We start from the raw sequence: 144179 nt of genomic DNA on the forward strand, positions 1-144179 counted from the left end.
TGTGGACAAATCCATCTGTCATGGAGTCAGATGTTCCAAAAGAGAAGGCAAATGCTCTTGGATATGGAAGTAGATGGGTGTGTAGACAGAAGTCCTGGGTTGTAGCATTCCCACCACCAGTGGGACCCCAGAGGCTGCCCTATCTGAAGATATTGACTTGATTCCAGGAACTGGGCCTGATCAGCAGCTTCAAACCCCAGATAGCAACAACTCAGACGAGGAAGGGGCCACCCAAAACTACCAAACGTGGTACTACCAAGAGAACTCTGCGTGGCAGGTTTAGGATACCCAAGGACCTTGTGGGGTCCAAGAGCTTAAATCCAGACAACATAGGTTCTCTCTTTAGATGTGAGATCATCTCTCCACTAGGAATGTGGATGCAGATGCTGCAGTCCAGCTCTGTGAATGTGTTGTCAGCAAGTTGGAAGGGAAAGTGATGGGGACATTCAGCGCCTTGACTTCCACAATCAGGCAAACATCACATAGGCATGCTCTGCAATAGCAAGGCTACACAGCATTGCCAGCATCCTTGTGTTGTCACCTTCTATGGCGGGGTTGAGAGAGTAAAGAGGTCTGCCAATCCTGACAAGATTTCCTGCTGGCCTTGGAGTTGTATCACTCTCATTGCTCCTGTGATTCACTTCATGCCAGGGTCATGGAGCAGCTCTATGCACACATGCCTAGTGTGTGACTTCCCTACACTGCCTTCCAAAACCATGGTGACCTCATCAGTGCAGTTATTTGAAAAGGGCCGTGGCAAGGAAGCCATTACCCTTGCATGTAACTCAGGCTCTTTTATATAACACTAAGGAACAAGACTAGCTACATACAAGGTAATGGCACTTAATGACTTCCCTGGACAAATTCATTACTGCTGATACACCTTCGGTGGTACTGTTTATGGAGATGGCTTTAGTGGGCAGTGAAGCCAAGGGCTATAGTCCAAGTTTAACACGGTCTTGGTTGACCATTCTTTGACTCAAACATTGGCACTGTCCTTAACAAATTTGACATAATTGGTGATTAAGTTGAAAGCCTCTTTTGCTATGACCTACATCACAGGCAAACCTGTCGTTCGTGGGCACTGTAAATCTACACAGTCTCAATAGTAAGGCCATAGTGGCCACCCTCATAAAAAAATGCCATACGGTTCATGCTTAATACCAAATTGCTCCCTCCCCCAACCCCCTTTTCATATGTCAAAAAATGTACTGGGAAGCACGTGAACAATTTGTCTTTCTACAGAGACATAGCTCTCTCTAGCCCCACTCCCTGTTCGGCCCATCTGTTACCTGCAAAGAGGAATGGATCATGAGACAGTCACCGCAGCTTCTTCCTGCCTACTCATTCAGTATCATAGCTCTGATCAATGGTTGAAAGATGACACCTAGAACTTCGCTAATTTGTGTGAAAACAGAGCCATCTGAACTAAGAAACAAATTGAAGCCCCAGGTCCATTAGGTTGAGTGATTTCCAGAGGCCCCTCCGCATCTTAACTGGCACCTCTAACTAGAATACACAGGTTCCAGGACCAGCTACCTCACTATGGCAGGATATGATGGGCTGTTATTAATAGCCGCGAATTCTAAATCAGATAATGACTACCACCCATTGTTGCCCAAAGCATCAGCTAGGCCTTGTCATGAATGGGTCAAAGGTGAGCTCCCGACTTGCCTCTGAAATTAATAATGCTGAGATGTACTGTTGTGTTGAGCTTCTCAATCCTTCAACTCTTCATTGCTCTCAGAATCCAGACACGGGCTTCATGTGTCCACCTTCCTGGGAGAAAGCCAGTCATCAGAAGAACTTCTTTCGCCACAACCCTTGACCTCCTGAACAGGTTCCAGTTTTTCCTCATCCCTCTCTCCTGTTGTTCCTATTGTTAGAACTTGTCTTGTAGTTTCATGTTACAGATGTGCTATTACTGCAATAAGGAGGGAGCTGGTGCCCAGAAAAATACGTAATGTATATAAGAAAATGAGTTTCATATCCTGCCTTTTAGGTTGTAGGAAGAAAAAACAAAGAATTAATCCAGCTTTCTCTTACTTCCAATGAGGGATATCAGGCTCTGTTTCCTTCTTTTAATTCCCTCCCAGGCAGCATCTCCAGGATTCTCCCACAGCCTCATCAAACCCTATCAAGCCATTCATTCAAAAGGAGTGAAACTTCCTTTTGATATTGGAGATTGCAAGGTTCCTGCAAGGTAAAGACTGCTGGAATTGGGGCCGGAGAGAGGCTCAGTGGTTAAGAGAACATGATGCTCTCCAGAGGACCTGGGTGTGGTTCCCAGCACCTACACCAGGAGACTCACAAACACCTGTAACTCCAGGTCTAGGGGATCTGGCATCCTCTTTTGACAGCAGAGCTGTCAGACAGCAGAAGTGCAGCTGATATTTTTATCTGATTCCTACCTCACGTCTTAGGAGATTCTGTACCCATGGGAAAAATGGAATTGACTATCCTGTCCAAGCCTCAAGAAAGAAAAAATATATTAAATGAATAATATAATACATTATTCAAATTAACTAGAAATTGGCATTATATCAGGGAATGTAACAGGAAATTGATTGTTCATCTGAGGGTGGATAGCTCTTAGCTACATCCAGACTTTGAGCTAAAAAGAAAGTGGGTTCTCTGCAGAAGAATATGACCATTCTTCACTTGGCCAAAATTCACATATTATTTTAGAAGTCGGGGCCTTGATGCAGATTTTGTATTTTTACCAGTGGTGGTGTTTCTACCTATGCATTTTGGCTACTGTCCTATGAATCTAAACCTGTGGTTTATTTAACTAATAATTCTTCGAATGGATGGACAAAGATGAATAAACACTCAATTCTGAGTCTATCCTTTGACCCATGTAACTCTGATTCTAAGTGAAGTGCTGTCCTGATTCAAACAAAAGAGGACTAATCCTAGACCCTAGAGGGTATACAGGACCCTGCAAATGTTACAAGTGGGATGTGGCCCTGTGTGACTTTCAACCTGAATGCTCTCCACAGCTAACACCACCTGAGTTTGAAAATGAGTCTGCCCATTTCTTCCCAAAGGCCTACAAACAGAAATCATCCATGCTCTGAGGTTCTGACAGGCTTTGGGCTTCCCTGACTTCAATATTAATAGACACAGATTCTATGACACAGCATTAATTGATTTGACTTTATCAGAGAACCAAAATGTCATAGATTCTCTCAAAATAAACGTATTTCTCAGTAGTGACAAGTTTTTTGAGTCACTTGAAACCCTGACCAACTCTGAAGAGTTTTTCAACTTTCATTACATTCACAGTAGTTGCTGAATGTCAAAGGGATGTTTTGCAACATTAAGCAACTCACATTACTTTGGAGGGGGAGATGAGGATGCTGGGGATGAGCCAACACCTTGTGAATGAGTTGACCATAGATATATACCACGGAACATATATTGCTCTTAAATTTTAGAAATCAGTCTCAAAAGAGCAAGTATTAAGCTTAAGTTTAACTACATCAACAGCTATAAGGATAATGTTTAAATTGAAAATTATCTTTACAATTATACTGAGTGTGACTCACCTAATTTTTTAAAAATATTAAATGTTTCCAATTCCCAGCCAAAGTAAAAACCACATCAAAAATTATTCAACAAGATCAAATGAACTTCATCACAGAAATACTGTAATGGCTCAAGATAGTAAATCAATAAACATAAGCCATCACATAAACAGACTCAAGGACAGAAACCATGTGATCATCTCAGTAGATGCAGAAAGGGCCTTTGACAAAAACCCTACATCTCTTCATGATAAAAGTCCAAGAATCTAGGGGTGCCAGGGAATGTATATCAACATAATAGAGGCAATACACAACACACAGCCAACATCATGTTGAACAGAGGAAAAATTCAAAGTATTTTCAATAAACTAGCAAGACAAGGATGTCCACTCTCATCATTCCAGTCCAATACAGTGCCTGAAGTTTTTGCTTGTGTAATATGACAGTGAATGAGAAAGGGGAATACACATAGAAAAAGAAGAATAAAAGTATCCTTATTTGCAGATAACAAAATTCTATACATAAAAACTCTAATGATTCCATGACAAACTCCCACAGGGTATAATTGTATTCAGCAGAAGTACCAGGTTACAAAATCAATAGCCTTTCTACATACAAATGACAAACAAAGCAAGAAAGAAATCAGAGGCACAATCCCAGTCAAAATAGCTTCAAAAAATTTTACAACAAATATCACTAAAGAAGTGAAGAAATATAAATAAAACTTACAATAAAGTATTAAGACATCAAAGAAGATAACAAAATATGGGGGCCCTGTGGCGTTTCCCCGCGCCATTGCAGACATGGCGGGGTCTCTCGGCGGTATGTTCTCCGGGCAGCCCCCTGGTCCCCCGCCTCCGCCGCCCGGGCTCCCGGGCCAGGCCTCGCTTCTGCAAGCAGCGCCGGGGGCTCCGAGGCCGTCTAACAGCACTTTGGTGGACGAGCTGGAGTCGTCTTTCGAGGCTTGCTTTGCCTCCCTTGTGAGTCAGGATTATGTCAATGGAACTGATCAGGAGGAAATTCGAACTGGTGTTGATCAGTGTATCCAGAAGTTTTTGGACATTGCAAGACAGACAGAATGTTTTTTCTTACAAAAAAGGTTGCAGTTGTCTGTCCAGAAACCAGATCAAGTTATCAAAGAGGACGTCTCAGAGCTAAGGAGCGAACTGCAGCGGAAAGACGCGCTGGTCCAGAAGCACAGCTGAAATCCCTCAGGGCTCCTTGGCCTATCTGGAGCAGGCATCTGCCAATATCCCTGCACCTCTAAGGCCGACCTAAGAGCACTCTGCCTGGGACGCAGCCTGTGGTCCTGCCGGACACGTTCCTTAAAGACGTGGCCTATGGAAGAACTCCATTGATAATGCCTCGGTGTTAGTTGTTTATAAGGTCGGAGTGAAATATGAAGCTCTGGCTGACCTTGAACTTGTGATTCCCCTGCCTCAGCCTCTTTTGTTCTCTAAATCCCTAGAGTACCTTATAACTTTATAAGATATCTGAAGCTTTGATAAACCAAAAAAAAAAAAAAAGAAGATAACAAAATATGGATAGACCTTCTATGCTTATGGATTGATAGGACTAATATTGTGAAAATGACCATTCTACTAGAAGCAAATTTACATACTCAATGTAATCACCACCAAAGTTGACAAAAACTAATCTTAAATGTTATTTGAAACACACACACACACACACACACACACACACAGAGAACAAAAACAATTCTGGATGATAAAGCAATGGCTGAAGATAGCATTGCTCTGGTTTAAAGTTACACCAGGCAGCTACAGTAATAAAAACTATATGGCACTGGCATAAAAACAGACACTTTGATAAATGAAATAGAACTGAGGACCCATGTGGTGATATATTGTTTATGATCTAATAAAGCTTGCATAGAGATCAAAATGCAAAGCTATCTACAACCATAGAGACCAGGCAGTGGTGGCATACACCTTTAGTCCCAGGACTCAGGATACAGAGGCAGATGGATCTCTGTGAGTTCAAGGCTACCCAGAGCTACATGAGAGTGAATCAATCTAAAAGAGAAACAGAGCTCATGCCTTTAATCCAGCACTAGAGAGGTATATAAGACAGGAGTAGGGTCTCAGAGATGGTATTCAGTCTTAGGCAATCAGTCTCCAGCCACGTTGAGAACAGGATCTCCCCAGCCTTAGTAGAGGTAAGACTTCTCTGGTGACTTGGCTGCTTTGCTTCTCAGATCTTCATCTTGAACCCCAATATCTGTCTCTGGGTTTATATTATTGGTGCTAGGGACCCATGTTCCTACAATCATCTCATTTGATTCCAAGAGGCCAACAATATACCTGGGAAAAGGACAGCATCTTCAACAATTGGTGCTGATCAAAATGGATAGCCAAATGAAAATAAGTCATTATCTCTCATCCTCACAAAACTCAACTCCAAATAGATCAAAGACCTTGACATAAGACCTGTTAACATCAATGTCATACAGTAGAAATATACATGAACTCATTGGCATAGTTAAAGATTTTCTAAACAAGACCCTGATAGCATGGGCATTAATACCAACAGCTGAAAAATAGGACTACATGAGGCTATAAAGCTTTCGTACAACAAAGGAAATCATCTTTCAAGTGAAAAAGCAGCCTAAATAATGGGAAAATATTTACCAGATATATATCTGACAGAGAGTTAGCATCTAAAATATACAAAGAACTCAAATATCTCAACATCAAGAAAATAAACAACTCAATTTAAAAATGGGACTTGGAACTAAACAAAGTTCTCAAAGACAAATATGAATGACTGAAAAACACTTTTTTAAATGTTCAACATCTTTAGCAATCAGGAAAATGCAAATCAAATCTTACTCCCAATCACAAGATATCCTGAACAAATTGGGAGCACAGGAGAGGGGGAAGGGGGAGGGTAGGGATGGAGGAGAAAGAGGAGGGGGGAGGAAAACATGAGGGATCAGGAAGATTGAGTTGGGGGAAGAATAAAGGAGAGCAAGAGCAAGAAAAGAGACACCATAATAGAGAGAGCCATTATAGGTTTAAAGAGAAATCTGGTACTAGGGAAATGTCCAGAGATTCACAAGGCTGGCCCCCATCTAATAATCTAAGCAATAGTGGAGAGGCTACCTTAAATGTCCTTCCCCTATGAGATTGATGACTACCTTATATGCCATCCTAGAACCTTCATTCAGTAACTGATGGAAGCAGAAGCAGTGATCCACAGCTAAGTACTGAGCCAAACTCCAGGAATCCAGTTGTAGAGAGGGAGGAGTGATGAACAAAGGGGTCAAGACCATGCTGGGTAAACCTACAGAAACAGCTGACCTGAGCAAGTGGGAGCTCATGGACCCCAGTCAGACAGCTGGGAAACCAGCATAGGGCCAAACTAGGCCCCCTGGATGTGGTGACAGTTAAAAGGCCTAGGCAGTCTATGCGGCCTCTGGTGGTGGAGCCAGAATTTATCCCTAGTGCACAAGTGAACTTTGGGAGCCCATTCCCCCATGGAGGGATACACTCTAAGCCTAGATACATGGGGGAATGTCTAGGCCCTGCCCCAAATGATGAGACAGATTTTGATGATCCCACATGGAAGGCCTCATTCTCCCTGGGGAGTGGATGGGGGGATGGGATGGGGGATCAATGGAGGGCATGAAAGGATGGGAGGGAGAGGAAACTGGGATTGATATATAAAGTAAGATTGTTTCTAATTTAAATTTAAAAATACAAAAAAAAACCACTTACCCCAATCAAAATGGCCAAGATTAAAAAAAATGGATGACAACAGATGCTGGTGAGGATGCAGGGAAAAAGGAAACACTTTGTTGTGGGAAGGAGTGCAAATTGGTACAACCACTATAGAAATACTGTAAAGATTCCTCAAAAAGCTAGAAATAGATCTACATCATGATCCAGCTATATCACCCTTGGGGCTATTACTAAAAGACTCTATATCCTACTGTGGAGACACTGCTCATCTATGTTCATTGCTGCTCTATTCACAGCAGGCAGGAAATGGAAACAGGCCAGATATCTACCAGCTGATAAATGGATAATAAAAATATAGACATTTACCAGGATATCATTCAGCTGTTGAGAAAAATGAAATATGCTGGAAACATAAACAGAGCCAGACTCTGTGATAGGATCCTGCCAGGTCCTTCGTGTTTGCTGGTTTGAATGAGAATGGGCTCCATTGGCTCACATATTTAAATGACTGGTCTTCAGTTGGTGGCACTTTTTGGAAAGGATTGGGAAGCATGTCATTCCCAAGTAGTTCTCCCCTCTCTATTCCCTCTCCCGCCTCCCACTCTTCCCTCTCACTCTCTCCCCATCCACCGTCTGCCCCCTCCTGCTCTCCCTCTCTCCTCTCTCCCTCTCCTTCTCTCTCCCTCTCTCTCCTCTCTCCTCCCTCCTCTCTCCCCTCTCTCTCCTCTGTCTTTTCTCTCTTCCTAACAGCTGCAGATCAGATGTGATCTCTCTGCTACTTCTCCAGCACCTTTCCTGCTGCCATTCTCCCCACCACGACAGTCAGGGACTCGCCCTCTGAAGCCATAAGAAAGTCTCCCATTCAATGCTTTGTTTTTTATAAGTTTCCTTGATCATGATGTCTCTTCACAGCAATAGAAAAGTTACTGGCACCCTATGCTATATGTCCTCTCACATTACAATAAATAATAAAGACGATTTGCTCAATTGCAGATATGGTCTTGGTGGTCTTTGGTGAAAGGGCATTGACGGTGAGTATTGTGGAAGTAAGAGGCGAGCTTAGACAGGAAGATAGGGCACCTGTCTCCTCTGCACCATTTAGGACATGTAACTACTAAAGTGTCTGTATTCTCTGATACAAGTAGCATGGTTGATAGTGAGTAGCCCCCTTTATATATCATATGGTCAATAATAAGCTTTTTATGTAATTCAGACAAGATGGGGACCTCCTATATCAAGGAGAAAAATCCTATTTTGCAGCCTAAAGGAAACCAGTTGAAAGCTGGAAGGTGAAATATAATATACATGAAGACAACATGGAAAAAACAGGAGAAATAATTGTCCCCTCAATGAGATACATATGTGCTCATATAATATGGAAGAACCCACTCTGCAGTTGTGTGCAGAGCCGGCCAACTCTGAGTTCCAGCTCAGAAAGCTTCTTCCTCCTCTTCCCATCTCCCTTCTCCTGGCCCCTACTAAAATCCTAAGTCTGCTGGCCCGTGAGTCCAAAGTACTCTCACTCACTCTTTCCAAAGCACCCCAACCTACACACAGACACACACACACACACACACACACACACACACACACACACACACACACAGAGGACAGCTGTGCACACACCTCTACTGCTAAGACTGTCTACTCGTTGACTTCCAACTCAAAACACATCCCTTTCCTTCTCACTCTTCTTTCCATTCCCTTGACCCAACATTCCTAGCTTGGCTACCCTGTTGTTTTCTCTCCCTAACTCCAATAAATCACCCTTGCATCCCCATATGCATTTACAGGTCATTGCCTCTACAAGCCCAAGAACCTGCAAAAATGGATGATGTTTATGACAGGGATGAAAGCAGGACGGACAGGAGAAAGGAAGGGAAGAAGGGAGGGAAGGAGGGAGGAAGGAAAGAAGGAATTTTCATATGAATATAATGTTCTAAATGCAAAATTCACTAAATGTATTATCATTTATTCTCTGGTTAATACGTTTCTGAATTTAATGGGGATTCCAGGTTTTCTGTCTCCTCATAATTTCACCAAATCCATTCTTACTTCAAGCTAGTTTTGACCAAGTCTTTGTCTCTGTCTCTGTCTCTGCCTCTCTCTGTCTCTCTGTCTCTCTGTCTCCCTGTCTCTGTTTCTTTGTCTCTCTGTCTCTCTCTGTCTCCCTGTCTCTGTCTCTCTGTCTCTGTCTCTGTCTCTGTCTCTCTCTCTCTCTTAGAACTAGAAGTCTAGGAGTTAACAAATCTCCACAAAGATTAAACCCAAAGATGCCTATCCAGTTATTCTGGATATAAAAGCATCCTGGCTTTTTCCTTTATCTGATAAGACTAATAATGCCCAGTCAGAAAACACCCCACAAAGTAAACATTACTTTGGGATGGAGCTTGGTACACAGCCTGAGGGCCCACCACCCTCTCACCTTCTGTCAGCTTCAAAGTTTGGAACTTGTAAAACTACACCTCCACAATCTATGATCTCCTCTTAGAACTTGATGTCCTTGAATTGTAATCACAGAATGTGACATGAACATCTGAAGTTTATTTATCTGGATTATTTATGACGAACCTTCCAGATGCTGTCCCAAAGTTATGAGGGATACAATGAGGTGAAAAGCCATTATGCGTTTTCATTATGAGCTCAGAATGTAAATGCAAAACCAGGGTATGTCCTTGTATCTGGCTACTAGTTAAAGGACTTATATTTTATTTATGCATGAAAAGCAAACACAAGAGAAATGACTTTAATTTGCCTCAACTACATCAAAGAAAGCACATTGTTTTCTAAGCTCTGAGAAAAGATCCTGTTTCTCTCTCCCTAATCCTTCCTTGGCAGACAACGCAATGCAAATGCTACCAACCTGTGCATATTACCAGCTCAAACCAATCCCTTAGCATAGGAGAGGCTATAACCCTCTAAGAGTTTATGACAGTCACCCCACTCTCAGGATAAATCTAGGAGTCCCCCACCATACTTAGGTGAAAAGGAAGCTGGGTTGATATACTGAAGTCCTTGGGGGGATATCCACATTTAAGCACCTCTTTCAGGCCCCATGCTGTATCGCAAAAAAGAGCAAACAGGTTTCCTGCAACTTGGCAATCTACGACAGAGACTTAGAAAGATAACAGGAGACAGACAGAATAGAGGCAGCTGAGTAAATACAGTGGACTCACAAATAATAGCGTCAATACCGTGTGCAAGCAGAGTAAGTAACCGGGGATGCTGGCAGGAGACCTGAAGGAGCATGTGCTCAGACTGGATAGGGCCCCTGAGAATTCACGGACCTTTCTCCCCAACTAAACATCATTCAAGGCAGCAAGCTGACCAAATAAATCTGATTTTCCCACAGTCCTGACCCTACTTTGAAAATGTCAAGTTTCCCCAGAAAGCCAAGGTCCTGTTAGTATTTTCAAAACAGGTCAGTTACTGATTGCTGGATAGTGGTAAAAGCTCTACCAACTAGACCTTTCCAAATCAAGGGACTAATACAGTTTCCCACCCCCTGCAAACAATTTATAAGAAAAAGTAACATTTGTTAAACATGACACAATATAGAAAGTGCTTTCTCCTTGAATTTGGGAACTGTACGCCAGACAAGAAAAGTACATCTATCGATCAGCAATACTTACCTAGCTAGCATTAGTTAATGCCGATACCCATACAAGGAATCATACAAATGATGTCTGAGCACAGCAAGTTTAAATTCATGTAAACAGCCAGACTGAAAACATGTGAGAGATATTTCGAGAAATAAAGGGTAATGAGGACAGGGCTAGTCGTAAAAGTCTCAGCCAAAAAGAAACGCAAGTCAAATCGAGAAGAATGCCAAGTTTGAGACAAAGGACAAGAAAAGGTCACTGGGAAGAAGATAAAGGGACCCAGAAAAACAGAATATTGTGTTAATGTAGAAACCTGCCAGGCAGATAAAAAGAAGTAGGACTCACAAATAATAGCGTTAATACCGTGTGCAAGCAGAGTAAATAACCGGGAATAGTGGCAGAAAACCCGAAGGAGCATGTGCTCAGACTGGATACGGCCCCTGAGAATTCACGGACCTTTCTCCCCAACGAACCATCACCTACGCAGCAGCTAAGCAGGGCTCTCATTGTGTGAGGACACTTGGTAAAAGCAGTAAGTGAGAAAAGAAAAGGTTGGACCTTCACTAAACAACGAGCCCTCCCCAGTCTTAGTCATCAGATAACCACTGTTTCCTGTGGGCAAGGCAGAAGTTTCTCCCCCAAAGGAGAACTTTGAACATGGATTCCTGTTTTATAAGAAAATCCTAAGTATTTTTGATTCTATTAAAATAGAGGCTGATTTCGAGCCATCACTGTATGTGTCGTAGGTTAGAGGGAAGGGAAGCTGGTACTAGTAAGCAGAGGTGCTAGGATTCGGGCTCATCTCCAGGGAAGAGAGCATGAGAGCCAATAAGGGAGCTTCTGAATGCCATACTGTAGCACAGTAACATAAAGTGATGTCGAGTATTAACATAATGCAATACAAAAACAATTAAATGCCATGAGGGGACCTGCTGCTTGACAAGTTAATTAAAAATAAAAGTAAAATTTAAAAACATAATTACATAGTTCAAAAGGGTAAGACTTGATAATAGGTAAGATAAAAGGTAGAAAAATAAACCATATTCTACTCTCTGGTTTCAAAATAGTGGATGTCTTAGTTAGGGATTATATTGCTGAAATGGAACACTGTGGCCAAAAAGAAAGTTGCAGAGGAAAGGATTTATCTGGCTTATCATTCCATGTTGACATTTACCAATGAAGGAGGTCAAGATAGGAACTGAAACAGGTCTGGAACCTGGAAGCAGGAGCTCTTATAGAGGGCATGGAAAGGTATAGCTTACTGGCTTGCTCAGCCTGCTTTCTCATAAAACCAGGACCACCAGTCCAGGGATGGCACCACCCACAATGGGTGGGGTCATCCCCCACCATTCACTAATTAGGAAAATGACTTACAGGTTTGCCTACTGCCCGGTCTTATGGAGGCACTTTCTTGAAGTTCCCTTCTCTTAAATGACTTTAGTTTGTGTCAGGTTGACATAAAGTTATCCCTCACAGTGGAAGTCTGAGGAAATATTCTTAATGACAGAAATGAAGATAAGAGCCTAGGAGGCAATAAAAATAAGAACTTGGAACCAAACATGGCAGCCAATACCTATAATCCCAGCATGGCAAGAGGACTGACATAAGTTCAAGGCCAGCCTAGGCTACATAGTGAATTCCAGGCTAGCCTAGGCTAGAGGAGGAAGCATAAATTGGAGAGATGACTCAGGCCGTGTCTTAGTTTGCTTTCTATTACTGTATTAAAAATCTGTAACCAAAAGTAATGTGGGAATTATGAGGGATGTCCTTCTGTATATATGTTTCTCTTATTGGTTGATGAATAAAACACTATTTGGCCAATAAAGGCAGGAAGATAGGCAGGACTAGGAGATGAGGAGAATTCTGGGAAAGGTAGACAGAGAGAGACTTTGAAGAGATGCTATGTAGAGACTGGGAGGATAGGACACACCAGGCATTCTCTGATAAGAAAAGGTCATGTAGAAATACATGGATTAGTAGTTATGGGCTAATAATTAAGACAGAGCTAGCCAATAAGAAGCCCTAAACACCAGCCAAGAATTTTATAATTAATATAGCATCTGTGTGTTCATTTGGGACAGAAGAGGTGGGACCAAGATGGAAGGAACTCCAGCAACATTGGAATGTCTGTTTGGCTTACTGGTCAGTCTACAAGAAGGAGGTCAAGGCAGGAACCCGGAGGCAGGAACTGAAGCCGAGACCATGGAGGATGCTGCTTACTGGCTTGCTCTCCACAGCTTGCTTTGCTTTTTTATACAAACCAGGACCACCTGCTGTACGCTTCAATGGACGCTGTAACGATACACAACACACAATTACGGAAAGTAAAGCTAAGTATTTAATGTAGAAATTACTCACAAGATACCAAACCCAGAGGAGCCAAGTAGTCTTCAGCTGCCAAATCGGAAGCCGAACTCCAGGAAAAGAGAGCGAGACTTCCTGTGTGCTGTCTTTTATGCCTTCCCCCCGTAACGCCCCCTAGCCATGCCCAAAGTGGGCATGGCTAGTGACGTAGTTCCACCTACGTATGTATACGTCTTTACGTCCAGCCATATACGTCTTTAGTCCTGCCTAAAGTGGGTGTGGTTAGCGTTGTGGTAAACCGCCCTTTTATTACCTCATCTGTATGCGCCTCTAATAAGTCACATGTTTAATGGCAGCATCAGACTTCCTCCTACAATTCCCCTTTTAGTCTAAAAAGGACAACTAACTTGTGTCCATGAACAAAATGTATCAAACATCTATTCTATCTACCTAAACTTATCTGAAAGAAACACCCAAATATGAACACCTCCTTCCAATCCCAACTCTAAAATAATTGAAAACTAACACTAACAGGTGTAAACTATCTTATAATATCAATAGTAGGGAGAGGGGGCGTGGAATTCTCAAAACTACTTCCTGCTGAGATGGGACGATGATAATCTCATGGGGACCTGTGAAAAGAAAATGTTAGTATAACAAAATCTCAGTAGATCAGACAGTCTCTGTATGGCAGGAGATGCTTGATTGAAGTTCCTGACTGGTTTTCTAGTGTTGATTGAAGCTCTCATCTGAAGCTCTGGCCAGATTGTAGAATCTGTGCTGTTTCAGTTTCTTGATCCGGAGTTGTGTAGAGTGATGTAGTTTCAAGCCAGTTTCAGGATAGTGCTTGTCAGGTGGAGTCAATGATGTGGGGCAGTTCAGATGCCTCCAGTCGAATCAGGTGAAGTCAAGGAAGTGGATCCTCATTCTCTTTCGGAAGCAGTTGAAGATTGCTGTCAGGCAATCCCTTGTTCTCTGGAAAAACTCAAACATTAATGTTAACAAAGAAATATTTTAACTTTCATATGTATGCATACAGAAGAGGTGACAATAGGGAAGATGGTAAACCAGAAGGAAATTAGACTTTACAGAAAAAGAAATCCACAGATAACAGTCCCTCATTTTATTTCTTCTGTCTTATATCAATGGCTCTTTTGATATAATACAGAAATTCTGAATCGTATTTAAATAATATGCTTGAGTTTAGAGTAGGAGAGCCAATCCAACTCCAAAGCCAGCTTCAGTTAAATGAATGGGAACTGAGGTATGTGAAGAAATAAAGATAAAAGGGTACTATGAAAACACAATATAGAGAGATTTAGACTTTGATACCACAGTGAGTTACTGTTTGTTTGATGGTCCTCAGGGTAGCTATTCATTCTTCTTCAGGAACCCATATGTCCAGTATTCTTTGCTGAGTTTACCTGTGAAGACAAAAAACAAAACACTTCTCTTTCCTTTTAGGAGGTCACTTTACCCATGTTGGACTATGAATTTGTAGATGGGCTGTTATCTTCCTCCTCCTGAGATGTTTTCTGTTCTGATCAAATTTTAATTAATTTTGATGGAACCCAAACCTTTTCTTCTCCTGTGGAAACAAAAGCATAACCCCTTCCCCAATGTAACACATATCCTGGTTTCCAGACTGAGGTCATAACATCCTTAAAATACACCGGTTGGTTCAGTTCAGAAGTCTTCTCTGTAGTTCAGTGTCTTTCTGCTGCAGTTTGTCCTTTTTCATCAGCATTAAGAAAATTCAACGTTAGTAAAGCATTGTGTAACCTGTGTTTAGGTGTCTTTGTTTTCCCTGGCTGTTTATGAAGCATCTCTTTTAAGGTTCGGTTAGATCTTTCAATTATTGCTTGTCCTGTGGGATTGTAAGGTATACCAGTTACATGTTTTATATTATAATCTTTGAAGAATTGTTCCAATTTACTGGAGACATATGCTGGACCATTGTCAGTTTTTATTGTTTTAGGTATACCCATAACAGCCATCACCTCTAAGAGGTGTGTAATAACAGAGTCAGCTTTTTCAGAGCTGAGGGCAGTAGCCCATTGGAAGCCTGAGAACGTGTCTATAGTATGGTGTATATATTTCAAACTGCCAAATTCTGGGGAGTGAAATACATCCATTTGCAATAGTTCATTTCTGTGAACACCTTTAGGATTACAACCTGCTGGTAATAGAGTTTGATTGTACAATGAGCAACTGGGACAATTTCTTACTATTTCTTTGGCTTGTTGCCAGGTGATAGAAAAATCCTTCTTTAAACCTTTGCTGTTAACATGGTGTTTCTTATGAAATTCTGAAGCTTCCAACACATTACCTACTAATAAATGATCAATTTCATCATTGCCTTGTGCCAGAGGACCTGGTAGACCTGTATGGGATCTGATGTGTGTTATATATATAGGATGAGTCCTGTTTCTGATGATTTCCTGCAATTGTAAAAACAATGAGGTTAATTCTGTATTATCAGGAACAAATTCTGCAGTCTCAATGTGCAAGACAACTCTTTCTGCATACTGAGAATCCGTGACTATATTGAGAGGCTCTGTAATAAAGCACTGTCTGGCCAATAGGGAATCTAGATAGGAGGGACTAGGAGTCCAGGAGGATTCTGGGAAGGAGAAACACAAGAGTTCGAGATGTAACGCCATTGGGGAGGAAGCCCAGAAACCTCTCCGGTAAGAGAAATACTTAGATTAACAATTATGGGGTAATTACTTAAGTCAGAGCTAGCCAGTAAGAGACAAGCAAGGCCAACAGCTTCATAATTAATATAGCCTCCTGTGTGTTTATTTCGGACTGATACGGCTCTAGAACCAGGCTGGCGGGAAAGCAGCTCTGGAACCAGGCTGGCGGAACGGCTCCTTCTCAAGGAAAAAGCTTCTCTTAACAACCTGCCAAGGGGCAGCACTGCTCACAGGAGCCTGGACCCTCTCACATCAGACATTAATCAAGAAAACGCCCCCGCAGATTCTTCTTTGGTTCAATCTAATAGGCATCTCAACTAATGGTCTCACTTCCCACATAATCCTTGCCTGTGTTGCATTGACAAACAAACAAACAAAAAAATCTAACCAGGACAGTTGGGAAAGTGCTTGCTGTACAAGCCTAGTAAAAACTGCTGGAGCTTCAGGTGAGATTGGGTCTCTGGCGGGGACCCCCCGCCCAACACCCATCCCCTTGATCTTCCGGGACCGCTCCTGGCATCCAGAAGACCTGCCCACACAGGAAAGACATCAGTCCCTCCAAGCCCCAAACCCAACCGAATCCAGCTTCAGAAAAGACATCAGCCCTTCCAGGCCCCAAACTCCAGCGAGCCCAGCTTCAGGAAAGACATCAGCCCTTCCAGGCCCCAAACTCTGTGTCAGCATCCCCAGCTTCAACTTCAGGAAGGAAGGAGACCAGTGGAAACGGAAAGACCCCACCAGCACCCACTGGAAGAAGAGATGGGAAGAAGACAGAATAAGAGTTCACTCAGCAATAGAAAGACCAACATGTCCCCACCAGAATCTAGGGATCCAACACCAGCAAGACCCGAAAAGCACTACATAGGTGAAGAAGAGACATACCTTAAAAATTATTTCATGAAGATGATGGAGACGCTCAAAGAAGAAACGAGGAAATCCCTTAAAGAAATAGAAGAAAAAACAAACAAAAAAATCCATGAAATGGGGGGGGGAAAATTCAAGAAATAAACAAATCTCTCAAAGAATCTAAAGAGCACCAAGAAAAAACAACCAAAAAAAAAATGAAGGAAACAACTCAAAAAGTTGAAGGATTGAAGGCTGAAATAGAAACGATAAAGAAAATACAGAATGAAGGGATGCTGGAAATAGAAAAGCTGGGTAAAAGATCAGGAACTACAGATGCAAGTATCACCAATAGAATACAAGAGATAGAAGAGAGAATCTCAGGTGTTGAAGACTCATTAGAGGATATAGAGTCGTCAACCAAAGAAAATCTCAAAACCAACAAATCCTTAACACAAAATATCCAGGAAATATGGCACACCGTGAAGAAGCCAAACCTGAGAATAATAGTATAGAAGAAGGTAAAGAAATTCAACTTAAAGGTACAGAAAACATATTCAACAAAATCATAGAAGAAAACTTCCCTAACCTAAAGAAAGATATGCCTATGAAAGTACAAGAATCTTACAGAACACCAAATAGGCTTGACCAGAAAAAGAAGGCACCTCGCCATATAATAATCAAAACATCAAACCTACAGAGTAAAGAGAAAATATTAAGAGCTAAAGAAAAAGGCCAAGTAACATACAATGGCAGACCTATCCGAATTACACCTGACTTCTCAATGGAAACGATGAAAGCGAGAAGATCCTGGTCAGATGTCCTACAAACCCTAAGGGAACAAGGATGCCAGCCCAGACTACTATATCCAGCAAAGCTCTCAATTACCATAGATGGAGAAAACAAAATATTCCATGACAAAGCCAGATTTAAACAATACGTATCCATGAATCCAGCTCTACAGAAAATGCTAGAAGGAAAACCTAGAGCCAAGGAAGATAACTACATTCACAAAGACACAGGCAATATATAATCATACTTTACAAAACACCAAAAGAAAAAGGGAGGAGAAACTACACAAAATAACTTCACTAACAATAAATCAAGCGCAAACAAGGATCACCAATCAATGGTCATTAATATCCCTCAATGCCAACGGCCTCAACTTGCCTATAAAAAGACGCAGACTAGCAGAATGGATACGAAGACAGAACCCTTCCTTCTGCTGCATACAAGAAACACATCTCAACATCAAAGACAGACGTTATCTCAGAGTAAAGGGTTGGGAAAAGGTCTTCCAATCAAACGGTCCCAAGAAACAAGCGGGCGTAGCAATCCTAATATCTAACAAATTAGACTTCAAATTAAAATCAATCAAAAGAGATGAAGAAGGGCACTTCATATTCATCAAAGGAAAAATACATCAAGACGAAGTCTCAATTTTAAACATCTACGCCCCAAATACAAAGGCACCTACATTCGTGAAAGAAACATTACTAAAGCTCAAAATGCACATAAAATCTCACACACTAATAGTAGGAGACTTCAACACTCCGCTCTCACCGCTAGACAGGACCTCCAGACAGAAACTTAACAAAGAAACAAAAGAATTAATAGAAGTTATGACCCAACTGGGTTTAACAGACATCTATAGAACATTCCACCCAAATACAAAGGGATATACCTTCTTCTCGGCACCACATGGAACCTTCTCTAAAATTGACCACGTAATAGGAAACATAGCAAATCTCCACAGATACAAAAAAATTGGAATAACCCCCTGTATCTTATCAGACCACCATGCATTAAAATTAGAATTCAACAATAACACAAATTGCAGAAACCCTACAAACTCATGGAGATTGAACAATGCACAATTGCACCACCCCTGGGTAAAGGAACAAATAAAAAAAGAAATTAAAGACTTCCTCGATTTCAATGAGAATGAAGACACAACATACACAAACTTATGGGACACTTTGAAAGCAGTGCTGAGAGGAAAGTTTATAGCACCAAGTGCCCACATGAAAAAACTGGAGAACAGTCATACTAGAGAATTAATAGCACAGCTGAATGTTCTAGAACAAAAAGAAGCAAACTCACCCAGGAGGAGCAGACACCAGGAAATAATCAAATTGAGGGCTGAAATCAATCAAGTAGAAACCAGGAAAACACTGAGAAGAACCAATGAAACAAAGAGTTGGTTCTTTGAGAAAATCAACAAAATAGACAAACCTCTGTCCAAACTGACCAAAAGACAGAGAGAGAGCATGCTAATTAACAAAATCAGGAATGAAAAAGGGGACATAACAACGGACTCTGAGGAAATCCAGAGAATCATCAGGGCATACTTTCAAAATCTGTACTCCACAAAATTTGAAAATTTAAAGGAAATGGACAATTTCCTGGATAGATATCACTTGCCAAAACAAAATCAAGAGCAGATAAACAATCTAAACAGACCTATAACTCCTAATGAAATAGAAGCAGTCATCAAAAGTCTCCCAAACAAAAAAAGCCCAGGCCCAGATGGCTTCAGGGCAGAATTCTACCAGAAATTCAAAGAAGAGCTAATTCCAATACTCCTCAAAGTATTCCACACAATAGAGGCAGGAGGCTCACTGCCACACTCTTTTTACGAGGCTACAATTACCTTGATACCCAAGCCACACAAAGACACAACTAAGAAAGAGAACTATAGACCAATTTCCCTCATGAACATCGATGCAAAAATACTCAATAAAATACTCGCAAACCGGATTCAAGAACACATCAGAAAAATCATCCACCATGATCAAGTAGGCTTCATCCCAGGAATGCAGGGATGGTTCAACATTAGAAAATCTATCAATGTAATCCACCATATTAACAAACTGCGAAAGAAAAACCACATGATCATCTCACTAGATGCTGAAAAAGCCTTTGACAAAATCCAGCACCCCTTCATGATAAAGGTCCTAGAGAGATCAGGGCTAACAGGAACGTACCTGAATATAATAAAAGCAATATATAGTAAACCAACAGCTAACATCAAACTAAATGGAGAGAAACTCAAAGCAATTCCTCTAAAATCAGGAACAAGACAAGGCGGTCCACTCTCTCCATATCTCTTCAATATTTTACTTGAAGTTCTAGCTACAGCAATAAGACAACAAAATGAGATAAAGGGGATATGAATAGGAAAAGAAGAATTCAAACTTTCACTATTTGCAGATGATATGATAGTTTACATAAGTGACGCAAAAAACTCCGCAAGGTTACTCCTAGAGCTGAAAAACACCTTCAGCAATGTGGCAGGATACAAGGTAAACTCAAAAAAATCAGTGGCCCTATTATATACAGATGATGAAGTGACTGAGAAAGAAATCAGAGAAACATCACCCTTTACAATAGCCAAAAACAGCATCAAATATCTAAGGATAATGTTAACCAAGGAAGTGAAAGACCTGTATATCAAGAACTTTGTGTCTTTAAAGAAAGAAATCAAAGAAGATACCAGAAAAATGGAAAGATCTCCCATGCTCTTGGATTGGTAGGATCAACATAATAAAACTGGCAATCTTGCCAAAAGCAGTCTACAGATTTAATGCAATCCCTATCAAAATTCCATCACAATTCTTCAAGGACCTGGAAAGAACATTAATCAACTTTTTATGGAAAAACAAAAGGCCTAGGATAGCCAAAACAACCCTATACAATAAAGGAACTTCAGGAGGCATCACCATACCTGACTTCAAGCTCTATTATAGAGCTATAGTCCTGAAAACAGCTTGGTATTAGCACAAAAATAGGCAGGTAGACCAATGGAACCGAATTGAAAACCCTAATTTTAACTCACACACCTATGAACACTTGATTTTTGACAAAGAAGCTAAAACTGTACAATGGAAAAAAGAAAGCATCTTCAACAAATGATGCTGGCATAACTGGGTACTGGTATGCAGAAGACTGCAGATAGATCCATGTTTATCGTCTTGTACAAAACTTAAGTCCAAATGGATCAAAGATCTCAACATAAATCCAGCCACACTGAAACTTTTAGAAGAGAAAGTGGGAGATACTCTTCAACGAGTTGGTACAGGAGACCACTTCCTAAACATAACACCAGTGGCACAGACACTGAGATCGACAATTAACAAATGGGACCTCCTGAAACTAAAAAGCTTCTGTAAGGCAAAGGACACAGTCAACAAGAAAAAAAGGCAGTCCACAAAATGGGAAAAGATATTCACTAACCCTACATCTGACAGAGGGCTAATCTCCAAAATTTACAAAGAACTCAAGAAACAAGTTTCCAAAACACCAAAGGATCCAATTAAAAGGTGGGGTACAGAACTAAATAGAAAATTCTCAATAGAGGAGGCTAAAATGGCCAAGAGACACTTAAGAAAGTGTTCAACATCCTTAGCCATCAGGGAAATGCAAATCAAAACAACTCTGAGATACCATCTTACTCCTGTCAGAATGGCTAAAATCAAAAACACCGAAGACAATTTATGCTGGAGAGGATGTGGAGAGAGGGGAACACTCCTCCACTGCGGGTGGGAGTGCCAACTCATATACCCTCTTTGGAAATCAGTATGGAGATTCCTCAGGAAAATGGGAATTAATCTACCACAAGACCCAGCAATTCCACTCTTAGGCATATATCCAAATGAGGCAAATTCATACAACAAGGGCATCTGCTCCACTATGTTCATAGCAGCATTATTTGTAATAGCCAGAACCTGGAAGCAACCTAGATGCCCCTCAACTGAAGAGTGGATAGAGAAAATGTGGTACATTTACACAATGGAGTATTACTCAGCAGAAAAAAACAATGGAATCTTGAAATTTGCAGGTAAATGGATAGCACTGGAAGAAACCATCCTGAGTGAGGTAACCCAGTCGCAAAAAGACAAACATGGTATGTACTCACTAATATATGGATTTTAGACATGGATCAGGATAGTGCCAGTCTGCACTTCCACTGATAGTCTGGGAAACAGGAAAGAAACTAAAAGATATGCATATATGCATAGTACCCAAGAGAAGAGGATTGAGACAAGATCCTCTGAATGGATGGGGAACACGGCGAGGGGTTGGGGGGGAGTGGGATCTGGGAAGAAGAGAGGGAGAGAAGAGGAAGAGAGAGTAGGTCATAGGGGAACAGGAAGTTGAGTGGGTGGGGGTAGAATAGGGGGAAGAGGGAATCATAGGTTAGAAGACAGATCAGGCACCAGAGTGACCTCTAGTCATCTAAAGGGATAACAACAATTGGCAAGCTAAGCAATAGTGGAGAGACCACCTCGAATGCCCATTCCTGATAATGAACTTGATGTCTATAACCATCCGGGAGCCTTCATCCTGTGACTGATGGAAGCAGAGGCAAACACACAATTAATCACTGAACTGAACCCAAGGAACCCAGTGACAGAGAGAGAGGAGTGATGAGCAAATTGGCAAAGAATGGGCTGGCAAAACCAGCAGAGACGGCTGATCTGAACAGGGGAGAGCTCTTGGATCCCAGACCGACAGTGGGGAGGCCAGAATGGGACTGATCTGGACCCGCCAAATGTGAGTCTCAGTGAGAAGGCCTGGGCAACCTATGGGGCCCTGAGCAGTGGATCATTGTCTATCCCTGGAATACAAACAGTCATCGTGTGCCCATAGCACAAAGAGGGATGCTCTCAGCCTGGACTCTTAGGGGAGTGCCTGGACCCTACCCAGAGTGAAATGACAGACTCTAGATATCCCCTATGTGGAAGGAATTGACAATAGGGTGGGAGGATGGGGGGGAAGGGGAGTGCGGGAGGAAGGGAGGGAGAGGGAACTGGGATTGACATGTAAAACAAGCCATTTAAAATTAAAATAAAAATGATAAAAGAAAAAAAACTGCTGACATGACCTCTCAATGATATCTTAAGGTTTTTACTGTATGGATGAGAGGGAAAACCACCGGAGACATCTGGAAGAATCCAGAGCAGGAAAAAAAGGAAAACTGGATGACATGGCCAGAACGAGGGACGTGAGAGTGGGGAGAGAACAGTGGAGATAGCAAGAGATAGCACCGTGAGAGAACAGTGAGAGAAGTGAGAGAGAGTATCTACCGGAATAGTAGAGGAAGGTGAGTAGATGCAGAGAGGGAAGGGCCAGGAGACTGGCACCAGGGCTTTGAAATGAGTGACAAGTACTTGTGAGCAGAAACTGAGGGGGCCCTGGAGGCTGGCATAGGCTTTGAGATGCAGCCACAGGTACATGTCCCTTCTGCCAGACTAAGTGGAAATGCCTCCTTTTTTGTGGCAGATGGAAACCATTTGCACAAGATCCTGAAGAATCCTGGCTTTTATCTGACCGCCAGAAGAGCTCCTTGCTGAACATATGGACGACTGAGATCTAATATTAAGGACCTTAGCTCCATCCTGCAGATCCCATGTTATTTTAAAAAGCAGGCATAGGACAGCAGCATGAACCTGTGAGCTCGTTGCTATGGAGGAGGAGACAGGAGGGTTCTTACGACTTCTACTCGAACCAGTCTAGCTGAATCTACAAGCTCCATATTGAGTGAGAGACCCTATCTCAAAAGCCAAAGTGGAGATCAACCAAGAAGATACCTGACATCAACCTCTGTCCTCTACACTTTGTGCGCACACACACATACACACACACACACACACACACAGAGAGAGAGAGAGAGAGAGAGAGAGAGAGAGAGAGAGAGAGAGACATACCTACCCAAATGAAGATGTACACACACGCATAGAGGAGAGTTTGTGATATTTCTTTTCCAAATCCCCTCTGAAGCAAATGAACAGCACCCAATTTTGAAACATCTTCCTAAAAATAAAAACTGTCAAGAAGATGGAAAAAGAACGGTTCAAAGGCAACCAGACACTAATACAGAGGACTTTCTCCAGACCCCAGATGAGTTCCTGGCCTGAGAACCAACTCTGTGCCAGTGCTGGGGAATAAATCTCAGTAGAACGAAACAGAAGATCGCAAAGCACCAAGATGCTGCCCTGCTGCTCCAACGGATCATGCCCTGCATCCGTACTTACTACATAACTATCTCCATGCCCGAAACGCCTTAAGCTCTCGCCTCTCTCTCCGCGCAGTCATGTAATCCCATGCCTGGTCAAGGAAGAAGAGAACGCTGCAGTATTTCCACAGAGAAGAATGAGGACCAGTGTGTAAAGAGGTTTTGGAGAGCTGTTGGTACATTGACCGGATGGCTAGTAGATCTGGAAGCAATAATGAACACAGGAGTTGAACCAGTCTTCACCAGGGGCAATTTCTTTCCCTTTATAATTCATTAGAGGAAAAATGAGCAGCATTTTCTTGTACTGCAGCCTCTGCACACTACAGGTATTGCTTTACCCAAGCTTTTGTTTTTAAAGACCTGTGTTTTTAAAGTAAATTCGAAAAATATTTAAAAAGTAGCTGTTGCATACTTCTCAGTGCTCATGTCAAGTCCAGTTCAAATTCTCAAGAAAATTACAAAGAAATCCTTAGCAACCTTTACAAGTTTTAACCATGTAATGTTTGCTCCTTGATATTTGTTCTGGTTCAAACGCAAAAGAGTGCCTTGAATCCACTCCTAGAGTTTGTAGAACAATTCTTAACTTTCTCAACCACCTGCTGTTTGTATGCCTGCGTTATTCTGGACTGCATCTCCCAAGAGCACCGGCAGAGAGAGACTCTAATGAAGTGCATTGTGGGACTTGTAGTCCTGAGAGAGGGTCTTTTTAATCCGAGCCCTTGCCTAACCCGCTGACTCAGGCACTACCAATTAGCTGGGGCCATGTCGGTGAGGCCGTGGCCCAACCGAGAGAGCGGGTGTGAGAATCGTGCACGGTGATTGGCTAAGGGATGACATAGGGGGCGTGCCCATAAGCGGGGCGGGGCGAGCACGGCCATTGGACCAGGAGGCCTGAGCGGCGGCTGACGATTGGCTGCGCGCTGGGCCAGGGCGGCCTGGGAAGGGGCGAAGAAGGAACCTGAGCAGGAAGAGCGGCTGCGAGGCGGCGGCGAGGCGGAGGTGAGGCGGCTGCGGCTGAGCTGGTCGCGGTAACCGCGGCGGCTCTCGACCTCGGAGAACAGGATGCAGGTCCACGTCGGGCTGACGTTGCTGCTCTGCGCGGTGCTCCTGAGCTCGGCGACCGCGTCCTCCGGTCAGTATCGGGCCTCGGGCAGCAGGCCCCGAGCCACCGCCCCCCGACCGCGGTGGAGACAGGGCCGGGGGGCTCCGCCGTCTCGGTTCACAGGTCCCCTGACTGTCACTCGCTCTAGCCTTGGTTATCCTGGGCCAAAGGGGGTGCTTAGGAAGCTGGACGTGAGGAAGGGCTGGTCTCCCTGCCCACACGTCTCCCACGCAGCAAACTTTAGGTGACTTCTGACGAATGAGGAATTAACTGGTGGGGAGGGACTCCCGACACCTGGCTGAGTAGACCCACCGGGATTCCGCAGCCTTCACCTAGGTGTTGTGTGCACAGACTCTGGGACACGCTGGGGTTTGCAGTTGACATACCTGGAGCTGTCACTTTCTGCAGAGCAGGGTTCATCAGGACTAGGATGTTGACAGTGGCTTGGTGGGATTGCTCAACACCTGGTCTGTTAGTCTGGCTTTTTAAAAGAAAAACCTCTGATAGGATTGTAGTGACTCACCACACACACACACACACACACACACACACACACACACACACACACACACACACACACAATAAACCTTCCTGGGAAAATTTGACCCCTGCCACGGTGTTTCTGAGTTTGTAGATGGTAATTTCATGATTTTTGAGAGAGACTTGGTTCTTTCAAAATGAATAGAAAAATAGTTTAGCCTTTTTTCTGTAGATGCAGAAATCTGTGTGATTAGTAATTGATTTTTCAACTGGCTGACTTACACTAACTTTCTTTTTTAATGTTTTGATTTGCCTGTATCAGAAAAGTTACTATCAGAAATGTTTATTTTTAAACACACTTAAAGACTGTTTTAACTGTTGATATACATTGTCTACAGAAAGACTTTGAGATTTGATCAGTTTCATTTAACAAGACAGCTATTGGGTGGCTTTACTTTTTTGTTTTGTTTTCCTGGAACACTGAAAATATAACTGTCAACTTTATTTTTTTAACAACCGAAATTTTCCCAGATGTTTACTTGAATCCCCAAATTCTCTGTCCTAGTTGTAAACGAAAGCCATAATGTCATCCTGCTGCTAAAATAAGAGAGTTACAACCGTTGTGTGTTTTAGATGCCACTTCAAAAGTGGCTAGCATATGGTAATCACTTGACTGCCAGCGTCATGCTCGAGGTCGATTCTGCTCCCCTTGAGGTGACAGTGTGTGCTGATTATCAACTCCTTAAAGACTATACAATACTAGACTCCTGCAGAAATTTTGGCAGTTACTGCTCGAAAGAAGTGGAGCTGGTGCATGTCATGGGTAAAGTGGACTGTGGACCTCCTGCAGCTGAATTCCCCTCGGGATTTTTGTTAATAATACAGTGTTAGGTCTAGAATACACCACGTACCTATATATGAACCAGCTCTGTGGTTTTTCACACTGAAGCTTAAAGAATCCAGTAACTAAACAACATAACATGTATCCCCCTGAAACTCAATTTGCAGAGTCTAAAGAGTTTACAGCCCTTAGATTTAACACTTGAATGCTAAATACTTTAGGATATCTCTCAACTGGTGATAGTCTCCAATGCCATGAGCTCAAAGTACACACAATACAGTCCACGGAAAATGTAGGAAAGTTCTCCGTGCCATGCTTTCAGTTACTTATTTACATAGAATGCTTACCTCAGTTTTGAAACTGAGATTTAAAGCTTTGCTCTTAATAAAAATCAGATTTTATGGTCGTTTTATATTTAATATTAATGTCATCCAGGGTAGGTTGAAGTTAGCAGCCCTACCACAAAGGAAATGATTAGCCAATAAAGCGGGCGCTCATTCCATCTGTGTTAGTAAACATATCTGCTATCTAAGCATGGTTTAGAGATATGGTTATCATACAGAAATTATTTCTTTTTAATAAATTAGGAAGGTTAAAAAGAAGAAGATATTTCTCCTTAATTTTCTCAAGATAACAGTGAAAGGGTGTTCCTCTTTCTCACTTAGAAAGGCAGGCTTTGTTGGAGCTGGGAGTGTACCTTATTGGTAGTGTCATTGGGTGGCCTATGTTCACTCCAAGCCAGGGTGAAGAGAGACTGAAAGAGATTAGGAGAGTGACTGTCACAGTGTTTACATTATCAACACTGCCAAGTATTTGAGGTAAGCTGTACTAATACAGAAGTCCAGAGGGCAGCTTCTAGATGGCTGAGGGTGTTTAACTCCTGTTTTACTTGTACCTCACAGCATCATTGTGAACCAACAGACACATGGTGGTATTCCCTTTTGGCAGACTAAGAAAACAGAGATTGAGCAAGCTTTTCATATTGAGCCATGTGTGTACAAATAAGTATTCAGGAAGCCTGGTCTCAGCTTTCCAACCCTCAGATATGGGGTGACTTAGGATCCAGAAGCATGTCAAGCAAAGCAGAAGCAGGACGGCTGTTCCCTTTTCACTAAACTCACTGCTCTTTATGTTTGGAGGATTATTCTGTTTAGTGTGCATGACACATAACAAGATGAATATGTAATGATAATCTTTCCTTATCAGAATATCCCTGGTCATGCCAGGCGTTGGTGACTCACGCCTTTAATCCAAGCATTCAGGAGGCAGAGGCAGGTGGATCTCTGTGAGTTCGAGGCCAGCCTGGTCTACAGAGCGAGTTCCAGGACAGCCTCCAAAACAACACAGAGAGAAACCCTGTCTAGAAAAACAAAAACAAATATATATATATGTGTGTGTGTGTGTGTGTGTGTGTGTACATATATATATACATATATATATATTTATATCCCTGGTCATATAAGCTGTTATAACAAGAAACGAAAAGGGTTCTTTTTTCAAGGGAAGGTGTACAGTTAGTTAAAATAGTTTGACACTTACATTTTAGATGTGACACTGATGAATGAGACATTTGGAACTCTTCATTGAATCCTTTTGCATTTTTTTCTCCTTGCTTTGTATCTGTAGCTGATAAAATGCAATATCCGATTCAAGCATTACTGTGCCTTCCTGTTTTTGCACAAGTCAGTATCTCTGATTTTACTTGAAAACTACATTCAGAATTATTTGGAGTCACTCGCCAGCAACCATTTCTAAAGTATTATGTGTAAATACCAGCTGGTAAAAGAAAATAGTTTTAGTTTATCATTAAAGCTACTGTTTGGAGTAGGTTTTCCTGTTTAGTGACTGAGAAAAAAATATTTTGTTGACCAAGTCATCTTAATATGTGCTCCTAGTTTGTGGAAGAAAGAATGATGCAATTCACCTGAAACCACCCTGATGTCACAGGTCCTTTCTGGTGGAGCGCAACAACACATCTTGCTCCTTCAGTGCCTCACTGTTTTCTGTGTTTCAGATGTGTATCATATATATTCACTTATCGGTATCTATATTATTTACTTATCAGCTGTCTCTGGCTGACTTAGTGATTTGCATTTGCAGCAAGTCCAAAGGCCCAGTGTATAGGGACATATCTTAGACAAGTTTGCACAGTTGGTGCCTACTCTTCTTGTACTAAATAGTTGGTATTTGAGATTAGCAAATTACATTTGTACATAAAACATTGATACATAATAGATATGGACTCCCTTCCCTTAGCAAGAGATTTACTGAGGATCGTATTTGAACCATGTAGATCTTCAAAAAGCTGGGAGGGAGGATGATTCTTAACTCGGCTCATGGACCACAGTGATGAGCACTGTAAGATTAAGACATGCCATACCCACAACCATTACTTCCAACCTGCAAAAATGAAACATTTTGAAGGTCCTCTTAAAGCAAGTGAATCTAAATAGTAGCTATACATTTTTTGTTTTAGATTGGAAACATATGTGGTAAAACTTCACTAAAAGACTTTTTCTCAGATATGCAAAACAAATGCTACGAAATAAGCTGTATAAAGTTCAAGCCCTTAAGGTAGAACCATCTGAAACAAAAATAATGCCACATTGTCCAGTAAAAACTGGTTTTATAGAATTTTACTGTGAATTTCTCATATAGCTTATACAAGGAGATATCAATGCCCATTCAGGGTAAAATCCGATCATTTTAAGAAAGAGAAGAAGGAAACAAGATCCTGTGGCTGTTTTTCTTTACATTGGCAATGACTAGGAAGGTCAAACACTCGCACCTGGCATTGAGTCATTACCGTTTCTATAGACAGCAGTATAAACAGCCACCAAGACTAGTGGAAACAGCCAAAAAACATGGAAAGGATAATCTTAAAAAACCTGTTTTTCTGAGAAAACGAAGCTACCTGTATGCATCCAGAACCAAGCTGTAAATAATGGCTAGAATCATTGATTTTTTTAAAACATTTATTGATTTCTTTTTCTCTAAGGTTTATTTTTATTATGTGTATGAGTGTTTTGCTTGCACGAATATCTGTGCAGCATGTGCATTCCTGGTGCCCATGAAGGCCAGAAAAGGATGTCACATTCACCAGGAACTGGAGTCACAGTCTGCTGAGAGCCACTCTGTGGTGTTGGAAACCAAGCCCGAGACCTTTACAAGAGCATCCAGTGCCCTTGTACTGAGCCATGTCTACACACATGCCCTCAAGCTCACACACACACATCTTTTAAGAAGCTGTTGATTTTGGCCGGGTGTTGGTGGTGCACGCCTTTAATCCAAGCACTCGGGAGGCAGAGGCAGGTGAATCTCTGTGAGTTCGAGGCCAGCCTGGTCTACATTGCTAGTTCCAGGACAGCCTCCAAAACACAGAGAAACCCTGTCTCAGATCCCCCCCAAAAAAGAAGCTGATTTCTTGGGCCTGAGGATATGGCTCAGCAGTTAACCATGTTTGCTTTCTTCCTGATGGCCTGTGTTTGGTACCTTTGTCAAACATCCCATAGCTATATCCATAAGCCCCAGCTCTCTTCTGGCCTCCATGGACACCCACATACACTTACCCAGACACATAGACATAAGGAAACCATTGATTTAATAAATACTCTCATACAAGCAACACACGATAGTTCACTGCTACACCTGGCCTGTATCTAGGTATCTCTTTAGCAAAGTAGGTCACAAATATTAAATGTATTTATCTAAATATGTTTTAACTCCGCTGAATAATAATGGCAATTATCATTTGTTCCCATCCTTGGTTGTGTTACTCAAACAACAAGATCCTGCTCAGAACTAAAATAACCTACAGTAACTCCAGATTCTCAGCAGAGAAACAAAATGGCTAAAAACCTGGAATTGGAGCTTCATTTTTATAAATTGTGATGCAATCTGAAGAAGAGGCTGGTTTGGGGGGAGTGAGAAGAAAGCCTTTTGGTTTCCCTATGTGGAAAATGAAGGGTCAATTTTTCCCTTAAACTTTTGTGAGATATTTGAATCTGATCAGTTTTTAAATAGGTTAGCCAAGCGATAGTGGCACAGATCTTTAATACCACCACTCAGGAAACAGGGGCAGGTGGATGTCTGTGGATTTGAAGCCAGCCTGCTCTACAGAGCTAGTTCCAGGACAGCCAGGGCTACACAGAGAAACCCTGTCTCAAAAAGCCTAAATAAATAAATAAATGATCCGGGTTCATTTATCCAGTGACTGGCTATTATCTGTTGTGTGTTGGTTCTTCCTCCAAGCCTCCACATACAACCCCCGAAACTCTTGGACTCTTGTTTAGGGACACGTGGTGTCTTTTGTGTGCTTTCTACCTTTTGTAGTTCCCAACAAAAGAGATAATTTGTCTTAAAATTTCTTTGCAGATGACGAAAGTAACCAGGACGAATCCATAGATTCCAAGGTAGGTACTAAGATTTGCACTGAACAAATTAAAGGCAGGAGTTACACACTGTAGAGAGGACATACTGATTCTGATGAACAAAATTCAAAGAAGATATCAGTATTAATTCTAACTCTTTTGGTTTAAAAAAAAATCACTAATCTATGAAAGAATAATAAGAATTTCCCTAAGGAGTGCTGGCTGTTAGAGTCACTTTCAGCTTCAATTTGAATATGCTGTGTGGATGGTAGATATTCACATAAAAGAGCTCTAAGACAGCAGTTCTAGTGCCCAGAGAGAGATTGATTTTATTCCCTTTCCCCCCCCCTAAAGTCTCATGTAGCTCAGTCAGGCCTCGAACTCACTATGTAGCCGAAGATGACCCTCAGTTTCTCTTCCTCCTGTCTTTGCCCTCCCAAGTGCTGGCATTTCATGTGTGCACCACCTTGCCCACTTTTGTGTGCATGTGTGTGTGAGATAAGGTCTTACGATACAGTCCCAGCTGGCCTGGAACTCACTATGTAGACCAGATTGGCTTTGAACTTACAGAGATCCTTGCCTCTGCCCCCCAAGTGCCGGGATTAAGAGTATGCACCGCTACATCACCATGCCATTTGTTTCCACCTAAGTAATTTTTAAAATCAAACCAGGAAATGCATGTCCTCATGGATTTGCATGGGTATAGCTTGTTCCTGACTTATCCAGGAGGTCTGCTAGTTACAAACCCTGATCTCTAGGCGGAATAGAGATAAAAACAGGCAGTCATAATACAGAGTTACCAAGGGCAGGTGTAAAGTATGAGGAGTGCATGTAAACAAGAACATAATCCAGACTTTGAGGATGAAAGAAGTCACGTCTGATTGAAATTCACAGTCATCAGGTGGTGCGGCCCCAACTCTGATGAGCACATCAGAGCATATCTATAGTCAGGTGTGAGCTTGGCACATCATGGAGCTGAAGGAGACACCTGTAGACACTTATCAAAGCGGTGGTCAGACTGGCTTGGAGAGAGTCTTAGTACAGATGATAACTAACAAATATATTTTATATTCTCAGAGTTCTTTGCCAGCCGATGAGTCGGTGAAGGACCACTCCACCACAGGCAGAGTGGTTGCTGGCCAGATATTTGTTGATTCTGAGGACCCAGAGGTGGAGTCCCCTCTTCAGGAAGAGGAAGAGAGCTCCAAGACTGAGGAGGAAGTCAGTGTCGGTGAAGAAATCAGCTTTGTAGAATCTCCAAGTCTAAGCAGCAAGAGCTATGAAGAAGCAAAGAGAGCCCGGAAACCAGGTAGCCTTGACACTTGCCTTGATTTCTCCTGATGTCGGAAAGAAACCATTGAAACTTTAAAACTAGGGAATTTAGACAAATGCTAACAAAAACTGATCTTACTGATTATTAACCACATAGAAAGTGCAGAATGTAGTTTACAGGACTCGTATATTCACTGTGCAGGTTTGATATTACATGACCTGAATTCATAGATAAAATTGCATGCATTTTCTATTACTGTCTTGGCATTTTTGTATACTAGCATGTAAATTCCTTTGAGAAAAAAAGTTAAAATACATGTCAAGGTAGGACAAAAAGAAAGAAACAGAATTTTCAGTGTCGTTGCAGAATTGTGTTGGGTTTTTACTGCCCTTTTCATCATCCCAGGTGACTTGATTTAGGTGTTGACCTTCTCTCATTGAAACTGAACCCTAATCTTCTAAGCTGCGCCTGCGTCACAGCTTGACATTGAAAGCTGATCTCAGAACAGTGTGTGTTAAAGTTTGGCCGCATCGCCACTCTGCCACAGCCTGCCATTTTGCCATTTACTTTATTACTTCACAGATAACCACAGCAGGCAGCACTTACTTCATTGCCAGCCACTGTCAGGAATCGATCCAACCGAAACTCTGTTGTACTCATTAATAGAAAAATCATTTGCTGCAACTTAAAAGTGCCTTAATTTTTCAACTAAAAATTACGGTTGACAATATCCTAGAATAATCTGACAAGCTCTTCACCAGATAGTTATAGATATAAATATATAGTTTAAAGTTCCTTGGTCTTGAGCATTGGTAAGAATACAGAGAAAAGAAACAAATGCAGGTAATTTTCTTATACTCACCAGTTGGTCAGTATTTCCCCACACAGCAAGCAAGCAATTCCGCAGTGGATGTTACATTTGATGTTGCCTGGTGTCCGCTTATTTACCACAGTTCCATCACTCTACCTGGAGATAGCATCAGATCCCACAGGATTGCCACCTGCCCCATGCACATGCCAGTTGCCTGTGCTGCTGACAGTCTGTGTAAGCCAGAGTTCCCATGGCATCCATCTTTAGGTCTAGTTAATTTGCCAGAGCAGCTCACAAAACTCAGGAATAGACTTGTGTTTGCCCATTTGTTAAGAAGTATATTCCAAAGTATGTTAAAGACAGCAGTGAACAACCAGACAGGAAATGTGTAGACTGAGTTGTGGAGAGGGGAAGCAGAGCTCCCATGCCCCTCTGGGTACATCACCCTCCAGGAGCCTCCATCCTCTCTGGTGCTGAGAACCTCCTGGAACTCAGTCCTCTGGGAGTTGTGTAGAAGCTTCATTACCCTCCACTCCTCTGATGATGCAGCGGTTGAGGCTTCAGGCCTCCGATTGCATAGTTAGTTCTCTAGTCTGGTAACTTAGGAGTCCTGGCTCCCACTCACATTGGCATATAGAAGGGAATTCTAAGGTTTTAGGAAGTCCATGTGCAGAAACTTGGAGGAAGAACAAATTGGCTTTTTAAAATACGCCCACCTCATCACAAACCCCTGATCTTTAGTTATTCCCAGCTCAGTCTCTACAGCCATTCTTGTTGCTCAGGGTATCTTACTCCTGTCCATTGGGCTACCTTTTGGATATGCCTTTGTCCTTTTGACTGGATGCTGGGGAATCTTTAATGACTTTTTTGTACGTCTCACATTCAGTGTATTTCCTAACCTAAAGGTTAACCTCAGCCATTTCTCCAGGAAACCTGGATTCGTTTCCATGAGTTATACCCTGCCTAGACACCAAGAATTCACGCTGTAGTTGAGACTTTTCATGGGCCTTTTCAATAGATAAGTGTAGGTAATTTAGTGTTTATGCTTGTACTTCCAGTACAAATTAAGTATTACAAGTGAGGTAATGAAAAGAGCTTGACAGATTGAACCTCAAGGAATGAGAGTTCTTACCCATTGCCAGACATGGTGCATGTTTTCGAAGAATCCACTGACTGCCACAAGACACAGGAAGAGAAGCCCATGGCCAGCAGGGCTCCTTGCAGCTCATTTTTTGCTTCCATCCAGAATGGACTCTAGCCAGGTCATACTGTCCAAAGCCTCCACGGGGCACTGTGGAGTGTCACTTCCACAAAAGACAGTCATGGTGATTAGATGTCTCCAGTTCATTCTCTGATAATTATAAAATTTGAGATATCCTCTAGGGTAGTAGTTCTCAACCTGTGGGTCACATCCCCTTGGGGGTGTGTCAAATGACCCTTTCACAGGGGTGACATGTCACATAACCAGCATGGCAGGTGTTTGAACTGTGATTCATAACAGTAGCAAAATTACAGTTATGAAGTAGCAATGAAAATAATTTTATGGTTGGGGGTCACCACAGCATGAGGAACTGCTTAGGAAGGTACCACTGCTCTAGAAAGTGGTGCCTACATATATCTGAGGCTTGTGTAAATACACAGTTTTGACAGACCAAGCCCATCCTGGTAAAATGTTCAAGAAGTAAGTACTTTTATATTTTTCTGCACCTCTAACATACTTGATGGCCGATCTTTCACTAGCATGTTTTTAAGCGATCTGATCACGCCTCTCTCTCTCTCAGGCCAGTGAAAAGACAACAGATAGGGGTTTCTGATTCTTTTTGTCTCCAGGGTATATTTACTAGGGATTTGAAATTGTGTTTTAACTATCTCTTATGTAATTTCTGTGGGTGGTTATACCAACAACTTTATAAACATTACACTCACCTGTTCAACTTGCTTTAGTTTTCAGTAATGATTTGTGTCGACTGTACTCACCTGTGTGTGCGTGGTTATATAACGTTTATTTTTAATTTATTCATGATCCACGAAATCTTATGCACTTAAGCATATTTAATATGTAATGTACATTGCATGAGTTTGCATGGCTTTGTGTGTTTCAGCTACATTAGCATTAGGTTTTGTGACGGTCCCTTTCAGATTGCTCCTTTGGGCCGATTCTGGGTCATGTGGCTGCTGTATTAATCTTCCTAAAATTCAGCTTTGACCCTGCTTCCTTTGTACAGCTACTGCCTCCCATCCATCTTCTGCAATGACGCGCACACTTCTTAGCACGATTTGCAGAATCTGAATGATGCACAGTACAGCAGCTCTTCTGTGCTCTCATCTGAAACCCCCCAGAACATCCTTTTGCAAAGTTCCCCACGCATGCAGTTACCCTCACAGCCTAAAATGCCCTCTCCATCTTGAACAAACCCAGCTACCAAATCTCTGCTCTCCTTCAACTAGTCTTATGCAGCAGTTTCTGCACCACCAAAGGACAAGCCTTCCTGCTCGGACTTCAGCTCTTTCCTTTAAAGTCAGTCCCTGATGGCAGCTGACTGGCAGACAGAGCCATCTTTCCACTCTCATAGGTTCCTGTCATCGTAGAATCCAAACTTCTCACCTTTACTGATAAGGCCTTGCCTCCCTGCAACTTCCTCTCCCTGTTCCCCTTCTCTCACATGACCCCGGCCACACTTGCCTTCATTCTCCTTGAATGTTTCCTGCTGTGTTAGCAAGACCACAGCCCTCAGGTTACTAATTCACTAGGAAGAATCTAAGGACTTAGCATGTAGTTGTATTCATAACTATACTCTAATAAACTGATTTTATACAACTGCACACACGCATGCACACGTCCAGCAAGGTAGCTCAGCAGGTGCAGGCACTTGCTGCCAAGCCTGACAACCTGAATTCAACCCACATGGTGGAAAGAGAAAAATTGACTGGTCTCTTAAACACGCTCTCTCTCTCTCTCTCTCTCTCTCTCTCTCTCTCTCTCTCTCTCTCTCTCTCTCTCTCTCTCTCTCTCTCTCTCTCACTGTGGCATGCATGTGCCTCTTCCCCTGATTAATTAATTTTAATTTTGAAATGCAAACAAAAATCAGTGAAAGAAGAAATGCATGAAGTCTGGGGGAGCTTCCGAGGGTCCTCTCCCAGGAATGTCACACCAGGTGCACTTAACTCTCCAGCAATGAGTTATAGTAACACATAACAAACATTAGAGTCCCAGTACCTTAGGCTGGGGCTGACAGAGCACCTGAAGTTCTTTTCTGGAAGCTGGCAATGTGGCAACTCTGTACCTAGCACATACCAAAATTTGGGGCAGGCGGGGAGAATGCAAGTGTTCAGTATGAGTCATGCTGTTTGTATAGTCTGAGTGGGCCACTCTGAGGCAGCTGGTAGGATCTCATCAGAAATCAATAATTCCACACATGCCAGCTAAGGGCAATCCCTGTCAGCAGACCTTTTCAAGGATAGAATTTAGACTGATACGTTAATTCTTCTCAGTTCAGTCTTTGCCTCTGTGGTCATTGGCCCAAAGCGTCTGTAGATGTGAGGTGTTATCAATAAGACCCGGGGATGGTGAGGCCACACTCCTGCCCTGTTCTGGGAGCCCTGTTCTGGTGAGTTACAGCAAATCCTACTACATGTAATAGACCTGTTAGAAAGGCAGGTAGCTTCCTCGGTGAGTTTCCATGTTAACATTTTTGCTTTTTAACCTGGCCCAACGCATCAATACTGACCCAGTTTTACTATGTCTGGTAGGTTGAAGTAGACCCAACAACCTTCCAGAGTTCAGGTAGTGTTATGATCCCATATAATACACATGAGAGCCATGGAGCCAAAGAGCTGACAGTGGACTGTTCTAGCATTAAGTGGTACACTGTGACCTTCTCTCATGGTGGCTTTTCACAGTCTTCCTACTCAGGAGTTCCAGTTTATTTTGCTGGGTTGTTAGAAAATCAGTGATTCCCTTCAGAAATCATAAGCGTACCTTTTTCCCCCAGCTATTCCCTAGTTTCATCTATAGCATTTGTTTAGAGGGATCATATGGAAGAGGCACAGAACAGGCCACAGAAAAACATTTTTGTGTGACTCCACAGGAGGACATAGTGTTCAGAAACTGAACACAGCAAAATCCTGAATTTCCAAACACTGAAAATAAATTCATGTGTTCTCTTGCTTTCATCTTGATCATTGGTCATGTGTCAGTCCATTCAGAGGCGAGCTGTGTGGAACAGGAAGGGGTCATCAGTCCATTGCTGCACACTGCAGCTGATGGGGAGAGAATCACAGAGTCAGCAGCAGTGAGGCTTGCTCTGCAGGAACTGGTTGGCCTGCCTGGCGTGAGCAGGTGATCATGGTCTCTGTAGTGTGCTGTCTCCAAACTTGTAGCTTTGAGTGATAATCGCAATCACAGTGCTGTCTGTATCAGAAGTGGCCAGCCAGTCAGCAACTGGATTTCAGGGGTCCCAGCACCCACTGAGCCTTCCCTGTGAGCATGTGAATGTTGCCATTCAGGCCAGCCAGCCCCCCAAAATGGGGCTTTTTCACAACTGCGGGGCCCCTACGCAGTGTCCTAAATGTGCGAGTCTGCAGGAGCCTCAATGCTCTTCATTGAGCTCATTCCTGCTGCAAAAGAGCACGGCTCCCACTGGGGCTGAAAGCCTGTCTGGGCAGTATTGACTTCTGGCTCAGAATCAAGTCCAGGCAATCAAGGCCTCTAAACTCAGGGCTCAAAAGAAACCAAGTGTTAGCAGCATCAGCAGCAAGGTGCTTCAAGGCCAGGGAATTGAATAAGCCAGGCTTTCCTGAGCCCTTTTTGTCTAGTCAATCTTTAGAATCTTAACTGAAGACTCACGATACATTCAAACTGGAAAAGCATCCGCCCTGTAAGAAATCAGACTTTGCCTCCCTGGTGACAGGGGCTTTTAATCCCAGCCCTCTGAAGGCAGAGGCAGGCCTGGTCTCTATAGTGAGCTCCAGGCCAACCCTGGCTATGAAGTGAGACCCTGTCACCAAGGAGGGAGGGAGGGAGAGAGGGATCAGACTTCAGCTTTCGCAAGCGTGAATTAGCAAACAAAACCTGACTTTTAAAGTCCTAAACAATATCTCCATCTGTAGACCACCTCTTTTCCTTCGTTTCCCCCTTACACATCTTCCATAACAAACAGTCAGCTACTGACACTTGTTACCAGTCTCGGGGTTTAAAGTTCAGCCCATGCTGCTGGGAAAAACCAAGGAAGTTGTGTCTCATAACATATTCTTTCTTCAGTTTCTCTTGACCACGGTGATACCTCTAGCATTTATAAAGTCATAAGTGAGAGGTCAAGAATGGAGGTATCCAAGACTATTTGGTGATGTCCTAGAAGGAATCAATGCTTAAGCAGCACTTATACAACAAAAGGAATCAAAGCAAAATCAGTGAAGGGAAAGGGTGCATGTAGCCAAGTAGAGGAAAGTAGACACCGCCTGAGGGCCTCTCCCAGGAGGGTTAGCATCACCAGAGCCCCAGCTTGTGCTGAGCTTGGCAGTTAGGAGCAGATTGTGCTCTCACAGACGGTCTGACCAGCATCTGTCAGGCAGCTCCCAGATGCTTGTAATTCCAGCTTCCTCCTGGTCTCCTTAGGCTCATGTGCAACACAAACACACACACACACACACACACACACACACACACACACACACACACACGCTCTCTCTAAAGGTGAACTGGAGAGACAGATGGACAGACATAAACATAAAATTTAATTTGTTTACAGTTTTGGCCAAAACTGGGAAGAGAGAAATTCTCAATCAGCCAGTACCTAAACGATGTTGCAAGTTACAGAAAAGGTGAAACAAAAGCCGGCCAGTGCGCACATGTAGATTAGCCAGTGCCCCACAGTTGTTTGAACCTGAAGCGAAGTCTTTTATCCTGGGCAGCTGGGCCAGGGTTTTGGAACCAGTCATTTATACTCTATATGATACTTGCTCTGGGGAGTTGGAACTGAAAAATTCTTCTTGCCTAAATCCCCAGGGCTCCATTTGCATATAGGATCCACTTGACACCTCTGGCTCCCTCCCATACACAGAGCACAGTGGGGTAGCACCTGAGGCACAGCCAGCAGGGAAGCTCATGAGAGACTAGTGTTTTGACTAGGAACTAGCCATTTATTCACCTTGCCCTAGCATGTGCCAAAACTATGGACTCCCAAGAGGAAAACAGGTGTTGAGCACAAACCACATTTATACAAACATGTGAGTCACATGGATGAGGGGAGCAGGGGAGCCGTTGTTTTTTCATGCTTGCAAATATAAAGGAAAAGGTCAAAATTTCTACAAAGCCTCATTAACTGAAGAAAAAGAATTAAGTGGTAGGCAAAGATAATTGGGTTTTTTCTTCACATTTGTATACTGTCCAGTTGTTTTGATTATGTCATATTAAAAAAACACATTTTCCTTATGGTAAAATAAAAAATAGAAAAATAATAATTTAGTGGAATAACCAGCATCTTGATCTATTCAGCAGGCACAAACAAGTTCAGAGAAAGCGAGTTGCTGGGTTACAAAGGTGTTTCTACTTTGTTGCTCTGGGGAAGACAGAGAAGAACCCTTCACCTAGTGGGGGACTAAAGACTCAGGCAGTGGCTTCCAGCACACCCCAGCTTTGATGGAAAGGATTATGTTGCTGTTGACCCACAGCATTACTCTCCCTCCAGAGGGAATGAGAACATTTACCCTGAGCCAGGGCCTGGAAGCATTGGTTGTTCCAATGTAGAAGCAACCACATAAAGTTTTACAGTCACAAAAGAAAACGACAAGTTATTGTAACCAAATGATGGTAAATATGGGGTGATATCAGGTTAGGAGAGTTAAAACAAAATGAGGAAAACTGTTACAGGTTCAGATGTTATCTGGTAACATTTGTAGCCTTTAAGTTGGTGGAAGGTAATGGTTTGCTAAGTTTATGTATGCCAAAGGTTTTATATAATAATCCAAAGGATATTATGTCAGACATGAGTGAATGATAAAGGACTCCATATAAGACTAAGGATAACCTTGATATTGAATCTGAAATATTCCAGCTTTCCATGACCATAGAACTCCTTTATTTTAGAGGCAAGTTATTGGCTTTTATTATTCTTATACTTGATAGAAAAAAGGATGTTAGAAGTGTGGTTCTCAACCTTCCTAATGCTGTGACCCTTTAGTACATTTCCTCATGTTGTGGTGACCGCAGCCATGAAATCAGTTTTGTTGCTACTTCATAACTAAGTTTTCTACTGTTTTGAATCATAATGTATCCTGCATATCTGATGTGCAGGATCTCTGATACACAACCACAGTGGGTCCAATGGACCCCTTCAGTGGGTTGTGACGCACAGGCTGAGAACCAGCGAGTTAGAGCCACGTGAACAATCTGGGCAGGTACATGCCCCTTTACATGCAAACATGCATGGTAGCAGTACTTGTTAGATTCCCCTTTTGTCGCACAGCCCTGGGCACACTTGGAGCTGCTGACTGACCAGCAAGAACAGCAGCTCTTGCAGGAGGTAAACTTACATCACTTGCTGCTACAGGACGAGTGTCATCTACCTGATGCAACCATTTGAAACATTTGTTTCTCCCAGATTACTGCAAGTGTTTTTAAAATTCATATCTTAATGTGTCTTTTGTTTAAACTAAAAACAAAGGACAACCTAGCCTTTCAGAGGAAGGGTGTCAGCAGTAAATAGCAGCTCAGTTATTGAACTTATTATCTGACATGACAGGGGCCATATAAATAGTCTAGTAGGAGCTACAGTGTGGAAAAATAATAGTAATTAAACCCCCAGTACATATGATGAGTACTCTAATAAAATTCTGTACTCTAATATTCTAACAAAGTGCTTCACAGAGTAGTATATGAATGATTAATTTTGCCTGGGAAATTTTCCTAGTATAACTTTAGATAGTTGAAATTGCCGTATTCCATTCAGGAAAAAAAAAAAAAAGGAAAATGATCCTAGCAGTAGAGACAATTCCTTCATGTCTGCCTTGGTTTTTGTTCACTCCTTAGACAGGCGTTTGGGGAGTTCTCTGGTTGGGCTTTTTGTTTTACTTAGATTTGTTTTGCTTTGTTTTTTGAGACTCTGTAGCCTGGGCCAGTCTCAAACTTTAGGCAGTTTCCTAGTAGACTTTGAACACCCTGCTCTTTTATCTTGAGAACTCAAAGTCTAAGCTAGATGCATGTGAGTAGTCAGCCAGGCTCACTAAGTAGACTTGACCTCAAGTCATCTCCGATCAAATCGGCTCTGACTCCCATTACAAATGCTGCAGCATGTCTATCTCTTTGCATTCAGATTTTGATAGCTGAAGTTTGACATTGTTGAATCCATCCACCTCCAAGGTGTTCATATTTAGACTTGTTTTTATGTTTCGTTTCATTTTTCCAGTTTTGACCGCCATTGAGGGTACGGCGCACGGAGAGCCCTGCCACTTCCCTTTCCTTTTCCTGGATAAGGAGTATGACGAGTGCACGTCAGACGGGAGGCAAGACGGCAGGCTGTGGTGTGCCACAACCTATGACTACAAGACAGATGAGAAGTGGGGCTTCTGCGAAAGTGCGTATTGCTCACCTTGGGGGCTCCGTGTCTAGGGCAGCGTTCAGGAGGCACTCTCTAGCTGTCCTTTTCCACATAGGGCAGTGTTGGTGACATGGTCACAGCCTTAAAGGACAGCTTAAGCGCTGTGAGCATGTAACATACTAATTTCAAGCTATCGCTCAGCCTTTCACACTTAAGTCTCCTTGATTCACAGGTGGTTCTATAAATCCTTGAGGCAAGCTATTGAACTAATTAATACAAAACAAAATAATTCGTTAATAATGGAAGCTGATTGTGACAGCAAATGTTAAAGGTGATTAGAAGAAAACCAAAAAAATACTGTCTTTCAAGGCTTTGAGTGAAATATGCACTTGTGTAGTATAGTTAACAACCCTGTGGGTAAACGCTGCCCTCTGCTGGAAAAACTGTGTTTTGGAGACAGCAGCCAGATACCATTTCTAATATCGTGGCTGTAGACTCCTGAGCATCCTTAAAAGACAGCATCAGATGTGGGCCACCTTCAGATGCAGGCCGGCTTGACTAGTTTAACATGTCAGCTCTTTCTTTATCACAAAAAGAATGCACTTCTTATTGTCTTAGAATGAGTTCTGTATTCTGTTTTAAATGTTGCATTAAAGTAGCAAAATAGTGTTTTTTTTTAAACCCACAACTATTCTATGATTTTGAGTATGAAAAAGTAATGAGCTGGACTGGAGATATAGCTTGATTGATAGAGTGCTTGCTTGTCATACCACCCTGGGATTGGTCCCCAGCACCACATACACTGGGTGTGGTGACACATGCCTTAATCCTAGCACTCTCAAGAGCAGGATCAAAAGTTCAAGAACATCCTTGGTGTCATAGAGAGACTAAAGGCAACCTGAGCTATAAAAAAAAAAAACCCTATTCAGAAAAAGAAGAAAGAAAAAGAAACTTGAACATTGCACACTAAATTAGATCTGTTTGATAAAAATCAAGTTTTAAGATTTTAGCTATATAATTAAATAATTTTGTAAATATACATGTGACTTTGAATGTTAGGGCAGTTTCTGCCTATTCTTCTCTGTTAGCTTTTTATTATTATTTTAGATGAACTTAACACTTAATGGGAAGTTTTAGTTTAATTGTATTTTTAAAAGTCATTATCGCCAACACAAAAATATGCTCAAAAGAAGCCTGGTCTTGCTGTCTCTAAAAGAGAGTGACTTTGTGTTTTGGAAAAGTCTTTGTTAGTACAGGGCACACTTCAGCTGTTTTTAGAGTCAAGTTTGGAAATAGTGAAAGATCCTTCTTTCTGTGTGTGTTCCTACCTGAAACAATGAGTGAGCTTGGTACCAGATAAATGAAATTCATTTAATGTGTGTGTTATTTTATTGTCAGCTGAAGAAGATGCTGCAAAAAGACGGCAGATGCAGGAAGCAGAAATGATTTACCAGGCTGGGATGAAGATACTGAATGGGAGCAACAGAAAGAGCCAAAAGAGAGAGTAGGTAGCACTGACTAGCCCGCTCGCCCCAGCACAGGCCCTCACTGGGTGCTTTCTCTTAAGATCCTGTGGCCAGAGGCACACACGACTTCTTAAGTACTGCTGCAGGAACCCTTAGTGTGTTTTGGGTAGACTTTTAACTTATTAGGATGAAAACATTGTACATATTGATCATAAAGCTGATTGATCAATGAGAAGAATGGCAATAGTAGATTAAAGTTGTAGTCAGTTCTAGGAATGAAGAATGAATACCCTATTCTGGATTCAAAAATGACATGAAACAAACAAAAGGAATTGTCACCAATTGTGTTGATGTTTTTTTCCGTTTTGTTTTGCTTTGAAAGTTTCACCTAGAACATAATACGCCAAAAGAATTCTAACATCTTATGTCTGTTTGATTCCTGCTAGTTTTGTTAGTCTATGCATAGAGTTAGAAAATTTTGAGTTCTTTGAATATTTATCTGACATCATTATAATTTTCCATTGCAAATCTTGTGAGCCTGATTGTTAGTGTAATTAGGTAATTTAGGTAATTTCAAGATAGTAGACATATGGAAAACTGGCCCCTTAGCTGAATCAAACTATCCAGGATGTTTTCTATGTTATATAAATAGCATTATATAGTAGGAGTAATGCATAGGAATTTTTTATTATAAAATAAGAAAATGTTGATACATTTTAGTAATGAAAAATCTTTCAATGACTTCTGAAAACACAGCTGACTTTCTGTCTAATTGCTTCTGTTTAAAGAGCATATCGGTATCTTCAAAAGGCAGCAGGCATGAATCACACCAAAGCCCTGGAGAGAGTATCCTACGCTCTCTTATTTGGTGATTACCTCACACAGAATATCCATGCGGCTAAAGAGATGTTTGAGAAACTGACCGAGGAAGGTTCTCCCAAAGGACAAACTGTAAGTGCAGCTTCTGGAGAACCTCTGCATGTAGCACTTTGTTTCTGTTGGGGGTCTGTTTGTTTGTCTGTGGGTGTTGTTATTTATGTGCCTGCACGTATGTCTGTGCACCACTTGTGTGCCTGGTGCTCACGGAGGTCAGAAGAGGATGTCCAGTCCCCTGAAAATAGAGCTACAGATGGTTATGAGCCACCATGTGCATTCGAGAATCAATCCCAGGTCTTCTGGAAGGGCAGCCAGTGCTCTTAAGCACTGAGCCATCTCTCCAGCCCGCACCTCTTTTGAATTTATTTTAACATTTTAATAAAATGTGAATGTGTGTGTATCTATGTGTATGAGTGCAGGAGCCAAGTGACATGAATGTTGAGAATTGAACTCAGGTCCTCTGAAAGAACAACACATGCTCTTAATTGCTAAGCCATCCTTCCTGTCTCTCTCTCCAATACTCAGCAGTTAATTCTGATAGCAATTTGTTCAACAACAGAAGACTGGGTGACAACATATATCTAAATACTAATTTTTTGACAGACCATTTTACTTATTTTCTTGGATACTTATTTTCCTTTATCTAAGAAATTTATTGTCATTGAAGGTAATTTTATAGCTCCGTCTTACCACAGTTTCTTTTGTCATTTTGCAGTATTAAATATAAAGTGAAATATAAAGAGCAATCCCATAGAGCAGCAATTCTGGTTTATCTGAAACTATTCCCCATAGTGTTTTCCTCCAACATTAACCTCGATCTTTTTTTTTAATGTTTTATCTATTTATTATGTATACTGTCTTCTGCCTACATGCCAGCAGAGGGCACCATATCTCATTCAAGGTGGTTGTGAGCCACCTTATGGTTATCGGAAATTGAACTCAGGACCTCTGGAAGAACAGTCAGTGCTTTTAACCACTGAGCCATCTCTCCAGCCCCAACCTCGATCTTTTTTAACCTGTGTGTGTGTGTGTGTTAGTTTACGAGCACATACGTGTGCGTGCGTGCGTGCGTGCGTGTGTGTTATGGCTTTTCTAGAAGGCCAGGAGATGGTATTGTCAGCCACCTCACATGGGTCTGAACTCTGGTCCCTGTGATAGAATATTAGGCATACCTAACAGCTAATCCATCCATCTCTCCCGCTCAATATTGATATCTTTTTTAAAAAGTCAAATAAAATGTTTTAGGACTAGGGATAGAGCCAAGAAAGCATTTGCCTAGCATGTACTAGGCCCTAGATCCAATCTGCTAGTATTACACCACACACAAGCACACACACTCTCTCTGTCCTTCCAGCTTATATTTACACATAATATATTGTTACAGCACTGAGCTCAAAAAATTTTATCCTTATTTTTGTCAAGACAAATGTCCATCACAGCATTACATTTTGGTTGTTATTTACAACATAGCCCTTTGATTGCTTGGTTGGGTGATTGGTTTGTTTCTGTATTAGAAGTAGATGCAGTTTGTCTATAGAATGCCCTGCCTACATTTGTCCTCATCACAGCATCTATTTGTTAATTTTTCTGTTAGCTATATTTCCTATGAGCCAAGTACCACAGCTAAAGGCTAATAAATGTAAGTGACTGCTTTCAGCTAGGCTACATTATAGGTGAATTTCAGTACCACATTGTACTATGTGCATTAATAACACATCTTGGTTACAGTATCAATTGATAATGTAAAGAATGCAAAGATTGGTGCCTCGGTTTAAGAGGCCATGTGATGGCATTGGGGAGATGGCTTAATTGTTAAGAGCACTACCTGCTTGTCCAGAGAACCAGGATTCAATTCCAAGCACACACCAGGTGGCTCACAACCGTAACTCCTGTTCTAGAAGAGCCAACAACCTCTCTTGGCCTGTAAGAGTATTGTACTCACATGATACATAGATATACATTCAGGCAAAGCACCCATACACATGCATGCATCATACATACATACATACATATTTAAGTTAGCCATCCTGTTTATTTAAACTGCACTTGGTAATTCAGGTTTAATCAAAATATGAGCTATGCTTAAAAATGCATTGTTGGAATATGTGCATATTTGTGAAATTAAAAGATAGATTTTCCTCTAGCTTATCATTTCTGCAACAATGCCTGTTTCCCCTAACCATAGTAGAATTATTACGTGAGAGACAGTCCTCTTGAGGCTTTATGATAAACAGGCTCATATCCATTATTTTCTATGAACATTTAATGACTCTGCTGCTCTTTCTTCATCTCATTTTAGTTAGAAACAGATGCTGTCCTATGTTTCTGAAGCTTTTTCCCCTCTTGATTACATCAGCATGTGTTACTGTATCTACACATACATTATCTTCAGATGGCTTTAAAGCAGCATTTCTATAGAGTCATCCACCTCTGCAGTGTCACTGCATTCATACCCCAGCAGGCACTCTCTCTGTGGTAATCAAGTTTAGGTGATACAGTGAGCAGAGCCCCCAGATGAGTACTCCTTGCCCTGCCAGATTAGATTGAGCCCTTCTTCCCGGATTGCCTTCTTGCAAACGGTGACTCCTGGGCATCAGTTGACATCCTCTGCAGCCATATCTAGGATCATTGTCTTACATGCCTGCGAGGGAGGCTGAAATGTGGACGAGCCTCCCAGACACTGCCACTCTGCCCTTCTCACTTGTGGGTCATCAGGACGATGCACAGAAGAGAAGGCAGAGCCCATCAGTGTGTCATTTGGTGGTGGCTTCTTTAGGAATTCATGTTTTGTGAAGTGACCATCTTCCTTGATCACTTGGTGTCTCTTCATTCCTAAGATTGCTTATCTTGGGCACTTTTGTCCTTTTTCAGTCCTCCTGCAGAGAAAGAAAGAGTTAATACCTTCTTAACTTTCCGCTAACCTTCTAACTAAACTTGATGACTTGCTTAAATAAAGTTGCACTTAGCTATGTGGTTTGTAGAAGGCTGTATGTATTGCTCTGACGCTTTAACTGAGCCATCATGCATAGCTGCACTCAGATCCTCGTATTTAAAGATTCTTGACTCTTTGTGTAAAACTGATGCATCCTCACCAAATAAAAATACTTGCTTTTCTTCATTTTACCTCAGGCTCTTGGCTTTCTCTACGCCTCTGGACTCGGTGTTAATTCAAGTCAGGCAAAGGTAACATTATTGAAATCTTACTGTGTATTCAATTTGGAATTGAATAAGCACTGGCCTGTGTTCATTTACGTATCTGCTTTTTCATAGGCTCTTGTATATTATACTTTTGGAGCCCTTGGAGGCAATCTGATAGCCCATATGGTTTTGGTAAGTGTGAACTTTAACCTAAGACAATTTACATCAAAAGGTAAAATCTGTGTGTGCAGTTGCCATACATTTCCCAATCTTTCTGACTGAGATTTGCTTCCAGTCAAATCCTCAGGTAAACATTCAACAGATTCTTGTTAATGACTATAACACATTGAACACATGGATAAAAGTTTATATAAATTGGAATTGTTTATCAGAATTATTTTTTGGGTTGGATTGTCAGAGATTTTGTGTTTAAATTGAAGGAAACTGTCCTTTAAAGGACACTTATAAGCATCTGTGTATAAGCTGATAACAATAATCCCGTACATCACTTAGTGATAAAGAATCTGTCCACCAGTTTTCTTTTTGGGCTAAGGGGCTAAAGTTTCTTATGTATTCAGTTTGAGATAGGCCTCATAACCTGTGGTTCGTGATAGATTCTGTGTCTTAAATGAGTGTAAGTGCCTTGTTGCCAGAATGTAAAGACTGAACTGAGTGGACGTGAAACTTAAAGCAGGAAACCAGTCTAGCACTGGGAAAGGCTCTCCAGGTCTGGTTACTGACAGGACAGACAAGGATAGTAGAGCTTTCCAGCCAGCTTGGTAAATCATAGATAATTACAAAACTAACTATTGAGCCATTGTTAAGATCAAATTAGATATGTAGGAGACAGAGAGCCTAAAGAGTAGCATGCTGGGAGTTGATAAGCAGGCCAGATAGGAATCCAGCAAAAATAGCTCAGTCGTGCCCAGGAGCTTGGACTCTGCCCTGTCCTGGCGCTCAGCTACCGAAGGAATTGAAGTAAGTGGAAATGGTCTTTCTAAGCATCTCTCTACTCTCTGATTTCAATGTTGTCTTTGTTTACTCTGTGGTAACGTATCTCAGAGAGTCACTGAAAACCACCTTTACACAGTTTTTTGGTGGTATTGCTGTAGTTTTGAGACAGAGGTCTCAGCATGTAGCCCTGTCTGGCCTGGAACTCTTTATAGACCAGGCTAGTTGTAAACTCACAGAGATCCTCCTGCCTTTGCTACCACACCTGGCTCAGATCAGTTTTTTAGAATGAGAGACAATTTTGTGTGGCAAACCTATATGAAATACTTTCAGTTGCCAGCTTTCTTAGGCAGTGGCTGTAGAATGAGACCATGGTGTGCATGTGACTGTGGAGTAGTACGCCGAGGACTGCCGAAGCTTAGGACGTTTGAGTCCGTGCAGGCCGATTCCAGGCAGCTCCTTCCTGCTTCGTGTTCCGCATAGCCCAGACCCCTCTCCCAGTGCTGTGTGTCATTTGTGAGACCACCTCATTCTTGTTAAGATTGTGCCTAAAATAAGGTTGATACTGGTTCTGAGTGGAAAACCAGTGAGCACTATGTCTAGGCTTCATTCGTAAAGTTCATGGCGCTCACGTGGTTGCTGTAGGAATATTCTTGTCTCATGCTTAGCTATGAACTGCTCTTTGGAGTGTGTGGATCCAAGGACCGCAGAATTATATCCCGAGTGTGGTTGGCTTTGTACGTCATAAGAAGAATACCGCAGAACCCTGTGGCGCTGTTGTCTTCTCACCTGAAGGTGTCTTACAGGGTTACCGGTACTGGGCTGGCATCGGAGTCCTCCAGAGTTGTGAGTCGGCACTGACCCATTATCGTCTTGTTGCCAACCATGGTACCTATTTTATTTTTCTCTTTCCCCCTCTAGAAAAAACATGCAATTAATTTTAAATACATATATTGGTTACAGTAGTTCAAATATTGCAAATGACTCTTCCAAGTGTGCTTAATCAAGAAAGCCATTCTTTTCACATTTTGTTCTTAAATGTTTTGAGTGGGAGTCTGATTTGTTAATGGATTATTATGTGGTCACCTGTAGACTACTACAGAAATAGTACCATTAGCTCCATGTCTGTCAACATCTGCTTCCTATAGCTAGGGACCCTCTCCTCTGACTTTACCTCACATTCCTATTCGTCATCCTCTGTTAGTTGCTAGCGATATCTCCCTGACCGGAGGCTCAGTAGTCCAGAGAATACGGCTGCCTGATGAAGTGGAAAACCCAGGGATGAACAGTGGGATGCTGGAAGAGGATTTGATTCAGTATTACCAGTTCCTGGCTGAGAAGGGTGACGTACAAGCACAGGTGTGTGTCAGCATCAGGGAACTTCTCACTGCGTTGTCTACTTAACAGGAGGGAGGGGTGAGCACCCACATCTGTAAGTAACATTGTCTCTGCTCTGAGTAACTATTAGCTTTGTTCTAGAATCCCCAGTGGATCCTTTAGAAAAGCAACATCCCACGCTCTCAACACCTTTTTTCCTACTAAAACAACAGCATTTTTGAGATATATGCAAAATAAGTAATGAGTACTAAGAATGGTTTTAAGGCTCACAGAAGGAAGTCTTAAGTTAAAACTGTTGTGAACAGTAGACCTGAATGTTACTCGTGGAAGTCAGACGCAACTGTCTTGTCCATTTCAAGTCTTCCTTTCGCTCTGGGGTGTATTGTTGGTTTGAATGTTCTCTCTACTCTTCCTTTACCTCGCTTTTCTACATTCCCTTTCCTCGGCTTTCCTGACCTTGTTATGGCGCTTGCTGCTGATGTCTCTCCTCCTCCATGATCAGAACAGTTGGGCCTTCTTTGTGTTACCTAGAGATGGCTACACAGCTCTGCCTCTGTAGTCCAGTGGATAAGCACATTACCATTCCCAGGACAACACGGAGACCTTAGAAAAATACTGAGCATGATTGAATTCCACATGGTTTTGTGAACCTCATGTTTTTCTTTTATACAGCACATACTAGTTTATATTTATTTAGATTGTCTTTTGTTTTTATTTCTTCATGCCTAAGCTTCTTCAAAGATTCTCATCGTTGGCTTAGAGCATCCTTTAGTATTTCCTTTGGAGCATGTTCACTGAGGTCACCATAATTCACCCAAAACCTTTGCAGAACCAGGGTGATGACTCGATAGATTAAGTACTTGCTGATCAAGTGTGAGGACCAGAGTTCATATGCCCAGAACCCCATAACTGCCAGGTGGGTGTGGTTCCTGCCTGCAGGTCTAACACTCAGAAGGCAGCAACAGGACCCCCAGAGCAAGCTGCCTGACTGGCATGATCTTGTTGATGATTTGTGGGTTCAGTTGAGAGAACCTGCCTCCATGAAGAAGATGGAGAGCAGTTGAGGAAGAATGCTGACATCAACCACAGGCCTCTACCTGCATACACATGCACACCTGCGCCCTTACATGCGTGTGAACACCCATCACTCTCAAACACTGCGTGTGTAGACATGCACACCTGCACCCTTACATGTGAACATCCGTCACTCACAAACACTGCGTGTGTAGACAAAAGAGTGCTGTTTATTTTGTTGATTTTAAAGCATGCCTTTTTAGCTCTTGGCAATTTTAGGATAATTAAAACAAAATAAATACTTAGGGTTAAAGACTAGGCTTCTCCTCTTTTGACTAATAAACAGAGCCTTTTCTCAGCCAACTGTTGGTCTGATTTTAATTGTATGCCAGATGCTCACTTCATGTTTACATCATTTTTGTTGCTTTTCAGGTTGGTCTGGGACAACTGCATCTGCATGGAGGGCGTGGAGTAGAACAGAATCACCAGGTAACCACCCTATTGCAGGACTTTGTTCATATTGTAGCCAAAAATGGTGCTGTGTGGATGTTTTTTCTGGTCGGGCTCATTTAAACATGTGTCACAAGTGAGTTCTCAAGACCTACCTGATGGCTGATAAACAGGTGAATAGACCTCAGAAGGGCCTTGCTTTTATCCTATGTGCATGTGCCTGTGCACGCATGTTTCTGTGTGCCATGTGTGTGCATGTGCCTGTGTACGCGTGTTTCTGTGTGTGTGCCCTGTGTGTGCATGTGCCTGAGCACACGTGTTTCTGTATGCCCTGTGTGTGCAGGTGCCTGTGCACACGTGTTTCTGTGTGCCCTATGTGTGCAGGTGCCTGTGCACATGTGTTTCTGTATGCCATGTGTGTGCAGGTGCCTGTACACACGTGTTTCTGTGTGTGTGCCCTGTGTGTGCAGTTGCCTGTGCACGCGTGTTTCTGTGTGCCCTGTGTGTGCAGGTGCCAGTGCAGATGCCTGCAAAGGAGTTGCAGGTGGAAGTATGGCCGCTGGACACTGTACTCGGGTCCTGTGGAAGAATGCAGCGTGTGCTCTCAACTGCTGAGCTGTCTGTCTAGCCCCAGATTTTATCACTCTTAAACTTAGCTCTTAGCACTACCCAAAACACACAGGATGTGTATACATCCTGATTTCTTTTTTCTTAAGGATATAATATAGTAAGTCTTAGACACCATTTGGATCTGGAGAGATGACCCAGCAGCTAAGAGTACCTGCTGCTCTTACAGATAACTTGAGTTCTGTTCCCAGCATCCATGTCCACAGTTTAGAGTTGCCTATAACTCCAATTCCAGGGCCCTGCAGGTACCCGTACTCAGGTACACATACCACTCTCAGACACACACACACACTCAAAATTAAAAAACAATTTTTATCAAAGAGCAAAAAGTAAACCATAAAAAGGATACATTTTAAAGAATATAGGGCAGAGGAAGGTGTTATATTTTAGAAATCAGAAGATTATAACTATTCCAGTCGGATCAATAGTTACCAAGTTTTACCTGCTTTCCGTCCTATGACTCATCTCTTTCCTCTCTCCATTATTGTACCTGTCACTCATATTTCTAGGTATCTGTCTTGTTTCTGTAACTCCAGCATCTGATCCTGTGGTACACCTAAAACTTCAGTGCTCTGTGGTAGCTGAAAAATTCTCCCTTTACCATGACCTCCAAGACTTCATTCCAGCCTCTGTACCCCTCCAGCCCTTGCTAAGTCACAGCACATAGAATTTTCTAAGGTCTTTGAACCTATCGAGAGCCTGTCTTTCTAATGACTTCAGTGACTATCACCCCAGCTACCTTGCTCATATAGTAATTCCTATCTGTCCTCCAGAACTCAATACTAATCTATAATGTCTCCCTTAAGCCTCATCCCCACTCCAGAGAAGGTCACATATGACAAAGGATGCCTGAAAAATATGTGATCTTTGTGGTCCTTGTCCGAAGCAAATTGCTTGATTTATAACTTTTTCCTCTGCTACATCCTAAGGACAAGAGAGCACAGTCATGTCTGCCTTGTCTACCACTTTATTCCAGCCCCCAGCAGAGCCTAGCACATAGTAAGTTCTCCACAAGTATTTGAAGAACCCATAAAACTATTATTTTGCTGTCATACCAGTTAACTACGTCAAGTAAAGTTATTTCAACTTTAAGAATTAAATTTTTGGAGTGGAGATATGGCTCGGAGGTTAAGATCCCTGGCTGCTCTTCCCAAGGTCCTGAGTTCAATTTCCAGCAACCACATGGTGACTCACAGCCATCCATAATGAGATCTGGTGCCCTCTTCTGGTGTGCAGACAGAATATTGAACTCATAATAAGTAAATCTTCAAAAAAAAAAAAAGAATTGTCACAAAAACACACTAACTATACCAAACGCCTGTGGGTTTTCTTTAATTGGGCAGCTTTTTGTAGCTGTCATTGTCTCATGGTCATAAAATGTATGCTATATGCTGCTTCTTAACAAAAATAATAAGAGCAGTTTGCCCCAGGGTTCTTGCATAGCAAGAGCTGGGGACGTGCTTGTACCGTGTGCTGCTTACCTGTAAAGCAGTTATACAACAGGAGGATGTTTCACCAGCTTCACAAAAGAAAAAAAAAAGGATTTTCCAGCACATGTTCGCATTCATTCAGCAAACATTTTAGTTCCTACAGTACTGGACAGTAAGCTTTGGTGACTGCCCTTATTGGAGTTTCAAGTCCAATGGAATATTAGTTACTTTTTAAATGACTACATCAACAAACAGCAAGCATTTAAAGGTGTAGTTGCTGTTTCGAAACAGAATCAAGGGCTATAATAAGTAAGGGAGGGGAGCAACCAGCTGTCAGGGAAGACTTCTTTAGGGAAGAGAAGATGGCATGTTGAAAGGTAGAGCCATTCCAGGGCAAAAAGGAACACTGTGTGCACAGGCCCTGGGACAGAAGGGAGCAGGGTTGGTATGCCCACGGTGCTGACATCATAGGACGTAATGTAATTCTGGGACAGATGGCGCCTGCTCATGTCAGCTTAACCTCTGCACTCAGGGGACTCTTAGAACCAGTACATGCAGATTTGAAAGCGTTGACTCTTGCTGCCATGTGCAGAATGAGTTAGTAAAATCCCAAAATACAGTCAGTCAGGGAAATCAAAGAGGACAGTATTCCAGAGCTTCATATGAAAGAACATATAATCTGTACTAGAACCATGGTACAGGCAGTGAGTGGATAGATTTAGCATACACTTTGTGAGTTCCACGATTGCATTATTTAGCTCTGTTAAATATAAATTTAGAAGTTGCCAGCATCTAGATGACATGTGAAGCCATGGAGGACATAAGGCTGCTTAAAGAACATACAAGAGAATGACCTTCTCAGTTGCACCTTGAAGAACTGTAAGGATAGAAGGCAGATGATAGAGTAAGAACTAGCTGTGAATGATGCAGGTACAGACAGGATACGGAAGTCAAGAAAGGGTGCATGTGAAGCCAAGCTACACATACAAGATGGACTCCATCATTGCCACAGAGAAGCAAGTGAGAGGAGAGACTTCTGCTTGCCATGAGGCTATTGGTAGCTTAAGAGCTTCCTCTGAAGTAGTTGATGGAAGCCGCTCAAGCGTGTAGAATGGAGTGGAGTCCTGTAGAGGATTCACTGAGGAAACTGCACCAGAATTAAGGAGCTAATGGGTGTCAGTCCCATTGAAGAGAAGCTGAAATTCTGAAGAAAAGATGCGTCTTGTATTTTTTGGTAGACTTTTTATACATTAGGAGAATGTACTTGAATGGAAAAAGATTAGAAAGGGAAGAGAGTAATAATCAGCAGGAGTGAAGAATAAAACCAGCGGTGTAAGAACCTCAACAAAAGTGGCTGTGGTAGCATTGAGTTGAGAGGAGTGATAATGAGTATCTTCCAGCACCAGTGGGTTTAGTTATCTGACTTCAAATACAGCCAAACCTTTTCTCTTGGTAACAAAAGGAAATTGTGTTCCAGAATAGTCCCCATGCCTCCTGAATGTCTCTTAGTTTTTTTTCCTTTCTGCCAGATACCAACAGTAGATAATGAAGCCTATCTGCCTAAAGCTTATTCACATTGCCTGTAATAAAGATGTCCTCTTACCTATGCGCTTTGGGAAACACAAGACATTTCTTTGTGGTCATAAAACTTCTAGATATATGCATGTCTGCTTGAAATCCTCATAGCTGGGTATTCTTGTTTTTAAGGCTACTTTAATATAACAAGATTTTTTTTCTCCTGATGTTCCTGAAATAAGTGTTTTGGTTAAAACAGATTCCGTTAAAAACTAATTATTTTTATAAATTCTTCTCTCACAGAGAGCATTTGACTACTTCAACTTAGCAGCAAATGCTGGCAATTCACATGCGATGGCCTTCCTGGGAAAGGTACTGTATAACCTGCAGTTATGTTATGTAACAGCAAAATAAAATTTCCAGTGTAAGTGAATCACGTCCTGTCTTAAGGTAATGCCGAGTGAAGCACAACTTAGAATCAGACAACTTAGACATTTGCTCCCAAGTGTATTCACTGTCCGAGCTCCTAACATTGTGTCAGTTATATGCAATGGTGAGGGCTGTGATGCTGTATTGTACACAGGGTTTTGCTAAAGCTCACTCTTGTCTGTTTCCTTTCATGCTTGAGTGAGAATCTTTTAGCATTTGCAGATCTTTATTGTCTTAAATATGACAGCTGTGAGATCACCCCTCAGTATAGTTTTTTGGAGCAATGAAGCATTTACATCTAAAAACTAGTGAATAGATCTGTGTCAGGGAGGAATTCCATTTTCATTGTTTTTTAAACATTAATACACTGTAAACTGACAGTTGTTCGTGTCTGACCAAATCCTAAGGTAAGGAAAGTTCAGGTGGATTCTAAGGATTTTACAGACAGGAAAATCTCACCGAGACTTACCACATGATCACAGCTAGCTAACTGGGAGCTAAAGCATTTCATGCAAGCCTTCCAGTGTTATACAGCATGATCTGTGTTGAGTTGGTGCTATGGCAGTGAGGATAGCAGCCTTCCAGCATCGTGACACAGGAATCTCTTTTCTTCATCTGTTTTTTTTTCTTCTTTCCTCTTTTTTCTTTTTTTCTCTTTTCCTTTTTTTTCTTCTTCATCTGTTTTTGTTAATAATGTAAAATCTTTTTGTTTGGTTGTTTGGTTTTTCAAGACAAGGTTTCTCAGTAGCTATGAAGCCAGTCCCAGAACTCACTTTGTAGACCAGACTGACCTTGAACTCACAAAGATCCTCCTGCCTTTGCCTCCCAAATGCTGGGATTAAAGGTGTGCACCACTACTGCTTGACAAGAATTTAAAATCTTTTTATTTCCAACGGTTTTACTTTTTCCTTAAATTACTAATTAATCCTAGATTTAAAAGCACCTTTAGTGTTGCTTCCTCAGTATAGTATATGAATGAGAAGCAGTGTTGACCATTTGTTTTTCTTTCTTTGAAAGCCTTACCTGATCCTGTAGTTCATTAGTGTTTATACCTTGTTAGATAACTTCTTAGTTACTTGGTTTTGTGTTTGTGCAGGTGTGCATGCACATGTGTGTGCCTGTATAGAGACCAGAAAATAGTCTTGGGCATCATACACCCTATTTTTGAGACAGGTCATTGACCTGTAATTTAACAAGTAGGCCAGATTAGCTGTCCATTGGTGCTGTGGGATCTGCCTGTCTCTGCCTCACAGGCACTGAGACTGCATGTGCATGATATCCTGCCCAGCTTCTTTGAACTTGGACTCTGGGGTTCTAACTTAAGTCTACATGCTTGTAGCAGGCATTTTACCAACTGAGCTACCTCTCCGGCCCGCCTCTTAGGTCAGATGCACCATTTACCCTGTTCTGGGGCAGCTTAGTGGATGAAAGGGGAAAGTAGACATTGTGACTCTCAACAGTCTGCTTGTACTGATGGGAGCAGTCATCTGGCCTCAACCAAATTTTTCACCACCTGGCTGTCCTGGCTTAAGGATGTCTTTTCCTGGCTGGTGAAATGGTTCATACAAGAAGCCAGTCCCCAGGACCCAGAGTGTGGATGGAGAAGAACAGGTTGTCCTCAGACCTCCAGACACGTACCCCATTACATGCATGCCACCTGCAAGCACACATACACAAGCAAATGTAATGTTTAAAAAAGTTTCAAGATTTCTTGAGGCAGTCATTAACCTGTTTTATTATTCAAATCTGTACCTAAATCATATATTTAATAGGATACCAAATACTTAAAAATTTGTATTTGCCAGTAGATGTTTGCCTTAAATTCTACACTTTCCTGTGGAGAATCTAAGCTTTGTGGGGTAATTCCATGAGAGCTAACTATCTGGAGAAAGGGTGAGAACTCCACCTGAAATTGGGGCCTGTTTTCCAGATGTATTCTGAAGGAAGCGACATCGTCCCTCAGAGTAATGAGACAGCACTTCACTACTTCAAGAAAGCCGCGGACATGGTGAGACTCCCGGCTTAGTGTATTGACCTGTGCGCTGTGTCACCAGTGGTTAATGAGTGGACTGTGTGGAGGGGTTAGTCAGGATTTATCAGAGCCAGCCCGTGCCCCCAGCTATTGGAAGTGCTTACATACACCTGATGAGTTAACCAGAAGAGCTATCCCAATAAAAGCAGTTTCTGCCTTAGGAACTAGGTGGGGGATGTTAACTCTGTTGAAATGTCTTTAAAGTGTTTTCTCGTCAGGAGACTACTGGTTTTTAGCAATGAAAACCCTACCTCAGTTGTACTGCAGTTTGAAAGCTTCCAAAATCTAGTTCTACTGATAACCAGAACACACAATTTAGGACTCTCTCTCTCTCTCTCTCTCTCTCTCTCTCTCTCTCTCTCTCACACACACACACACACACACACACACACACACACACACACACACACACACACACACACACACACACTCTTTGAGACAGAGGTTCTCTGTGCAGCTTTGGAGCCTGTTCTGAAACTAACTTTATGGACCAAGCTGCCCTCAAACTCACAGAGATCTGCCTGCCTCTGCTTCCTGGGTGCTGGGATTAAAGGCCAATTTAGACTTTCTTTGACCCGGAGAGGGGGGGGAAAACGGCATGTAGGATACTTAAGGCCCTGTATGCTTCCTGTGTGTTCACTGATCTCTTTCCAACTCTATATTACTGTGCATCATAGTGTCACTTGAGTATTTTCCTGAGGGATGCTATGACACGTTTTGTTGTTGTTTTTAAATGTCATCCATCCCTCCGAGTTGGGTGAATTCTAGAATTTTCTGTCTTGCATCTCAAAATACTGCTGTTTGCTCTGTGTCACTAAAAATCTTAAGTATCACTACCACCTGGTAGCATTGTTGCAGTTAATGCATGAGTGTTGACTCTGCTCCATAGTATTGTCCTTCCTTTTTTGTTAGGACAGGAAGTGACCAATGAATAAATACCCCAGATGTGACCTGCTTTTGATTTTGGTGAAATATGTTAGTCAAATTTGTGTCATAAATTCATGGTGATTATGATCATAAGTCAGGTCACAAGACTTGATCCTATCATCATTTAATGTTTTAATCTTTAAAAGCAAATTACTGATAGCCCTCTAGTGTCTAAAAGTCAAGCTGCGTTTACTCTAAATGGAAGGGAAAAGTTTGTTTTTAATTGGCAACTAATTGAAACATATTCTAATATGCTTCAGATTATTTCTCCTGAAATCATTTGTCCTCCCCCGGGTTGTTTGTAATGAGCTCTTATCACTGTTGTCTGATTTCTCTGGTTTACAGGGCAACCCCGTGGGACAGAGCGGGCTTGGAATGGCCTACCTCTATGGAAGAGGAGTTCAAGTTGTAAGTGTGTGCAGCATGCTGAGTTTAGGAAGCAGTCAGCCAGTGCGGGCGGGCAGGAGGTATAGCTCTCCATTCAGCCAGGCGGAGCCATCATCGCAACAAGCCCTTTCCTGGTGACTCCAGTTGACCTGTTCCCATGCCATGCCTCACACCTCATCTAACTGTCTTCTTAGGTTAGGCCAGCTCCATCTCTGGGACCATCTGAGGGGTAGAGTTGTCTCTCATTCTTCGTGTCTGCTTCCTACACTCGGCACTCTTCCCATCTCTCCAGGACTTTCTTCCTTGCCCGCCTCTTTACTCAGAGCTAAGAAGGCATTCACGTCTATTTAGAAGAGAGAGGTTTCCCTTCCGCCCTTTGCTTCTTCTAGCTTCCGCCTCTCTTCTCTCCAGTCCTTCGCTGAAAGCCAAGTGTCTCCAAAGAGTGAACCTTAGTAAGCCACTTTAGTTCTTAGTTGTCAGGTTTCTGGCTCATGTCCAGGCCACCAGTAACCTCCTAAATGTCAGTGTTGTGTCCACAAGCACTTGTTTGTCCTTGCCATTGTCTCATGGGAGATGCCCCGAATCATGATGTCATGCCATCCAACATACTTTTCTGTGTCTGAAACTAAGAGCTGGGTCTTAAAAACTTACCTATATTTATTCCCTAACAAAATTCAGATTAGTGTATTTTGATTTTTCCTATGGTTACACATGCTCTATGGGATCTAAGAACATAGCATCCTGTAATGTACACAGGAAGGGAACAAATAAGGAGAAAATAATATTCCTTATTTAATAATAGAAAAATTAAAGTTTGAAGGGATAAGGTGATTAATAAAAAGTTTTTCCTAATTCCTACTCTGGCATTCTGCTTGTGTTTGTGCTTTCTGAGAGCAAACATATAAGTTAGTTCACAAAACTCTCTCTTGCTTTTCTTTATGAGACCCTAACTCCGCTGTACCCTGGACCATTAATGGCTATGGGGGTTTTTTAATCATAAGATGGTCCTTTTAAAGTGGTCTTTTAAGAATATGTATACTTTGTTCTTACAGAGAATGACTGTCTGTACTCCCAAGTGTGTCAGTGTTTTGTGCTTTCTTACCATTTGACATCTTATTCTGCAGAATTATGACCTGGCACTCAAGTATTTCCAGAAAGCTGCTGAGCAAGGCTGGGTGGATGGGCAGCTGCAGCTTGGCTCTATGTACTACAGTAGGTATCATCATAGGGTTAATGATGGACATAGCAATCGAAACTGCTTTACCATTATGTGGCACTCGGATATAGAAATGGGAGACTCGATGCTGATGAGTTAATATTCTACCAGTTCAATTACCATGCATCTCATTTCTCACATTTTATATTAGTCTACATTACTATTAAATCTGCATTGGTGAGACTGACATATATTATTGGGTAAGAATAAGACGTTCACTAATTTTTTTTCCTCCTAGAGAAAGTTCTGTGGTGCATCACTAAAGCCTGTTTAAGACTCTGCTCACCTTGCGTTTGCTTTTGTTTCATTTGTCTTGCAGATGGCATTGGAGTCAAGAGAGATTATAAGCAGGCCTTGAAGTATTTTAATTTAGCTTCTCAAGGAGGCCATATCCTGGCTTTCTATAACCTGGCACAGATGCACGCCAGCGGCACAGGGGTGATGAGGTCCTGTCACACTGCGGTGGAGGTGAGGGCTTTTCTGCAGCCTGCGCTTCCCTTTCTGGTTCCCTTGACATGATTCCTTCCATGTGTCCCGACTCAGCCCACTCGCAGTGGTCTTCCAAGGGAGGACACTGGACATCTATGCATGCTCTCCTCCTTACTGTTGGTTCCTGTAATAAGCAGTGTCTGTGAGGCTGAGTGCAGACATCAGCAGTATCTGTATCTCCTCCGGAGTTTATGATACATAGTGTCAGACTAAAGAGTTCTTGAAGGAGGCGTGCAAAGGGCACAGCCCACATCTGCTAACTGGAGCTGCTTCTCTTTAGCTCTCGCTCCTGTCACTGGAGGGATATTGGTAAAAGCATAGCCTGGATTTGAAAATCAATCTTTGCTTCATTTAGTGTCCTCACTTATAAAGTGGGGATGTTAATTAGACTCACCTCAGGTAGAAGAATGTGCTACTAATACCTGTACTACACAGAAATCACTAAAATAGCCCAGCCACAGTAAATAATATGTAGGTTGCTATTAGTTGCTGTGTGTTTGCTTCTAAAGGGTGAGGAAAGCCAGCTGCCAGCAAGTCATGGAGCAAACTTAATCACCTACAGCCCCGAGGCGAAGGTTGTTTTCTAGCGTGCATGTCCTGTTTCTCTCGCACAGTTGTTTAAGAACGTGTGTGAGCGAGGCCGCTGGTCGGAGAGGCTCATGACTGCCTACAACAGCTATAAAGACGGGGACTACAATGCTGCAGTGGTCCAGTACCTCCTGCTGGCCGAACAGGGCTACGAAGTGGCACAGAGCAACGCAGCCTTCATCCTTGACCAGAGTAAGATCCACTTGCGCCCTGTTGCAGGCCTAACTGCATTCGGCGATAAGAGTTTCAAAGTGAAATAAATGCAAAACTGCCCTTTCCCCATCCAAATCTATACAGTGGTCTCAGTATCTGGCTGTGGCTGAATCCTGCTCCAGGAAGTAGTGTCACCCTGAATCAGTGATTCCTTTGAAGCCAGTATCTTCTTCTAATATTTATTTACTCTCCATACTAGCTTAATTTCATATGTGCTGTGCTCCGTGTAGTCACCCTAGATTACAAATGACGACACTTGACTTTTGTTTCGCGTCTTTCCTGTAGGAGAAGCAACCATTGTAGGTGAGAATGAGACTTACCCCAGAGCTTTGCTGCATTGGAACAGGGCCGCCTCTCAAGGTGAGTGGCTAATTGTCAGAGTGAGTCTTGCCCAGGATCCCTCACTCTGCTGATTTTTATCTCTCATGAACCCTCAGAGGTACCGTAGCTTATCTTGCTTGTGACCGGTCTTCATTCTTAGGTGAGTATTTGAATTGCCGGTGCTTGACTGGACATTCCCATCACCACTTGGTTTTCAGCTTCTGGCCAGCTGATTGTATAAATTGAGAACTAAAGAATGTACAATAGAAAACCAGCCGGAAACGGAAAAGAACTCTTATCCTTTCCCTTCTTTTTCTTTAACATATTTTCCTCAAGAATTCCTCTCCACATTAGGCCTCTCCTCCTCCTGTCCCACACAGTGCTCAAGCTGAACAGTCATTTTAGATTTAAATGACATGATAAATGGAGCATGTCATTTGAAGGGTGGCATTAGTGAGACAGAGAGTTACCACCCACCTGGCTGACTTCTCGGTGACTGTCACGTGCTTTCTGCAGAAGAAATAATGTCTACTATAAATGTTTACTGACTGTAGAACTTGGTTGAGGGATCCATTTAAAGTTTTTCCAGTACAAATGGAAATTCTGCTTTATATAAGCCTGTTTAAAAATGAGTTGTTTTAAGCACACTCTTTTGTTTTAGGTTATACCGTGGCTAGAATTAAACTTGGAGACTACCATTTCTATGGGTTTGGCACTGATGTGGATTACGAGACTGCTTTTATTCATTACCGATTGGCTTCGGAGCAACAACACAGTGCCCAAGCTATGTTTAACCTGGGCTACATGCATGAGAAGGGCCTAGGCATTAAACAGGTGAGTGTGGCGTCAAAGCTGACACTTGAGTAGCATTGCCAAGACAAGGGGAGATGCTTGCCCTGGAATTGTGTCAGACTTTGGGCCACAGATAAAAAGCGGGTTTCTAGTGTGTCCCTGCATCTCATGTCCAGCACACATGTGAGTGTGAGCACTGCTGCATTCTGGGTAGTACTGCCCTGTGGTAGCCTCTTGTTTCAGGAACTATATCCACCTTCTCAATCAATGCCATTGTTTCTGAATCATTCTAAAATGGCTTAAAAAAAATCTTTTCTACTGATGTCTTCACCTTCCTAATGAAGTCTGATTTCCTTTAGAATAGTCCTAAGTTTTTGCCTGTCTACCCCAAAAGAATTCCAAGAAAGCATTACTGCTAGTACACTTTGGGACAAACACTACAATAAAAGTTAGAGTATTCATGAAGGGAGCCTAGGTTCAGCTTTTGAGAGCAAGTGATCAGATAGAAAATTCACAATAACTCCTACATGGCATGACTTTATAAAGCATCCTCATCACCATTTCCACTTTTGTCCTGCTTTGTAAATGAAGGAAACATTTAAACTACTAAACAGTAACCAATGCAGCTGGCATGGTGGTACACACCTGTGATTCCAGCAAGGAGAGACAAGAGGATCGGGTCAAGGTCTTCCCCAAGTCCATACAAGACCCTGTCTCAAAACAGCAGCAACAGCAAAAGTCAGTCCAAAGTATGAAGGCTGATGATGACTAGAAATGTAATACAGGATGCAGTTTGATAGGGTTGAATTACCCTGTTAAGTCAGCCACAGCACCAAGTCTATGGTAGCACAGAAAGTTGGATCCAAGACCTTGAAAGATTCGGTTGTCAAAAAATGTTTAAATTATGTATTTTTTAATTGCATACTCTCCACACTCTTACTATTAATCGAAAGTGCTTTTCTTTTTAACAAATGACACATTTGAGGGCTGAGAATAAGGACTAGCTGAAAGTAACAGCTTCTACTTAAATCTGTGTGTGGAGGAGGAATTTCTGGTGCTCTTCCTTTCCCGTGTGTAATAGCATTCTGTCCTGTAAGGCTGGCATTCTTCTGAACTCCGTCATCCCTGTCCTGCCACCTGGGGCAGAATTGGTAATGACTGGGATCACCCTCTTCAGAAACACTGTGGCGAGACTCCCTGTGAGGGTTTGTGTCAGTCAGCACAAGAGCCTGCTCCTCAGGCAGGGTAGCAAGCTGCTGGCCAAATGATCTCTGAGGCTTTCCCAGACCAGACAGCAAACTAAGGAAGGAGTAGGTGTCAGGCTGGAGTCTTCCTTTGCAGAGACAGGTTATGTGTGCACAGGGTTGACTCCAGGCATTTCTGTCTCAGAAAACCACATAGTAGGAGTTGGGATCTCCCACATAGATTCCCATACTTCTCTAGGAAAGGACCAGTGTCTTGACGACCCTCCCCAGTGTGAGCAGACACAGGTCTGCCTACACTGACTAAAGTGTTAGCGAAAGGGTGGCTGGAAACAGAGGCTGTCCTTAGGAATCTCCAGGTCAGCAATACTATGTGTTTCGTGTGTGCCCGGATCCGGGGTATGGACACATAAAATCTGATGTTACAGTGGAGGAAATGAGTTGTTTCTTTCCAATTCCTAGTTTGAAATTTTCAAAATCATTTAATTAGGCAATTACAGAATTTTCACCCAGGTTAAACTTGGGGTTTTCCCTTAGGTAGTGGACATTTTAAGTGGGATCTTGAAAGGCAGGACAACTTTTCTGAAACTAAATCAATACCTTTTGTATATTTTGACAAGAATGAGTTTTACTTTATTTTCTGCACTGTAGGATATTCACCTTGCAAAACGCTTTTATGACATGGCAGCCGAGGCTAGCCCAGATGCACAAGTTCCTGTCTTCCTTGCACTCTGCAAATTGGGTGTCGTCTATTTCTTACAGTACATACGGGAAGCAAATGTAAGTGATGTGTGTCTCTTAATTTAAAAAATACAAATTATGTCACTTTTTAGGCCTAGAGATTAAAAGTTTGGGGACCTTCTTCCCAGGTAAAGTACAAATGAGTTCATCAAGCAGGGTGAATGGCAGAGTTTTTAAGTAACACTTCTCGGGTTCTTAGCATTAAAGCGCTTGTCATTGGTACAAATGTTTTCTTGTTCAGGGAAAGCTGAGACCTAACTCCCCACTTTGAAACAGTAATAAAAAGTTAAGTCAGGCGCATGCCTGGCTGAGACTCAAACCAATACTGTGAGAAGAGAAAGATGGAGGAGAAGTCTGAGAGCTGAGTCTCGGAACTGTGAGTTTTCCAACAGTGAAGCAGATGTTTGAAATGCCACAGAGCTTTTGTCTCTGAAAGAGCCTGAGTGCTTAAATGGGTGACAGAAGCTAACTAGGTGGTGGGTTACCTGTTCCCCTCAAAGCTACCAACTGTAGTAACAAGACATGTGTGTAATTGCCCTGGGTCTGCCATGTAGATTTTCTCCTGTACTCAGTTTGCCCCAGAAATGCTGTGGTGTTGAGAGCCCTGGTTAAGAGCCGTTTACCTTTAGTTGATTCCAGACTGAGAAAGGATGATACCTAACTCTTAAATGGGTCTGGGAGCAGATGGTGCTGCTCCATTAGACCTGCCCTGGGGGTCAGCTTCTCCCATGCATTGCAGATGCAGAAGTAAGTCATGCTGCTCCCACACTAACAGAGACCTCTCTCCCTTTACCACCTTAACCCACACCACCAAGGTCCTCCACACATGATTCCCAGAACCAGGACACCTTAGACCCTATCCATCTGGTTTCTAAAATATGTATACTGTCACTTGTTAGAGTTCCTTGGTAGCATGAGCCAGTGTGCTGTACTTTCTGTCACATACTCTAAGCAGCTGACAGTGAGGACTGGGCTTAGACTTGGGGACAGAGCAATTGCCTGGCTTATGTACAGCCAACATGAGACAGCTCTGACTCTCCCAGAGCAATCCCAGACCATTATCTCCCATGCTTTCCTTAAGTGATCCAGAGCCATCCCAGACCATAAGTGATCAAGTCTAGGATTTAGTACAGTGGCGTGCCACAGAGAGGATACTTTTGCTGAGTTTTTATACAGATCTACAAAGAAAACAGTAAGATTCTCCAACTGAAACAAAAAAAGAGCAAGGAATCCCAGCCTATAAAAAAAAAAAAATGCAAGAGTAGTAAGCATTGATGATAAGAAAGCCAGACTGGGTTAAAAAAAGGTTCAGAATCCCACAGGGAACACAATAGTTTCTTATAATTTTTTTTTCTAGAAAATTTGGTGCCTATACCTACAAAATGTATATTACAAGAGTTTTGGGGGCACAACTTTACAAAATCTCATAGACTAAGAATATAACTTGTAAGTTTAAATTTATGTGTGAAATAGTGAAACCTAGCCAAAGCTGGGCAGCAGTGGTGTACACCTTTAATTCCAGCACTCAGGAAGCAGTGGCAATTGGATCTCTGTGATTTTGAGGCTGGCCTGGTCTACAGAGTGAATTCCAAGACAACCAGAGGTACAACACAGAGAAACCCTGTCTCAAAAACAAACAACAACAACAAAAAAAACATAACCAAAAAGAGGCGTTTGTTCAGCCAATAGATGCCTGGCCCTGAAGTCTTCAGTTAGATGGGAGAAGCACAGCCAGCTGGCCTGCTGTCACTGTGGACAGGTTAGAGATACGCCAGTGTACAGGGTTTGTGGAGTTTCTTTTGTTACCTGGTGACCCTTTCCAATGTCTACTGTGAGAAGTAGCTGGGAATTGCCACATTAGATTCCTGGTGGCAAGAGTTGGGTTAGACATACAATGTTGCCAGCTGTTAGGACACAGCAGCTCAGCTCTGGAGACTTCAGCTGCAGAGTTTTAAACCCTTGTTAGAACCGGTGCATACAGTGGCCTGGAGCCCAGGCCTTCAGAACTGCTTGTCACATGACTGCTTTCAGAGTTCTGTGGCTGACGTTGAAGTGATAATGCTTTCTGTGTTGTTCTCATTCAGATCCGAGACATATTCACCCAACTGGATATGGACCAGCTTCTGGGACCCGAGTGGGACCTTTACCTCATGACCATCATCGCGCTCCTGTTGGGTACGGTCATAGCTTACAGACAGAGACAGCACCAGGATGTGCCGGTACCCAGGCCCCCAGGGCCACGGCCAGCTCCTCCCCAGCAGGAAGGACCACCAGAGCAGCAGCCACCACAGTAGCAGCCACACACCCGCCTGGGTCCGTGACCTCTAGGGAGCTGCTTGCTGAGAACACTTGCATTTGACACAGGGCTCTGGATGGTGGCCACCGCCCGGAAGAGGCTCGAGGAAGTGTGGGATCCCAGAAGCTGCTGAGAGCCTGCTGCCTTCCTTTTCAGGGACGAGTAGCTCTCACTGGAGCTACAGTGAATGTTTGCTTCAGTGCCATATGGGATGACAGCTCTCGGTGGCTTGCCTCTTTTTCCTTCTTTTTCTCTCTTTGTCCTGGAAACACACACAAGACTCTTGAGTCATGTCCTCTGTGCCCACCCGTCTTTCCTGAGACCCCTCTGTCATCCTTCAGTGTGCGTGTGTTCTTGCATCAGTGTCCTTTACGGTCCTGACAACCTGGGAGAACTCAGTTAGTTGCAAGTTTAACCATAAAAACATGCTTAAGTCTGAGACTAGAACTTGCCTTTAAGTTAAAAATAGAACAAGCCAAACAGGACGTCTTCAGGGTGTGTGGGAAATGCGGTAACTGGGAGAGTTTACCAGTCTACATGCAAGCACACATATTTGGCACTTTCTATATCAAAAGGGATTACTGAGCAGTTTGCTATACTGGCGACTGTGATGCTTCATAGCAGACTTCTCTTCCTCGAAAGACTGAAAGGCTTTGCTAAAGAATTCTTTGTGAACTTCACTTCTTGTAATGGAATAGAAGTAAAACTCAGTGAACTGACTCCTTGCACTCACATAGGAATTTGCTCCCAACTCCTCAGTGTGACTTGCTTGTTGGTTTGAGCATACAGAATAGTCTAGAAGCCAGAGGATGGACTGATGGAGAAATCAGAAAACAGCCTTAACCGACGTCAGGGGGACGGATGGCACGCACCCGCCCACAAGTTAATGCATTGCTTCCCAGGTTTCGTTTTACTTTTCATTTCCTACTGTACAGAGAGCAGAGAACCCTCTGAAAATCTTCAAATATGAAATACTGTTGTCAAGCTATGGCAGGCGGTGACTTTCTTTGTAATACTAAAACTCAGATCATTACGGATGGGTTAGAACCAACCCATGTCGAAAACCAAGGCGTGGGTGTACCATTTCTGTCTGTATGCTGTGGTAACTTTATTTGTGAGTTTTATGTGGCTGTAGAAAGTCAGCCGCTGGCTTGGCTGTCATATCACCCTCCTGTTGTAAACATTAGGAACTTAGGGCTGCTGTCACACTTGAGCATTGCCTGCTTAAACAGATGCAAAAACAACAAACCTTGAGAGTGTCACATAATCACCCATGTGAAAGAATTAAAGCCTAAGCTGAATTTGTGGTTTGTGTAATCATCCAGTGGCAGTGCCCAGCAGCCAGCACCCTGTGAGTGAACTGATACCAGCCTGTTCAGTCACCTGTGCTCTTTCCCTGTCTGCCGGGAAACTTGTTTTAAACTTGAGTTTATCACTTGTGTTTGTAATGCTTTGGGTTTGAATGTTGGGGTTATAATCGGATCTAGACTTAGTTCATCTATAATGAACATGAAGGTTTTAAGTGTGAAGGTGTATACTTTGTGTGTGCTTACAGTATTATGGGAAACCCAGTAAGCAAACTTTCCTCCCAGATATTTGCTTCCAAATTTGAAGAGGTGGCCACAAAGAGGCCATATACATAAAAGAGGGTCATTGAAAGGCAGCAAGTATTCCTCTCAAAAATGTGATGTTGCTTTGGGCAGCACCTGTAAATATAAAGGCTTATTCTGTGGCCTGCGCTTGTAAGTGGTCTGGTAAATCAGGGCCGGCACTGCTGCCTCTCCTCCTCACCCTGCCCCCATCCCAGCATAACCCAAGGTGGCGGCACTCACTCTTCATTTAGAAGGCACTGTTGAAGTCATTCAGAGGAACCGGATACAGTGGTGTACCAGCAGTCCCAGCTCCTTGTGGGGCTGAGGAAGGAAAAATCACTTTAGGCCAGGAGTTCAAGACCAGCCTAGGCAACAAAACAAGACCCAGTCTCTAAAAATTAACCAGTAGTTGGGAACTCTCTAAGGTGTTACGACTTCTGTGGTTTTCCTGTGCCACCCACCTAGTGTGTCCTTGGACAGACGCGTTTTGTGTCCATCTTTCCTCCCTTCCTAGAGTACCTAGAAAAAACACTTCCTAAACTAGAATGCACTACCTAAGGCTGGAGGGGACAGCGTGGTGGTGTTTTCAGGGAGCAGGCCTGCCCCTCGCTGTCTTTTCTTGTTAATCCTGCAGGCGTCCTTCCCTTGGCTCATTTGCCCCTTCTGCTTCCAGCTCGGTCGTTTGTGCCCAGAAATCTGGATAGCATGTTTAAGGTAATTTCAGTTCTTCTGGCTTCTTTCAAAGATGGTCTCAAAATGCTTTGCTCCTGGTCCCTTCCTGCTTATGGGACATGGTACCTAAGAAAATAGGAATTGGGTTTGGTGTTTCTCCTCAAAAATAATGCACAGTACTTACTAATGGCATCCATTTGAATAAAGTGGCAATAAAGCTAGTTAATGTCAGTGACATTAAGCCAACTCCAGGCTTCAGGAGTTTTAGCATCAGGATTTAGACTTACAGATAGAGCCTGGCTTCCTTGCTCCCTCTCTGTAGCCCATCCCTCCTGCTGCCTGTTGTCTGTCTTGTCCTCTGTTGGGCCCCTTTGGGTAGCTAGACATTTCAGAGTCTTGAGACCAGGAGTTTTACTTTGGCAGTGTTTTCCAAAGGTGACGGTTTTCTTTTTGAGTTTGAAGTTTTGGTTTCTGGTTTCTGGGTTTTCTTGGTTACTAGCCGAAAGCACAGAAAAAGGTAAATCAAAGGTATTTTCTTATCAAAAATTCATTAACACCTAAGCGAGACTAATGTAAAAATACAAGTCTTAAGTCTTGATATTCTTGAAGGTTTGTTATTCTTCTGAATGTAAGATTCATTTCTCACCATTTTACCGCTCACCTGTCTTGTCTCTACCATGGAGAAGCACTACAGACCTCCTTCGGGGATCTGGTAACGAGCCGATTGATGGCTGAGTATTCTACACATAGAATTTTGTTTTTGTTTGGCTGGTTGGTTGGTTTTTTCCCCCCTCCCTTCTCTGCTCCTCATGTTTGCTCCTTAGTGCTTGGAGCAGGCATGTGGGCCTCCAAATGCGGACCTCAGCTCTCCATGTGTGTGGCATTTGCACGGGTGTCTGCTGCCATCTTGGAAACCTTCCTTTCCAGGGGTTTGCACTAACACTTCACATGTACATTTCAGAACAAGATGCTTCTGGCGGCCCACTCCCCGCCAAGAAGAGCAAGCTCGTATTTACTCCAGGAACCACTGGTATTTGGCAGTGACTCTAAAGTATATTAGACAATATTATGGCCAGAGGTATACAAGAAATAGCCAGAACAAAAGAAAACTATTTTATGCAAAAAAATTTCGTCAGTTGCTCAAATATAAGAGAAGAATATTGCTGGATGCTGTAGTGTCTGGTTTTTAGATGGGTCGTGTTCTTTGAGAAGAAGCCAAGTGTCTCCACCCACTAGGGATTTGAAGAGAATTGGAAATAACCCTGTGTACCAGTGATCTGTGTCTTAAAGAGACTGTTTACACATTTAGAAAGCTGTGTGCGAAAGGAGGGTCCTTTGTTTATGTGCAGAGAGCCATTCAGATGTGCTGTCTTTACTATTTATTGATGAACAATCTGACACTATTTCTCTTTTATTTACAAAACAATGTTGACATTATCAAAGTGTGAGGGGAGTTCTTAAAGAACGTAAGCTGGCATTGTGAAGGAACACCATAGTAGACTTTTGTAAATTTATTTTGTATTTAATGGAATGCAATATAAAGGCTGGTGAAGTGTATTATAATTGTGTAAACAAACCCTGTTAATAGAGAGATGTACAGATTCGTTTTGTACTGTATCTTGAAACTTGTGAAATAAAGATCCCACCTCTGGTTATCTGTCTGTGGTAGTGTATCATGCCCAAAGGCCTTCCCATCCAGACTTCTGCTTTTAGCCCGGAAGAGTCAGCATTTTAGTGAACCTTCCTTGAAATTCAGAAACAACATTCTAGAATGCATTCATCCAGGGAATTTCGAATCTGTCTTTCATTTTTAACATCTGTCCATCAGATTCCCCTGAATTGAACATTGTGCTGGGGAGGACATGAATTTGTCAGGAAGTGATAACTATTTGTGGAATCTCTGGGTTCTGGCCTTATTCTGCCTGAAATGTTTACAGTAAGCAGGACTCAACTCTATCGAGACTGTAATATTATAACTTGCCAGTATATGTGCATGCTCATCCCGGGGTTTTAAGAGGGCCTGTAGAGACACAATTACAGCACAATAAAGCCCATTTAAAATAAGTTCTAAATAAAGGGAAATGGGAAAAAAGCATTAGCTGAGAGTAAGCTTTGTACACAACTCTAGCAAGGGGTTGGGGGGTGGCATTGTGAGGGGCTTACTGTTAGGAATACAGCTAGAGGTATTGAGAAGGGAAGGGCGTGGGGGGAGAGGGGAGAGAGAAGAAAGGGATGAGACAGGCAGAGATTGTCTACCTCCTCAGAGAGATGCTGAGAAGAGGGGAGGTGGGCGGAGTTTGCCTCTTTGCACCTTCCTGCAGACTATGTAGTGATGTAGCAGCCATAGGAGCCTGGGCTGACCACGGTACTGCCTGAGCGCATTCTGCCAGGTGACAGGCAGGGCAGCATAATGCCTGGATCCTAACACCAATAAAGTATGAGAGGCCCTGGGTTCCATCCTGAGGGTAAAAAGCAAGCAAACTGGAAGAGAGCTATAGGTTTGTCCCTCCACACCCTTGCAAGCAACTCAAAGATGATGAGAGCCAAATGGTCCAGCTCGATATCAGATCCTTGGACAAGAAGTCAGGATAGTACAGACTGCCACGAGTCGGATCTCAATTGTTACTCCAAGGAACACAGCCACCTGAGAGGGCCTTGGCTAAAGTAAAAGTGGACAGAGATGTGAGACATCTGCAGGTGCCATGCAGCTCAGCCTGGAATTAGGAGTGGTGGCTGTGGACCACTGAATGCACTTCCATCAGGGCATTACAGCAAAGCCCTCAGTCTTCATTGGCTATTACAGCTTTAACTCCTGGAGGATACCAACTTCCATGGAAGTTTGCTGATGCTTAAACTGTGGAGTTGAGAGCTTGCTCATCTGCATTTCCCAGACTCTTCTGCCATGGCCTTGACCACTGTACCCTTTTTCTTAGCATAAACTACGCATAAACTACGAACAATTTTAAAAAGTAGAAAACTATGACAAAATGCAGAAAGAAACTTTTGCTTTCTATTTTCCAGGCTTGTATATATTAAAAAGCAAAAACAAAAAAAAAAAAACCTTTAGAACCTGCTGGTTCAGGAGGGTGTGTTCCTCTACCACCTCTGCTACAACTTGGAAAGTAGGCAGATTGAACATGAGCAAAAGTGGGTCTTGAAAATTCTACCAAACTAATATTTTGTTCATGTTACATTTTGGACAAAACCACACACCTTTAATCCCAGTACTTGGGAAGCAGAGGCAGGCAGATCTCTGTGAGTTCTAGGCCAGTCTGGTTAGCAAATTCCAGGACAGTCAGGGCTGTTACACAGAGAGACCCTGTCTCCAAAATAAAGAGAGAGAGAAGGAAGGAAGGAAGGAAGGAAGGAAGGAAGGAAGGAAGGAAGGAAGGAAGGAAGGAAGGAAGGAAGGAAGGAAGGAAAGAGGGAAGGAAAGAGGGAAGGAAAAAAGGAGGAAGGAAGGAAAAGAGAAGACAGGAGGAAAAGGGGGAGGGTGAGGAGAGAGATAAGGGAAGAAAAAAGAAAAAGTAATAGAGAGACAGAGAGAAAGAGAGAAATTTAAAATAGCCTGGTGGTGATACCAACGTGTGTATTACGTTTTATCTTAAACAAAAAGATGAAGAAAATCATGCATCACTTTCTTACGTGAATTGAGGAGCATGTGGTCAGTCAGTTACCCTCCCTTTGAACACCCACGTTGCTCATGAAGTAGTCATCATGGCCCAGGCTCCTTTTGCCTTCTCTAGGCCTCCCAATAGAACCAGCCTCTCAGCAGTGAGAAGGATTTCTTCTACGTCTTAGAAGTACTGGGAGAGCCACGTAGCCCAAGGAAGGACTCTGAACTTAGAAAATGAAGATGTCACTGTTTTACATGATTTGAGATTTCCATGTGCATAGAAACCATTCTTGGAAGCAGACTTATTTTTGAGCTGTGCAAATGCAGCTGTGGGTTTCAGAATTTACCCATCTGGGTTTCCCCACTCTCCTCCCATGGCCTTGTGCATTCTATGCCTTTCCTAACAAAAGTGGATGTTAAGGACATGTTTGCACTGAACATTTTTGTTCAAAATGAAATGTGCCCAGGCTAATCCTGCCTCTTTGTATATACCCAAGCCATTGGGGGTGGGGGGAAGCAGAGGGAGCCTCTAGTCGGCTGTCCTTCATCTCTGAGAACAGTTGCTCTGGCAACCTGCACACATGCCATTTTCTCGCGCTTACTGTCTAAACAGTGGTGTTTGGTAACAACTTACACAATACATGCAAATTTGCTTCCTACAGAGGGTTGAAAATAGCACCACTATTTCCCTAGAACCCTGCCCTGACATGAACTGAAATAAGTCGAACCGTTCACAGCGCAGCTGGAAACAGCTGCCTCGGTTCATTCAAAGAGGCCCTCCCTTTATTTAGCTGGCATCTGTTTCATCCCTGAGACCTAACAGTAATGAAACCATTACAACAAGACTGACATTTTGTATACTTGATGTCACCAGATACAACACAGTTAAGTTATGGTCAAGACATGTATGCCTTAAAATACTGAGATAAAGGACATGTCAAAGGCCCCAGCATTACTTGCAGAAAAATGGTTGCCTCCCTCTAGCCTGGTAACTTTGTTTGCAGCCCCATATACTTCTCCCAACAGCCCTCTTGAAAGGGTTAATGCAAGAGATTAGGGATCAGCCTTCCTCATACCAAATGGCCCTCCAATGCAAAGACAGGAAAGGAGGAAGAGTTTGTGGGTGAGGGGCTAGAGGGTCTTGGGCAAGCCACTCCACATGGATCTCACAGGCATCGTGTGACTGATTGAATGGGGGGTTATGGGGAATGCTGTTGAGGTCCTACCCCGATGTGGAGATCTAAAATGCCAGAGGTGACATCATGGTGGAAATGACACACCATTGTCCTAAAACTATTAGCCCCAGTAACACACAAAGTTCCCCCTTACACTAAAGCGAGTCAATCTTAAGGTTTGCAAGCTTTCATTGTCTTCATGTAGCAGCCTTTATTGTGTTCAAGGCACTGGAATAGATTTGAAGTTAAGTGTGTATGAAAGGATACATTGAAAGCAGCCCTTGTCCTTTAAGAGACATCTTCACCATGGATCAAATATAAAGTAACAGTGCTTTGCCTGTGGTACTGAACTGAGTTGTAAAAACTCCATGATGTCAGTCCCGTCCCCAGTGTTCCCCTAACAGCTGAAGAAGCCAACGTACAAAAGTCTGAGCAACATGAGATTGTTCAGCTAGTGCTATTCATAGCATTCAAATGTAAACAAAAGACATTCCTGGCTCTGAAACCCACGTTCTTAAACTAGTGAGCTAGGCCACATGTAAGATCTATGATGGAGATATGGACAGTCCCGAGGGGCGAGAGTAATGACAAAAAGTGCAGCGTCCGTCCCCTTCTCTGTCAACCTGTTCATACTGCGGTGCTATTCTATTTTTAGCCTGTGCCACTGAAGTAGTTTTTACAGGTATGTGGTGTCACTCTGTGACTTAAGCAGGACAAACATCTGGAGCATATCAGGGTTGACCATCTCTGCTCCACCAAGTCTAGGGCTAGGTGAAATGGTTTAAATGGCTGAAGGATCCTTGTGACCAGGATCAAAATCCACTCCCCTTTGACTGACGGCTAGCTGGGACCAGAATAACCAAGGTGCCACCAACACTCGTGTGCTTGGCTCCTGGGCTAGCCTGACCAAAACATATGGGGACCGGGCAGCAGCTCTCTACATGGGGAGAAAGAACAGTCTCAAAGTAAACATGCCAGGGTCGGCAGCAGTCACATCCTTACACTTCATAAATTAGCACGGAAATAAGCAGCGTTTGGCTTCTAGATAACTTCTCTGCAAGTAACTTGTGCTCTTCAAGGTGGGACCGCAAAGGTAATGCCATGCATGGAACAGCAGCATCCTGAGGACCTCCTCAGCGGTGACCTTAAACAACCTCTCATACCCAAGCTGTTTCCCGGGTCACCTGCCCAGTCTGTCTATAGATTTTGGATCACTCCATCCATCCTGAACTATTAGTGGAAGCAATTGCGCGCGCGCACTCGGTGCCAGCCCTGGCTGCCTCTGTTCTGCTAGCTTCTCTTTTCCTCAGACTCCGTGGTACCTCTCTGCCCCTGGCCGGGTCATTCTCCTCCTCCAGTCTCTGTTCAGACTCTGCTGGGTCCACATGGGCCAGGCCCGTCTGTTATGCACCTGTGTGTGTTTCTTTGATAACTCTTCTTATCATCCATTACAGCATTTGCCTGTCTTGCCTTCCCAGCTTGTAAATCCCAAGGCAGGCCCCAGTCTGTCTTATTCACCAGCAGGAGTCCAGAGCTTGGCACGATGCCCACCATGCAAATTGATTCGTTTCATGTTTGAATTAGCAGATGGACTTTGCAGTAGAAAGCACACCCAAAAGGCCGGTCGACATCCTGAGTCTGCTCTCAGGAACCAGTAGGGGCGTGCCGATGGACTTTGAACACTGTGTGTGGTACCCAGTAGCTTATCTGATTGAGACTTCCCTGAGCTCTCTCGTTTCCCAAGGAAGATGGAGATAATCCCTTCTGGGATGCCAGCTAAGAAGAGGGACAAGTACACAGAGGATGAATCTGTCATCTCTGGCAATAGTGTGCGGGTGTCAACACGAATCACACACAGTTCCTTTTAGGCATGAGTGTGTACTGCTAACCATATCATCTTCACCCATTCACTGAGTGTTTACTGAATGCCTCCTGGGTGTCGGACATGTACCGGGTGCTGGGAATGTCACCGGGTCATGAAATCCACCCCTGGAGGAAACGGGATAAGCAAGTTAATACAAAAATAGCATAGTTTTCCATAGTGCTTAAGTACTGAGAAATAAAGTAAGGTGGTAATGTAGAGGCCGGTGGGGGAAGCCATGTAGCAAGGGTCAGGAACTCTCACACTGATGGTGCTGGGGCCAGGTGAAGGGAGCAAGGACAGCACAGGTGCCACTGGCTCTGGGGACGAGATGCAGGTGCTGGAGGTAGCTGTGGGGGAGGGGAGGCGCTGAGCCATGCCTGAGCAGCAGCTAGCATTTATGGTCCTGTTGTGTTTGTTTTGTTTCTATTGACTGATGCTAAAACTCTGGGGGGGGGGACTCAATGGATGTTGAGAAGACCAGAAGTCCCCAGTGACACCCACACAAAGCTCCCACTTCCGTTTCCTTCGCATTCCCGTTCTCGGTTTCCCACGTGCAGCAATGGCTCAGGAAGTCTCTGGGAAACTAGTGACCTGTAAGTCTGAAGTGAGTGACTGGCTTGGTGGCTTCTGCCAGCCACTTAAGGCAATGCTACCCGGGTGCCTGTTACATCCAAGCCTGTACCAGAAAGGAGGAGAAAGCCGACCTAGCCAGGGTTGGTGGGACTGCCCAGGGATGCTGCCTTGACACTGTCAGGTGTGTGCTGACTCACACAGGGCATGGGCCCATCCACACACATCCTTCTTCACTCAGCAAGGCTGCGTAACAGAAAGATGAAAACTTGCCAGGAATATAGGGGAGCCCTTTGTTTTCTCAAAAGTCTTATCAAGTAGGGAAAATACCATTAAGAATTAGGAAATTCCCAGTGTCTGCTGTGATCACTGGAAATGTCTAGTTTCTTTTTATGATTCTCTGGCTCAGAATTTGCACAGCCATCTTTATTCTGCCTGATCTGTTAATGTAGAAAGAATGGCAATGCAGAGAATTGAGTCCACAATACAGACAGACTCCTCTTGCCCTATCCAAAATTGCTTCTCTCTAAGCTAAACAGTAAGCTGTGCTGAGCTACCATGTACGTGCCTACCAGGGAAGTCTGACTTACACCCACTGCCACGTGCGCCTAAGGATAGCAATGACTACAGCCCAACACAAAAGTCATTTAAAACCCTGAGAGATTATATTTTGTTACTTGACTGTGCGATTCTCAAATGTGAACTTTGTAGATGATAACACCACATTACCATCTATGTCAAAAGATCGAATGTGCCGGTTCAGCGCCTAAGCTCTGGTGCATTCGTGTTGTCGAACACGTATTTCCCATTGTTTTAAATCTGGGCATATCAATTCCTCTCTAGATAAAGAAAACAAAGCCATTGGGCTATCTGGGCAGAAGAGTGGAACTACCCAGGGTGGGGATGGAGTCAGGGAGCATAGGTGAGAACAGCAGGGAAGGGAATGGATGAACAAAACATAATAACACGTGTATGTGAAAATATCGCAATGAAACATTACTTTGTAAACCGACGTACTCCTGAAAAACGTGGCTGTAATTTCAAAAATATCCCCCAGGGGGCGCCAAAGCGCCACATCTGAAAAAAAGTGGGGCTTCTTGTTTGGTTGGTTTTTGTTGTTTTAATTCATTTTCCATAATTTCATCAGGAGAGTTTTCTGAGAAAAGATGAAGTCTGGGGTCAAGCGCTACTCACGAGACTATAACTACAACTTCCAGAAGTTCCACCAGGGCCTCTACTTGGCGTCACCAGCACTGCCTCTTTGTTTGTATTGTCATGCTTCGGTCCTCCTTTGTTCTGTGGTAGAACAGCTGTCACCTGATGTCAATCCAAGGAGCCATCTGATCTACCCAATTCCTGGACGCAGTGCTGTAAGAAACGAAGACCACGGGGGCTTTTCGCCCTCTCCCCTGGGTCTCCACAAGAATGCCTTCCTTTGGCGTCTGCCAAGCTGTTCCACGATCGTTTGAAGGAGGGAGAGGGGAGAGTACCAAGCGTTTGGTATGGGAAAGGTGTCTCTGGTTGTAGATAGTCCAGAGAGGGGCCCAGGTGGAGGAGGAGCGTCTGCTAGAGAAGGTGACTCCGTTACCCCCACTGACACTCTCCACAGCGCCCTGGTTCTGTGATGTGAGGTTGACCACTCTCTGGAAACCCCCTTCTAAACAAGAAAGACCTTTAAAAAAAAGGAAATTGGTCAAGTGGTGGTGGCGCACACTTTTAATCCCAGCACTCAGGAGGCAGAGATAGGTGAATCTCTCAGTTCAAGGCCAGCCTGGTCTACAGAGTAAGTTCCAGGACAGGCTCCAAAGTTACACAGAGAAGCCCTGTCTTGAAAAACAAAAAGAAGAGGATGAAAGGGAGGAAGGGGAAGGAAGGGAGGAAGGGGAAGGAAGGGAGGAAGGAAGGGAGGAAGGAAGGAAGGAAGGAAGGAAGGAAGGAAGGAAGGAAGGAAGGAGGAAGGAAATAAGGAAACTGATCAGGGCTAGTCACAGTGCCGTGAATGGGCTAGTAAGAGAGTCATTCTGAAATGATATTCTTTAACTATGTCAAGCAATCAGGAGATCGGAGGGACTGGGGAGATTGCTCATTGTGTAAAGTGCTCACTACCCAAGCACAAAACCTGAGTTTCAAGCCTCGGAACTCATACAAAGTTCATGGTGGCCTAATGACAGATCTGTGAGGTAGAGGCAGGAGGAGCAATGGCTCACCAGATAATCTTGTAGAATCTGTGAACACTATGGGTTCAGTGAGAGACCCTCTTTCTGAAAGTAAGGCAGAGAGGAATAGAGGACCTATAGAGACCTATGGTTTCCACACTGCTTACACACCTGCACACACCATGCATACACATGTACACACGCACAATTAGATCACAATAAGGAACCTCATAGGAAGATTCTGGGAGTACCCCGGACTTCATTTCCTTAAAGTCAGCTAGCAGCCAGCCAGGACTTCCGGGGCAGACAGACCCCTTGGATGTAAAAAGAGAACACTTCCCTCCCCACTTCCCACAAACACACCTTCCAGGCCCATGCCGGACTTCTCCTGGGAAAAACTCTTGTTAATGTGGCTTCCCTCTGCCCCCGTTATAGTGACATGTCATGTTTTCTGTTTGTTTGTCTGTTTGTTTGGGCATCGTTGGAGATCAAACCTGGGGTCCTACATGTGTTGGGTGTACAGCCAAGCTCCAGAGTAGCCCTTGCCTGGCATTCTCCTGCCTCTGCTGACAGGAGTTCTCACCAGACCAACCCCCCTCCTGAGGAATGACATGAATTGAAACTGTCTGTCCTCTGGGAGGCAGCTGGCCCCGCTCCCGGAAGACTGGGCAAGGGCTGGCAAAGGCTTGGGAAGAAGAACGCAGGCTTGATGGACTGCTAAGGGAAGCAGCTGGGTGTGGTGAGGAAAGACATCTGTCTTTGTTTGGGGGCTCAAGGTTTCTCCAGGAGACACAGCCATGCATCACCTCCACATCTATCCAGTGGATACAATGCTCAGGATTCCCTAGCTCTCCTTAAAGCAGAACCTACTATAATTTTGTTATCTTGTTTTAAAAAATTCACATGGAGGGGTGAGGATGTGTGGGTGCTCACCCATGACTGGGGGTCGGAGGACAACTGCAGAAGTTGGTGCTTTTCTCCCCCCAAGGGAGGTTTCATATCACCAACCTTGGCAGCAGGTACCTGGAATAATTTTTTGGGGGGGATGGTATTTTGCCTAGATGCATGACTGTGTAGTGATATATTATTTATGATTTAATTGAAAGACCCCGGCCCAGCACCGGTGGCTGAGGCCTATGGAAAATTCCTTTCCCCCACAGCTCAGCCGAATAGTCATTTTTTTGATCAGAAGGAAGCTCAGCTCAAGGTCTTTACAGCTGCATAGTCACTACTATCTCTGTCCAGATAGGGGCCCAGGTGTCTATGGTCTGCACAGCCAGCCCAGAAAGATTGGGCAGGAACCTTTGTTCTTCAGATAGGGCCAAGGCCGAGAATTGGTTCTGAGAGAAACCTTAATTGCCTCTCTGTCCAGATGAGAGAAACCTTAATTGCCTCTCTGTCCAGATGAGAGAAACCTCGTTCTGAGCCCCCCGCCTCATTTAAATTACCCAATCAGGGTCCTGTAACTAGGCTTCTCGCTTCTGTACTGCGCTTTTTGCTATAAAAGAACCCCTGAGTCCCCAGCTCGGGGCTCTCAGTTCCCGAGACTGAGACGCCCCGGGTACCCGTGTATTATCAATAAAGCCTCTTGCTGTTTGCATCCAAGCTCGTGGCCTCGGTGTTCCTTGGGTTCGGGTCTCCCTCCCGTGAAAGTCCCCCGCCTGGGGTCTTTCATTTGGTGCATTGGCCGGGAATTGAGACCCTGCCCAGGGACCACCGACCCACTTCTGGGAGGTAAGAATTGTCCGGACTAAATTTCTGTTGTTTCTGTTGTCTGCTGTCTGTCTGTCTATGCCTGTTGTTTTATTGCGCCTGCGTCTGTAATATACAGCTGTATACATCTGTATCTGGTGGCACCGACCGCAGCTCTAGGACACGATCTGCCTCGTCTGTTTGGGGCCCCGTCTGTTTGGGGCAGGTGTCCATCTGCCCCGTCTGGAGTTCTTAGGAACTCGTCTGTTTGGGGCCCCGTCTGTTTGGGGCAGGTGTCCATCTGCCCCGTCTGGAGTTCTTAGGAACTCGTCTGTTTGGGGCCCCGTCTGTTTGGGGCAGGTGTCCATCTGCCCCGTCTGGAGTTCTTAGGAACTCGTCTGTTTGGGGCCCCGTCTGTTTGGGGCAGGTGTCCATCTGCCCCGTCTGGAGTTCTTAGGAACTCGTCTGTTTGGGGCCCCGTCTGTTTGGGGCAGGTGTCCATCTGCTCCGTCTGGAGTTCTTAGGAACTCGTCTGTTTGGGGCCCCGTCTGTTTGGGGCAGGTGTCCATCTGCCCCGTCTGGAGTTCTTAGGAACTCGTCTGTTTGGGGCCCCGTCTGTTTGGGGTAGGTGTCCATCTGCCCCGTCTGGAGTTCTTAGGAACTCGTCTGTTTGGGGCCCCGTCTGTTTGGGGCAGGTGTCCATCTGCCCCGTCTGGAGTTCTTAGGAACTCGTCTGTTTGGGGCCCCGTCTGTTTGGGGTAGGTGTCCATCTGCCCCGTCTGGAGTTCTTAGGAACTCGTCTGTTTGGGGCCCCGTCTGTTTGGGGCAGGTGTCCATCTGCCCCGTCTGGAGTTCTTAGGAACTCGTCTGTTTGGGGCCCCGTCTGTTTGGGGCAGGTGTCCATCTGCCCCGTCTGGAGTTCTTAGGAACTCGTCTGTTTGGGGCAGGTCTGTATCTGGAGCTGGAGTTCTTAGGGACTCGGTTGTTTGGGGTAGATGCCTAGGAATCTGCCCCGTCTGTTTGGGGAAGTCCCGCTGGCCGAGGGAGTTTCCATCCTGATAGGGGACAAGGACGGGAGCACAAGGCCCCCGTCCCCGATCTGAATTTGCTTTTGACTTTCGTCAAAGCCGCGCAGCGAAAATCTGTTTGTTTTTGTTTCTTATCTGTTCGTCCGTCTTAGTGTCGTTTGTCATCGCTCTCGAGAAAATGGGCCAGACAGTTACCACTCTGCTTAGCCTGACCCTTTCACATTGGCAACAGGTCCAGGAGTACGCTCACAACCGGTCTGTCTGATGTGCGCAAGAAGCAATGAATCACCTTTTGCTCTTCTGAATGGCCAACTTTTGATGTTGGCTGGCCACGAGATGGCACCTTTAACCCTCAAATTATTTTCCAGGTGAAAGAGAAAGTCATGGATCCTGGACCCCAGGGCCACCCGGACCAAGTACCCTATATAGTTACCTGGGAAGTGCCGGTCTATGACCCTCCCTCCCCCTCCTCTTCCCTAACCCCCGCCGCCGCCGCTGCGGCACCGCTCGGGCTGCGGCCCATTTCCGGTTCGCGTTCAGCGTCCCGGCCGCTGCGCGAAGGGCGCCCTGAATGTGACGGCGCGACCGACCGGCGACAATGCGAGGGGAGCTGTGTCTGCCTCCCTGCGGCCCGCGATGGACCGGGTCAGAGAGCGGCCGCCACGCCCCTCGGCCCCGCTCCCCGGCAGACGCTCCGGCCCTTTCGGGCGGCGCCGTAGCCTCAGCCCGCTCCGGATTAAACCGTCCTGCCTCCGGACGGGCCATGATGGCCAGTTGCAGTACTGGCCGTTCTCTGCCTCAGATCTTTATAACTGGAAAAATAATAACCCCTCCTTTTCAGCAGACCCCGTGAGACTGACTGATCTATTAGAATCGGTTCTCACTGCCCAACAGCTTTTTGCAAGTCCTCCTAACTTCGGAGGAGAGACAGCGGGTCCTTGAAGCCCGGAAAATTTGTTCCTGGGGCAAATGGACAACCTACGCAGCTTCCAAATGAAATTGATGCTGCCCAGACTGGGACTTCACCACTGAGGCAGGTAGGACCCATCTAATGTCTTTAATGCCAGTTGCTTGTAGCGAGTCTCCGAAAGACGGATAAGCAATCTATAAATTTGGCCCAGGTAAGACAGATAGTTCAGAAGGCAGAGGAATCGCCAGCCGCATTTTTTGAAAGACTTAAGGAAGCTTACAGAATGTATAACCCATATGACAGGGGTATACACTACCAGATGTATTGAGGGAGACAGAACGTATTTTTTAATAAAAGAGAAGCTCAGAGAGAGAGAGAAAAGAGGTAAACAGAATGTCAGAGACAGGAAATGAGAGAGACAGGATAGAGAGGGACGAGAAGCGTAATAGAGAGATGACTAAACTATTGGCCACAGTAGTTGCAGAGCAGAGACAGGATAGGCAGAGAGAGGGACAAAGAGGGCCTCGCCTGGAAAGGAACCAGTGTGCATACTGCAAGGAAAGAGGACACTGGGCAAGAGAATGTCCCAAGAAACAAAGAAGGACATTCCAAAGGCCCAAACCCCGCTCTCAGACCTCCGACCTGCTGAGCCTCGAAGATTAGGGAGGTCAGGGCCAGGAGCCCCCCTGAGCCCCGGATAACCATACCAGTAGGGGGGCGCCCGGTCACCTTCCTGGTAGACACGGGGGCTCCACACTCTGTTCTAAATCGGTCACCCGGCCCCCTGAGCCGACGAACTGCCTGGGTACAAGGAGCTACCGGTGGGAAGCAATATCGATGGACCACGGACCGCCAGCTCCACCTAGCGACCGGTAAGGTGATGCACTCCTTTTTACATGTTCCTGACTGCCCATACCCCCTCCTGGGTCGAGACCTCCTAACGAAGTTAAAGGCTCAAGCACATTTCGAGAAAGCCAACATAAGAGTCACGGGGCCAGAAGGGGCCCCACTCACGGTACTGACTATAGCCTTAGAAGAGGAATATAGAATACATGAGCCCAAGGATGACTCTTTTAAGGTCGAGGACCGCTGGTTGACTGACTTTCCCCAGTCCTGGGCAGAGACTGGAGGAATGGGACTAGCCCTCCAGCAGGCTCCCATCATAGTCCATTTAAAGGCATCTGCTCTCCCGGCCTCAATTAAACAATATCCCATGTCCCGGGAGGCCCGCGATGGAATCAAACCTCACATTAAGAGGCTACTGGAGCAGGGCATTCTAACCCCCTGCCGGTCCCCCTGGAACACTCCCTTGTTGCCAGTCAAGAAGCCCGGAACCAATGACTATAGGCCGGTCCAGGACCTCCGGGAAGTCAATAAGCTGGTTGAGGACATACACCCCACGGTCCCCAATCCCTATAACCTCCTGAGTGGACTGCCACCTGACTATATTTGGTACTCAGTCCTGGATTTAAAGGATGCCTTCTTCTGCCTGCGGTTACACAAAGACAGTCAGCCACTGTTTGCCTTTGAATGGCAGGATGCAGACCTGGGAATCATGGGACAACTTTGACTGAGGGGAGAGCCAGGAGAAAGCCTTCATGGACATCAAGAAGGCTCTGCTCAGCTCCCCAGCTCTGGGGTTACCTGATCTGACTGAACCCTTTGACAAATTGACGTTGGGGCAGCCTTTGACTATCTATGCTCAGGCAGCCACCAGGCCGCTGGCTCACCAATGCCAGGATGACCCATTACCAGACTCTGTTGCTGGACAAGGACCGAATTCACTCCGGGGCTCCGGTGACCCTAGACCCCGCCTCGCTACTCCCCCTCCCGGGGAAGCAGAGACTCATGACTGCTTACAGATCCTGGCTGAGGTCCATGGGACGAGAGCTGACCTCACGGATCAACCCCTTCCCAACCCTGACCTTGTCTGGTTCACGGACGGAAGCAGCTTTGTACATCAAGGGGAGCGGAAAGCCGGTGCTGCAGTGACAACTGAGTCAGAAACAATTTGGGCTGAGGCCCTGCCGCCAGGAACATCGGCTCAACGAGCAGAACTGATTGCCTTGACACAGGCCCTGAGACTGGCAGAAGGTAAGAAACTCACTGTCTACACAGACAGCCGCTATGCTTTTGCCACCGCTCACATCCATGGTGAAATTTATAGGCGAAGGGGGCTATTGACCTCAGAGGGCAGAGACATTAAAACAAAAAGGAAATCCTGGCCCTCTTAGAGGCTCTGCACCTCCCAACCGCCCTCAGTATCATACATTGCCCAGGGCATCAGAAAGGCGACAGCCCCGTTGCCCGGGGAAACCGGAGGGCCGACCTGGCCGCCCGGGAGGCTGCCTTGACCTTGGAAAGCAACAGTCACCTCCTCCAGGCGGCTGTAGTCCCTGCAACTAATGAGGCTTCCGAGAAGACCTCCCCGTCATGGGACTATGAAATAAAAGACATCAAAGCCATGAAAAGACTGGGGGCGACCCGAGTACATGATGGTCTCTGGACCTATCAAGGAAAGACTGTCCTTCCCCGCCTAATGACTAGATATCTGGTTAACAGCCTACACAAACTCACTCATTTGAGCTCCAGGAAAATGAGAGAACTATTAGCCCGGGAAGAAAATACTCGCTACCTGTTGGGAATAGAAGAAATAATAAAACAAGTGACTGAGCAATGTGACGCCTGCGCCCACGTCAATATGACCAGGCTAAAGCTACCCAAGGGGACCCGAGCTCGGGGGCACTGGCCTGGGGTGCACTGGGAAATAGATTTCACAGATCTCCTGGTTTTTGTTAACACCTTCTCGGGATGGACTGAAGCCTACCCCACCAAGCACGAGACAACAAAGGTGGTCACCAAGAAACTTCTTGAAGAAATCTTCCCCCGTTACGGAATGCCACAGGTATTGGGGACAGACAACGGGCCTGCCTTTGTTTCTCAGGTAAGTCAGTCTGTGGCCACCTTGTCGGGGATTAATTGGAGATTACATTGTGCTTAATAACCCCAAAGCTCAGGACAGGTAGAACAAATAAATAGAACCATTAAGGAGACTATAACTAAATTATCGCTGGCAGCTGGCACTAAAGACTGGGTCCTCTTGCTCCCCTTGCTCCTCTATTGTGCCCGGAATACACCGGGCCCCCATGGCCTCACCCCTTTTGAAATTCTGTATGGAACCACCGTTCCCTTTGTTCAGTTCTTTGACCAAGATATTTCTGACTATGCCAATTCCTCCTCTCTTCAAGCTCACCTGCAGGCACTCCAGCTGGTTCAGCAGGAAGTCTGGAAGCCTCTGGCCCAAGCCTACCGAGACCAGAGGAAACACCCTATCGTCCCTCACTCCTACAACGTGGGAGACAGCGTTTGGGTCCGGCGCCACCAGGCTAAGAACCTTGAACCCCGCTGGAAGGGACCATACACAGTCCTGTTGACCACCCCTACTGCTCTCAAGGTGGACGGGATTGCTGCTTGGATACACGCCTCGCATGTAAAAGCTGCCTTCCCTGGGGATCCGGACTCAGGATGGAAAGCTCAACGCACTCAAAATCCTTTAAAAATAAAACTTACCCGCTCCCCTCCCTCCTGCTAATAGCCCTCCTCATAAAATCAGACACTGGTGTGGCCTCCAGTCCCCATACCGTTTATAAATTAACCTGGGAGGTTCTCTCCCAGATGGGGGAGGTCATTTATGCTGTCACGGAACCACATGCACTTGGGACATGGTGGCCTACTCTACGGCCTGAATTTTGTGATTTAGTAGCAGGGTTGAACACTTGGGACATTCCCCATTGCCACCCAAAGGCATGCATCAGTGGTTCCCACCTTTACAGACGTCGACGTACATTCATATTCGTGGACCCCAGAGAAACCACCCCCGGGTGTGTTAGTCGCAGAGCCAGAGAGCAGCTAAATTCACTGGACTTCTATGTCTGCCCCCGAGATGGACGTACCTGGCAACAGGCCCGGAAATGTGGGGGATATAATTCCTTTTTCTGTGCAGCTTGGGGGTGCGAGACTACAGGGGACGCATATTGGAGGCCATCCTCATCCTGGGATAAAATACAAGTACGCAGAGGCTGGGACAAAGGACAATCTGGAATGATAGGTATGCCCCTTGCCATTTCTTTCACTGCACAGGGAAAGCAAGCCCCGGACTGGCAGACTGGGTATACCTGGGGTTTGCGTTGGTATCTACACGGACCAGACAGGGGAGTAATCTTTACAATCAGATGCAAGGTGGCTCCCGTCAATCCACAGGCCATAGGCCCTAACCAGGTCCTTACTGATCAAAAGCAGCCTAGCTTACTCATGCCCAAGGCTGATACCAGGCCTCTGAACCTGCCTAAAACCACAGCCGCTCCTGCGCCTACAGAAAGCACTCCCAAACCCCCCTCCTCGGGCCCCCCCCTTGAAGGCACGGGAGATAGAATATTAGCCCTAATCAAAGGGACATATGCCACTCTGAATTTAACTCGCCCAGATAAGACTAAGGAATGCTGGCTTTGTCTGACTCCGCAACCTCCCTATTATGAAGGCTTAGCGGTTATGGGCGAATATACAAATCAGGCCACAGCCGAGGCTCTTTGTGGGACAGCTACGCAACATAAATTGACCATCTCAGAAGTATCTGGAAAGGGGCTATATATAGGTAAAGTCCCCGCTACGCATCAAGGACTATGCAATGCCACTGAGCCTTTGCTCCAAAGTAGCCGCTACTTGATAGCCCCCAATGGGACATATTGGGCATGCAACACTGGATTAACCCCTTGTGTCTCCACCACGGTACTTAATACCACCATTGACTATTGTGTTCTGATCGAATTATGGCCTAAGGTAATTTACCACCCCTCTGATTATGACTGACCTGATAAGAACTGGCCGCAGTAAGAGGTAACCTATCTCCATCACCACTGCCATCCTACTAGGAGGACTAACCATGGGAGGCATAGCAGCAGGAATAGGAACCGGTACTGCCGCACTGCAGGAAACTAAACAGTTCCAACTCCTACAACAAGTAATGCGTGCAGATATTCGGTCTTTAGAGGAGTCTGTCGCTGCCCTGGAGAAGTCTCTGTCCTCCCTGGCAGAAGTAGCCCTCCAAAACAGAAGGGGACTAGACCTCTTATTTTTACAGCAAGGGGGAATTTGTGCGGCCCTTAAAGAAGAATGCTGCTTTTACGCAGACCATACCGGAGTGGTAAGAGATAACCTGGCTAAAATAAAAGAAAGACGCCAAAAGTACCACCAATTAATTGAGTCCCAACAGGGATGGTTTCAGAATTGGTATAACAGGTCCCCTTGGTATTCGACTCTCATATCCACTATTATGGGACCCCTGATCATTATATTTCTGATTCTGATGATTGGGCCATGCATCTTAAACAGATTGATCCAGTTCATAAAGGAAAGGTTATCAATTGTACAATCACTGGTTCTGACTCAACAATACCAGCAGCTAAAGCAAAGGGATTTCGAGATGGCAGAAACCTCTGAATGAAAGATTTCATTCAGTTACAAGAGCAATGGGGGAATGAAAGACCCCGGCCCAGCACCGGTGGCTGAGGCCTATGGAAAATTCCTTTCCCCCACAGCTCAGCCGAATAGTCATTTTTTTGATCAGAAGGAAGCTCAGCTCAAGGTCTTTACAGCTGCATAGTCACTACTATCTCTGTCCAGATAGGGGCCCAGGTGTCTATGGTCTGCACAGCCAGCCCAGAAAGATTGGGCAGGAACCTTTGTTCTTCAGATAGGGCCAAGGCCGAGAATTGGTTCTGAGAGAAACCTTAATTGCCTCTCTGTCCAGATGAGAGAAACCTTAATTGCCTCTCTGTCCAGATGAGAGAAACCTCGTTCTGAGCCCCCCGCCTCATTTAAATTACCCAATCAGGGTCCTGTAACTAGGCTTCTCGCTTCTGTACTGCGCTTTTTGCTATAAAAGAACCCCTGAGTCCCCAGCTCGGGGCTCTCAGTTCCCGAGACTGAGACGCCCCGGGTACCCGTGTATTATCAATAAAGCCTCTTGCTGTTTGCATCCAAGCTCGTGGCCTCGGTGTTCCTTGGGTTCGGGTCTCCCTCCCGTGAAAGTCCCCCGCCTGGGGTCTTTCATAATAAAGCTTGCCTGAGGATTCAGAAAGCAAAGTCACCCGACCCTGAGACTAATGAGAGTCTCATGCTCTACTGACTGAGCTAGCTGAAAACTTCCATCCATAGAAGCTTCTGTTAACAGGTCTGTGCACAATTTGCATGACTGACACCCTCAGAGGCCAGAAGGAGGCATCAGGGCCACCAAAACTGGAATTAGAGACAATTGTGAGACACCATGTGGGTGCTGAGACTAGAACCTGGTTCCTTTGGAGGAGCAGCCAGTGAGTGCTCTTAGCCACTGACCTATCTTACCAGTTCTACCTACAATAATTTTTTTTGTTTCTTTTAAAAGATTTATTTATTCAGCTGAGCTGTGGTGGTTCATGCCCTTAATCCCAGCACTAGGGAAGCAGAGACAGGCGGATCTCTGTGAGTTTCCAGACCATCCTGGTCTATCAAAGCTAGTTCCAGGACAGCCTCCAGAGTCACAGAGAAACGCTGCCTCAACCCACCCCCTAAAAAATGATTTATTTATTTATCAAGTATACAGTGTTCTGTCTGCATGTATGCCTGCAGGGTGAAGAGGACACCACATTTTGCTGCGCCCGCTACGCAACCTGTATCCGAGAATGTGCGGAGGGTGTCGGGATTGATGACACAGAGACCAGTTGGCGGTGCAAAGAAAACTTTAAACAGGCCCCCAAGAAGGCTCAAGAAAACTTTCCAAGAAAGGCTTCCCTCAAGAAAAGCTTCTGCTTCCTTTCTTACCCCTGGCTGGTTATATGCCCTAACACCAGAGGCAGCGGTGGAGGAGCAGGAAGAGGCGGTTAGTCTTTGGAAAAGGTCAAGGTCAGGGCATTCCCATAGGTGAGCCCTTATCAGGAACTTACTGCTCCGGATTGGAAAAGGTCAGGGTCAGGGCGTTTCCCGTATTGTTTTTAGTAAACATGTTTTTAGTAAACATTGTCTTATAGCTACCTGCTTCCAGGCTGATGGGGAAGTGGGCCTCTGGCCAAGGTCTGTTGTTCCCACAAAATCTCATTACAGATGGTTGTGAGCCACCATGTGGTTACTAGGAGTTGAACTCAGGTCCTCTAAAAGAGCAGTCAGTGCTCTTAACCTCTGAGCTATCTCTCCAGCCTCAGCCCCCTACACACAATAATTTTTAAGGGACATGTCTTCATCATTCAGCACACTTTCATTTCTCTCGAATGCTACTGAATGCAGGTCTAGAGAGAGTGGTTATTCGACACCATCATTGATGCTGCCTGAGTCCACGAATCACTGATGAGGAAGGCCTACACTGTTGTGGAATGGCATCATTGGTGAGGACTTTTAAAAGTTGGGAAGCTGAGAAAGGAAAACTAATAATGATGATGGTGGAGACACTTCTGAGTGAGTTAAGAAACAAGCATGGCTATCCTTGGAGATATGTGGAGAGACACTCACTCCACGACCTGCTTCACATATGTATGGCCCAGGCTGAGCGCAGCCTTCACAGTCCCAGGCTTCTGGGAAGGTGGCCCTCCCTGGCATGGATGGACAGCAACCTCAAGACTTGAAAATTCCTGGAAGATCTCCAGTGGTCACACCAGTGTCTCTTTGTCACCAGCCTCCCAGATTTGCTCCCATACCCATGCGAACACTTCTGTGTGCTGTGTCACCTGGATCAGAGTCTACAGTCCTCTACCACTTTTGATGTTGAAGACTGGGCTAAGGAAATAGTTCCCACTTCTTTGCTGATTTTTTGGGGGGAGGGTGGGGGTGTCAAGACAGGGTTTCTCTGTGTTACAGCTCTGACTGTCCTGGAACTCACTTTGTAGACCAGGTTGGCCTCAAATTCACAGCGCTGGGATTAAAGGCATACACCACCACTGCCTGGCCCATTTCTTCAAGATTAGTAGAATCTGAGGAAACATTTTTGATGTTTCCCCAGATTATCTTCCCTGTAATTTTTTTAAAGGTCTATTCATTTTATCTTGTGTGTGAGAGAGAGAACTGGTATGTACCTCATCTGTGCCTGGTGCCCTTGGAGGCAGAAGAGGGTGTCAGATCCCTGGAAGCTGTAGTTACAGGCAGTTGTCAGCAGCCATGGGGGTTCAGGGAACCCCCTGTAAGAACGTCAAATGATCCTAACCATCTCTTGGGACCCCACCCCTCGAAGTTTTAACGGCACAGATATACCGCATATCTGTTTTTTACGGTGTACATATCTGTACATTATATCAAATGGGAAGATGATTTCTTCTCCCTTATGTCTATTTTTACCTGTTTTTCCAATATGGCCCTGTCTTAGGTTTTCTGATTGCTGTGATTTTTTTTAAAAAGTGACCAAGAACAAGTTGGGAAGGAAAGGGTTCAGTTTACAGTTCCAGATCATAGTCCACCCTCCGAGGACAGCAGGGCGGGAACCTGGAGGCAAGGACAAAACAGAAGCCATGGAAGAATGCTTAGTGTTTGCCCAGCCTGCTTTCTTGTACCATCCAGGACCGCCAGCCAGAGGTGGCTCCACCCACCGTGAGCGGGACCCTCCCACATCCGCCAAGAGAATGCTCTCCAGACTAGCCTGCAAGACAATCCCGCGGAGGGGTTCTCAATTGTAATTCCTCCTTCCCACAGGGCCCTCGCTTGTGTAGAGTTGATATTAAAGCTGGCCCGTGCAGGCCCCTGTTGTGTCAGGTGGCAGAATGTTTCAGAACTACTTGTAATAGCACAATAGCACAAGAAATAAATGCCCACCAAAAGAACTGGGGACTTAGGAGCTACTTCATTCAAGCAATCAGGTATTATAAGATCACAGAAAAGAGTTCAGCTTCTCCTGGGGCAGTGGCCCTAATGCTGAGACCCTTTAATACAGCTCCTCGTGCTGTGGTGACCACCCCCAACCATAAAATTATTTTCATTTCTACTTCACACCTGTAACTTTGATAGTTATGCATTGTAATATAAATATCTGTGTTTTCTGATGGTCTTAGGCAACTCCTGTGACAGGGTTGTTTTACACCAGAGGGTCGCAACCCACAGGTTGAGAACCGCTGTCCTGTGTGGGGCATGTAAAATGACAAGAGGGCATGGCTGTATGTGTTTTTGCAAATGCCTGGGTTATGATAGAAAATATGCACTTGGAGCACATGGAACAGGGAAGGTAAACTTGGTACTGTGCACAGGTCCTTGGGATTGTGTTAAAAGTTAAAACTCTGGATATAAAGTCAATAATGATGCTTCGTGTGTGTGTGTGTGTGTGTGTGTGTGTGTGTGTGTGTGTGTGTGTGTGTGTGTGGTGTGTTTGTGCAGATGCTTGTGGAGGCCAGAAGATGACATCAGATCCCCTGGAGCTGGAGTTACAGGCAGTTGTGATCCATCCAATGAAGGTACCGGGAACCAAACCGTGGTCCTATGCAAAAGCAGCAAGTGCTCTTAACTGCTGAGCTGTCTCCTTCCCCAAAGTTCCACTATAATCTTATGGAGTCACCACCATCCACAGCACCTTCTGTTGACTGAGACTTCAAGTATCGCATGACTGTAGCTGTGAGTTGGACTTGGGAGCACATAGTATGTAAGTCAATGTAATACACCCCCTTTAGAGAAGGAGTCGTTGTAAGCCAATGTAATACACCCCCTTTAGAAAAGGAGTCGTTGCAGACTTAGCGCTTAGAATTCCCCCCATTCCTCTGAGGCTTACGAAAATGTATCTCCACACAAAAAACTGAATTAAGTGAAATGCAAGCATTTATATCCCTTCTGGATATAATGAAAACACAATTCACCATTAGTGTGGGGACCAAGCAAGGATCAGAATTACACAGAGACACTGAGTAAGCCAGTGGTGCCACTGACCTAGCTAGCTGACTCCATGAGCAAGATGATGGTCAGGGAGCAGTACTTCACTGCCATTTAGAATCAGATTCTAGAACCACCCATTTACCAGAGGAGAGCAGGACACCTGATTGACAGTGACAGTCAAACATTCTGGGTTGGGGTATGAAAACAGAATTTCTAGCTACAGGACCCAGAAACAGAAAGGAGTCTTGGGCAGACAACACTCACAGATTTTTACAAATCCAGAATGTCTTTGCTTTGCATTAGATGGGGGTTCTGTATAGAAACAGAGCCAACGCCGTGAATGTGTATTACAAAGGGAATGTATTACAAAGGGAATGTATTAGATTGATTTGCATGCTGTGTGCTGGGTGGTCCAACAGTGGTTCTCTGCATGCTGGAGGGGCCGAGAACTGGGGAGCCGCTCAGCCCATGAGTTGGACACCTCAGCAGGTCCAGTCTAGTGCAAAAGGAGAGCCCCTGGTCCTTCATTTCCTGTTGGAAGGCAGAAGAGGCTGGATAGTGATGTCACTGGAGGGTGGCATCAATGCCAGCAAAAGGACAATGCCAGCATACACACAAGCAAAGCAAAGGCAATAGCTTTCTTCAGATCTCCTTATAGCCAGTCCACACTGATTCCCACTGAGAGTTCTTCCTCCCTACCTCTAAGAAGTAGTCTTATAAACCTGCCCAGAAGTGTGACTCTTTGTGGCTTTTAGATCCAATTGAATTTACAACCAAGACTATCACATAAAATTCCCTAGAGAATTTTATTCAATGAATGCATAACCCTAACCCTAACCCTAGCCCTAACCCTAACCCTAACCCTAACCATAACCCTAGCCCTAACCCTAGTAACCTAAACCTAGTAAGAATCTGCAAGACCTGAGGCTTAATTTAGGGACGGGGGTGGGGGGTGGGGGGGTGAGGGGTGTTGAGTCTTTCTCTTAAGGACCTGACAATAAAGACGAAACTTGAGGCACTAACATACCCACCTGTAAGCACAGACACCAACTAACTTGGCAGCAGCCAAGTACACTGGAACACACTGGTTAGAAACACATGGTACATCACCAAACCAACTTGTAACAGTAATCTCACCAAGACTGTACAGACCATGTACGATGGAGGTTCTATTTTAGTGAGTCACACTACCAGTGAGGGGATACTTTTGTAATTTCAAGGACCTTCCTAGATAGTTATCGTATTTTTATATATTCTAATAGTCATGACAGTCTAGGGCCTAGAGTCTAGGCAAATCCACAAATCCATTTGCCAGCCGTTCGCAATAACACTGACTTACACTAGGAGGCGACAGTGCACATGTTTTTAGCCAAAAGTCTAACTCCACTAGAGTATTTTTAAATATATATATATTTATGTTATATATATTCAGGAATGCTTCGCAGCTTGAGCTTGGAGGTTAGAGGATAATTTGTAGAAGTCAGTCCTCACTTCCTTCATGTAGGACCAGAGGATTTGAACTCATATCATCAGACTGGATGGCAAGTACCTCCCTACCTGCTAAGTGGATTTACCAGCTCTGATAATTGAATTAACTGGATGCCAACTCTCTTCACATGAGATGAACGAACCTTTGCATAACCACATTGGAGCTGTCAGCCGACTCAAAAGAAAAGCAAGATTCCAGTTTTGTTTCTTAGCTGAGGCATGGGGCAATTATGGACATCACATTGCTGTAACAGACACATAACTAGCTCATTCCGTGGCTTCTAAGCAACTTCAGCTTTCCTGAGCTGTTGCCCATAAACTCTATCCAGAACTCTCGTTCCTGTCGCTGCTCAGCCAGCCTCCCAGTCCCCACAGTACCGAGCTCTGTTGGCACGAAATGGAGAATCCTGGGCTGTGGGACGAAGGGTGGGAACTCGTGGCTGGTGATGGGTTTGCAATGAATATTAAGAGCTTGCTCATTTGGTGACCAACGAGTGGATGATAGAAGTCCCGAAACAGCTTGCTCCTTGTAAACATCTCTCACATGCAATGAACGGCGGGGCTGAGGATGTCTTGGCCACTCGCTGGTCTGAAGGGAGGATGCGCTAAGTGCGAAATCCACACCCGTTCTCAAAGACGGAACTTGAAGAAACAGATGTAGAATATGGTTTGAGTACATCCCGGCTGCTGAAATAACGGACCTCAAGCCTGGGAGCTGGTCAATAATACAAATTTGTTTCTCACACACGGTTTTGGAGACGAGGAAGTTCATCACTGAGGGTGGCCCCGGCAGAATTTGGGTCCAGTAAGCATTAATCCTGTTCTCAGGCATTGGCCCCACCCCCCACCCCACCCCAGACCTCCTAATACCAACCACCGCTATGTTGATGATGAGGTGTGATGACTGATCTCAATTGTCAACTTGACTGGACCAGAAATCAACTAAAACTCAACACACGACTGTAGGGATTTCCTTGATCAGTCCATTTGAAAGGGGAAGACCCACGCTCAATGTGGGCGGCCCCTTCTCACCGCAGCCCGGATAAACAGCCGTGGAAGAAGGAAGTGTTTGCTTTTTGCCTGCATGCCATCATTCTTACTGGCTAGCAAGTTCTTCCTAACTGTGGCTGCTGCGGTCCTTTGCTGATCATTGGACTTTTCTGGGCTTCAACATAGACTGAAGCCCAGCAGCTCTCCGAGAGTCCCGGGTCCTCAGTGCCAGACTGGGACAGCTCAGCCTCATGGACCGAACAACTACCAGATTCTCATCGTCTCCAGTGTGAGACAGCTGTTGGTGTATTACCCGGACCACATGATGTGAGCCAAACACATTCACTTTTAACGTACATATTCCGTCTATTGGGTCTTTTCCTTTAGGGAACCCTACTGGATCAGATTTCATTATAGGAATGGGGGGATGTATAAATATTAATATCCAGTAAAAATTGTATTAGTTTGTATTTGAATATATGCTGAGATGTTTTATGTAAAATTGAATAAATATGAGATTAAGTAAATATAGTAAGATGGATGTGGCTCCTGAAAATTTCAAATGATTTATGTGACTCACGTTATATTTCTAATAGATGAACTAGTCTTGACTATACAATTCATAAGTGTTTATCCTGGGGCTTGGCGTATAGCACAATCATACAGCATGGGGAAGCATGGGCAGGCTCTGGGTTCATGACCACCACAGAAAAAAGGTCTGGTGACCCTGTGAGGTCCCATGATGCAAGAAGTGTTTTAGAGTGGAAAACCAGTTCCATAAGGTTTATATCCAGCAGCTCCACTCAGAGAGGCTTGACCTACAGAAACACCTGTGTATGGGCTCCTATGTGATGGGTATGCACTTTCAGCACAAGAAAAAATTGTTAGGACAGCCTGGATGTCCAATAACCTAGTACAAGTTGATAGTGGTGAATGGTGGTATAAAGGGAGCATATTCAAAACCCTGACTCCACATCCAACACTGGGAAGAGGCTGGGGGGGGGTGGGGAAGTACATCCATATATGGAGTGTATGCAACCATTGTGAAGACAACGAATATTAAGAATCACTGGAGGCTGGGCGGTGGTGGCGCACGCCTTTAATCCCAGCACTCGGGAGGCAGAGGCAGGTGGATCTCTATGAGTTCGAGACCAAGTCTGGTCTACCAAGCGAGTTCCAGGACAGGCTCCAAAGCTACAGAGAAACCCTGTCTCAAAAAACAAAAAACAAACAAACAAAAAAAGACTCACTGGAGATACTTAGAAAGAGAATCTAAAGGAAAGACTCCTCCATGAGAAATTCTTGTTCAGCCGGTCTGAGTGGAGACCTGTCAACCTCTGTATTTTAAATACTTCCCCCCAGGAGGTTCTGCTTTCCAAACAAGCTTGAAAGATGCTAAAATAGTTAACTGTCTGTAACTACATGAGAAAGATGCCCAAGTCAGCAAGACAGCACTCGGAATAACAAATCAGGCAACACAGGCACCGCTGTTTGTAGCACAGTTTGTAACCCTGCAAATGCAGAGGGAAGGATGGAACCACACTCATTCACAGAGAAGAACCTGAGCCCAGATGGTCCTGGTGGTTGCATCTGGGAAGGGGAGGAAGAAATGGACTCTGCATTTTTATTTGTGTACTTCAGTCTTTGTTTATACACTGGAGGAAGAGGAGGAGCTTCTTGAGGTTTCAGGTCCCCAAGTCTATGGAGAGGATGAGCACAGGACAAAGTGTCACTCAGGACCACAGCTATGCAGACCAGGGACAAGCCTCTCACTGAGGACTCAGGTGGAGCTGTGCTCCTTCTGAGGGTCCCAGCCAAGCTCGGCCTCGCCCTGCAGCTAGCAGTCCTCCTGCTGCTCCTTGGTGCTTAGCAGGGAGAGCCCAGACTTGAGAAGAGGGCTTTCCAGATCAACTTGGCCCACGACAGAGGCCGAGTGATGAGGTCATCCAGCACAGCTGCGAACTATTTCAAGGAAACAGGTGGTGGCTACAGCCTCTTCCAGGATTGGGATTTTGCTGGGAAAGAGGCCTCCTTCAAGGGCATCCTCCCTGAGAGGCCAGTCACAAGAAGCCTGGGCTGAGGGAGCCCGAGGTCACAGGGTGTCCTCAGAAGCCTGCAGATGTTTTGTCCCTTCCACAACCAAACTCTCAGGCTATTTGGTCCTTCACCAGAACAGTCTTGAAACTGTTCTGTGGGAGCTGCACCCTCATTCTCTCTAAAGAGGACCAGTGGAGCCACGCACAGTCTGAAAACTCTCAGGTCATGTTAGTGTGCAGCCAAGGTTGACACCTCCAGGCTAACTTTTGCAACTGAAGTCCCTGGACAAGTCACATCCCTTGGAGGCTTGCTGGAAATGCAGAACTTGTGGCTCTATACCCACACACACTAGATATTCAGAATACACATCCCCAGCAAGAGTCTCAGGAGGGTCTGGTGATCTTTAGGTTGTAGAAGCTTGGCTTTTGCGGGCACTTGGCTTTTGCTGAACACAGATTCTGGGGGACCACAGAAGGGTTCAAGGCAGGTAAACACTGGCCTTCCCTGAGGTGCTTTTGCCTTGTGGATGCAATAAAGTTAGCACAGTTTTCCTCTTGTACGGGTTGGGATGGTCTGGGTTGGTGGTGCCTGCAGGATATTTAGTGCATAGTAGATCTGGGCCCCCACTTTGTCAAGATGGTTACTGTTTATAATCCTGGAACACAGCTTGATTAGTTGGCCTGCCTGTGTGAGCATGTTCTGGCTGGGTTTCTTGTCCAAGTCAGTCCCTATTCTGTCAACATCAAATGTCATTTCTCGCTGCCACTCAGAACTGGGGATCAGAAAGTTCAAAGCACTGTCAGCACTCTCTCTGGTTCCAGGTTTGATTTTTCTGTTGAAATTGTGTGATTGCTCCATCTTTAAGAAAAGAGAGGAAAAAAAAACAGACAATAAAAGGGTGTAGGTTCCGGTAATTGCTGTGGAAGCTGCAAGTGTAAGGTGGTTCTCTGCCAGCTGGAGAGATGAAGGGTTTGGACTTGGGGTTTGCCAAATCCTTGCCTCCCAGGCTTCCAGTGGCAGTTCAGTTCTGGATGGAGACTTGGTGGAGCCGTGTGGGCACAGCCCAGCAATGACTTGGGGACTGACTCACTGATAATGGTGAGTAGCAGAGGACAGTAAGCAATGCTATTCCTTTAATGACAGTGAAGCTTCCAACAAAGAGACTACAAAAAAAAAAGTCAGCAAGCCAGGCAGTGGTGGCGCATGCCTTTAAACCCAGCACTCAGCAGAGGCAGCTAGATCTTTGTAAGTTTGAGGACAGTCCGGTCTACAGAGAGAGACCCTGTCTCAAAAAACAAAAACCAAAGACCAAAACAACCTCCCCTCCAAAAATAACCCAAATAAATAAACAAATAAAAGCCTTCGTTACTTATTTAGCAAGCAATTAAGCATTTTCTAAGTGCCAAGCATGTGTACAACTGTCCCATTTAATCATAAAAATCACTCGATATTAACACACTTATTTTTGGGTGATAAACAGGCTTAAAGATGTCTGGCCCTTGGTATAAACAGCTGTGGAGTCACAGAACAGGGATTCACACAGAAGTGGTCCAGGGTCCAACATCTACTCCAGGTTATCGTATTATGTGACCTCTCTCCATCTCAGGTCCTGGCATTGGCTCCTGGAACTCTTTCTAGTTAAAGGTCGGCTTATTTGTTCTTCCTTTGTTCTTTCCCCACTGGTGATGAAGGAGACACCATTTCTCCAATTTAGTCTGCCAATCCTTCCTTCTAAGATGGAGAACATGAGTCCAGTAAGGAAGGGCTCCAGTTTTGTATTTTTAAACCATGGGGGTTTTAAAAATCATCTCCCTGACTCTCTTTTACTTAAGGAAACATTTATCGGAGACGTCAGGAAATGCACGGGAGAACAAGGAGAGATGGTTGTTGTTTTCGGGGATGGGATTATGAGGAAATGAATCCCAGGTGCTGAGGGAGAAGAAAAATACTTCATATTTTTATGGATCGAAAAACGAGGAACTTCAGGCCATGGCAGCAGTACAAGCAAGGCTCTTCTTAAGGAGATATTGATTTATTATTTTCTTTTGCAGTGCTGGAGATTAAACCCAGAGCCTAAGCAAATGCTCAACCACCAAGCCACACTGGGAGTCTGCTCTGTTCTTTTTGTTTGTTTATGATCACTAATCAGCAGCTTTCTTAAAATAAAAGCCATATGAGATTTTTAAAGAACAAATTTGATTTTCTCATTAATCATTTTTTTTATTTCTTTTCACCAAATGGGCTGGAACTCAGGGTTCCACATACACTCAGGCAAGCATTCTATTGCTGACCTGTATCTCTCAAACTTGGTTGTGAGCTGTAAATAATCTAACGTAACAATATCCATGGCATTTAATAACTCCTATCACTACACACCAGGCACCACCCTCAACACTTGATGTTTGTTAACTGGATGCTATTTGTGTACCTTTTTGCCTGGATCTAAGTGACAACGAGTCATTCTTTCTTTCCATAGCACCTAGAGATGTTCGCATACAAAATACACAAGGACTTTGTAAATAGTTATGCAACAAATTAATCTTGCCTTGCTATAGAATAAAACTTAGAAAATAATTTCTTGCTATCCTATTGATTTCAGAATCAACGAAAGTATGATTAGAGATCTATTGAAGGAATTAAGAATGTTGAAAGGCGGGCCGGGACTACAAAGCGAGTTCCAGGAAAGCCTCCAAAACGGAAAAAAAAAAAAAAAGAATGTTGAAAGGCCTGAGGTGGAGGAAAAGTGATCTAAAAGATTCTTCAGGACAATGAGATGTCTCAGTGTATAAAGACACTTGACCTCAAACCAGACAGCTTGAATTCTATCTCTAGAAACCAAGTGGCAGAATGAGAGAACCAGTTTCTGAAAATTACTCTCTGACCACCACAACTACGTGCTATAGCAGTGCCCCTTCCGCCCCGGCTAAAATAAATATAAGGCTACAAATTGTAAGATTCTCCAACATTAGCATCTTGGTAGCAAAATTCTCCACTTGGAAAAGCAGTGAATGGGGGGCACTGGAGGGAAAGGTCATGTCCTTCAGAGGGATTTCTTTAATCTTCCCTTCTTAACTTTCAAGACCAGTCTTTTCAAAGACTGTGTATGTACCCTAGGAGATCAGGGGGGCGGGTGACAGATGCCCCTAGAGCTAGGTTGTGGGCAGTTGTGAGCTACCTGGTCATGGATGCTGGTCATGAAACACAAGTCCCCTTAGAACAGTACCCTCCTTAACTACCAAGTCACCTCTCCAGCCTAAGCCGTTACTCTCTCCTATGTTAGTATATTCCGTAAGCTGACGCATCCATAAATACTTGTGAATGGAAGCACTTTGCATAAAGACACAGCTAACGCCTGTTGGGCTGGTGTTCGTGAAGACCCTGCAAAGTGAGAAAGGAACAGTGAAATACTACTGAAGGGTTTCTAGTGGGTACAGGCTTGAGCCAGGCTATGGGCGTAGACACAGACTCCCACTACCTTAAGCGTTAAGATGTTTGAATGCAGTTTTTTTTTTTTTTTGACAGTCTCACTATGTTGCTCTGACTGACCTGGAACTCACTGTGTATTCCAGGCTGGCCTGAAACTCACAGAGATTCACCTGCCTCTGCTTCCCTAGAGCTGGGATTAAAGGGGTGCACCACCACACATGGTTCTAATTCTTTAAAACAGCTCAGGTTACACTGCTACATTGGTAGTCATTAGCAACATATAGGTATTCAGTACAACTTAAAACTCAGAATCTAAAGTCACAACCATACATCAAGTCTAATAGCACATGTCTAATGACTACTTTAATGGATATCTCAAATTAAAAAAAACTTTTATCAGGCTGTGGTGGCGTGTGTCTGTACAGTCGCAACACTTGGGAGGTGGAAACAGGAGGATCAGGACTTCAAGGCCATCCTTGTCACACAGTCATTTCAAGGTCAACCTAAGCTATGTGATAGTCTATCTCAAAATAACATACACAAAGAAAAGGATGAAAAAACAATATTTGCATTCTCATGGGCCATTCTATTAGACGACACAGATCTAAGAGGTAAATTGTCTCTCTGGGCTGATGAGGTGTGAACTTGAGACCTAAATGAGTTATATTTCATTGGCCTACCAATGTCCTTCCATGTAGAGAAATATACTTTTAGGTCTTTCATTTTTTTAAATTTTAGTTTTATTACAACACATTCCATTACATGCCCATACTAAGCAACTGGAGTGCATACTGAGCATATAAATATTAAAATTAGCAAAAATATGTTAAAGATTTTTGCCAAAAATATTAGAATTACAGGAAAACACTAATAGGAAGTAGTCCAAAAGTTAATTTTGCTACAAATAACAGGATTAGGAATGATTTTATACTTCTCAACACTCACAATTGGTGAAAGGGTTAAATGATATTGAGAACATTGAGTCATTCACTTGTTATCTACATGAAAAGGCAATTGACTGCCCAGGATTTAATGAGTATTTTCCTCAGAGCATTTTCTGCACTCTCAGAAGGGATGACGTATAATAATAGTAGATTGTTCTCACAAGTCAGCAGACATTGATTCTCCACTTACAGGGTGTTTTTACCCCAAAGGAGACCTGGCCACCATTGAGCAATTACTCCTCATTTCCCCACTGGTCAGCTCTCTGCAATATCTCTACAGGCTTGCCTATTGTAGATATTGTATAGAAATAGAATTATACATTATGTGGCCTTTGGCTTATGACTTCTTTCATCTAGCATAACATTTGTAGCTGAATAATACTCCATTGTAACACTGGACTTTTGCTATGTTCTTTATAAACAATTGATGAGCATCTTGGCTTTGTACTTTTCAGCTACAATCGATAATACTATGAATATTCTTGAACAATTTTGTTTTTGTTTTTTGAGACAGGGTTTCTCTGTGTAGCTTTGGAGCCTGTCCTAGAACTCACCCTGTAGACCAGGCTGACCTCAAACTCACAGAGATCTGCCTAGCTCTGTCTCCCAAGTGCTGGGATTAAACGGCATGTGCCACCACCACCCTGCTCTTGAACAATTTTATTTATTTATTTATTTTCCAAGACATGGTTTTTCTGTGTAACAGGCTGTCCTGGAACTCACTCTGTAGATCAGGCTGGCACTGAACTCACAGAGAGTCTGCCTCTGCCTCCCAGTGTGCTGGGATTAAAGGCATGTACCACCACCACCCCACTCTTGAACAAATTTTTATGCAGACCTTTAAAATTTCACTTTTCTTTTAAAATATTTTTTGAGACAGGGTCCAAATGTAGCTCTGACTGGCCTGGAACTTTCTATGCAGGCTGGCCTCAAACTCAGAGGTCCAACTGCCTGTCTCCAAAATGGTGGGTTTCAACAGTGTTCACCACCACGCCCTGCCAGTCTTCTTGATTACATAAGTGGAATTACTAGGTTGTGTTGCAAATTTACGCCTAATTTCTTGAGAAACTACCATACTGTCTTGTAAATCAGCTATTTAATCTCACTTCACCTTGTGTACACAAAACAAGGCTATCGTTTTTCTCTTAACAGCGTCCAACATACAGAAACTACTCCTTTACAGTTGGATTGAATGGCTGCTAACTTTAAGTCAGCATCCACTCATTCAGGAACTGGAGGATACCCTGTTGAAATTTAAGATAGGGATGCGGTTAGCACTTCATTAACCTGTTGGAAACTTCAGTCTCATTCCTGTTTACAGATAGCAAGCTAGGCAGCGGGGCTATGTGGGGGCAGCAACGCAATACAGTTGAAGAAGATTGTGAAGAATGGATAGAGCACTGTTTCTGTGTGCTTGAGAGCCCTGGTGAAGGCCTCACACTAGAGGGAACATTTTAATTCAGCCTTAAGGGCTAAGTGCCAGCCAGGAGAGAAGAAATGCCAGAGCTCAGTCAGGCATTTTTTCCTAGATGAGACAGGGTATAGAACTATGTATGAGTGGCCTCGCCCACAAGACAACTAGACTTCATGGTCTTCATTCTTTCCCTTGTCATTTGCGGGCTGAGGTTAACTCACAACAGCCAGAAGTGAGCAGTTTGACATAGCATCTTGGGTCAGCCTCCAACTCTGGCAGAAACAAGTGTTTCTCCTTTGAAGTGAGCGTGTGAGCAATTTAAATGGGACTTCTGCCTTGGCAAAAGCCACGGCCATGAAAAGTGAACAGCCAGTAGTCACAAGTTGTGCCCCTGAGTATCTGAGGTTTGAAGAGGGCCGCACCTGAATGCACTTTCTTCACCTAACCTCTATCCTGTTTTACTCCATTTCCCAACCAAAGGAGGTTCGACCCACATCGGTTCTGCATTTCCAATATAAAGGGATCCATTAATATAAGCGACAGAAGATGGAGGTAATTCTCTCTTGGGGAGATAGATGCAGTCACTGTTTAGCGTAGGTCCAGCTAGATCCAAACTGGTATATTTTAAGCACTTTTCTACCAGCCACACTTCTTAAGGGTTCTGTGAGCCTAAAGGCACAGAAGGAGAGAAATGCTTGGAGAAAACTGGTCGCATATGGTGTGTTGTTTACTTGTTCATTAATATAAACGACAGAAAATGGAGTTGATTTTATCCATTGCCTATCTGGGTGGCAGAACAGACATAAGAGTGACATGTGGATTTACGCCGCCTGTTTTTAGAAAGCTCCAGAACAGGTAGGAGGGAACGTCGAGAGGGTTAAAGAACTACAAGGGAAGAGATGCATGATGGGAGCAGTTATGATCCCTCTTCTTCCCACAGGAATTAGGCCCTGCTGCTGCCTTTCAGATGAAATTCTGGCATCTTCAGAACGCATGTGTTCTAACCCTGAGGCCCATGCACATATAGATGTCTTTATGGCAGACTCTTCCTGAATTTCTGGATTATAAAAGTGTGTATAAAGTTCTTGGAAGAATGCCTGCCAAATAATATACACCATGTTAATATTAGGGTAATTATTATGTTATGAATCAGCCTCATCTCTCCGGCTAGGTATTAAGTTCCTTGTGGGTGACATCAGCCCATCTTGCTCTTTTCCTGGACAGTAACTAGCACAATGTCCTTAATATATGGACGGTATTGGGCTCTCTGACAAATCGCTTCCCCTTTGTGAGCTCTGGTAGGGTAAGGACCATACACAGATTGTGTGTGGAGTTCAATTTGAGTTCACAAAATCGCTTCCCCTTTGTGAGCTCTGGTAGGACAGATTGTGTGTGGAGTTCAATTTGAGTTCACAAACGCTCATTGGCATCTACTTTACAGGCATCTGTCCTGAGGTGTAGACCCTACAGTAAAAAAGTTTGGAAAAATAAATGTAAAGTCAAAGTGGCCTGCATGAGAGACACCAGAGGAGCACTTTTCCCAGCACGGCGGAGGTTCGCAACCACCAGCACGCCCAGGGGAGTAGCTGGACTCCATAATGATCCTCAGTTCCCGCCGCCCCTGCGACACTGCTTGCTCGGCCGACCCCGTTGGGTGCCCAAGGGACTGAAGCCGCTTTCAGAGTCCTGCTGGCCCCAGGTGAGGTGTGTGGGGGGTGAACCAAGGCCAGGGCAGCTAGGCTCCGGGAGTGACCCCGCCCATCCCACGCCTCCTGTCCAATCAGAGCGCGACTCTCGCACACGCTGCGACCAATCAGGAGCGGCGGGAGCTGCGCCCGGAGCCGGCGGGCGCCCAGCGAGCCCAGAGTCGCGAGCGGGCAGCGGTGGCGAGGCGACCCGGAGGGAGCTCTGCTAGAGCGGCGGCGAGACGGAGGCTGGGCTGGGGAGCTGGTGGTGGCGCGGACCTCTCCGCCGACGCCGGGAGTCTGCTCACCCCGACGCCGGTGAGTACAACCCGCGGCGGGGAGCGACCTAGGCGCCGCAGGTGGACGGCGGGGGGCGCCGGCCGCGAGGTCCTAGCGCCGTGCATCCCCCGAGCACCGCGGACCGAGCCGACGCCGAGCGCCACCGTGTACCGCCAGCCGCAGGGAGCCCGATTAGGAGGGGTGAGGCGAGGCGGCCTCCGCGGGGTGTTCGTGGGAGCCCCCCGTGAGCCCCACACTCATCACAGCACTTCTTGCCAGCCAGTGCCTTCCCCTGAGATCCAAGTCGGCCAGGGCGGCTTCGTTGTCCTGAGTGGGGAGGCGACAACAGGTGTCCTTGGAGACGATGCCTCGCCCCCCCCCCCGCTCGAAATCCGGACCTTGGCTTTGCGCCCCAGCTTCGGGGTGTTCTGAGGCAAGACCCCAGCTTGGCCTCTCAGGCGTTCTGCCCGCTGGACAGCGCCCAGGGGCCGCCTGGACCCCGGGCTTTGGATGGAGTTTCCTGCGCGTGTTGCCAAGCAATTTGCTGGACACCGCCTGTCGTTGGGATGGAGAATTGAAGATAGGGCGGGGGGGGTTGCTGGACACTGGACTCTCCCTGGGATGGAGAGGGAGGGAGGGAGGGAGGGAGGGAGAGAGGGAGAGAGAGAGAGAGAGAGAGAGAGAGAGAGAGAGAGAGAGAGAGAGAGAGAGAGAGAGAGAGAGAGAGAGAGAGAGAGCGAGCTCGCCCGTACAGACTCTGTTGAAAGGAGCTGCCTGAGGGCAGTAAGTGAATCATTAACTCTGGTTTTGTGCAGCTACTGCCCCTTCTTGCCTTCCTCTCACTCACTCCCTGTCTCCTTCAGGCTCTGTGCGCCCACTTTGCTCTCCTTATCTACAAAGTGACGTACCGATTGCACTCATTGTTTGCAAGACTATATGAGCCTGTGTCTGAAAAATATCAAGCATAGCACCAAGCATTCAATAAACGCCGGTTCTTACTGTTGATTGTGAAGTGGATGATTGTTTTAAGAGTAAATCAGACCTGTCCAAACTGGCCCAACAGTCATTTGGAGCATTTAGCAGCTTTGTACTCTCCAAGGAGAAAAAAATGTTAATGTTACTGATGGTATCACTTAAAGGTAATTAATACATCCTACGGGGAAAGGATGGGAGAGATAAATAAATTTGAATTCGTAATCAGTGCTTTGTAACCCCATGAATGTTTTAATGTTTTTCTGAAAAGAATATCATGGTACTTTGTTGAATTCTCTCTCTCTCTCTCTCTCTCTCTCTCTCTCTCTCTCTCTCTCTCTCTCTCTCTCATATGACTGATTGTTGGGGTGATGAAGGAATTACTTTTAGTGTTTTATGATTTATAGTCTTCAAAGGTGTGAGAGAGAAGCAGAAACACTAGGAAAAATTTCAACTTTATACCCAAATGCCAGCAGCCGACAGAAAACTGAGATTTGTGTTCCTAACTTTATGCAGCTGGTGGAATGTCTGATTCAGGTGGTCTAGTTCAGTCCTTTGCCATTGAACCCTCCCGCCCCTTTGCTGTTCGTTCTGAGGGTCAAATAGGCATTTGACTACATGCTTATTGGTGTTTCTAAACCTAAGCTACCACACACATCGCTTGTTGGAGTTGTGAGCCTTCTCCTGCCTCCTCCTCTGAATCAAACCCTAAAGACTTCTATGTTCTCAGTGGCCATCTGCCTCTCCTGTCATACCACCCAACCCTGCAGCCTGGACCTGGGAGGGGAAAGGTCAGACAAACTAGCCCTGTTTTCCTGTGGTTCCCAGAGCCTTGTCTACCTTAGGATGTATACACCATACAGAAAAAGCAAGCAAGTGTAGTCTCAGTGCCTGCAGTACAAGTTTCTAGCTGCAAATCGTGCAAGTGTGAGATTAGTGTGGCTTTCAGCTGTTGCTGAAAACTTTTTCTTCCCAGTAGAGTGGGAGGATCTGAAAGCTTGCAACTGGGGAGGGACAGAGGTGTGTGACACAGGGAAGATTGCTGAATTCAAAGCCAGACTCCCACCTGGCGAGGGCCCTGGCTCTAACTGTGGCTGCGAAACTTGGGCACCCCGCTTTGATTCTCTGAGCCGGTCTCCTCATGAGTGATAGTGATTTTGTTAAATAGTGAAGAGATGGTATGATAGACAAAAATAATAATGCTATTAGAGGGGAAGCCCATAGCACGGCTCCCGGGACACAGTTGCAGATCTGTGGCATCTACAGGAGGTTCTAAAAGTGAGCATGACCATTTAGAGAAAAGGGCCGGGTTGAGAGTTCACTGTTTGAGCTGAGGATGGAGGGAGGAGCTGAAGTGAGGTCACTGAAAGCAAGATAGAACAGAGGGGAGAGGTCACTGCAAGCAGGGCGGGAAGATGACAAGTGTTGCTGTGGTCAGCTTGGGCTAAGTGACAAGTAACCCCGAATTCCATTGCTCTACAGTCACTCAGACTTCTTGCTCATCGATGCTGCGTATCGAGGTGAGTCCTCGTGTGTCTTCATTTAGATCCCACATAATCTAAAAACAAAAACAAACCAGCCTTGCCCAAGGACAGTATAGACTTCATTTATGGCAAACACAAAGACATGAGATGGCACAACATTGTCACACTTAAAGTTGGCTGGGAAGTGGAGGGGGGGGGGTCTGTCCATACAGCTCCATGCTGTTGACCAAGGTCAGTGACGTGGTCAAGTGTGATGTCAGAGACAGTATAAGCTTTCTGCAGACAAGGAGACGTGGCTGTGGAGATGGGAAGCTGTGGGAGAAAACAAGATGAGAGAAGTTACCAGAGGCAGATAGTGAAGAATTTTGGGTTGTGGGGCAGACACTTGGGACTCCATCTTATAGGCAGAATGCAGCCACTGAAGGCAGGTGTGTGTGTGTGTGTGGGGGGTATATATGCACATGTGTGTGCGTGCACACAGATGGATTTGGGTATCCTATCTACCCTCTCCTCCCCATTCTCTTGAGTCAGGGTCTCTCAATGCACATGGGGTTAGGCTGATGGTCAGTAGGGCCCTGCAGTTCCCTTGTCTCTGCCTCCCACCCCACTGAGGTTTATAAGGCTTTTTACATGCACGCTGGACACCTGAGAGCAGGTCCTCATGCTTGCAGATCAAGCACTGTTACCTCCTGTGTCCTCTCCCCAGCTTCTCATGATGGGCTTTAACAAGGTCAAGTTTTCAGGCCAAACACAAATCTCCAGGAGCACTGTGGGGAGAAGTTTGAAATCAGTGAGCTTGTGAGCCCACCCAACGGCCTCAAGTCCCTTTCATGTGTCTCAAAATACCAGGACTAGAAAAGCCCTCATACGTGAGGGGCTTGTCTTCACTAATCTTCCTTCAATGCACATGCTCTCCCATCCTGACGTTAGCTTGCGATATCATCTAAAGACATGGTTCTCAAACTCTAACTGCATCAACTTCTCTTGGAAGGCTGCAGTCAATAGACTGCCAGCTCTGCCCCCAGCCCCACCCCAGAGTTTCTGAGTCAATCAGCCAGGGTAGGACCTGAGAGTAAGCTTTTCTGCCTAGTGGTCTGAAGATGCTGATGCTGCTGGCCCGGACGGCTCACACTGAAAACTGCTAGCTGCAGAAATTAAGATGCGGTTGAGGGAAAGACCTGCATGGGAGGGCCTATGAAAACTTGTAGCATTCTTGAGCCAATAGTTCTGCTATAGGGGCCCCAGGCCATGAACATCAGGGTGTGTAGGAGTCTTTGACCCTCCAGTTGTTACGCACTGATTGCTTTTTTTTTTTTAACAGAGTCCTATTATGTAGCACTGACTGGCCTTGAACTCTCAGCAGTCCTCCTGCCTCAGCCTCCTAAGTACTGAGGTTACAGGTGTTTACTACCTTGCCCAGTCAGGTTTATATTAAATGTCCCAAGCACTTCTCCAAGTGAGAAAATGCAAAGCAGCTTGGAGCTGGAGACTGTAGAAGTGTACAAGGGTTGCTTTGTCCCACCCCTTTGTAACTCTGCCCAGCTTCTCCGTCCTGTTGAGTACACACCCTTTCATCTGGCTCCAGACCTCTCTTCCTGGCCTGCCCACATATTCCAATCTTAGTCCCTCACACTCTTTTGTCTTTCCAGTCTAACTTCTGGAGCTTGCCCGCTGGGTGGACTTTTGGCTGGATTTTCGTATAGTCGAACCAAGAAATTGCTTGTCTCATTTGAGGTCACCTTCATGACTAAACATCCGTACGGTGTGGTCATTGCAAATTGCAGCCCATCTTTCCCCCAAGATAAATAATCCTCTGGGAATCCAAGAACAACCAACCCAAAACTATCTGGCTTGTTGTAATAGGAGGGACAAGTCCCAACAATTCCCTCAACGCTGACTCATCACTCTTGCAATGACAGAGTGTTTGAAAAATGGTTGTTAAAGAGAAAGCATGTTGGTTTGTACAGGAAATGAAACCAGAGTTTCTGTTCTTTCTTTTTCTCAACTTCAGACATAACAAAAATGTGACCTCTAAGAGCCACATAGCTATTGTGCGGCCACACCCTTAGGTTGTTGGGTTTTTTGTTTGTTTTGTTTAATTCTTTACTCTTTGGGGGCCCATCACCCAGCTCACAAAGAAACACATGCAGAATTATTTGTTCTTATGAGTGCCCAGCCTTCACTCGGCTTATTTCTAGCCAGCCAGCTTTTCTTAAATTATCCTGTCTACCTTTGCCTCCGGGCTTTTACCTTTCTATATAACTGTCTTCTTACTCCATGGCTTGCTGTGGAGGTGGGTGGCTGGCCCCTGGAGTCCTCTCCTTTTGCTCATTTCCCCTCCCACATTCTTCTACTTATTCTCTCTGCCTGCCAGCCCCACCTCTCTCTCTCCTGCTTTAGCTATTAGCCGTTCAGCTCTTTATTAGAACAATCAGGTGTTTTAGATAGGCGAAGTAACACAGCTTCATAGAGTTAAACAAATGCAACATAAAAGAATGGAGCACATCTTTGCATCATTAAACAAGTGATTCACAGAGTAAACAAAAGTACCACATCTTCAACTAATATTCCACAACACCCTAATGTGCAGCATGTGAACACACATGAAAAAAATTTTTGAGTGCTGGCTAGCAGCCTAGGAGATGTGTTTCAAGGTGAAGAGCATAAAATGGCTCAATGGGGTATGCATAGAAAATTCTAGAAGCAATGTATATTGTTTATATAAAATAAAAAATACAGTGAGCCAAAGCTAAAATATAGAGTGGCATTTGAAAAGGCATAAGATTTGATAGATAATTATACTTAGCAGGTATGTATTTGAAACAGGTGACTCACCCAGGATTCTGGGTTCCTTTGAGGTAAGAACTATAATTATTATCATCACCATCATCATTATTTGGTTTTTCGGGAAAGGATTTCTCTTTGTAGCCCTGTCTGCCCTAGAACTCACTCTGTAGACCATGCTGGTCTCGAACTCGAAGATACACTTGCCTCTACTTTCCAAGTGCTAGGATTAAAGGCATGTGCCATCACCACCCAGATGCATGCATATATGCATACATACATGCATATATTCTATTTTGTGTGCATTGGTGTTTTGCCTGCATGTATATCTGTGTGAGGGTGTCAGATTCCCCTGAAACTGGAGTTACAGACAGGGTGAACTGCCATGTGGGTGCTGGAAGTTGAACCCGAGTCCTCTGGAAGAGCAGCCAGTGCTCTTAGCCATTGAGCCATCTCTCCAGCCCTCAGAACTGTAATTCTTGATCAGGAGACCTGAGGCTATCTGCTTCCCTCTGCAGGTAATTCTGAAAAGCAAGCAGTTTTCCTCTCCTCCTGCACACTGGGCTGCCAAGCCCCATGCCAACTTTAGGAGGCATTAGAGCATTCCCCTCCATCTGAGGTTTCCAGGAAACCATCGAAGTTTCAAAAGATGCCTTAAACCAAGCCCTGGCCTTGAGAGTGAGAACCGCACTAGAACAAGGAGTAAAAAGCTGAGCAGCTTAAGACAGAGCTACTCTCCCATTGGATAACATTATCTGGCAACCAGATTCCCAAGAAATATGTCAAATCTTCAGAAACCTAATAGCCCATCCTTATATGTATAGATTGAACAGTTGTAGGACTTAGATTTACAGTATTATTGTTATCTTTCTGAAATGCCATGACTAACATAAAATACTATTATTATTAATAATTGTAATGATTAATAGTAGCATATTATTAATATCTAAATTCTATGGATATAGTGATAGAGAACAGATAATAAGAGGGCGGAATTGAAAACTCAAGGCCCTTGATGTTTTGTTCATCACGTGTCCCAGATGGCCTCATACTAACCTGAACTTGTCACCTCCAGTGAGTGGCTTCACTGGTCAGAAGATGACGGTCACTGATTCTGATGTTTGTGATGGTCCGGTAAAGCCTTTGGAAGGTGGCTCACATGATGACACTGACCGTCCTTGTGGTTACAAAAAAAAGTCTAGAAAGCGTTCCTGGGAATCTGTGTCATCCGGCACAGCCTCTGTTCTGGGAGAGAAGGAGCATACTATTTGCATAAATTAATATCAGCTAGTGGCGAGACCACTAACAGTAAGTGGACAAATAGCTAAGAGGGTGCCCGCTGCTGGGAATTCAGAGCCCTGGCTGTGTGGGTCTGTGAGGGAGCAGGTGCTCTGAGAGGGACGTACAAGTAGGATTTCATGAGGCAAAAAGCATGGGTTTCATAGAGAATGAACCGCTGTGAACTGTGGTTCAGCATCGGTGACTCACGTGGACCTCCTGACAAGACGCTTCATCTGGGATGAGAGAGTAGACAGAGCAGGGAAGTTGGAGCTCATGGCTTCTCTTCCTTGCTTAGTTGCCCTCTGTCCGTCTACTGTGAATGCTCATGCATAGCCTCCTAACCAGTGAATATTGTTCATCAGTAGATGAATAGCATGGGACTCTGATGTGACCTTCTTAGCATGCTCGTTTTATTAGTAGGAAAGCACTTGGAAGCTAAGGCTGTTAAACCTCTTTATAAATAAAGCCTAACCCCACCATAAACACTGTCATGTGGCAAGTCAGTCAGTCTCTCTCTACTTCTAAAATGACTTAAAGGTCAAACGGGAGGTTCAAAGGCATTCAGGAATCCCTTGGCACTTCCATGTTGACTGACCCCACCTCTCCTGACATTAGCTGCTGTCTAGCTGAGGTTGCTTCCCAGATCAACACAAGGGTTGTGACACTAAGGACTTAGGGCCTTGCCATCTAGCGAGGATTTCTCCAGTTAACATTATACACCACAGAGGTCTTCAAGTGTTAATGCCTAAAGCGTCTCGTTAGTTTTAAATTTAGATAATTACACCCTTTTCTTTCAGGCTTAACCGTGGCTTTTATTGAAGCAAAGTGCCATTTTTGTGCTTTGGGTCTGTGCAAATACACTGTCTGAATAAAATGGCATTGAGGTCTTTCAACCAAATGGCAACCAGGATAGTGGGTCTGTCAGTCACTTTCAATCTGCTTGAACTTGGGAGGAGATACCAAATCATTCCCAACTTAATACAGTCCTCTGCTGCCTGCCTTTTGAAAGTATCAGATTGCTCAGGCTGCTGCTGTTCTCTCCTCCTCTTCTTTTTTTTTTAATTTTTATTTCGTGTGCATAGGTGTGAGGGTGACAGGTCCCCTGGAACCGGAGTTACAGACAGTTGTGAGCTGCTATGTGGGTGTTGGGAATTGAACCCAGGTCCTCTGGAAGAGCAGCCAGTGTTCTGAACCAGTGAGCCATCTCTGCAGCCCCTCTTTTTCTTCTTCTGCTCCTCCTCCTTTTCCTCCTCCCTCTTCCTTCTCCCTTTCTTCCTCTTCCTTCTCCTCTTCTTCTTGGTAAGTCTGTCTGTGTGTGTAAATGTAGGTGTATTTGTACCACAGTGTGAGTGTGAGGGTCAGAGGTCAAACTCAGGTGCCCTCGCCTTCCACTTTTTTTGAGACAGGGTCTCTTGGTTGTTTTTCTCCTGCATATACCAGACTAGGTGACCTTCAAGCTCCCAGGGATTCGCCACCTGTCCCCACCTCCCATCACACCCTGGCTGAGATTATAACAGACACTTGTGCTTTGCATCAGGCCTTTACGTGGGTTCTGGGGATTTGAACTCCAGTCTTCATGCTTGCATGGCAACTACTGTTATCCACTGAGTCATTTCCCCAGGTTCATAATTGTTTAAAAAAAAAAAGTGAAACGCTGTAATTAAAAACAGATTTAATTTCACTGTTTGCTTAAGAACTGAGTCTGTCTGTCTGTCTGTCTGTCTGTCTTTCTTGACTGGCAATTTGGATAATGCCTTGATTAAGTGGTTGGGCGGAGGCTAGCCAGACGGTGGATTAGGTGGTCCGCAGTTTACATGGTAACTTTTTTTTAATGAACCTAGAGTTGTCAGAACTGCAGCTCACTTTCCTATCTCTCCACTCTTGCCAAACAGAAAATACTCATTTTTCCCTTGTATCTGCATTTCCCTATTCACATGATGGACAACTGGAGAGTGTGAAAACCTGAAGATTGTTACTGAAATGATCAAAGTTCCTGCCAGGAGCCCCCACTCATTGAGTTCTAGGTGGCAGGTTCTCAGCACTGCGGAGTCTTATGTTCTCTGCCCCTTGAGGCAGTGGGTGTCTCATTTGTCAGAGGCTGGAGGGGAGCTGGGCATGGAATCCACCTTTAATCCCTTAGGTTTGGAAGCTGTACACTTGGTCACCACTGTGGCATCTGGGAACAAAGGGAAAGCACTCCAAAGCGTCTGTGGGCTGTGTGTCCACTGCTCGCACACCCATGGAGAGCCCTGTGGGGGAAAGATGCCCTTATTTTCGCAGTGTTAATTAATAGCAGGGCAGCTGAAGCTTCTTTTTCCTATCTCCACTTCCGGAATGTTTTTGTTACAAACTAACCTTTATGAAGGGAGCCATTTGAGAAGGGGGCAGTCTATTTGAGTAAATACGGCACTGTCTGACAGTCACTCACTCATCAGTCTCTGCGGCACGAGTGGGCAGTGCTGGCTGTAGCAGCTTGCCAGCCCCTAGCATCACGTTTAGGGACTCCTCTATCTGTGCCACCCGCCATACTCAAGGGCCCTGGCGTTTGCATGCTCTGCTGTTGGTGGGTTTTATGGTCCTTGTGCCTGAGCAGGCCTTGAGATACAGTTCCAAAGAATCAGTGTCACTTAATGTCACATAGTCTCTAATTTGGGTAGCTTGGGTGGTCTCAGCAGTGGCCACAGGACCAGAGGTGTTGATCCTTTGTCCTTTGGTTGCCTTTTTACCTGGGAACAAGATACATCGCGTGCAACCACCAAGCTAAGACCTTTGCAGAGGTGGATCCTGGCTGTCAGAAAGCTAGGTGAGTGTTGCTTAGTTTCGTACATATGCGTTTCTACTTAGAGGAAGAAGATTTACAGAGGGGTGGGATGGGGGGGTATGTTGCATGATCGGAACATGGTGAGCTGGACTGTTCAAGTTTGAATTTTCTACTAAGGTATTTAACCTCTTTGTAAAGGGATAATAACAGAACTTCTAGAGTCATGAGGATTGCATGAGTTATTTATTTTGGAGTTACAAAGCTCTTTGAGACTGATGTTTGGGAGCGAAGAAGGACTTATCAAATAGCACAGAAAATCAAGTGAAAGGTGACTACCTCTAGGCATGGCTCGCATGGCTGCACCCATAAAGCTCTCCTGGTGAGTGGCAGGCGCGTGCGGTCCTACCAGGTGCACTGAGGTGCTAGCCGTGTTAGAGAATCCCAGGAGGCATGCGTCCTCGTAGACTGCCCTTTCAGGAGAGGAACACGAGAGAAACAGCAGAAGAGGAAAAGAGAAGGCAAGGATGCGTGACTTGGCTTGAGCCACTGGGAAGAGTGTTGCTCCCCCCACCACCACCACCCTTGTGTGTGTGTGTGTGTGTGTGTGTGTGTGTTAGAGTTGTTATACTGTTGTCTATCAAGAATCTCCCTATAGTTTTAGTATAAGTCCTGGGATTTGAAGTCAGATCCTTGAGCTTACAAAGCAAACATGTCACTGAGACCTTCTTTGTCCTCCAAACATCCTTTTTTATTTCCCCCTTTGAGACAAAACTTTGCTGTGTAGGCCTGGCTGGTCTGATTCTGTATAGTCAAGGCAAACCTCAAATTTATGTCACTCCTCCTGCCTCAGTCTCCAGAGTACTGCAGTTCCAGGTGTATGTCACCATGCCTGGCTTTCAAAATGATCCTTTTAATTAAGGAAATTGCCATCTGTTTGAATGGATTTCTTGCCAGAATGGATAACAAGTCAGCCACCCCTTCCATGTGTAATTACGTGTGCAATTGTGTGTAGCGTTGGTGTTCAGTATAGTTTTATGGGAAATACATGAAGGATTAGTGAGACAGTCATAAAACTCAAGTGTCTTTCCAGTTGACCCAGAGTGAGTGGCATCACTCACACACACACACACACACACACACACACACACACACACACACACTCACACACACACACAGAAACGTTGATCTAAACCATACCAAAACTTCTTCCTCGTCCAGGCAGTAAACCTCTGAGCATCTACTATGTGCCTGCTGTGTTGTATCTGTTATGCATCTAAATCCATTCCTGCTAAAAGCCTGTGGTCCCTTCCCTACAACTTCCTCATATACTTAGGGACTTATGCTACACAGCAAGTTTGGACCATTGGCTTATTAAAACCCAAATCTGTTATTTCCTTCCTTGAAGGCCCTGTTAGGGCAGAATTTTATTTGCAATAACCTTTTAAATTATAAAATACATAAACCTTCCCACCTTCACACACTCACTCGGATGTGCGCATGTGTGCTCACCCATGTGGGCATGTGGAGAGACCAGAAGTGAACACTGGAATTACTTTACCTCATTAAACTATTTTTATTAATTCTTTGAGAATTTCGTACAGTTCATTTTGATCATATCCACTTCCTCTCCCCTCTCCACCTCCCATCCCTTTCCACCCACCTGTGAGGACTCCTCCTCCTCCTTCTCGTCCCCATCAAGTCCAGACCATTCTATCTAACTTATCCACCTCATCTTGTGAGGTGGGCTCTCTCTTTGAATGTGGAGCTTGCTATCTTGGGTAGAGTAGCTGGTCAGAGAGCCTCCAGGGTCCCCCTGTCTCTGCCCTCAGCAGGGTTACAAGTGTGTGCTGCTGTGCCTTTGGTTTTTTTACATGGGGATACAGATTCCCATCAGTTTGCTTGTTCATTAGGTACTTTAGCGACTATCTCTTTAGACCCCTATTGCCGTCATCCTGGATGACAGAGCTGTGGGCTGCAGGAGTTTTCCAAGTTTGGACGTTAAGTTTGACAGGCTGTTTAGACATTGACACAAACTGGTCATTGAATGGAAGCAGTTGGGAATTTGAAACTGGAAATGTGTCTAAGTGTGTATATGAGGGTCTCAGACTTGTTGATGGGACCTCTGGTGTTTTGGTTGAGAGTGGCCCCACAGCCTCATAGATCTGAAAGCTTAGTCATCTGGGAGTGGAACTGTTTGGGAAGGATTAGGAAGTGTGTCTTGTTGGAGGAGGTGTGTCACTGGGAATGGGTTTTGAGGTTTCCAAAGTCCACACCAGTCTCAGTCTTCCCCTCTCTGCCCTGCTGCCTGTGGATCAGGATGTAGCCCTCAGCTACTGCTCCAGCACCTGCCTGCCTGCCAGCCAGCCACCATGCTCCCTGCTGCGGAGATAACGGACTAGCCTTCTGAAACTGTAAGCAAGCCCCAGTCAGACTGCCTCTTCTATAAGTTGCCGGGGTCATGGTGTCTCTTCAGACCTTTCCAACGGTAACCAGGATAGCACCTGATGCTGGGAATAAGGGAAAGCAGTCATGGAGGGAGTTCTGGGTGTGAACCAGGGTCATTTGAGTTCTGGCTTCTCAGAAACGTCAATCTGGTTTTCCTGCCAGATTGTAAGAAATGGATTTCTTGGGGGGGTCAACATTTTATTGGGTCGTTTGGATCATTTGAGGTGTCTGGTGAGGAGTTTCATCCATAGACCCTAGGCCTAAAAACCAATAAACTAGCACCGGCTACCATTTGATCTCTGTCCTTGGGGGACTCACTCAGTCTCTGAGACCGAGTTTCCGTCACTGTCAGCTGGTAACTGGGGGTAACAGCCTGTCTTAGGTGGGAGGGCTCTGTGCGTTCTGCACTAGTGCTCTGAAGTGGTCCCCCGCTGTCACTGTAAGCACCCCTGTCCCACCATCACGTTAGAGGAAGGGACAGTGGCAGCTCACACAGCCTTCGAGCCCTTTCAATTCTCCCTGGACTGAGAATCACCATTTTACTCACTGCTGCTATTTTCCTCCCCTTCCCCCTTTTAAAGCTAAAATAAAAGATGGGGGGCAAGGAGATAGTGCAATAAATCCCACGCCCTTGCCAGCTGCTTAGGTGTCTCTGTAACTGAAACTCCTCATCTAGAGATCAAGTCTGACCTGTGTTGTGGCAGTTGCTACATGAATCCCAGACGCAGAGGCATTCAGAGAAAATGCAGGCATAAGGGGGGGGAGGGTCATCTCTGTCTGTGACACTAACCTCATGCTTGCTCTCTTTGTCACTCTGAGCCAAGAAGGAACATCCTCACTGTCGTCTCCCACACAAGCTCTTCTACTCTTCTCTTATAAATTCAGATGTTGTGGTTGCTTGAAACCACTTTCTTTTAATCTGTACATAATATTCTGACTCTATGTCTCTCTTTTTTTTTTTACTATTTAGTGTGTATCTGTGTGTGTGTGTGTGTGAGGGCACTTGTATGTGTGGGTGCATATGAAGACCTTGGAAGTCTTCCTCAATCACCTCTTACCTTATAGTCTCTTACTTGAGCCCAGAGCTTACCGATTGGCTAGTCTAGCTAGCCTGTTCCTCACCGCCCTTGCCCATCCTCCTCTGTTGGGATTGTAGGTGTGCTGCTGTGTCTGGCATTCACACAGGTGCTGGGGATCTGAACTCTGGTCCTTGTTCTTGCACAGCGACCTCATGAACCAATGAGCCACCTCCCCAGCCTCTGAGATTTTCACCCTCCAAGACTCTAGAGATGTGGCTCCAGTCCCGCCTCTTCTTCTCTAAGTAGTATGTCTGCTGTGTTTGCATTTATGGTTTATGTGCTTTGAATTTGTGGTTTTTCTGTTTTGCAAGAGTTACTGTCAGTGAGTTGTCTACCCAAAGAAATACTATTAGCGGTGGTGGGACCAAGAACACGCCACGGCGTGGTTTGTTTCTAAATTGATACTGGAGTGTTTTGAGAAACGGTTCCCAGATGGACATGGGTAATGTGAGGACTGAAAAAGTAAAACACTAGAAACATCAAAGTAGAAAAATTAATAGAAAAGATCTTCTAGGGATGAGTTTTTTTTTTCTTTGTAGTCTTCCAGTTTGAGGAAGTAAAAAGAATAGGCAATGAATGGTGGGAAATTTCCACCAACTTGGGGGAAAAACAACAGTAGACTAAATAATTCTTAGCCACTAAGGTGCTAGCACAGGGAGTCACAAGGTCAGAGGATCCTGTCTCATTTGTCTGTGGTGACAGGCTGTCCTGCCCCCACAGGGAACGCCTCCTGTTGAACAATAGCCATGTCCCCGGGAAGTTGAAATGCATGCAAACAGTTATATAAATATAAATAGAACAGTGGTCCTCAGCCCTTATAATGTTGTGACCCTTTAAAGCAGTTCCTTATGTCGTGGTGACCCCAACCATAAAATAATTTTTGTGGCTACTTTGTAACTGTAATTTTTCTAGTTATGAAGTTTAATGTAGATAGCTGTGTTTTCCAGTGGTCTTAAGCAACTCCTGTGTAAGGATCATTGGACCTCCAAAGGGGTCATGACCCACAGGTATGCTTGTAGGCATTTCCCAGACTCTCTTTAGCAGGAATATATTCTTTCTATAATAAAAAAGGCAGAAATTTCAAAAATTAATATGAAACAGGAAATGAGCTAGAAATGTAAGAGTAGGTGAGCTATGACGGCTTAAAAGTAGTCAGTTGCTCACATTTAATGACCTGAGAATTCTCTTATCCCATAGTCAGGACACTTATAACATACAGATCTGGCACATAGACACTTCTAGAAGGGAAGGGATGTTGGTGCATGTCACATATCGAACCCCTGTTTTATAGAGCCTGGCTAGCCCCTCTTGACATGTCAGCTGTGCTGAGTCCACCAGGGTGTCTGGGTCTGTCTGTCCTGGCAGTTGGCAACACCCACACACCCCTGCCTCCAGTTAGCAGGTGGACTTGGGACGTGTCTTGTATATGAGTGGTCCAGTGCACAGTGTGGTGTAGAAAGATAAGATCACAATCAGGCTGGGGCCCCTCTGCCTCTACAGCTTTGAGGCCCCCGTGGTGGTTGGTTTTTTTTTTTTTTTTCTTAATGTGTGGCTGTCTTGTTTTGGTCGTCTGCCTGTGTCACGATTCTCAGAAAAGGGAAGCGGATCCCCTCTATGGTGCTGAAAATGGAAATAAGGAATTGTCAGTTCAGGGTCAGCGTGGAAGCCACTGTGTCTGGCTTCCGGCTGCCACTCTGGAATGATTCCAACTGGTTTTGAAAGGCCTGAAGATGACTTGAGCTGGACAAATTGTTCTGGGGCTGAGTCTCTAGCAGGGAATGAGAGGTCCCAAGGGGATTCTGGGTTGCAGTTGGGGCAGGCTGTCTGTAAACCTCCTTAAGCCGCAAATGATAGGGCATGGATGTGTGCTTCTCCCTACCATGCATCCTCTCATGTGAGAAAAGAGCAAGAAATGGTTCCAGGGGAGGCTTCAAGTCCTGCATCTTGGCTGGGGCTCACCCTGCAGAAGTCTCCCTGAAGCAGTACCTGAGAGTGTGGCTGTGTTACTCCGTGTTGGTACACACTTTTAATCCCAGCACTTGGGAGGCAGAGGCAGGTGGATCTGTAAAGTGAGTTCCAAGACAGCTAGGACTGTTACACAGAGAGGCCCTGTCTTGAAAAATCAAAAAAAAAAAAAGTGTAGCTGTATGAAACCCTTGGGTTAGCCAACAGTAGGCTGTACTATGAACAGGTGAAAAGGGGGTTTGTTTCCTGAGGGCTAGTAAGATGGACACCCCAAATGGACACCTCTAAAGCTTCCTCTGGCACTCTCTCTTCTCGTGCTTGAGCCTGGTGGGCCTTCCTTGTCTCTGTTACCTAAAGGTTGACCCTAGTGGAGTAAACATACATATCTCTTTTGCCTGGGGTTTCCTCTGGGTTCCTGCTTTTCCACTTCTTCAGGATGGTGACAAAGCAAACTCCTATCTTATCATGTCCAACTATAATTATTAACCCTTCCCCAGATCCCAAACTTAATTCTTATTTCCCCTAATATTATGCTCTCCGTGTCTCCCAACCCCAAACTCTTGCTTCTCGTGGCCCTTTCGTATGTTTTAGAGGCACTCATCAGTATTTTTCTAGCTCTAGACTGACTGGCTCAAGAGAGCCTGGGAACAGCTCAGTGGTGGTCACACAGGCCCATCAAACTCATTCATCTAACACTGAACTCGCCATATCCCTCTCTCCCCTCAGTCATTCTTCATCCTGAAGTCCTGGTCTTGGCAAGCAGTACAGCTTGGTCCCTTCCAAGGGTCTTTTTCATCTGTCTACCACGTCATGACTTCTTCATTCTAAATGAGCCCAAATAGACTTCATCCCTGTGCCTTGATGTTACGCCCTATAAAAACATTCGTCCCCTCCGTCTTGCTAGTCTGATCACCATAATTCTTGCTTATCTTTGCCCTTTCTGTCTTCCTTCCTCATTGCTTCCAGAGTGATCTTTCTAAACCGCAAATTAAGCTGTGTTATTTCATCTCATTTATTTAATTGGTGTCTGTTGCTTTTATTTCAGGACCTGGCTCTGGACTCCACCTGCCGTACCCTATCAGACCATATTCTTGGTCTTTCCAACCTCTCATCCTTCTACATTCCTCCTGGCTCCTTGCTTTTCCAAACTGAATTATCTATAGGTCAGAAGACAGCACACTTTCATTCATTAGGCTTTTTATGAGCACTTGGCATTTTAATGCCGCTGTTTTGAGGGGGACCTTACCAAAAACTACTAGAATTCAGATTTCCAAGCCATGTACAAAACAAACATCCTCAAGCTGTGTCCACCATCCCTGCCTTTTACCCCATCCCTTGTGTTATCTCTGAGTCCAAACCTTTGTGAACTCTAACCTTTGTGAACTCTAACCTTACATTTGAAACACAGCCTTCTCTCAGCTCATATCTTGCCTGTATCTCCACATCCTGCGCTCTCTCGCTCTCTCTCTCTCTCTCTCTCTCTCTCTCTCTCTCTCTCTCTCACACACACACACACACACACACTCCAGCTTTTATGGTCAGCACATCCAAGTATGGAGTTAGACAAGGCGAGGTCCATGAATGAACATAAGAATTAGGGATTCCGGTTGCATATACTTTGGGGTAGTAAACAATAGTTGTAGATGTTATCATGACTGTGTGAGCATGTCTGAGCAAAATGGTACATTGTATTCTCAAGGTCTGTTCTTATAGAGACCATGCTACCATCAGAATGTCCTTCTCTGTGTCCCCTGATCCTAGCTAATTTCCATTTGTATTTCAAACCTGCGGCTAGGTATCATTTCTCCTCACTTGTTCCTAGCTGGTCCCGATGGAACCGTGTGTCATCCTTCTGCATGCTCATGGCACAGTTGGATTCACTTGGTGTAGCCCTAATCATATTGTATCATGTTTGTCCATCTGCCTGTCTCTCTGAAGAGGTTATATTTTTAATCATCTCTAGCCATAGAATTTCACTAGGTACATTATTAAATGATTGGGGAAGTGAAGAAACAAATGGGTGGTGTTCTTTGACAGAAGTCTCATACCCTGTGGAAGCTCCACGAGCACAGATAACCAAAGGCCCTAAGGCACCTGCTGGGTCATTCCCCAGCCTCCTGTGTATGTGGGATTGTATACAAACATATGCTCTTACCTACATTTAAGCTTTCTACATTGGCTACCTCTTAAGCACCTTAGAAGCCCTCAGCCTCACCTTTCTCCAGGCTGCTATGGTGACCAAGTCTACTAGTGTGAGCCATTCTGCTGTCCAAGACTGTCCACCGATTACTTCTGGGTTCAGATGAAGTACCACTCTGAAGGAATGGAATCTTATGTTCCCCATATGCTGTTACAGGAGCCAAAAGATACACCCAGAGCATGGGGAAGTTGAGCCACCATGCAGTGAACTCTCACCCAAAGGAAAGGAAACCACGAAGCATCTGCCAGATACACCCTACCTCCAAGCGCCACCCTGTCCAGCGGAAAATTTAGAAACCAAAGTCCCTAATACCCTCTGAGACCACCAGGCAGCAAGCCAGGGCCAGCTCAGTCCCACCATATCTGTTATTTCCTTGCCTCTTGGCTCTGGATCTTTTGCCTGGACTTCTCTGGGTTGCCATAAAGTCCTGGTGTAGAATCTTGATGGTGAGCTCTAGCCTAGCACACATTCAAGCATGTCACTCTTTCCTGAGACCCCCCAGGCCAGGGAAGGGAGAAGAGGAGATGACAGGGTGGCGATCCAGGCCTCTAGATCAAAGATCCTACAGATCTTAGGCTTCAGCCATGAGTTCCCTGTTCACCTGGGCTCTGCAGCCCTGAAGGGCAGCATTTATGGGAGCTGGCAGATGGGCTTACTAGTAGAAAAAGATAGATCAAATTTGGAGCCTGCGAACTGGTTGTTGTTTAGACTAATGTCTATCCTGGGTCTTGCTACTTAAAAAACAAAACAAAACAAAACAAAAACTTCCTGATTAAAAAAAATCAACTATATATAACTTGAGAGGCCAATAACCCAATGGAATATCACATAGCCACAAAGTAGATAATTATGATTTTGTGATGTCTTAGCTTATCCATCTACGTGTATGAACTTTTGAAACTTGGCCCATCCAAGCTTCTGCTTCCTTAACCAGAAAATAAATGGAGCCAGGCGGTGGTGGCACACACCTTTAGTCCCAGCATTCAAGAGACAGAAACAGGCAAATCTCTGTGAGTTTGAAGTCAGCCTGGTCTACAGAGAGAGTTCCAGGACAGGCTCCAAAGCTATAGAGAAACCCTGTCTCGAAAAACCAAAAGAGGGAGGGAGGGAGGGAGGGAGGGAGGGAGGGAGGGAGGGAGGGAGGGAGGGAGGGAGGGAGGGAAAGGAAATGTTAGTAATTACCCTTACCTCTCAGGGTTCTTGTGAAAACTACATTATAATACAATGTATGTGGAGACATCAATACAAAATTATAGTTTTAGATATCAGTTTCTTTTTTCTAAAGTGTAATTTGTGAGCGATAATGTCAGCTCTGTGCCTGTGGAACACAGCCTGAAGGTGACATTTTGGAGTCCTTCAAAGCTTTATTGGGATTTCAACAGGAATACTCTGGGTCTGGAATTTTTTTCCCTAGAGAAAGAGAGTCATAGGCCCGGTTTTAATCTTGATAAAGGAGTGGATTTTTTAAGGGGGGAAGGTGGCAGAATTATGTGCAAGAGTGTTGACCTACTAGGTTTTCAAAGCCTGTTTTCCCTTTATGGGCATTTTCATAGTGTTTGTAAAAAGGCTAATATCAACTTTAAATTAATACATTTTGAGGGGTGGGGCAGAAGGGTTTTTGATTGTTACCCTGGCTGAGAGGATCACAGGAAGCAGCCTCTTGGCGGGTTCCAGTTTGTTCCCACCAGGTAGATGGAGCAGTGTTTACTTATGTAATCAAGATCAACAGTGTACCCTGCTGATCCCATCTCTTTTATAGAACTATGCTGCCAGGCAGTAAACTTCAGGGCTTGGTAAGATGGCTCACGGGTAAAGGAGCTTGCCACCAAGCCTGACGGCCTGAGTTCGATCCCGGGGCCCCTCATGGTGGAAGAGCAGTACTGATGTCTCCAGATGTTCACCACAGGACAGTAAGCCAGTGGATACATAAATTAATTCATTTCTGTTTAAAGAATCTTTAAACTGTAGCCACTTTTAACTTTCTGTAGTCAAGCTCCCAGCTCAGGTCTTCTGTTCTTCCACAGTTCCGGCTGCTTTCCTTCAGTGTGACCTGCACTGGTACCATCAAAGCCTCCTCCATTCCTCAGAACTGGACACGCCAGCCAACCTCTCAAAAGTCACCAGTGACCATCTAGCCCCTTTGTGTTTTTTGTGATGTTCACTAGAAAAGCCTGTGTTTCTCTGGAAAATTCTACAGTGCCTCCATGACCCCTTGAATGATTCTGGTTTTGTTTTGGTTTTGGGTTTTTTTTTGTTTGTTTGTTTGATTTCTCAGATTTGTTACCCCAGGCTCCCGTTTCCTTACTGAGTCTCCCTCCTGTGTTTAGAGCTGCTCCAAGGGTCAGGCCGCTTCTAGCTCTTTAATTCCTGTAAATGATAGCCTGCTGCATCTGCTTCATACACATCTGTCCTAGATGACTGTCAAATCTTTACCCCCCCCACACTTTTTCCACATTTTCTCCAACCACCCTTTTCTTTTAAACCCTTGAATCTCAGCATATGCCAGCTAAAACTCACTTCCCACCTCCACCTCTAATTAACCGCTCTCAGTACCCAGCCACCCCTGGCTTCCTTAGGATGTGTTCTGGGGCTTTCTCTTTCTTCTATTTAGCTACTAATGGTACTAGCAGTCCCCTAATCACCAAGCTTAATTGCTCTTCCTTATCTCTGTTCCTTTAATTCTGTTGAGTGAAGAATGGCCCAAGGATTCTTCCTGGCTCTAGGCATTTTCTCTGCTTTATCTTCTCAATAGGTCAGCGTTTTCTCTTAACAGTCAGCATGCCCCTGCTTTTTCTAACCTGTGGATGTTTGTGTTGGAAGGTGTGTGTGCTGTGCAGGGCTTCTTGGCCACCCATCTCCAGGGTAGCGTTCAGATAAAGAGAGGCACATTTTTTTCTGTTGTGATATGGATGCCACTGCCCATAGTTGTGCAACAAGGGGTGAAGTGTTGGTGATGCCTTCTGTTGTGCTGAAGGCAGATGTCAGGGCAGGAGGTATGGGGGGGCATCAACCTAGGCACACGTTTTGTTTCTACGAAGAAGTGGAAGGATGGGGAAATAGCTTTTCAATCTGTTCCATACCCACGAGAGAAAAACTGTGTTTTCTAGACAAGGCTGTTGTGTTGGGCTAACTTCTCTGTAGATCCTGACAAGTTTGAGATGTGTTGCCTGGAACTGTTTTCTTTTAGCCCTTGTTTATCTTGATATAGAGAATGTGGGAGGGAGCTTCTAAATTGCAAAATTCATGTTTTTGCAGAAGTACAGTTCAATTGGAATAACACCACACTCTTGAGTCACGGACCACATGTCTTGGGATATGATTAGCATGCTGCCTTGAGGTTCGAGAGACCTGTGGTCACATTGATGCTCCCTATTGACTGAAGTGGGCCAGCTGAACTCAGCAGCTGTGGCACATCTGGGCTGATCCTATGGCAGGCTGTCCCCTCAGCTGCACAGGCTGTGTCGTTCACACCATATTGTCACTGCACACATAGGTGGCTGTGTGGATGGGGCCTCAGAATTGTCCAGTGTGGTGACCTGAGGCAGGATAGAAAGATAGGGCATAGAAGGGACATGAGAAGGGAAAGAGGCTCCCTACCCTGACATCTAGTTTGTCTCTCATGTTGACAGGGGCCAGAAACCCCAACACAACCTATGCAACCAAAATTGCCTGCTCTTTCCAAAGTCCTCTCAAACAAGAAAGTTAAAAACTGCAGCTATGATTATTTAAAGCCAGAATGTTTGTAATATCAGGTACTCCTCACATCCATAAATGTAAACATCAGACAGACTCAAGAAACACCTTACAATTCTTCTGCAAAAGATATCCCTTAAGAAAATTGAAGTTATCAATTTTAAACTTTTATACCTTATCTTCCATTTAAAATTTTCCTTATTCATTAAACCTTTTTATCAGTTATATCCTTTGAGACCTGTAACTTAGAAAGCCACAAGTGCATACATTAGCTGTTGTGAAGACATTTAAGATTGACTTTCTTGTCGGGTGTGGTGGCTCATGCCTTCAGTGCCATCATTTGGGAGGCAGAGAGAGACAGGTGGATCTGTGTGAGTTAAAGGACAACCTGGTCTACGTAGTAAGTTCCAGGACTGCATAGTGAGAGCTTGTCTGAGAGAGAGAGAGAGAGAGAGAGAGAGAGAGAGAGAGAGAGAGAGAGAGAGAGAGAGAGAGAGAGAGGGAGGAGATTGACTACTTTAAATCATCTCAAGTCTTGGGGTCTTGGGATGGTGTATTCCTTTCCTATTTGTTTCTCTTTGACCTGAATTTTTTTCCTATAGTCAGGAATCTGCTTTACTTGAATGGAGGTCCCTGAGGGACAAGGGAATTCTGAGGGCTTCTGGTGGTTATGTAGCATTGTGTCTCCCTATGTGGCTAGTGACAGCCCTGCTTCTTACCCAACACTCATTTCCAGGTCCTCCGATCATGCTGGCCAGCTGTTTCCTATGTAAGACTACAGCTTTAACCATGACCTCCTTTCCCCCAAATTTCTAAGGACTCTCCTTCCACTTTTGCTTCTCACTTCCTGAAATGTCGTTGCACAAGGGTCAGGTCATCGGATTTGCTCTCTCTCTCTCTCTCTCTCTCTCTCTCTCTCTCTCTCTCTCTCTCTCTCTCTCTCTCTCTCTCTCTCTCTCAATACGCTCACTCCCACTCACCCTTGATTAAGGGAAACATCAACAATGACAAATGCCATCACTTGAGCACTCGCTCTTCACTTTGCTAAAAGTCTTAGATGCAGCTCTATCTTCATCTCACAGGAATCTTTGAGAAGAGATTCTTATCACTGTAAGAGGAAACAGGCTTAGAGGTCTAGCTGACATTCCCTGATTCAGCTAACAATGAGGAACTTGGCTGACTAGCCTAAAGGGCCTGTGCCATGAATTACAATTCATTGTGAATCTTCTCCAGAGACATAGGTCAGATAGAGTCCTCCAAGATCCTTCCTGTATTCCCAGCTTCCAAGATCTGTGGTCATTCTCCATCGCATCTTCCATCACCATCAAGCTCAAAGCTTCTCAAAGGTGGTAGACAGCGCTATGTGCTTTGCTTTTCCATGATTCCCCAGTGTATTAAAAACTCAAATTCTAAGACATGACTAGAAAAATCTCTTTTCTGTGCCATTTCATTTGTCCTAATTAATCTTGAGTGTAAATGCATGTACCCAGAACCTATAATGTTACATGATTTTGTTAGGCACACAGTAACTATGGGAGTTTCAAAGGATACTTGTTTAACTTCTCTGGCAGCATAGTCTGGTATTGGGACATGAATTTTAGGTTGTAGAGAGCGTCTCATGGCTGTCCTTTCACTGTGATGTTAGATGTCCTTCAAGGAATGAGGCCATTGGATAGTTGGCATTGCTAGAGTCTGCATTATTTATTTCTTTAATCTCCAGCATCTTCCATAGTCTCAGAGTTTATCAAGGCTCATTCTCCATGATGGTTAAATTTGTGAATTTCCTCTGAAGTCAAAAGGGTTTGGGTTGGAATTCCCACACTACCTGAACTTGAGTAAACCATCTGACTTCTCTGGCTTCAACCTTGCCATCTCTCAAATGCTGACGTTAATAACCGAGACTTCTTTCAAGGTTGGGAGAAGAACACAGGTAATAATGTACCTTATCTGTGGGATGGCAGAAGTGAGACTGACTATGACTAATGCTCAGGTCAGAGTTGGGTAATGGAAGACAGATGTTAGCATAAATGTCAACAAAGCTTCCCTTTCCTGGGCCTCTGCCTCTGAATTCATGGCCCCAGGAAGACTCAACAGCACCTAATTTATTGCCAGAGAAAAAGCCCCTCAAGAAACACAATGTATAGACTTTGCTCTTCAGGGAAAGCAGTCCACCAGCATCCTCCCACACTAACTGATTTCATAACTACTCCTAATTTTGAGGTTACCTGTTTCCAAGACTTCCCTGCTCTAGTTATGGCTTGCCTAGTATCTGCTCATCTCCCAGTGGCCATCACCACTGAAGCTGTTTCCTCCTGTGTTTACTGGTTTCTTGGGCAGCATGTTCGTGTGCTTTAGTCAAGGAATTTCTTGGAGAAAAGCTCTATTTTAAGCTCTTGTTACCAGATATAGAGTGCCTGAGGCCTTTTGGCTCCTGGACACCCTTTTGTCTAAGGGCAGAACACCACAGCAACCCACAACTAGGACATCCTCACTGTTTCAGGTCATTTGGAATCTGCCTCCTGTGACTTGGATGCAGCCCATAGTACAGCATCCCAACTGCACTGGGCGTGTAAAAGCATGGACCATTTCTTTTCTTTTTCTATAACCTCTGTTTAAGTGACCTGATCTTTTGTGTGTGATGGTGACTTCTGGATTTGCTTCTTCAACTCTGAGCTCTAAGCACTAGTAGATATCTCTCTTGAATATGTAACAAATGCCTGTAACACATGTAAGTGTGTCATATTTCAAAAGAACTGCTTACCTGGGTATGGTGATATACACCAAAACTCCCAGTACTTGGGAGGCTGAGGAAGATAGGGTAATTCTAGGAGATATTTTCTTCATTAAAAAAAAGAGGGCTGGAGAGATGACTGAACCATTAAAGGTTAGGCTCACAACCAAGAAAGAAAGGGGGGGGGGGAAGAAAGAGAAGAAAAAGAAAAAAGAGAGGAGGCAAAGGAAGGGAAGGTGTAGAGAAAAGGAGACAAGCTCATTTCACTATAACAAATCTTGACTTTTCTCCCAGCTCCAGTCAATGACTCTCTCACATACACAGTCCTCAAGCAGAATCCCATGAGCGTTTGACATGCTGCCACTGGTGATTCCACTTTTCCTAGCTGTTCATTCTCCCTTCATCCCTGTGCCAAAAGGCTATTTAGCATCCCTCACTGGTAGGAAGAACCCTTGGCAGGAGCTGATCATTTCAGCTCCAGGAAACCATGGATTGTTCACTGGCACCATGTCTTCCAAAAAGCAAGCTAATGTTCCCGTGAACACAAAAAGCATGGCAGGAAAAAGAAGAAATTTAGCCTCCCGTACAGAGAATATCCCTGTGCTGTATTCCAAATGCTGCATGCATAATTTGGTGTGTTTTGTTTTGATATTCTTGGATTTACTACATCCTGTGACTGCAACAATGGCTGATTTTAGTTGTTGTTCTATACCTTATCTCTACTGGGATATTACTAAAGAATGGTGATGGTTTCAAGTTTTTTAATTCAACTGACTCCATTTCCCATTTCTTTTAAAACCTTTGTGATTCTCTTCTTTTACCATTTGAAAACAAGATTTTTTTGCCAATTTACATAATCTTTTTCTGAGGACACACAACAAATCACTCATCAAAGACATAAAGAGCTTCTGCTTACTATTCCACGGTTCTTTTTTGTTTTGTTTTACAAGACAAGGTTTCTCGGTGTAGCCTTGGCTGTCCTGGAACCCACTCTGTAGACCAGGCTGGCCTCGAACTCACAGAAATCAGCCCGCCTCTGCCTCCCGAGTGCTGGGATCAAAGGCATGTGCCATCACTACCCCCCAGCCTATTCAACAGTTCTTGAGGCCCCACCTCTGCTTAGCTTAGCTAGGGTGGGTTCTCTGCTCAGCTGGACTCAACAGGTGTAAATCAGAGGTAGCCGGTAGTGTGCTTACTGGAGCTCAGTGGCCCCTTGGGCTTTGACCTGCGGCAGAATTCAGATCTTATAGTTGTATGGTTGTAGTCCTGCTTAAAGGCTCATTAGTTAGGATGGGCTCACTTGCATAATCTCCTCCTATTAAGGTCCACTGAATAGCAGACATAATTGTATCCATAAAATCCATTTTGCCTTGTAGCGGTCATAGGAGAAACAGAACCATGGGACTAATACCAGGGTGTGGGGATCCTGGGATCACCCATCATCCCAACCCTCTACTCTCCATCATTTATTTCCCTGCCTTTTAAAAATCAGTTAGCATCATATTCATCTATCTGTATATGTAAGAAAATCTAGTAACAATAGCGTAAACAGAAGTAACTATTTTCCCATGCATCAATAAGTAGGTGAGTGATTATGGATACTGGTACGGTGGCCTGGTGACATTAGAGCCAGTAATTCTCATCCTTCTCTTCCATATGATCAACCTACCTCCAGCAATCATTGCCATATTCCCAAAAGGAACAGTCAACTGAGAAGGTTTATAGTTACTGGAGCTACTGTCTTCTTCCCTGGGGGAGCAAAAAAATAAGTAGATAAATAAATAAATAAAGATAATACTTCCCAGAACGATGTAACTTAACTATATCTCCATTTAAGTCCAATTGGTCAGAACTTGGTGAGATGGCTACCCCAAGGTCCAAGGAGGCTACACACACAGGAATAGGAGTTATGCCTGCCTTACACTGATAATGAAACCACCCTCAGTGCTGGGTGGTGAGAGGAAGTGGGTGTTTGAACACTGCTGATCATGGTGTACCTGTTCTCCAGAAGGCTGAGTAGGATATAGTACAGAGTGCAGAGCTTAGAGACTTGTCCTAATTCTGTTGTGACCTTGAACTTATCTACAACCTCTCCAAGCCAGTTCCCTTGTATATCAACTGAAAGAAATACCTGTTATTAGTTATCTCAGGGTTACTGTATAAATAAGTTGAGGTCTAAAATATAGGCCCATTGATAGATGTACAAGGCCTTGGGTTTGCTCCTCAATACAAGAAAACCTCAAGAAAGAAAATAGCATTAAGAAATTGAAGAAAACCATGAAGCTGTTTACATTATGTTTATATTGATTCTAGTAAAGGGTAACTCTGAAGTCAGAATGTATCTCATTGACTCTCAGAAGTGATTGTGTATGTGTTTAAAATATTTTCATTTCTCAAATTAGTTACATTTAACAATCTGTGGCATCTTAGCTTCACTGAAATTTAGGCTTCTTGGAAAGACTTAGTTATAGGCAAGAAATATGGCCAGCAGGAGGGACCCAGAAACTTCTTGTAGACATCCATAGTGATGGTCAAGGCTCTCAAACATAGCTAACACCAAATTATCCACACCAACCACCTACCTTCATACAGCAAAATATTAGTATCTTTGTCCTAAGAATGTGAAATTGATTAAACTAAGGTGAACCTGCCAAGGCGGAGTAAGCTATTACCTGATACTAGAAAGCTCTGCAAGCTTTATTGGGCCATTAGTTCAGTGACACACTGTTCTGTGCCTGGGATGCGAACACAAATCAGAAAAGAATGTAGGGGAGGACTCCCAATTCTGGATGTAACTGGCAGCAAACCGTCCCAGTCAGCTGTAATTAGTCACAAAGTGACAGTCGTTTTCAGGCATTGCGCAAGATGAAGCCCAAGATTTCCATCCTGGGGTCAGGAAAAGTGAGGAGGTGAATTCCACCAGTGGTGGCCTCGGCTCTCTTCCAGGGAAGAGTTTCCTGACTGCCAGGGGTGTGAGCTGATCGCAGCACTGTGAGCTAAGGAAACAGAGATCAGAATTGGGAGCAGTTTCAGCACCTGGACTCCAGGACGGAGCATGTCTTCTCATGTTTGCTGCTGTTATAACAGAATGCCCGATGCAAGGTAATATGTAAAGAAGAGACTTATTTGACTTGTGATTCTGGTGGTTGGAAGGTTCAAACAGCATGGCATCATCATCCTGGTAAGGACCTTATGACTATGCCACAGCATGGTAGAGGAACCAAATGGGGAGCAGCCATGTATATAGGGGAATCTAGGCATGAGGCAGCTGTAGTCTATAACAACCTGTCCTATGAAATGGCATTGATCTGTGCATGAGGGTAGAGCCTCTGTGACCTTATTGATCTACTACGAGGCTCCACCTTTTAAAGGGTCCACCTCCTCAGCACTGCCCTAAGGACATCATGATTCTAGCACCCAAACCTTTGGAAGTAACAAAGTCAAGTGGAGACAAAGAGTTGTATGGGGAAGGGCTATGGGGAGTAGAAGCCTGTCAGAAGGAACTCAGAGGATCTTTGGTAGGACTGGAGTGCATATACACTGCCTGAAAACAGATAAAGCATCCTAAAGATGCTGTTCCAGAACTAAGAAGGTCACAAAGATCACAGTTGGTCAATTCCAAGGGGCCTTGGTGGTCCATCTCAGTCTCAGTAATAGAACCTTGCTAACACTTTGTTACTGTCCCAAGCATCCAGCCAAGATGCAGAAAGCCTTGAGGAGAGACCATGCTCTCGAGCAAAGCTTGTAAATATTTTTCTGTAAAGAGCTCCTAGTAATTTTTAATTTATCTAATTGTTATTATTAACTGGTAATTATTTTACATCTGTGAGCTAGACAGTATCTGTGTCAGTTACTGAGGTCTGCAGAGCCAATACAGCCATAGAGAGTATAAACTAAGAGATGCGACTGTGTGCTAGCATCACCTTATTTGCAAAAAAGAGAAGAGAGGAGGTTGCTATCATTTGTCAACGACTGAAAGTTCCAGTCGCACTTGAAGCTCACACTCGTGCAACAGGGTCTAGAACAGAATCTTGTAAGATCTCTGTCTGGGACAGAGCTTGGAAGTCAAGTTCTACGGCAACTAGAGGAACTTAAGAAACAAACGCACTCAACAAAGTGACATGCCATCCCTGCACAAGCTCTAAGCAGGGACAGGGAAATCAGCAATCAGAACAGAAGTCAGAACAAAAGTGCACACTCTCCAGAGGAATCTCAAATCCAGAATGCCTTCAGTATATCATCAGTTATGAGATATACAAAGAAATAGCCAAGGAAAAACATGGTCACAAGAAACTACTCTTGAACCACTCAGGTGTTCAGTTTTACAGTCTTCAGGCACCTATTTTAAATATGTTCTAAGGACCCAAGGGAGATATTTCCATAATGAGTGACTATATAAGGCGTCTCAACAGAAAAATAAAAGAGATGAACATTCTAGAACAAAAAAGTTGAGTGAGATAAAAAATCTCCCAGGATGCACCTAGAAGACAATGAAGAAGACAGACGGTTAGCAAACTTGAGTATAGACCAATAAAAGAGCAGGAAAGGGTGGTTCTTCATATTTGAAGATCTTATGATTGAATTATTCCATATTAATGAACAAACTGACATCCAAATCCTAAAATACTCCACAAACATCACATGAGTTCTAAGAAACCTCAGAGTCAGTTGCTCTGACTGAAGATTACAAAGAAAATCTTGAAACGTATTTTTAAAAACACGTGCACAGGTAATTAAAATAATCTCCTCACCAGAAGCTCATCTTAATATTTTTACTTGATCTGGATCTCATTTCTACAATAATTAACAATGTAAAATTAATAATTAGACATTTTACACCTTTAAAAATCATTTTTGAAACCTGGTGTGCATTTTGTACTTGAAGAGTAACTCAGTTTGTACCAGGTACTTTTCAGTAATCCCAGCGTTTAGTGGCTGCCACCTTAGAACTGAACAATTTTAGATAAATGAGAAAGGCGATTAAACATACTGCCCCCATATACAGAGCTTCTCCCATACACTCGTGTTAAAATGTGCTTTCCAAAAATATTTGCTGTCTCAAAAAGTTTTTGAGAACATGCCTACTATATGATTAAACATACTCATTTACTCATTTAAACATTTACTCAACAAACATTTGCTAAATAAATATCAGTGTCCACTCTTAGAGTTGGAGGCATCTGTAGGACACCAGGAAAACAAGGCCCTCTAAGTCAACAGGATTGAGACCATGAGAACGCACAGAGACTGAAGGATTGTGCACATGGTCTGCATGGGTCTGTGCCAGATGGGGTCCTAGAGCTGAAAGGAGATGTGGATGCAAGCCCCATCCCTAATACAAAAGCAATCTTCAATTGATAATCACATGCAAATGAAAATTTAGTCTTCTCCAAGGGAGTCAGTCACACTGGGGAAGCAAACTACTCTGTCTGGTTTTTCCAGATAGGGTCTCTCTGTGTATCTTTGGCTGCCTTGGAACTCACTCTGTAGACCAGGCTAGCCTTGAACTCAAAGAGATCCTCCTGCCTCTGCCTCCTGAGTGCTAGGATTAAAGGAGTGCGCCTCTACCACCTGGCTAAACAAACAACTCATAAGTGTAAACAATGTCCTGCAGTCGATGGCCAACAGAAAATGAACTCAGTAGCATCTCTGGAGGTTCCTTGTCTCAATGTCATATAAAGACTTTCCTTTTTTTTTTTTTTGTAATTTTATCCTCTATTAACCCTACAGGTCCTTTGGGTATATATTATAGCTTTCAGTTCAGTGCTGTTATGGAATTCTTGAATACACAAATAAGTAGGTCTCTGTTTCTTGTGCCATTTCTTGGCCTCTTTCCTTTTGTCACATTCTGATGTGTTAGTTTTTATCTTATTATATTATTTTATTGTTATCCCATAAAAGTATATTTGTTTTCTAATGAGAGACAGAAAGGGAGTGGATCTGAATGGGAGGGGATTTGGGGAGGAATTAAGAAGACTATATGGAGGGGAAACTGTAATCAGGATATATTTTATGTGAGAAAAAAAACTATTTTCAATGAAAGGGGAAAAATAACTATTAAAAAAGAGTTGGAGACAGCGTGAAAAATGTATTCCCTTTCCTTTGGAAACTCTCAAGCTGGTTGGCAGCTAATCACAGTAGCAGACACTTTCATTGTTGCTGGATACATGAATACGGGTTACAATCATTTACAGAACAACAGGAATAGGACATGAAATTAGTGGGAATTGGGAATGGGTACACTGAGTTCTTGAGTTCTAAAACTAAGTTCGGCTAATGTAAGAAGGAAATGATGCACCAGGGTTTTTCTTTTGGGCCACCAACCAGCTCCCAAATCATGGCACAGAGACTTATTATTAGTTTTGAATGCTCGATCTTAGTTTAGCTTAGTTGTAGCCTGCTTTTCTAACTTAAATTATCGGTTTCTCTTCTACACTTTGTGTCTGGGCGTTTTACCTTCTTTATTCTATATGTATTTCTTTCCTTTTTACTCCGTGGCTGGCTGGGTGACCGGCCCCTGATGTCTCCCCCTCTCTCCTTTTCTCTTCATCTCTGGAGCCTAGATTCCTTCTCCTATTTATTCTCTCCGCCTGCCAGCCCCGCCTATCCTTTCTCTGCTCAGCTATTGGCCTTTCAGCTTTTTATTAGACCAATCAGGTGCCTTAGGCAGGCAAGGTGAAACAGATGCAACACACCTTACATAACTAAACAAATGCAGCACAAACAAAAGTAACACACTTTTATTCTGTAATATTCTGTAGCATGAACAAATGTAACACATCTTTGAGTAGTTAAAATAATATGCCATATCAAAAATCAGTCTATGGAATGTATTGGAGAAGTTATTGGGTGGACTGACAGATAGCTGCCAAACTTGGCTTGGAATTCTTGGTTAAGAACCACAAGACCTAGGCAGCAGGGAACAAAAGCCAGGCTAATGCTGTGGTTCTGATTAGGATGCCATATTTGGTACTGTCACTACTGAATTCAGATGCTACTACCACTGGGCTTGTGCCAAATTTCCGTTGCTTGCAATGCTACTTGTGTAGCATTCAGACTCTGTGTACCATTTAGGACTTTCTCAAGAGCCCAATGTCTTCTGCTAATCACTGGATCACCTAACAAAATAATGAAGGAGATTTTGGATATTTGGTGGGAAAGAAAAAATAAGCAACAATAACAGCACAACAAACATGCCCGTTATAAAGACTTCATAGCAAAAGAGTCTACCTTCTCTTTCTTTGGGTCTAGTGGTTACCACTTAGAGTAAATACTGGTTGAATTAAACCCAAATAAAGAATGAGCTAAGTCTTTAAGATGAGTAGCCCATTAAATAACAATGTAGGGGAAATATAACCCAAGGGTAAGATTTGGAGCTTATTAGACAGATAAATATATGAACAAATGACCAAACAGAACAAAGCATGCATAGAAACAGTCCTTCGTAGAAAACAACTCAGTTTGTCTGGAAGAAGGGGCTCACACAGGAGACAGTGGCAAAGGAGAGGGGGACAGACTCACGGCACTCCTGTCCTGGAGCTCTGGCAGGTACAAAATTCTGTTCTCAGTGCTAAGAGCTTGCAGCAGGCAGGCTGTACAGCCCCTGCTCTCAGGGAGCCTTTGTGCATTTCTCGTTCTCTTTATTTTGCGAGTAGCATTTGAGGAGTTTTTAGGAGAACCATAGCATAGCCACTTGCAAGGCTTTGGCGTCTAGCATAATAGGTTGTATAATAAGCCACAGAATGAGGCCAAAAGCAGGGAGACAGTAAGAGACTAGTAACTAGCAGATGAGCGATAGTGGAGGCTGAACCAGGCTTCAGCCGTGTAAGTGAAGCTGGTCCAATGCACTCTTCAGACTCACTCACTGCACCCAACACCACTCCTGCCCCTTTCAGATAAGCAGAGCATATGTCACTGCAGGCCAGCCGTGCCATTGCTGTGTTCCATTCCTAAGTGGCTTTGTCTTTCCCTTATGCGTAGAACGCCCCTTTCAGTTGAAGAACAGGTGAGCCCTTGGTAGTCTCTGGCCCCTTCCTCTACTCCTGCACTTCTGCAGATAGCTCATCCTATCAGGCCTAGATCTCTGAAGTTGACAGCAAGCTGCATGAAGACAGTATCGGTCTCTTGTGTGTCCATGCACTCCTACAGTTTGGAACTTTGCATCCAGCACAATATGCCTGGCCAGCCCCTTGACTGTAGAGCACACCAGAAATGTTGTTGTAACTGATAACCCTCATCTGCAAGCAGCTGCTGAACACAATGAGCAATGTTAATCACCCCTACGCATGCTCTTGAGTCACTGTCCACTCCTAAGCCTTCAGCGGGGTTTCATTTCCCATGGAATCTTCCCTTTGGCTTCTAAGGTCCCTCGGCCTTTCTCCTCCACATTTTCCCAGCACATACTCCATTCTCGTCAACTGCCCAGAGCTAACCCTTACCAAGCACTTACTATTCGTCTTCACTCACTCTGTTCCATCTATCCCCACGGAAGCCTTCCTGTCACCTTTTAGTGTTCCAGAGCCCGGGGATCCTTCAGACCCGTGCCGCCTGTGTCGGGCCATTGTACTTTCATCTCTCAGAGATCTCTCCATGGCTGACAGTCATAACACCCCAGCATGTCCTCCAGCTGGCAGTTATTCCCAGACTTGTGTCTGCCATTCTGTCTTGTCTCCCCCAGCTAAGTTATGGCTGCCTGAGGGTCGCTCTCTCAAAGGACACTTAGCACGTTGCCAGGAGGACCGACCTAAACCATCTACTTATGACTCCTATCCTGCCCCCCCCCCAAGTGCACACTCCATCTCCATGTTTTAAGGCATGAACCATGCTGACAAAGCGGTGTCTGGTACAGTGGCAACCCAAAGGCTTCAGTGGAATCTCTGGTGTCTCCAAGACGCTCTTGCTGCTGATTGTGAGTCACCACTCATCTGCGGTGGCCCCGAGGGTTCACTTTATGATTCACATTCTAAAAGTGGGGTGAGGTTTGTTTTTTTTTTTCCTGAGGAACTAATTGCAGTCTGAACCCAGCTTCACAATTACTGGGTTCCTCTGTGGCTTTTGAGCAACCAGCATAGTGCTCCTCAGGACAAGTACGTAGAAGGCATTTCACAGGGTATGCCTCCCGGGAGGTTCCCTGTCAGATGTGTCTTATCAGCCTTTCTCTGGACTGTCCAGTATTTACAGCAGGCTCGTGCCTGACCTGGGAGGAATAAACTGAGGAAGAGCGGAGAACTCCTTGGGGGCTCGGCTTCCATTTATTCTTGCTGAGTGATGGTTTTGGTTTCTCACGCACAACGCGCTTCGCTTCCATCTGAAAAGAGGAAGCTTCAGAACTGGCCTTCTGGGCCCTGGAACCAAGCACTTAGCTCTACTTAGCATCCAAGAGACCTGTTCTTATAATGAGTGAGAGGGAAAATCACCAGAGAGAGGGTGCCTACATAGAAATGGGGCCACTCTATAAATCTGTATGCTACTCCAAACGCTTCTCCGAGAGAAGCTGCACCACCTCGGGTGAGACACTGAACAGCACTGGTGATGACAGTGACTAATGTTTACGTAGGGTTTGGAATGGTGCCTGGCACAGAGTAATCCCTCTGTAAGGTCACCTGCTATTATCGTTGTCACGGTTCTGTTTTGTTTCTTTCTGAGACAGAGTCTCATATATGTCCAGGCTAGTCTCAAGCTGTATGTAGCTAAGGATAGCCTCAAACTTCTCATCCTCCTACCACCACCTTCTGAATGCCGGGACTGCAGATGTGTGCCACCGTGCTCTGTTTGTGGCAGCGGTGGGATTGAGTCCTGGGTGTCGACCTGTGTTCGATACCTGGAACTTACACGGTGAAAGGAGAGAACCAATTTCTGCAAGTTCTCCTCTGACCTCCACACAATAGTGTGCGTGCACGAACACACACACACACACACACACACACACACACACACACACACACACACAAGAGCTATGCTATTAATCCGGAAGGGCCTACCTGTTCTTAGGGTTTTCTGTTTCTTTCACCTTTCCCTTCCTTCTCTCCGTCCATCCCTCTAGCCCCACTTATCCATGGATTTTGCTGGGCTCACCACTGTGGGCTGAGCAGGATGTTTTCCCCATTGAGCTGTGACGCGGCATGTGTCAGCACATGCCTGGCATTGTGTGGCTTTCTTCTGGAGCGGCACAGTGGGGGTGCGGCTTTACACCCGGCCGCTGTTTCTGAGAAGACGAATCTGACTCTTCAGTTTTGCTGTCTTATCTTGGCTCACAGCCATGACCACACTGAGTGACACTGGCACTGATGTTGCCGGGGCTAGAGGAAAGCTCACAGGCAGCCACCCGTGAGAACCCGTCCTTTGAGCTTGTGTTGCTTGAGGTAAGATCTGGTTTAGGACAGCAACATTCTCCAGGCTGCTTGTACGTGTCCAGTCCTGTGGCTGGTCAGGATCTCAGGGGAGGGCCTTGGAGTAGAGGCTTCTGGACATTCCATCCTCTGTACGCATTGGGTGTTCTGGCAGATCTCCATATGGGGGAGTTTGTCAAGAAATGTCAATACAGTCCATTGTAGTTGCTGTTTGTAAACTACTTTAGTTGCAGGATAGTCTATATATATACTCTGTAGTGCTTTTTTTGTGTCTGTGACTCAAAGGTTACAGTGTTTTGGCTTTTAGAGGACCTGGGCTCAGGGACTGGATCTGTCACCCAGCAGCTTGCTTTTTCCAGTGTATCTGTTTGTTGTGGCTTCTATTTGATCTTTCTTTATATAGGATGCTACCATGGAAAACAAGAGTCACTTGTTAAGTGAATTTTTTTCCACTTAAAACACCTAGAAGAAGCAGTTTAGGAATGTTAGGGCCCATTTTAGTCTTGAATAAGTCACCTAATTTCTCTCTACTCAGATTTTACTTTTTAATCTATATAAGGAGTATCTTGCCGTCTGCCCTAGTCATCTAAAAGGGATGGTGAGAGCTGTGAAAGCAACTCACTTGGTAGAGCGCTTGCAGTGCAGGAAATTCTGAGTTTGACCCCTGAGTATCACGTAAAGCATGTGTGCTGCTGTACACACACAGTCTTAGCATTCAGGAGGTGGAGGCAGGAGGATGGCCTCGGGTATATGAGACCATCTCCAAACAAACAAACGAGCAACAACAGACCAGTGCACTGACAACTTAAGCGAAGGGTGGTATAGAAATAGGTTTCTAAGAATTATAAATTTTATAGAAGCAGTTGTCTTAAGAACTGTAAAACAATTTTTTTGTCACCAAACAAATCAAAACTATCAGATGCTTTCTATTCTGATTTTTCTCTCAGCATAAATTGTTCGCTAGAGATAAAAACTTAGAGCAAAGTTCAACTTCTATTATTGTTGTGGAGGCTGGGTTACATCACTCTAGAAACCATTAGAATAGTATGTTTGCTTAGTAAGAACAATGGTGCTCAAGACAGTAGCTCATTTGTGAAAGCATATTAATTTCCCATTAATCCTCATTTTATTCATTTATCATATGCTCAAGAGCTAGGTTCAAGCTGTAAAAAGACATTAATAGCATGAAGATTACAAGTCAATTAAATAATCTCTAACATCCACAGAGCATAATTGCACTAGAAGTAAAGATTTGACATTTACACACTAATTCAAATTGACCGTGATTGAAGATGTATTTAATTTGCCTTTTTTTTAAATCAGTAAAGCAAATATTCCTAGTGTGTTACTTCAAATTAACAAGAAATGTTTCCATCATTGTTTTGCTTTGTTTTTGTTTGTTTGTTTGTTTGTTTTTCCTGATTGGTTAATCATGCTTGGAGATGCCATCTGGATACAGCTGGGTGTCTGTCTGCCAGAGATTCAGATCAGACTCTCAGAAAGTTACCTGTCTGAGGCAAGCAAGTGCTTTGGCTTCATGGGAAGGAGCATGCTTTCATTTCGCCGTCTGGGTGGAAACAGCGAAAGCCTTCTGAAGAAGTCCTAATGCTTCACAAGAACCAGTAGCCTTGAATTCCAGATAACAGTGTTTCCAAAATAGTTTGGGGAAACCAGGGAATCTCGTCTAAAAGTGCTAATATTTGAGTGGTTAGTTAGTGGTCTGATCTAAATCCTTATCCAGGGATCTTGGTGTATCCAGAGAGTGTTTAGTAGGAAAAAAAAGTGAGAAGGCCAGGAATGGAATATTAATAAACTGCTCCTGCTTGTTGTATACATGACTGGTGGTCTTTTACGGGATTTCTCGCAGACCCCACCAGCGGCTAGGTGAGAGAAGCATGGCATGCTGGAAACTGCCTGAAACCTCATCATGGTGTTCAAAGCCCCAGACTTTGGTGGATTCCGTGTGATGTAATGTTTACCAATCTCAATTTCCTTTCTTATTTAAACAGATCTCTGCCTGGCAGATAACCAAAGGCAAGGAGGACCAATCTCTCGTCTCTGTTCTCAGTGCTGCCGTTCACAAGACCTCAGTGACAGACTGTAGGCTCACACTCGTGGTGCTGTCCTGCTCGCCCCAGACATCTTTCTGGGGTCAACTTGAGGTCAACAGTGTGAAGATGAGCAGCATCCTATTAGCATGACGACCTTGGACCATGTCATCGCTACCCACCAGTCAGAGTGGGTCTCCTTCAGTGAAGAGCCGCTGTTCCCCGCCCCTTCAGAGGGTAAGGACAAGATGTCTTAAAGTGGCAAGACTTGTGTCTGTTTCTTTTTGTCATTCTCGAGTAGGGTTCTAATAAAGGAACAAAGAAAAAGCCATTTGGTCCTTACCAGAGATATGCATGGGTCCTTTCAGTAGCCAGAGGTGGTGTCTTCCTAGTATGAGGCAATACCAAAACCCTGGGAGCACCAAAGGCACATGCTCGTTCCTTTCAAGAGACAGAACTTCTATTTACATATTGCTTAACTGTTGGCCATTTTGGTGGTGACTCCCACCAGCTCCTTGGATTTTCTCAATTAAAAAAAATAATTTATTTTATGTACATTGGTGTTTTGCCTGCATGCGTGTCTGCGTAAGGGTGTCACACCCTCTGGAACTGGAGTTACAGACAGTTGTGGGCTGCCATGTGGTTACTAGGAGTTGAACCCAGGTCCTCTGGAAGAGCAGCCAGTGCTCTTAAGCACTGAACCAACTCTCCAGCCCAGATTTTCTCAATTTTTAAAGTGTAATTGCTCAAAGTGACAGACAGGTTCTGAGGGAGATTGCAAAGCTCTAAGCTTGTCATCATCACAGATGAGTGGTATGCTCTCAGGTGAGTGACTTGTGTGTGGAGATGGCAGGTGTTTGGCGTATGCACATGCCATGCCCATCTATGTGGAGGCTACAGCAGGACGTCAGGTATTATCATTCTCTGCCTTACTGTCTTGAGATGGGATCTACCAACAAAACAGAAACCTGTGATTTAGCTAGGCTGGCTGACCAGGATCTGCTTGTCTCTACCCAACGCTGCCAAGCCTGGCTTATATATGGGTACTGAGGAATTGAACTCAGGTCCTCATAATTGCAGAGCAAGCACCCTTACCCATATCTTTCTGAAACTTTTTTTGGGTTTGAAGTTCGTTTTTTGTTGTTTTGTTTTATTTCTTGTTTTTTGAGACAGGATTTCTCTGTGTAGCCCTGACTGTCCCAGAACTTAATCAGTAGACCCGGCTGGCCTCAAACTCAGAGATTCACCTGCCTCTGCCCCTTCCCCTCCCCCCAAGTGCTGGGACTGACAGCATGTGCCACCACACCGGGCTGGTTCTGTGTTTTATTTTTAAGACAGGCTTTTACACTATATAATCTTGGCTGTCCTGGAACTCACTATGTAGACTAGGCTGGCCATGAATCCACAGCAATCCTCCTACCTCTGTCTCTTGAGCACTGCAATTACAGTCAAGCACACCGTGCCTAGCCTCCAGAATGATTTGTTTAACCACTCCCTGCATGGCTGCATTGTCTATACAAGAGGAATGATCACAGGGCCCTGCATCAGGAGCTTTTGTGAGCATTTAATCAGCAGACGTAAAATGCCTGCGGGAGTGCCTGGTCCACAGAAAGAGCTCAGCATTGTCATCCTGGATCACGGTAGAAGTGGTCATATTGTCCTTTAGGAGATGAAGGTCAAGGTAGACCCAGGGATATCTGCAGCTCCAGTTGGTTCTGTTCTACTTCCCCTACGCCTACTGACCTCAGCCCACCCTCACTGGCACGGATGGAAAGTGGCAGTCAGCAGGCATACAACCTAGTGTGGTATCCGTGTGGGTAGTGAAGCCTTAAAATGTGGCAAATCTGAATTGAAATGTGCTGAAATTGTCACATATAGAGATGTGCATTCTCTGAACTTCAAAGACCTGGTCAAAATCCCATCTCTTGGGGACTGGGAAGATGGCTTACTCAGTAAAAGCACTTGCTGTGCAAGCATGGGGACCTAATTTCAAATGGCCAGGAACCATGTGGCATCGACATAGCTGCATGCACCTCTCACCCCAGTCCTGTGAAGGGCATTAAATACGATTGCTGGGACTGGGTGGCCACCAGCCTAATTCCAGATCCAGTGGGAGATCTGTCTCGAGGGAATAAGGCCAAGTGTGATAGAAAAGGCTACTAAGAGATCTCTTCTGGCCTCCACACACGCATAGGCACCTGTGTGAACCTGCTCTCACTCATGCTTTCTTCAAACACACAACACACACACACACACACACACACTTGCATTTCATTAACAGTGTTGGTTTGTTTTCATCTTTTTGACTTATCAAGACAGAGTATCTCTGTGTATCAGCCTTGGCTGTCCTAGAACCCACTCTGTAGACCAGGCTGACCTCAAATTCACCTAGATCTGCCTGCCTCAGCTTCCCGAGTGCTGGGATTAAAGGCGGGATTAAAGGTGTGCTCTGACACCACCTGGCTCTTTTTTACCTTGTAAATATGGGAACTAGAAAACTGAAGCTTACGCTCAGTTATTTTAGATAGTGCTGAAGGCTTTGATTGTGTACAAGTCACGATGATTATCTTATGACAGAAGAAAGGATTTTCATATTATTTGAATTTCAGAATGTTTCCTAAATGGGTCAGTGAGATAGAACGCTGGTGTTACCAAGTTTCATAAGATGTTCAAAGAGTCTCATATAGTAAAATGGACATTGTTTGCTGTGTAGCTGATGAATTTTAGCACATGTATAGATTTGTGTATTCAACCACCATAATTGATGTATATGTTTTGTTGTAAAAAAACAAGTTTTCTTTCTCTGTCATTCTGGACACAAAGTCCCACCCTTACCCAAGAAACCATTTGCAACTGTTACCTTCTGGGAAAGGGCAAATCAGTTTCACACTCCATGCCCAGATGCAGCTGGCCAATATTAAACAGACTGCATGTGTGTGTGCTTTTTTTATTTTTATTTTTGTCTTGATGGTTCCCTGTGTTTGTTTGTTTGTTTGTTTGCCTTTTTGATTTTCATCTTCTGTTTTTGTTTTTTCCCTTTTTTGGGGGGGGAAGCGGAAGAACATGAAGTTGGGTGGGTAGGGACCTTGGGAGAATCTGGAAAGAGTGTAGGAAGGGAACAAATATCATCAAAATATACTCTCTGGAAAAAATTTAATAAAGGTTTTTAAGGAACAAGTTTGAAAGGCATTAAATGTTTCAAGGACAGGCTGAAGAGATGGCTCAGTGGTTAAGAGCACTGGCTGCTCTTCCAAAGGACCCAGGCTCAATTTCCAGCACCCACTTGTTAGCTCACAACTGTCTGTAACTCCAATATCTGACACCTTCACAAAGATAAATAAAATAAAATAAATAATTTAAAAAATATTTCAAGTACAACATAAAGAAAAGGAGCCCCAATGTCACAGTTGCTGGTGATTCATGGGGTTTGCACAAGTTGCCTGCAGAGTAGTTTGTCCAAAACAGAGTTTGAAATTTCAGTTCAAATTTGAATTTCTTTAGTGGAGAAGGAAGCTTTGCTATTCATCCATAGACTCCATCATCCCCTACTGCTTCTCATTTGTCCCTAATCAATTCAGGAGCGTTTCTTGCTTGATTTCTATTGCCATTTGAATTTATGGCTCTCAAGCTGGGCTTAAAAGTGACGAACAAAGCCTGGAGAGGTGGCTTAGCAGATAAAGTCCCAGCTGTGCAAGCATTAGGACCTGAGTTCAACCTCCAGCACCCACGTAAATATCCAGCAGTGCATGAGTGCAGCCCTAGCATTGAGAGTGGGGAGTTGGAGACAAGATGTCTGGGTTCATGAACCAACCAGTCTAGCAGAATAGATGCGCTCCAGGTTCAGGGAAAGACCCTGTCTAAGAAAGTAAGGTGGAGAGCACTTGAGAAAAACATCCTGGTGTTGACCTCCAGCCTCCACAGATACATACACTATGCACTGGGCAGTGTACCCCCTCACATGTATTCATCAAATCACCCCCAAATGTAGAGAACAATCAAGGAAGATGCCTAACATCAACCTCTGAGCTACACACACACACACACACACACACACACACACACACACACACACACACACACACCATATATGCTCATACACACATAATAAATACAATAATGGGGAAATGTTTTTTTCTCAGTTGTCTGGGATAATGGGATAGTGACTGGGAACAAAATGAGATTACAGGCTTTAAAAGTTATTTGGGACACAGCCCTTTAACATGGAGATGGATTGGCATGGCCATTATCTTGCGTTGAGTGTTGCATCATCCCTTGCCTTTGGTGAGACACCTCTGATGAGCATCCTTCCTCACCTGATAGTAGTGTTTGGTACCCTCCACAGGGGTCACTGAAGAACACTTCCCAGGATCATCATCTTCCTCAGACCCGTCTGAGAGCTCCTCTGGGGAGAATCCTGCCGCGGATGGAGGCTGCCAGGACCTTTCCCACTCCGAGCAGGATGACTCCTCTGAAAAGATGGGCCTCATCTCCGAAGCAACCACTCCTCCTGGGAGCCCAGTGCAGCCCACACCTGACTTGGCCTCGGCCATCAGCAACTGGGTCCAGTTTGAAGATGACTCGCCCTGGAGCAACATCTCACCACCTCCCAAGGAAACCGGTGAGCAGGGTAGGAAGTTAAGCAGGCTTCTCGTAGGCTCTTGAAGGGCTTTCCCATGAGAGGGCTGTAAGACATCTAGGATTCCAGATTCTTGAGCTCCAGATCCTGAAAACATACAGGAGAGACCAGAGATCCCACCCCTTTTTTAGTTTTTGACAAGGTTTTGGTTGAAATATGCATGCAAAAGACTGCCCCTGCCTCCCTAGTGCTGGGATTAAAGGTGTGCACCACCAACGCCTGGCCATTTTCTTTCTTTTTTTGTTTTCTTTTGAAGACAGGGTTTCTCTGTATAGCCCTGGCTGTCCTGGATCTCACTCTATCGACCAGGCTGACCGAAATTCACCTACCTCTGCCTCCTGAGTGCTAGAATTAAAAGCGTGCAACACCACTGCCCAGCCATTTAAAAAAATTTACCTCCCACCCCTGGCTACTGATTTGTCTGCATGAATACCTATATTTTTTATCTATTAGGAATTGGAATTACATTTACTCTGGCTCCAGGTCTGCTAGCATGCCATCACCACCATTATGGATCCTAACCCCCATGGAACTGGAAGCCAAAATGAGCTTTCTTCCCTAAGTCGTCCTTGATTGTAGTTTTTTTTATTACAACAATGGAAAATTAAATAATGAAGACCTAATCTTTAAAAACAGATTCCTTTTTTTCTAACATGCTTCCCTATCATTAAAAATAATTTCAAAGCCGGGTGGTGGTGGCGCACGCCTTTACTCCCAGCACTCGGGAGGCAGAGGCAGGCGGATCTCTGTAAGTTCTAGGCTGGGCTGGACCGACAGCCTCCAAAACAATACAG

At 44.4% G+C, this 144179-nt stretch overlaps 3 protein-coding genes and 2 long non-coding RNA genes across 8 annotated transcripts in view; 3 read left to right on the forward strand and 2 right to left on the reverse strand.

The window, feature by feature from the left end:
* The first annotated feature begins 4318 nt into the window (after nt 1–4318).
* LOC121139283 (mediator of RNA polymerase II transcription subunit 28-like) lies at nt 4319–4735 on the forward strand. The gene has a single exon (XM_040742666.1). It carries the CDS (start codon nt 4334–4336, stop codon nt 4733–4735), a length of 402 nt encoding a protein of 133 aa, XP_040598600.1. The 5' UTR covers nt 4319–4333.
* Nucleotides 4736–5567: 832 nt separating this feature from the next.
* Nucleotides 5568–13108, reverse strand: LOC110340574. Its single transcript, XR_002382364.2, has 2 exons — nt 12977–13108; nt 5568–5854 (listed from the first exon to the last, which is right to left on the reverse strand). It is a non-coding gene; the product is annotated as an uncharacterized LOC110340574 (long non-coding RNA).
* An 11642-nt stretch (nt 13109–24750) lies between these two features.
* Nucleotides 24751–65591, forward strand: Sel1l (SEL1L adaptor subunit of ERAD E3 ubiquitin ligase). Its single transcript, NM_001281362.1, is given in 21 exon segments — nt 24751–24832; nt 30498–30535; nt 31571–31802; nt 40980–41147; nt 42510–42615; nt 43366–43528; nt 46583–46636; nt 46724–46783; nt 48349–48430; nt 48747–48901; nt 50327–50383; nt 54220–54288; nt 56276–56353; nt 57650–57712; nt 58816–58903; nt 59227–59375; nt 60011–60176; nt 60483–60557; nt 61180–61352; nt 63164–63292; nt 65338–65591. Coding segments are annotated over 21 exon segments (2385 nt in total). The 5' UTR covers nt 24751–24762; the 3' UTR covers nt 65548–65591.
* A 37247-nt stretch (nt 65592–102838) lies between these two features.
* The window catches only part of Ston2 (stonin 2), a 151083-nt gene continuing 109742 nt past the window's right edge, over nt 102839–144179 (forward strand). For 2 of the 3 annotated variants that reach the window (XM_005068435.4, XM_021226226.2), the window contains exons 1-3: nt 102839–102996; nt 138711–138986; nt 143092–143367. In XM_005068435.4, the coding sequence (XP_005068492.1) occupies nt 138899–138986; nt 143092–143367 (364 nt within the window). In that variant the 5' untranslated portion in view covers nt 102839–102996; nt 138711–138898. Of the gene's footprint in view, nt 102997–136529; nt 136714–138710; nt 138987–143091; nt 143368–144179 lie in introns of those variants that run through there. The other variant, XM_021226224.2, reaches the window with a different exon arrangement.
* Nucleotides 105520–109427, reverse strand: LOC110340625. Of its 2 annotated transcripts, none has more exons than XR_002382425.2 (3): nt 109254–109427; nt 106100–106180; nt 105520–105725 (listed from the first exon to the last, which is right to left on the reverse strand). It is a non-coding gene; the product is annotated as an uncharacterized LOC110340625 (long non-coding RNA). The 2 variants fall into 2 exon arrangements; XR_002382424.2 differs by lacking the exon at nt 109254–109427 and adding an exon at nt 107664–107777.

Source organism: Mesocricetus auratus, unplaced genomic scaffold (genome assembly GCF_017639785.1).
Source record: "Mesocricetus auratus isolate SY011 unplaced genomic scaffold, BCM_Maur_2.0 Super-Scaffold_15014, whole genome shotgun sequence".
Lineage (NCBI taxonomy): Eukaryota > Metazoa > Chordata > Mammalia > Rodentia > Cricetidae > Mesocricetus > Mesocricetus auratus.

Coding starts and splice junctions, on each gene's coding strand:
- LOC121139283 (XM_040742666.1), top strand. CDS start 4,334: ATGGCGGGGTCTCTCGGCGGTATGTTCTCCGGGCAGCCCCCTGGTCCC.